Source organism: Dendropsophus ebraccatus, chromosome 3 (assembly GCF_027789765.1).
Source record: "Dendropsophus ebraccatus isolate aDenEbr1 chromosome 3, aDenEbr1.pat, whole genome shotgun sequence".
In the NCBI taxonomy this organism is placed as follows: Eukaryota; Metazoa; Chordata; class Amphibia; order Anura; family Hylidae; genus Dendropsophus; species Dendropsophus ebraccatus.
Window position 1 is genome coordinate 192,540,731 of NC_091456.1, and position 109,563 is coordinate 192,650,293.

General features: G+C 46.3%; 3 protein-coding genes and 1 pseudogene across 3 annotated transcripts; 2 read left to right on the top strand and 2 right to left on the bottom strand.

The window, feature by feature from the left end:
* The first annotated feature begins 3,099 nt into the window (after positions 1–3,099).
* Positions 3,100–10,277, top strand: LOC138786636 (zinc finger protein 850-like; annotated as a pseudogene).
* A 21,169-nt stretch (positions 10,278–31,446) lies between these two features.
* On the top strand, positions 31,447–35,063 carry LOC138786724 (zinc finger protein 268-like). The gene has a single exon (XM_069963732.1). The coding sequence runs from the start codon at positions 31,546–31,548 to the stop codon at positions 33,505–33,507; it is 1,962 nt and encodes a 653-aa protein (XP_069819833.1). The 5' UTR covers positions 31,447–31,545; the 3' UTR covers positions 33,508–35,063.
* An 18,884-nt stretch (positions 35,064–53,947) lies between these two features.
* LOC138786637 (oocyte zinc finger protein XlCOF7.1-like) lies at positions 53,948–79,963 on the bottom strand. The gene is made up of 5 exons (XM_069963618.1): positions 79,912–79,963; positions 55,422–55,986; positions 54,445–55,319; positions 54,202–54,396; positions 53,948–54,090 (listed from the first exon to the last, which is right to left on the bottom strand). The coding sequence occupies exons 1-5, from the start codon at positions 79,961–79,963 to the stop codon at positions 53,948–53,950; spliced, it is 1,830 nt and encodes a 609-aa protein (XP_069819719.1).
* A 13,715-nt stretch (positions 79,964–93,678) lies between these two features.
* Positions 93,679–96,840, bottom strand: LOC138786839 (zinc finger protein 208-like). Its single transcript, XM_069963908.1, has one exon. The coding sequence runs from the start codon at positions 96,838–96,840 to the stop codon at positions 93,679–93,681; it is 3,162 nt and encodes a 1,053-aa protein (XP_069820009.1).
* Positions 96,841–109,563: the final 12,723 nt, after the last annotated feature.

The window sequence follows — 109,563 nt, forward strand, 5'->3', positions numbered from 1 at the left end:
ATGTACATGACACACATATACAGCTCAGCTACATGTACATTACACACATATTACAGCTCAGCTACATGTACATTACACACATATACAGCTCAGCTACATGTACTTACACACATATACAGCTCAGCTACATGTACATTACACACATACAGCTCAGCTACATGTACATTACACACATTACAGCTCAGCTACATGTACATTAAACACATACAGCTCAGCACATGTACATTACACAATACAGCTCAGCTACATGTACATTACACATATACAGCTCAGCTACACGTACATTACACAATACAGCTCAGCTACATGTACATATACATATATACAGCTCAGCACATGTACATTACACATATACAGCTCAGCTACATGTAACATTACACATATACAGCTCAGCTACATGTACATTACAATATATACAGCTCAGCTACAGTTACATTCTACCTATACAGCTCAGCTACATGTACATTACACATATACAGCTCAGCTACAGTACATTACACATATACAGCTCAGCTAAATGTACATTACACATATATAAGCTCGCTATCATGTACATTACACATACAGCTCAGCTACATGTACATTACACATATCAGCTCAGCTACATGTACATTACACATACAGCTCAGCTACATGTACATTACACACATACAGCTCAGCTACTGTACATTACATAAGATACAGCTCAGCTACATGTACATTACACACATACACCCTCTCAAGTACTCTATACCTCATACGTTTTACATGTACAGCTCAGCTACATGTACATTACAATATACAGCTCAGCTACATGTACATTACACACATATACAGCTCTGCTACATGTACATTACACATATACAGCTCAGCTACTGTACATTACACACATACAGCTCAGCTACATGTACATTACACACATACAGCTCAGCTACATGCACATTACACATACAGCTCAGCTACATGTACATTACACACATATATATACAGCTCAGCTACATGTACATTACACACATACAGCTCAGCTACATGTACATTACACACATATACAGCTCAGCTACAGGTACATTACACATAATACAGCTCAGTACATGTACATTACACATATACAGCTCAGCTACATGTACATTACACATATACAGCTCAGCTACATGCACATTACACATACAGCTCAGTTACATGTACATTACACACATATACAGCTCAGCTACATGTACATTACACATATACAGCTCAGCTACATGTACATTACACACATACAGCTCAGCTACATGTACATTACACATATACAGCTCAGCTACATGTACATTACACACATATACAGCTCAGCTACATGTACATTACAACATATACAGCTCAGCTACATGTACATTACACATATACAGCTCAGCTACATGTACATTACACACATACAGCTCAGCTACATGTACATTACACATACAGCTCAGCTACATGTACATTACACACATATACAGCTCAGCTACATGTACATTATACATATACAGCTCAGCTACATGTACATTACACATATACAGCTCAGCTACATGTACATTACACACATATACAGCTCAGCTACATGTACATTACACACATATACAGCTCAGCTACATGTACATTACACACATATACAGCTCAGCTACATGTACATTACACAGATACAGCTCAGCTACATGTAAATACACACATTACAGCTCAGCTACATGTACATTACACACTATACAGCTCAGCTACATGTACATTACACACATATACAGCTCAGCTACATGTACATTACACACATACAGCTCAGCTACATGTACATTACACATATACAGCTCAGCACATGTACATTACACATCTACAGCCTCAGCTACATGTACATTACACACACATACAGCTCAGCTACATGTACATTACACACATACAGCTCAGCTACATGTACATTACAACATATCCAGCTCAGCACATGTACATTACACACATACAGCTCAGCTACATGTACATTACACATATCCAGCTCAGCTACATGTACCATTACACCATATACCGCTCAGCTACATGTACATTACACCATATACAGCTCAGCACAGTACATTACACACATACAGCTCAGCTACATGTACATTACACACATACAGCTCAGCTACATGTACATACACATAATACAGCTCAGCTACATGTACATTACCACATACAGCTCAGCTACATGTACATTACACACATACAGCTCAGCTACATGTACATTACAACTATACAGCTCAGCTACATGTACATTAACCTATACAGCTCAGCTACATGTACATTACACATACAGCTCCAGCCACATGTACATTACACACATACAGCTCAGCTACATGTACATTACACATATACAGCTCAGCTACATGTACATTCACATATACAGCTCAGCTACATGTACATTACACATATACAGCTCAGCTACATGTACATTACAACATACAGCTCAGCTACATGTACATTACACAATACAGCTCAGCTACATGTACATTACACATACAGCTCAGCTACATGTACATTACACAAACTATACAGCTCAGCTACATGTACATTACACACATACAGCTCAGTACATGTACATTACACACATACAGCTCAGCTACATGTACATTACATTACACATATACAGCTCAGCTACATGTACAGGATCCGGCAGGGTCTCAGTTTGGCTGCTAGGAAGCCGGAGTGGAGCAGCCAATGAAATCCGCCTATAGGCTCTGTTCACACAGCGTTTTTACAGCTCCGTTTAAAATGACGTTGTAATTTCAGACGTCATTTAGCTGTCTGGCTGCGGTCGGTGCAATGACGGCCGCGTACATTCTTCTAGTTTAGAAGGTGTTCTTTCATTAAAAAGTCCATTGACTTTAATAGTAAAACCGTTGAAAGGAGAGTGAAAAAAGAAAAACTGTGTCTGAATAACGCATGAAGCGCTAAAAAGAAAGGGGCGCCCCAGCCGTCCCCATCGTAGCGCCAATCTGTGACATGTGGGAGGGGCTTCAGTGACATAAAAAGCAGAGTGAAAGCCAGCCACACAAAACCTCAGAAACGGGACTGGGTCAGTACAGTGTGATGTGTGACGTCTCCTGATGTTACTTATCACTACACGTGAGAGGGTCAGAATCCATGACCTCAGAGGCGGCTGAAGACATCAGAGACACAGAGGAGGACACCGGGGGAGCGCGGACAGGTAAGTATTGATGAGCGAACACTCTGAACTGCACCAAACCGCTAAACAATTGTTTTACTGTTTTAGTGCAGTTCCTATGGTTCCTAACCTACCCTGCCCAACAGAATTTTTGACAACGTGTCTCATCTCTAGTCAGTGCGGATAATGTTGTGCGTCCCAGTGGATGGGGGAGATCAGTGATGACCTGGAATGATGGAAGGAGGATCACAGAGGAGCTCTGCATGGACAGATCATCAGAGATTCCTCAGACGGCCATTATAATAACCTGACTGATAGCGTGCCAAGCCGCGTACATGCCGGGATTTCTGCACATGGCGCTCATACTCCATACTAAATGCTTGTCTATTAGCATGTCTATCGACTTGATAAGGATGCACCTCATAGTGCTGCCATACTGACTGACTGCTCGAATTACAAGTTATATATAAGTGTATAGTGCGCAGTAACCACACTAGCACACTGATGGTAAGGGGGATCTCCTTTATTCAGTATATATATATATCCTGGAGGCGGGTGTTCTTCTACTAAGGCTCGTGTCAGTACTTCATTGGCTGAGGTACAAAAAGAGTTACTTGCATAGCACCAGTTACTTACATAAGCTTTACAGAATGTAACATCTCTCCGTGCTTAGAAGGTCAGCGCCATATTGCAATGGCTTCACTAAATATACAAAATATCCATCCTTGATAGATGTGAGTGACCCAGTACAGGCTCCTAGATCCTATTGCACCTGAGTAAGGTAATTCCCTTAGGATCACACAACTTGGATGAGATATTTCCTGTGGTTGGTGTTTTTCCCACTAGATGTCACTATTGTGTTTGTTGTAACTCAAGCTCAAGGGTCAATGGTTATGTATCACATGATGTCTTGTCCACTCAAAGGTGCAGGTGCTTTTCCCTCTTTTTTTTCTGACCTATCCTTCACTCTCTCTCTTTCTCCACACACACACAGCCCACCAATCACAGAAGGGTTTAGTTTGCAGCTGTAGGGAGGACATAGTTCCTGGTGGGAAGAGTTTGTTAGTCTCAATTCTGTAGTCAGTGTGAGAGGAAGCAAACAGAACAAGTCTCTGGAGAAGCCGAGCCAGGGCCTGGCTTTGGCCAGGTCCTCTAACAGGGATGAGCAGTTAGTGGTAATCATTCTAGAGAGTGGATGTGTGAAGGGACAGCTAAGTGAGCCATGTTTCTGTTACGAGTAACAGAACCAGGGATGCAGTGCTAAGTTAGCTACAGGAGGTGAGAAGCCAAACAGGGATTACCTTGTGCATGCCAGGAACCTCTCTACAATGTGCAGGGCAGTTACCCTAGGAGTCATAGGAACTGACCCCAGGGGAACAAAGGTACTAAGGAAAAGTTACATATTCCACTGTGCAGTGCAGAACAACTGAAAACCTCAGGAGCCTGCTTACCTAGATAACAAGGCCTGGGGCTTGTACTGCCCACTAGGACGGGTATTCCGTAACTAGGGGACAAAAGGCAGTTCAGAAAGAAGTCATCTGTGAGTATAAGTATTCCCTCTCTATTCTCTTCTATAGACAACTTGTCAGGAACAAGACAAGACAGTGAGCCCTGACGCTGAACCAGCCCACTGTCCCTGCCTACTTGCTGCAATCTGCCCTAAAATGGCAGTGAGCAACTGGGCGGCGGTCCCTGCACTTGCTGGGTGGAACACAAAACAAGACAGACAAGCACAATAAAGAATAGTACACAGTCCGGGTCACAACAATCGGGCAGCAAAAGTACAAAATCAGAATCCAAAAGGCGTAGTCAAAGTCCAGGCAGTATGGTCAGGAGCAGGCGGCAAGCAAGGGAGGTCAAGGAATTAAGGCCCTATTCCACGGAACGCATATCGTTCGTATTTGGGCGATATCGGCCACTACGAACGATAATCGTCCCGTGGAATAGAACGCAACAATCAGCTGACATCTTTCATGTCGGCTGATCGTTGCAGTACATGTTGAAAAACAAGCGACTGATATAGCAGCGATCAGCTGCCGTCGCTCCGTTGAATAGGAGCGTCGGCAGCAGACGCTGCTGTATCCTATGGGCTGCCCGGACGATCAGCGATCGTTTGCTCCTCTTAACGACCCGTGGAATAGGGGCTTAAGTTATATAGGAGGCCAGGGCTCTGATCCAGAACACAATTGGACCATTCCCCTGATCTCCAAACACAGACACCTGACAACAAAACAAGACCGCTGGCAGGAAGACCTGTCAGTCACAGCAGAACCAAAAACACAGATTAACCGTGACATGACCAGACAGAAATCAGCAGGTGCAGTCGTGTGTGTCCACCAAACAAAGTGAGCAGATAAACCAGTGTTCAGACACAGCAAAACAAAACACAGGGAGATCATAAGAATTTCAGCGCCTTCTCGGCCGCACAGCACAAGCCGAGGGGCGCATAACGCTTCGCAAAGATGTCATCCTGACACAACTCTAACTTTTTGGCAGAGTACACTTCTACACTGGACAAGGCCCTCTGGCAGCTCCTCTCCTCCACTCACTTTACTGCAAAGCACCCTTCTCTTAGCACCTGACTACTACCAACTGCAAGCACCTACGTGGTTTTTCAAGATTGTAGTATCTGCGTTGCACTGAACTGTTTGCTACTCCAGTACGATTCTTGTATTGCAATATATTGTTCAAGTAAACTATTGTATTTTGCCTAACGCATTGGACTCTGGCTTAGGTGGCTTCTTGGGTTATTTTCTTTTTCTATGATTTGTGGAGTACCAAGCTGTCCTATACCTTTCCAGGCTAATGTAACCAGTGCCCAGGTGACCCTAGACCCACTTAGCTACTGTACTATCTACTAGCTAACCCGGCAGCACACTAACACCTTCCGTACCCCACAGATGGATTCCCATATGCCACGTCTTGTCCTTCTTAGGAGGCGGTAGTACATTCTGTTATTAGGGTCTGTGCATGGAAGATGTGCTACAGACCGGAATATGGAACTCCAGTATCAGGTATCATTATGATGCTGGGAGCTCCGAAGCTATTTACATGTTTTCCGTCTGATACAGCGCGTCAGTACAGTAGTGAGTTCCGGAGCTCCCGGCATCACAATCATACATGATGCCGGGAACTCTGATCTCGGTGCTGTAGCACATCATCCTTATTTACAGACTGTGCATGGAAGGTGGGAATAAGCCCGGAGTGTTACAGCTTCATTGTTGGGACATGTATAATACTGCGGCCGCCATGTTTGTGTCTCTTACATCTATCTCACTCGGAAGCTTCATCCTCCCCTCCTATCTACATAGACTTCTATGGATAGCATGTAACGTGACCCCTAAGTGAGCTTGTCTTGTCTTTTAAGGTATATTTGGCGGTCTATTTCTCCATGGAGGAGTGGGAGTATGTAGAAGGACACAAGGATCAGTACAAGGATGTGATGCTGGAGGATCAGCAGCCCCTCCCATCAGCAGGTAATACACATTACTATATACTGTAGTATACACTTCGGCCGGGATCCCTAGCGGCGCCGCAAGAAACTGGAATGTCATTCATTGAATAGCAGCCGCAGAAAACCCTGTCAGTTCACACAATGGAGCGTGCGGCTCCGGCCGCACGCTCCAATGTAAGCTGCTGGGAATTCTGATGCGGGCATGCACGGATGCGCCCGCATCCGAATTCAACAGTGCTGAAGATCATCCTGCAGTACCGGCTGGGATGATCCTATCGGACACCAGCCGGGTCACAGAACGGCCAGTGTCATACAGCGTCTGAACATAGCCTCATACAGGAAAGTGACACAGAGAGCAGTAGGAATTCCCTGCTTACAAATCACTGGAAGGGCTGAAGATGTTATCTGAACTGTCCGAACATCGCTGCTGGAGGAAGTACAGGTCCGAGTTACCATCTACCTTCCCTGCACTGATGTAGGGAGGGTAATAATATGTAAGGGACAGAGTGGTCCTTGAAGGATGGGCCGCTAACCAGCTACTCATGGGCCGGTGCTGTGTGCCTGCCCCCCAGGCTAAAATTTGCCAGCCAGCCCCTGTAAATGGTTCACTAGCGGGCCCGGCGATTGGACTGCGCCCGCTAATGGCTGCGGTTCCGGGCTATTAATAGCACCGGGATCATGTCGGTTCAGAGAAGGGTCGCTGCGCAGCCCCGCTCTGAACTCCCCTACCCGACCAAGGACGTACAGTTACGTCCTTGGTCGTGAAGGGATTAAAGGGGTAAGATAATAAAGATGATACTTACCTCTCCCGGCTCCCCCGGTGTCCTCCTGCCTTGTCTCTGCGTCCCCCACTGACTACAGCTGCTGCTGACACTTCTGAACCAGTCTCTGCAGTCACAGCTGCTCAGCCAATCACTGACCAAGACAGGACAGCGGGGGACACAGACACAAGGCAGGATGACACTGGGGGAGCTGGGAAAGGTAAGTATCATCTTTCTTATTCTCTATACAGCGAGTACCCCTTCCATCAGGCTGATGAGTGTTATGTTTAAAACCACGATCAGCTGACAAGGGAACGATTGCCGCTCATTGGCTGATCACTGTCTTTATTACAGGAGCGATATCCGCCCCAATCACTGATAATCGCTCGGTGTAATAGGACACTTAGTATTCTTATCTATCCAGGTTTTACAGTCAGGATGAATCAATGATCAATAGAAATGTAACATTATGTTATTAAATAATAATAACCCATCTTTCTTCTTGGCAGCTGAGTGTCCCCGGAGATCAGAGGGACATCAGATATCTCCAGATATTACAGCAGATGGTCAGATACACAAGATACATATGAAGAACCTTCTATTACCCCAGATATACCCCCAGCCCCTCACAGCAAAGATCTGCCATCTCATCCTGTTATACAGTCCTGGCTACTGATCCACCAGAGATTAATCAGAATAAGGAGAAGAGATTTCATGCCAAGAATGTGAAAGATATTTTACACGAAAATCACAACTTGTGCAACATCAAAAAACTCACACAAGAGAAAAAGCATTTTCATGCTCAAAATCTGGGAAAAGTTCTACTTTGAAATCACAGCTCACCATACATGAAAGAACCCATACGGGGAAGAAGTCATTTTCATGTTCAGAATGTGGAAAATGTTTTACTTTTATCAAGGCTCACTAGGCATGAAATGACTCACACAGGAGAGAAGCCATTTTCATGTTCGGAATGTGGAAAAGTTTTGCTTTCAAATCAGGGCTCAGTTTACATGAAAGAACTCATACGGGAGAGAAGCCATTTTCATGTTCAGAATGTGGGAAATGTTTTACTGATAAATCAAAGCTTACTTCACATAAAAGAACTCATACGGGGGAGAAGCCATTTCATGTTCAGAATGTGGAAAATGCTTTGCTTACTCATCAGCACTCAATTTACATAAAAGAACCCATACGGGAGAGAAGCCATTTTCATGTTCGGAATGTGGAAAATGTTTTACTGAGAAATCAAAAACTCACTTTACATGAAAGAACCCATACGGGAGAGAAGCCATATTCATGTCCAGAATGTGGAAAACGTTTTACTCAAAAATCAAGGTTTTTACATCATCAAAGAATTCACACAGGGGAAAAGCCATTTTCATGTTCAGAATGTGTAAAATGTTTTACTCAAAAAGGAGATTTTTTGAAACATCAAAGAATTCACACAGGGGAAAAGCCATTTTCATGTTTACAATGTGGAAAATGTTTTACTTGTAAATCAAAGCTTACTTTACATGAAAGAACTCATACGGGAGAGAAGCCATTTTCATGTTCAGAGTGTGGTAAATGTTTTGATTTTAAATCCGAACTCGTTTTACATGAAAGAACTCATACGGGAGAGAAGCCATTTCATGTTCAGAATGTGGAAAATGTTTATTAGGAAAGCACAGCTCAGTTTTCATAAAAGAACTCATACAGGAGAGAAGCCATTTTCATGTTCAGAATGTGGAAAATGTTTTACTGAGAAATCAAAACTCAGTTTACATGAAAGAAATCATACTGGAGAGAAGTCATTTTCATGTTCAGAATGTGGGAAATGTTTTACTCAAAAATCACTTCTCACTGGACATGAAAAAACTCATACAGGAGAGAAGCCATTTTCATGTTCAGAGTGTGAAAAATGTTTGCTTTAAAATCAAGGCTCACTGTACATGAAAAAACTCATACAGGAGAGAAGCCATTTTCATGTTCAGAATGTGGAAAATGTTTTATTAGCAAATCAACGCTCACTGTACATGAAAGAACTCATACGGGAGAGAAGCCATATTCATGTTCAGAATGTGGAAAATGTTTTGCTTTTAAATCAAGCCTCGCTGTACATGAAAAAACTCATACAGGGGAAAAGCTGTTTTCATGTTCAGAATGTGGAAAATGTTTTACTTTGAAATCCCACCTTACTAGACATGAAAAAACTCATACAGGAGAGAGGCCATTTTCATGTTCAGAATGTGGAAAATGTTTCTTTTGAAATCAACACTCACTTTACATGAAAAAACTCATACAGGAGAGAAGTCATTTTCATGTTCAGAATGTGGAAAATGTTTTACTTTAAAATCACAGCTATTATACATGAAAAAACTCATACGGGAGAGAAGCCATATTCATGTTCAGAATGTGGAAAATGTTTTGTTTTGAAATCAAGGCTCAGTATACATAAAAGAACTCATACGGGAGAGAAGCCATTTTCATGTTCAGAATGTGGAAAATCTTTTCCTTTGAAATCACAGCTCAGTGTACATGAAAGAACCCATACGGGAGAGAAGCCATTTTCGTGTTCAGAATGTGGAAAATGTTTTACTGCCAAAGTACAGCTCACTGTACATGAAAGATGTCATACAGGAGAGAAGCCATTTTCATGTTCAGAATGTGGGAAATGTTTTAGTCAAAGAGCTAATTTTTATAAACATCAAAGAATTCACACAGGGGAGAAGCCATTTTCATGTTCAGAATGTGGAAAATGTTTTACTAATAAATCACATCTTATGACACATCAAATAACTCACACAGGGGAGAAGCCATTTCATGTTCAGAATGTGGAAAATGTTATACGCGGAAAACTAGGCTTATTATTCACCAAAAAATTCACTCAAGGGAGAAGCCAATTTAAAGTGCTCAATGATCACTCACACGTTTGTTATATAAAAGCAAATCTAATCCAGATACCACAGCTATATTCCCCATGTGTATAGGAGATCTGGCGGTAATACAGATATCATATACGCAGCTATGTATTCCCCATGTGTATAGGAGATCTGGCGGTAATACAGATATCATATACCGCAGCTCCAAACTTGTTACTGATTGTTAATAAAATCTCATGTGGATATATACGGTTATGATGTTGTCACTGCTCCTCATCAAGACCCAAGACTAGTGTTCGGCAAACTATCGGCACTACTGGTCCCAGGTGTCAGTGCTATAGATAGTGCTCAGCTTAACACATAGGTCCATATAAGTATATACAAGAAGTTTTCATACCGCGCCATTGTATCCAAAACCACATAACAGGACGTAGAGGAACACACACTCCCTGCCAACTGTTTCTTGCTATCAAGTGCTTTCTCAAGGCCTTGGCAGGGAGTGTGTGTTCCTCTACGTCCTGTTATGTGTTTTTGGATACAATAAAGATGAAGCTTTGAAGGTGAAGTGCTCAGCAAATATGTCAGCAATGTTATCTGAACACGAGGGCTCAGCGTCTGATTTCCCGCGGCTGCAGAAGTTGTATATACCGCCCTAGAGAGTCCTGGGAAACATGGATACAGCCGTATTCCCCCTATACACTTCAGGAATATCTGTCCAGATTTCTGGACGGTTTCCTGACCCATAGGGCTGTATTGGGCAGTGACACCTGCAGGATTTTTCCTGTGTCCGTTCAGGTCAGGAAATTATAGACCCCGTCCTATTGTCATCTGGATTTCCTGAGCGGCTGTCGCCATAGAAGTCTATGGAGCATCAGGAATTACTGACACTTTCCTCATGCACATCAGGAAATCATCCAGAAATCCTGACACTACAACACATTGATTTTCCTGATCAGATAATCCTGATGGTTTCCTGACAGTAAATGCTGACACAGACGTGTGAGGGGCCGGACTGTATTACTGCGGCTCATTAAAGGTTCAAACAAACCCAAATTAGAAGAAGATCCGGCAGGAAGGAGACAAGGGCTTCCTTTTATTTTACCCATTACTTTCTATCTGCTTCTGGTTTTGGCTGAAAAACTGCCGTGTGTGACAGCAGCAGAACTCTCTCAGACATCACTACCCCTATATCCTTCTCTTCTGAAGTCTTCAGTAAAACAGCATTGCTGATATGATACTGGATAGAGGATTCCTTCTCCCCAAGTGACTTATTTTACATTTGCAAACTGTAATGCTGGGACTAAATGGTGGCTATTTGAAGTATATTGGCTGCCATTTTGTGTGTCAGTCTCCATTTCACATCTTTAACCCCTTAAGGACCGGGCCTGAAATGGCCTTAAGGACCGGAGCAAATTTATGAATATGACCAGTGTCACTTTATTCATTAATAACTTCGGGATGCTTTTACCTATCCGCTGATTCTGAGATTGCTTTCTCGTGACATATTGTACTTTACATTTCTTGTAAATTGGAGTCGATACTCATAACAAATCTTTATGAAAAAAACCAAATAATGTGAAAAATTGTGAAAAAATGCATTTTTCCAACTTTAAAACTTTTCTGCTTATACAGAAAATGGTTATACCACATAAATTATATATTAAATAGCATTAGCAACATGTCTACTTTATGTGGCGGCTTTTATTAAACTATATTTCATTATTTTAGACAATAGGAAGCTTAAAACATTAGCAGCAAATTCCAAATTTTCAGTAAAATTTCAAAATCAGATATTTTTAGGGACCTGTTCAGGTGTATTTGAGGGGACTGTGTGTTAGAAAGCCCACAAAGCACCCCATTTCAGACACTGCACCCCCCAAACTCTGCAAAAGCATATCCAGAAAGTGTTTTTAACCCTTTAGGGGAGTCACAGAAATAAAAGCTAAGTGCGTAAGAAATTTGAAAATTTTAATTTTCTGTGCAGAGATTTTATTGTAATCCAATATTTTTCATAATTATACACCTATTACCAGAGAAATGCACCCCAATAATTATGCCCTGTTTCTGCAGTTTATAGAAATACCCCATATGTGGCCCTATTGCGCTATTTGACGCAACCACAAGCCTCAGATATAAAGGAGCGCCTAGTGAATTTCAATGGCTCCATTATATTTGGTCATTTCTGACTGTACCACTTCAGGTTGGCAGAGGCTCTGGGGCGCCAAAACCTAAAAAAACACCCCTAAAGGGGACACCATTTAGAAAACTACACCCTCAAGGAATGTAACAAGGGGTGCGGTGAGCATCTGGACCCCACAGGTGTATCACAGATTTTCAGAACAATGTAGTGTGAAAAAAGACAAAAGTATTTTTTACACTAAAATGTTGTTCTAGCCTTCAATTTTTCATTTTCACAAAGGGATAAAAGGAAAAAAAAAACACAAAACGTGTAGCGCAGTTTCTCCCGAGTACGGAAATACCCCACATGTGGCGATAAAGTGCCAAGGGGGCGCAGGACGAGCCTCCAAAGGGAAGGAGCGCCAATTGGCTTTTGGAAGCTGGATTTCACTGGAATGGATTTCAAGGGCCACGTCGCATTTACAGAGCCCTCGTGCTGCCAAAACACTGGAAACCCCCACAAGTGACCCCATTCTGGAAACTACACCCCTCAAGGAATCTAACAAGGGGGGCAGTGAGCATATGGACCCCACCGGTGACGGGCACAAATGTGGAACAATGTGACGTGAAAGTGAAAAATTCCATTTTTTCACTTTCATGGCACAAATGTGGCCGTCATCAAGGGGTCCATATCCTCACTGCACCCTTGTTAGGTTCCCTGAGGGGTGCAGTTCCAGAATGGGGTCACTTGTGGGGGGTTCCAGTGTTTTGGCAGCACGAGGGCTCTGTAAATGCGACATGGCGTTCATCATCCATTCTAGCCAAATCCAACCTCCAAAATTCAAATGGCGCTCCTTCCCTTCGGAGGCTTGCCCTGCGCCCACATGGCGCTTTATGTCCACATGTGGGGTTTACGGACTCGGGGGAAATTGCTCTACACATTTTGTGGTTTTTTTTTTTCTCTTTAACCCCTTGTGAAAATGATAAATTCAAGGCTAGACCGACATTATAGTGTAAAAAATGTAATATTTCATTTTCACGCCACACTAGTGGGGTCCATATGCTCACTACACCCTTGTTACATTGCTTGAGGGGTGTAGTTTCCATAATGGGGTCACTTGTGGGGGGTTTCAACTGTCTTGGCAACACAGGGCCTTTTAAATGCAACATGGCCCCTCGAAATCCATTCCAGCCAAATCCAGCCTCAAAAAACCAAATGGCGCTCCTTCCCTTCGGAGGATTACCCTGCACCCGCACGGCGCTTTATGTCCACATGTGGGGTATTTCCGTACTCAGGGGAAATTGCGCTACACATTTTGTGTTTTTTTTAATCTTTTAGCCCTTGTGAAAATGAAAAAATCATGACAAGATCAATGATTTAGTGTAAAAATAAAAAAAAAAATTACACTAAATGTTGGTCTAGCCTTGATTTTTTTTCCATTCCACAAGGGGTTAAAAAGGAAAATAAACGCAAAACATGTAGGGTAGTTTCCCCTGAGTACGAAAATACCCCACATGTGGACATAATTTGCCATATGGGCACAGGGCAAGTCACCAAAAGGACAGAGCGCCATTTAGAGGCTGGAATGGAGGATGGAGGCCATGTCGCAATTACAAAGCTCCTGTGCTGCCAGGACAGTAGAAACCCCCCACAAGTGACCCGATTCTGGAAATTACACCCCATAAGGAATCTAACGAGGGGTGCAGAGAGCATATGGACCCCACTAGTGATGGGCACATGTGTAGAACATGTGCCGTGAAAATAAAAAATACAATTTTTTTCATTTTCATGTCCCAAATGTGGCGGTCACCAGGAGGCCATATCCCCGCTGCCCCCTTGTTAGATTCCTTATCGAGTGTAGTTTCCAGAATGGGGTCACTTGTGGGGGGTTTCTACTGTCCTGGCCGCACAGAGGCTTTGTAATTGCATCATGGCATCCTCTAATGGGAATGGCGGTCATACCTACTTAGCTGGGAAAAAGGACAATTCTAATTTATTGGGGGTATTAGGCCAATTATTATTTTATAAGGTTGAAAATGACAGGTGTCCATCAAATTCAACCTGTGTTGTCCAGAGGAAAAAACCCCTCGTGAGGCAGACGACAGTAGCCTCATCACAGGGGAAAAATTCCTTCCCGATTCCATAATGGCGATCAGAATAATCCCCGGATCAACGTGACCCTGAAATAGGAATAAGGGACAGAATATAGATAATGTAGAACCCCAATGACGTGTAGTGCGCCTTGAAGCGATCCAGTATGCAGAGGCCGAGGTGATCAGGACAGGTGTCACACTGGAAAATGGTGTCCTTCCTGATCCCCCTGTTACCCACACCCTGCACTTCTTCTGGGGTCTCCTGTTTTCCAGTGTGGGGGACGTCACCTGGAAAATGTTGTCCTGGTGCGATACGGGGTCCTTCATATCCAGAAGCGCTGGGTCCGCTCCATGGCTGCTAAATATTAGGGCTCTATTACTACTTCTGATATGTTCGGATTGTGCTGCAAGCTACAGTAGCTCGGGCAGCGAGGGACCGGAAAAGGGGGTGCTGGTATAAAAGTTATCCCCGTACAGGTGGTGACCTTTATCCAGCAGTGGGAAGATCAGTTCCCGAATGATCTCCCCACTAACTCGGAGGATGGGGGGGGCATTGTGGAGGCATCTGGGGGCTGGATTCGGGTGTCCCTTCCTTCATACACTCTAAGGGTACGTGCACACTGCGGAATGGCGAAGGATAACCCTTTGTGCATTCCACAGCTGGCACCCACCGGCAGACTGATGCGGGCGCGCACGTCTCTACACGTGTCATAGACTCCATTCTATGCACAGGCGGATTCCGCTCTCCGTCTAACGTATTCTTTCTTTGGACGAACGATGGAATCCGCCTGTGCATAGAATGGAGTCTATGACACGGGTGGAGACACGCGCCTGCATCAGTCCGCCAGTGGGTGCCAGCTGCGGAATGCACAAAGGGTTATCCTTCGCCATTCCGCAGTGTGCACGTACCCTATATCTGTAAGTGTACCCAGAGGTACTGTCACAGAGTTAGTAGAATTTCACGCCATACCGTCATCTCTTATTGGGACGGTACTGGCGGAAAAGACGTGTCTGGGAGGCAGCGTACGCTACGCTACCCCCAGACATGTCACTGGATGATGAGGATGAATGGAGGAACGAAGGATCCCCCCATTCATCCTCACTGGCTGTTTCGGGGTCAGAGGCAATAATAGCGTATGCGTCCGATACCGAAAACACGCCGGGGGCCACTTTTATATAGGGATTGGTATATGGGGTATGTAGTGGTGTAGTGTCAAACTTTATTCAATGTAGTGTGGTGTAATGTAGTGTTTTTTACGTGTTTTTTTACAGTAAGTAGTTTAAAAAAAACCTACGCCAAAAATGGTGTTGCTGATAAATGCCGCACTTATGTGCGGCACTTATTAGCAGACTGTGGCAGTAGGATATAGAAAAAAAACACCCTACGCCAAAAAGGAGGAGTTGCTAATTAGCAGCGCACTTTTGTGCGATGCTGATCAACACTCAGCGGCGATAGGGTGCGGAAAATAGAAAAAAAAAATTTGGAAAAAAAAAAAAACTTTTACTACATGCTGAACATCCCTATAGTGGCTGATACGTGTATTACACTTATCAGCCGCTAGAGGGCAGCAGAGCGCAAGATCCGAAAAAAGACGACGCTGGAGCCGAAAAAATCCGAAAAAAGACGACGCTGGTGCCGAAAAAAGCCGAACGGGACGTCACGAAAGAAGCGAAGACCCGACGAGAAGAAGAGGATGCCGCGAACCCGGAAGACGCCGATCAGGACCCCGGGACAGGTGAGTAATGTAGAAATACTGCTCTGGACCCCTCAGCTACCTAGCTGAGGGGTCCAGAGCAGGTATTTATTACTTGTGGGGACTTTGATTGCCGTGAACGGCCGGCCGTTACCGGCCGGCTGTTCACGGCGATCGGGCCGGTGGTACTGTGACCACCATTACTTTTTACAGTAATGGCGGTCGGTGCCGTCCTCGGAAAGCACCGACCGCCATTTTATCCGGGTCATTGGGTCACCGATGGCCCGGAAAGGTTCCGATCGCCGCTATGGGCTAATCAGTAAATGGTAAATGCTTAGAGCATTTGTGTAGTATCTAGGTTGAAAAGGCGGTTGGAATTGCATAAGGGAAGTGGAAACTAAGTGATATAGGTTATAGGTCATCACTACTAATAAGTATAAATTATGTTATAAGATGTTCCAATATTGACCCATGGATAGAATCATGTGTCAACAGGAGGGATGGTAGTGTTACAGTACATCTACAGTGTTCAGTACTTAAAAATAAATTTTTACTATTAGAAATTTTGTTTAATTTGTAACTTTTGAAAGAAATTATCCATAGGAAATGTGAGACTCATGATGACGAGTACAATATAACTGGTAGATTTGCCCTATGTAATAGAGACTAGGAAGACTAAAGGGGCAAAAGGGATGCCTCACCTATGACAACACCAGGTAAACGTCCTGCTGGGCAGCAGAAGATGAGATTGGTCACTGGTATCGGAGAGAGGCTGCATAAGCAGCAGCCGATACCAAGAAAAATGGTTCTCCTCCAGTAATCGTTGGCTACAAGCCCACTCAGTGGTCTATTAGGCAAAAGTCGGAGCTTTCTCCCAGGTATATAGCGTTAATTTGGAAATGTCCAGCCTAGGAAAAAGAAAAAAAAATGCAGTTTGAGAAGTCTTCCCCTACTTATTATGGGCAGACATGTTAAGAACCACCGGTATAAACCCAGATGGGAAGGTTCATATCAGATCCTACTCACTGCTCCCACCGCCATTACGATAGCAGAAAGAATCTCTTGGATCCATCGGTCACATTGTAAATTGGTGAGACTAGAACAGGAAGGGAAAGAATAGAATCTGTTCTCTTTGCAGAAGTCCACTACAAAGGGAGGTTATTCAGAAGGGATAACCTGTCTCAACCGAGAAGGGTGATTGTTCAGAACAATCTGTGGCCGAAGAATCCAATCCAACTTCCCTCTCCCGGCAAAGAGACAGATTAGGAATGTATCTATTAGGGATAGTGATGTGTATACTCCAAGAGATAGTACAGGGTAAACAGGTGGATCCAACTAGTTATGGTAGATGGGAGGAGAACAGAGATCTGAAAGGCCTTAAAGTTGTTAATATCACTTTTATTGAAGGCCAAGAAGCCACGATACAGATTGATTTTTGTACTCTGTTACTGCAAATCCCAAGGTCAAACTATGCCCTTACCAAAGGTAGATAAGTATATGTGTGTTATTGACGACCCAACTGATTATGATAGCGTATGGTGCAACAAGTGGATGTCAGCCTGGTGGACTACCAGAGAAAGACCTTATAGTAACTCTTTTAGTTTTCGTAACAAAGATTTGTATAACGGATTTTCCATAAAAAAGAAAAACAAGTCCCCTTGTACAACGTCTGATAATTGCAATGAATTACTAATCACATTAAAAAACCCAAAGAAGTCAGATCAGGGATTATATGCAATAGCGGCAGACGCTTCAGGGAAAGACCCTGTAGGACATCTCTTTATCATCATACAAGATGCAAAAACCAATACCAAGGTAGAGATACCAGGAGGTGCCACCATAGGAAAAATAGGTCAGTTTGTTAGATTCACCAACTTGACATAGGAAGATAGATTAACACTAGAAGTAGGATATGAGGAAAAGAATGAATGGTTGGAATGGATCAGGTATACGGCACGGAGCCTTAAAAAAGAGAATTGCATAGCTTGTGTAACAGCCAGACCACACCTTGGTACAGTCCCATTTCCATTGAACAATCAGAACGATCCTGAGGGACTACGATGCATGATAAAATTATATGATAACAGGTATAAACCCACTGACAAAGAGGAGAAATGTAAAACTCTGTCACTTTTGTTCCCACCAACCAAGACATTGGACCTACCACCACAGGTAATTGCTTATCCTGGTAACTATACTTGTGTTAGTCTTCCAGGGAATGGACACAACTATGGGAGGCTCCATGATAAATATTGTAGAGAAAGAATTGATGTCTCGACGATCGGAACTACTTGCCCATCTGGCCAAGCCAACTAACCCCGAGGTCTGACATATGGTGGTTATGTGGGGATAATCGACTACGGGCTGGAATCGAGCAGAATTCTCAAGGGGATTGTGCCTTGGTACAGCTTGTCATGCCCTTCCACTTACTGTCAGAAGGTTGGCCAGAACAGGTGAGTAGAACCATGAGGCAGAAGAGGGACTCCCCAGGGGGGCTTTCGATTCTAGTATCTACATAGACCGCACTGGAGTTCTCCGAGGTGTTCCGAAGCCAGAAATCAGATTGCTGCAGGGTGGGAGTCCATCTTCTGGTGGGTAACCATAAATAAGAATGTAGATTGGATAAATTACATATATTATAATCAACAGAGATTTGTAAACTATACCAGAGACGCAATTAAAGGAATAGCAGAACAACTAGGGCCTACCTCGCTGATGGCTTGGCAAAACAGAATGGCTCTAGATATGTTGTTGGCAGAAAAAGGAGGTGTGTGTAAAATGATAGGAGGGTATTGTTGTACTTTTATTCCTAACAATACAGCACCACATGAAAGTATCACAAGAGCCCTCAAAGGATTGACCGCTCTGTCTGACAAATTATCTGAAAATTCTGGATATGATGATCCGTTTACCTCTTGGATGGGAAGCTGGTTCGGAAGGTGGTCAGGACTGGTAACTTCGACCTTAATATCCATAGGCATCGTTGTAGGTATCCTAACTACCTGTGGATGTTGCGCTATATCCCATGCATAAGAAGACTCATACAGAGACTAATTGACACTTTGCTGACTAAAACGATGTATCAACAGATCAACCCTTCCATTGTGTGAGAATGGGTATGGACTCGGAGATGTATAATTGGAAATCATATATCATTGTGGACATTTTGTGCTGGATTCTTGGTGATTCTATTTTTCTATTTTGTATGCACAGGAGGGAATGTTAGAAAAATTCATATTTGATCGGTTAATCATACTAAAATATATTCATAGAATAGTTATGCGCTAATGAAACTTAAGTGATTGCGCCCAATCCTAAGTATTGAGAAGCTTATAGAGGCAATATACATAATTTACATGTATACTATGTTTTTGAAGAGGTATATAATGGGTTAAGTGTTGTTTAGAGAAGTTAGATTGTGAAAGGTGCAGACGTGTGGAAATAAAGCTAAAATGCCTGGTTGACCGCTCTTTGCACCTCTAAACAGGAGGCTTAACGCCCTGTACCTCTAGTTCACTTCTGTTTTTGTCTCAACTGTAACTTCTGTCTTAACCGCAAATATCCGGTATATAATGCAAAGAGACGTTGTACTTCTTGCACTTGGTGGAAGCATTTCGTGGAAGCTGGTGCCCTTGTTAACAAGTAATAAACTTTATCCTCAATTCAGATCATCCGTTGTCCCGTGGTTGATAGACAAAGAAATTCTCCTGACATTACACATATACAGCTCAGCTACAATGTACATTACACATATACAGCTCAGCTACATGTACATTACACATATATACAGCTCAGCTACATGTACATTACACACATACAGCTCAGCTACATGTACATTACACATATACAGCTCAGCTACATGTACATTACACACATATACAGCTCAGCTACATGTACATTACACACATATACAGCTCATCTACATGTACATTACACACATATACAGCTCAGCTACATGTACATTACACATATATACAGCTCAGCTACATGTACATTACACACATACAGCTCAGCTACATGTACATTACACACATACAGCTCAGCTACATGTACATTACACACATACAGCTCAGCTACATGTACATTACACATATATACAGCTCAGCTACATGTACATTACACATATACAGCTCAGCTACATTTACATTACACACATATACAGCTTAGCTACATGTACATTACACATATACAGCTCAGCTACATGTACATTACACAAATACAGCTCAGCTACATGTACATACACACATACAGCCTCAGCTACATGTACATTACACACATACAGCTCAGCTACATGTACATTACACACACATACAGCTCAGCTACATGTACATTACACACATATATATACAGCTCAGCTACATGTACATTACACACATATACAGCTCAGCTACATGTACATTACACATACAGCTCAGCTACATGTACATTACACATATACAGCTCAGCTACATGTACATTACACACATACAGCTCAGCTACATGTACATTACACATACACAGCTCAGCTACATGTACATTACACACATATACAGCTCAGCTACATGTACATTACACACATATACAGCTCAGCTACATGTACATTACACATATACAGCTCAGCTACATGTACATTACACATATACAGCTCAGCTACATGTAAATTACACACATATACAGCTCAGCTACATGTACATTACACACATACAGCTCAGCTACATGTACATTACACATATACAGCTCAGCTACATGTACATTACACATATACAGCTCAGCTACATGTACATTACATATATACAGCTCAGCTACATGTACATTACACACATACAGCTCAGCTACATGTACATTACACATATACAGCTCAGCTACATGTACATTACACATACAGCTCAGCTACATGTACATTACACATATACAGCTCAGCTACATGTACATTACACATATACAGCTCAGCTACATGTACATTACACACATATACAGCTCAGCTACATGTACATTACACATATACAGCTCAGCTACATGTACATTACACATATACAGCTCAGCTACATGTACATTACACACATACAGCTCAGCTACATGTACATTACATATATACAGCTCAGCTACATGTACATTACACACATACAGCTCAGCTACATGTCATTACACATATACAGCTCAGCTACATGTACATTACACACATACAGCTCAGCTACATGTACATTACACATATACAGCTCAGCTACATGTACATTACACACATACAGCTCAGCTACATGTACATTACACACATATACAGCCCAGCTACATGTACATTACACACATACAGCTCAGCTACATGTACATTACACATATATACAGCTCAGCTACATGTACATTACACATATACAGCTCAGCTACATGTACATTACACATATATACAGCTCAGCTACATGTACATTACACATATACAGCTCAGCTACATGTACATTACACACATACAGCTCAGCTACATGTACATTACACACATATACAGCTCAGCTACATGTACATTACACACATATACAGCTCAGCTACATGTACATTACACATATACAGCTCAGCTACATGTACATTACACATATACAGCTCAGCTACATGTACATTACACATATACAGCTCAGCTACATGTAAATTACACACATATACAGCTCAGCTACATGTACATTACACACATACAGCTCAGCTACATGTACATTACATATATACAGCTCAGCTACATGTACATTACACATACAGCTCAGCTACATGTACATTACACATATATACAGCTCAGCTACATGTACATTACACATACAGTTCAGCTACATGTACATTACACATATATACAGCTCAGCTACATGTACATTACACACATATACAGCTCAGCTACATGTACATTACACACATACAGCTCAGCTACATGTACATTACACACATATACAGCTCAGCTACATGTACATTACACACATACAGCTCAGCTACATGTACATTACACATATACAGCTCAGCTACATGTACATTACACATATACAGCTCAGCTACATGTAAATTACACACATATACAGCTCAGCTACATGTACATTACACACATACAGCTCAGCTACATGTACATTACATATATACAGCTCAGCTACATGTACATTACACACATATACAGCTCAGCTACATGTACATTACACATATACAGCTCAGCTACATGTACATTACATATATACAGCTCAGCTACATGTACATTACACACATACAGCTCAGCTACATGTACATTACACATATACAGCTCAGCTACATGTACATTACACATACAGCTCAGCTACATGTACATTACACATATACAGCTCAGCTACATGTACATTACACACATACAGCTCAGCTACATGTACATTACACATATACAGCTCAGCTACATGTACATTACACATATATACAGCTCAGCTACATATACATTACACATATACAGCTCAGCTACATGTACATTACACATATACAGCTCAGCTACATGTACATTACACATATACAGCTCAGCTACATGTACATTACACATATACAGCTCAGCTACATGTACATTACACATATACAGCTCAGCTACATGTACATTACACACATACAGCTCAGCTACATGTACATTACACACATATACAGCTCAGCTACATGTACATTACACATATACAGCTCAGCTACATGTACATTACACATATACAGCTCAGCTACATGTACATTACACATATACAGCTCAGCTACATGTACATTACACATATACAGCTCAGCTACATGTACATTACACACATATACAGCTCAGCTACATGTACATTACACATATACAGCTCAGCTACATGTACATTACACACATACAGCTCAGCTAGATGTACATTACACATATACAGCTCAGCTACATGTACATTACACACATACAGCTCAGCTACATGTACATCACACATATACAGCTCAGCTACATGTACATTACATATATACAGCTCAGCTACATGTACATTACACATATATACAGCTCAGCTACATGTACATTACACATATACAGCTCAGTAACATGTACATTACACATATACAGCTCAGCTACATGTACATTACACACATATACAGCTCAGCTACATGTACATTACACACATACAGCTCAGCTACATGTACATTACACATATACAGCTCAGCTACATATACATTACACATATACAGCTCAGCTACATGTACATTACACACATATACAGCTCAGCTACATGTACATTACACATATACAGCTCAGCTACATGTACATTACACATATAAAGCTCAGCTACATGCACATTACACATATACAGCTCAGCTACATGTACATTACACACATATACAGCTCAGCTACATGTACATTACACACATATACAGCTCAGCTACATGTACATTACACACATACAGCTCAGCTACATGTACATTACACACATTACAGCTCAGCTACATGTACATTACACATATACAGCTCAGCTACATGTACATTTCACACATACAGCTCAGCTACATGTACATTACACACATATACAGCTCAGCTACATGTACATTACACACATACAGCTCAGCTACATGTACATTACACACATTCAGCTCAGCTACATGTACATTACACACATATACAGCTCAGCTACATGTACATTACACACATACAGCTCAGCTACATGTACATTGCACATATACAGCTCAGCTACATGTACATTGCACACATACAGCTCAGCTACATGTACATTACACACATATACAGCTCAGCTACATGTACATTACACACATACAGCTCAGCTACATGTACATTACACATACAGCCCAGCTACATGTACATTACACATATATACAGCTCAGCTACATGTACATTACACACATATACAGCTCAGCTACATGTACATTACACATATATACAGCTCAGCTACATGTACATTACACACATACAACTCAGCTACATGTACATTACACATATATACAGCTCAGCTACATGTACATTACACACATACAACTCAGCTACATGTACATTACACATATACAGCTCAGCTACATGTACATTACACACATACAGCTCAGCTACATGTACATTACACACATACAGCTCAGCTACATGTACATTACACATATACAGCTCAGCTACATGTACATTACACACATATACAGCTCAGCTACATGTACATTACACATATACAGCTCTGCTACATGTACATTACACATATACAGCTCAGCTACATGTACATTACACATATACAGCTAAGCTACATGTACATTACACATATATACAGCTCAGCTACATGTACATTACACACATACAGCTCAGCTACATGTACATTACACATATATACAGCTCAGCTACATGTACATTACACACATACAACTCAGCTACATGTACATTACACATATACAGCTCAGCTACATGTACATTACACACATACAGCTCAGCTACATGTACATCACACATATACAGCTCAGCTACATGTACATTACATATATACAGCTCAGCTACATGTACATTACACATATATACAGCTCAGCTACATGTACATTACACATATACAGCTCAGTAACATGTACATTACACATATACAGCTCAGCTACATGTACATTACACACATATACAGCTCAGCTACATGTACATTACACATATACAGCTCAGCTACATATACATTACACATATACAGCTCAGCTACATGTACATTACACACATATACAGCTCAGCTACATGTACATTACACACATACAGCTCAGCTACATGTACATTACACATATACAGCTCAGCTACATGTACATTACACATATAAAGCTCAGCTACATGCACATTACACATATACAGCTCAGCTACATGTACATTACACACATACAGCTCAGCTACATGTACATTACACACATATACAGCTCAGCTACATGTACATTACACACATACAGCTCAGCTACATGTACATTACACACATACAGCTCAGCTACATGTACATTACACATATACAGCTCAGCTACATGTACATTACACACATACAGCTCAGATACATGTACATTACACACATACAGCTCAGCTACATGTACATTACATATATACAGCTCAGCTACATGTACATTACACACATACAGCTCAGCTACATGTACATTACACACATATACAGCTCAGCTACATGTACATTACACACTACACACATACAGCTCAGCTACATGTACATTACACACATATACAGATCAGCTACATGTACATTACACATATACAGCTCAGCTACATGTACATTACACCACATACAGCTCAGCTACATGTACATTACACACATACAGCTCAGCTACATGTACATTACACATACACAGCTCAGCTACATGTACATTACACATATACAGCTCAGCTACATGTACATTACACACACATACAGCTCAGCTACATGTACATTACACATATACAGCTCAGCTACATGTACATTACACACACATACAGCTCAGCTACATGTACATTACACACATATACAGCTCAGCTACATGTACATTACACATATACAGCTCAGCTACATGTACATTACACATATACAGCTCAGCTACATGTACATTACACATATACAGCTCAGCTACATGTACATTACACACACCCTCCCCACAGCCCCAACCCTAACCCTCCTGATTAGCACCGACCCCGAGGGTTAGGGTTGTTGTGTGGGAAGGGGATAGTTAGATGTTTGTAGTAACCCTAATCCGACCCCCAACCCTAATACTAACACTAAACGCTCGGATCAGGGTCGGGGGTCCGGCAGGATCTGAGTTTGGCTGCTAGGAAGCCCGGAGTGGAGCAGCCAATGAAATCCGCCTATAGGCTCTGTTCACACAGCGTTTTTACAGCTCCGTTTAAAATGACGTTTGTAATTTTCAGACGTCATTTAGCTGTCCTGGCTGCCGGTCGGTGCAATGACGGCCGCTGGTACATTCTTCTAGTTTAGAAGGTGTCTCTTTCATTAAAAAGTCCATTGACTTTAATAGTAAAACCGGTGAAAGGAGAGTGAAAAAAGAAAAACTGTGTGTGAATAACGCATCAAGCGCTAAAAAGAAAGGGGCGCCCCAGCCGTCCCCATCGTAGCGCCAATCTGTGACATGTGGGAGGGGCTTCAGTGACATAAAAAGCAGAGCGAAAGCCTCAGAAATGGGACTGGGTCAGTACAGTGTGATGTGTGACGTCCCCTGATGTTACTTATCACTACACGTGAGAGGGTCAGAATCCCTGACCTCAGAGGCGGCTGAAGACATCAGAGACACAGAGGAGGACACCGGGGGAGCGCGGACAGGTAAGTATTGATGAGCGAACAGCTGAACTGCACCAAAACCGCTCAGCAATTGTTTTACTGTTTTGGTGCAGTTCCTTATGGTTCCTAACCTGCCCAACAGAATTTTTGACAACGTGTCTCATCTCTAGTCAGTGCGGATTAATGTTGTGCGTTCCAGTGGATGGGAGATCAGTGATGACCTGGAATGATGGAAGGAGGATCACAGAGGAGCTCTGCATGGACAGATCATCAGAGATTCCTCAGACGGCCATTAATAACCTGACTGATAGCGTGCCAAGCCGCGTACATGCCGGGATTTCTGCACATGGCGCTCATACTCCATACTAAATGCTTGTCTATTAGCATGTCTATCGACTTGATAAGGATGCACCTCATAGTGCTGCCATACTGACTGACTGCTCCGAATTACAAGTTATATATAAGTGTATAGTGCGCAGTAACCACACTAACACACTGATGGGTAAGGTGGATCTCCTTTATTCAGTATATATATATATCCTGGAGGCGGGTGTTCTTCTACTAAGGCTCGTGCCAGTACTTCATTGGCTGAGGTAAAAAAAGAGTTACTTGCATAGCACCAGTGTTACTTACATAAGCTTTACAGAATGTAACATCTCTCCGTGCTTAGAGGGTCAGCGCCATATTGCAATGGCTTCACTAAATATACAAAATATCCCATCCTTGATAGATGTGTAGTGACCCAGTACAGGCTCCTAGATCCTATTGCACCTGAGTAAGGTAATTCCCTTAGGATCACACAACTTGGATGAGATATTTCCTGTAGTTGGTGTTTTTCCCACTAGATGTCACTATTGTGTTTGTTGTAACTCAAGCTCAACGGTCAATGGTTATGTATCACATGATGTCTTGTCCACTCAAAGGTGCAGGTGCTTTTCCCTCTTTTTTTTCTGACCTATCCTTCACTCTCTCTCTTTCTCCACACACACACAGCCCACCAATCACAGAAGGGTTTAGTTTGCCCCTGTAGGGAGGACATAGTTCCTGGTGGGAGGAGTTTGTTAGTCTCAATTCTGTAGTCAGTGTGAGAGGAAGCAAACAGAACAAGTCTCTGGAGAAGCCGAGCCAGGACCTGGCTTTGGCCAGGTCCTCTAACAGGGATGAGCAGTTAGTGGTAATCATTCTAGAGAGTGGATGTGTGAAGGGACAGCTAAGTGAGCCATGTTTTCTGTTACGAGTAACAGAACCAGGGATGCAGTGCTAAGTTAGCTACAGGAGGTGAGAAGCCAAACAGGGATTACCTTGTGCATGCCAGGAACCTCTCTACAATGTGCAGGGCAGTTACCCTAGGAGTCATAGGAACTGACCCCAGGGGAACAAAGGTACTAAGGAAAAGTTTACATATTCCACTGTGCAGTGCAGAACAACTGGAAAACCTCAGGAGCCTGCTTACCTAGATAACAAGGCCTGGGGCTTGTACTGCCCACCTAGGACGGGTATTCCGTAACTAGGGGACAAAAGGCAGTTCAGAAAGAAGTCATCTGTGAGTATAAGTATTCCCTCTCTATTCTTCTTCTATAGACAACTTGTCAGGAACAAGACAAGACAGTGAGCCCTGACGCTGAACCCAGCCCACTGTCCCTGCCTACTTGCTGCAATCTGCCCTAAAATGGCAGTGAGCAACTGGGCGGCGGTCCCTGCACTTGCTGGGTGGAACACAAAACAAGACAGACAAGCACAATAAAGAATAGTACACAGTCCGGGTCACAACAATCGGGCAGCAAAAGTACAAAATCAGAATCCAATAGGCGTAGTCAAAGTCCAGGCAGTATGGTCAGGAGCAGGCGGCAAGCAAGGGAGGTCAAGGAATTAAGGCCCTATTCCACGGAACGCATATCGTTCGTATTTGGGCGATATCGGCCGCTACGAACGATAATCGTCCTGTGGAATAGAACAATCAGCTGACATCTTTCATGTCGGCTGATCGTTGCAGTACATGTTGAAAAACAAGCGACTGATATAGCAGCGATCAGCTGCCGTCGCTCCGTTGAATAGGAGCGTCGGCAGCAGACGCTGCTGTATCCTATTGGGCTGCCCGGACGATCAGCGATCGTTTGCTCCTCTTAACGACCCGTGGAATAGGGGCTTAAGTTATATAGGAGGCCAGGGCTCTGATCCAGAACACAATTGGACCATTCCCCTGATCTCCAAACACAGACACCTGACAACAAAACAAGACCGCTGGCAGGAAGACCTGTCAGTCACAGCAGAACCAAAACACAGATTAACCGTGACATGACCAGACAGAAATCAGCAGGTGCAGTCGTGTGTGTCCACCAAACAAAGTGAGCAGATAAACCAGTGTTCAGACACAGCAAAACAAAACACAGGGAGATCATAAGAATTTCAGCGCCTTCTCGGCCGCACAGCACAAGCCGAGGGGCGCATAACGCTTCGCAAAGATGTCATCCTGACACAACTCTAACTTTTTGGCAGAGTACACTTCTACACTGGACAAGGCCCCTCTGGCAGCTCCTCTCTTCCACTCACTTTACTGCAAAGCACCCTTCTCTTAGCACCTTACTACTACCTCAACTGCAAGCACCTACGTGGTTTTTCAAGATTGTAGTATCTGCGTTGCACTGAACTGTTTGCTACTGCAGTACGATTCTTGTATTGCAATATATTGTTCAAGTAAACTATTGTATTTTGCCTAACGCATTGGACTCGGGCTTAGGTGGCTTCTTGGGTTATTTTTCTTTTTTCTATGATTTGTGGAGTACCAAGCTGTCCTATACCTTTCCAGGCTAATGTAACCAGTGCCCAGGTGACCCTAGACCCACTTAGCTACTGTACTATCCTACTAGCTAACCCGGCAGCACACTAACACCTTCCGTACACCACAGATGGATTCCCATATTGCCACGTCTTGTCCTTCTTAGGAGGCGGTAGTACATTCCGTTATTAGGGTCTGTGCATGGAAAATGTGCTACGGACCGTAATATGGAACTCCCAGTATCAGGTATCATTATGATGCCAGGAGCTCCGAAGCTATTTACATGTTTTCCGTCTGATACAGCGTGTCAGTACAGTAGCGCAAACAGTTCCGGAGCTCCCGGCATCACAATAATACATGATGCCAGGAACTCTGATCTCGGTGCTGTAGCACATCATCCTTATTTACAGACTGTGCATGGAAGGTGGGAATAAGCCCGGAGTGTTACAGCTTCATTGTTGGGACATGTATAATACTGCGGCCGCCATGTTTGTGTCTCTTACATCTATCTCACTCGGAAGCTTCATCCTCCTCCTCCCCCTCCCATCTACATAGACTTCTATGGATAGCATGTAACGTGACCCCTAAGTGAGCTTGTCTTGTCTTTTAAGGTATATTTGGCGGTCTATTTCTCCATGGAGGAGTGGGAGTATGTAGAAGGACACAAGGATCAGTACAAGGATGTGATGCTGGAGGATCAGCAGCCCCTCCCATCAGCAGGTAATACACATCACTATATACTCTAGTATACACTTCGGCCGGGATCCCTAGCGGCGCCGCAAGAAACTGGCATGTCATTCATTGAATAGCAGCCGCAGAAAACCCTGTCAGTTCACACAATGGAGCGTGCGGCTCCGGCCGCACGCTCCAATGTAAGCTGCTGGGAATTCTGATGCGGGCATGCACGGATGCGCCCGCATCCGAATTCAACAGTGCTGAAGATCATCCGGCAGTACCGGCTGGGATGATCCTATCGGACACCAGCCGGGTCACAGAACGGCCAGTGTCATACAGCGTCTGAACATAGCCTCCTACAGGAAAGTGACACAGAGAGCAGTAGGAATTCCCTGCTTACAAATCACTGGAAGGGCTGAAGATGTTATCTGAACTGTCTGAACATCGCTGCTGGAGGAAGTACAGGTCCGAGTTACCATCTACCTTCCCTGCACTGATGTAGGGAGGGTAATAATATGTAAGGGACAGAGTGGTCCTTGAAGGATGGGCCGCTAGCCGGCTACTCATGGGCCGGTGCTGTGTGCCTGCCCCCCCAGGCTAAAATTTGCCAGCCAGCCCCTGTAAATGGTTCACTAGCAGGCCCGGCGATTGGACTGCGCCCGCTAATGGCTGCGGTTCCGGGCTATTAATAGCACCCGGGATCATGTCGGTTCAGAGAAGGGTCGCTGCGCAGCCCCGCTCTGAACTCCCCTACCCGACCAAGGACGTACAGTTACGTCCTTGGTCGTGAAGGGATTAAAGGGGTAAGATAATAAAGATGATACTTACCTCTCCCGGCTCCCCCGGTGTCCTCCTGCCTTGTCTCTGCGTCCCCCACTGACTACAGCTGCTGCTGACACTTCTGAACCAGTCTCTGCAGTCACAGCTGCTCAGCCAATCACTGACCAAGACAGGACAGCGGGGGACACAGAGACAAGGCAGGATGACACTGGGGGAGCTGGGAAAGGTAAGTATCATCTTTCTTATTCTCTATACAGCGAGTACCCCTTCCATCAGGCTGATGAGTGTCATGGTTTAAAACCACGATCAGCTGACAAGGGAACGATTGCCGCTCATTGGTTGATCACTGTCTTTATTACAGGAGCGATATCCGCCCCAATCACCTGATAATCGCTCGGTGTAATAGGACACTTAGTATTCTTATCTGTCCAGGTTTCACAGTCAGGATGAATCAATGATCAATAGAAATGTAACATTATGTTATTAAATAATAATAAAACCATCTTTCTTCTTGGCAGCTGAGTGTCCCCGGAGATCAGAGGGACATCAGATATCTCCAGATATTACAGCAGATGGTCAGATCACACAAGATACATATGAAGAACCTTCTATTCCCCCAGATATACCCCCAGCCCCTCACAGCAAAGATCTGCCATCTCATCCTTCTATACAAGTCCTGGCTACTGATCCACCAGAGATTAACCACAATAAGGAGAAGCCATTTTCATGTTCAGAATGTGGGAAATGTTTTGCTCGCAAATCAGATCTTGTCAAACATAAAAAATTTCACACAGCGAAGAAGCCATTTTCATGCCAAGAATGTGAAAGATATTTTACACGAAAATCACAACTTGTGCAACATCAAAAATCTCACACAAGAGAAAAAGCATTTTCATGCTCAAAATCTGGGAAACATTCTACTTTGAAATCACAGCTCACCATACATGAAAGAACCCATACGGGGAAGAAGTCATTTTCATGTTCAGAATGTGGAAAATGTTTTACTTTTAGATCAAGGCTCACTAGGCATGAAATGACTCACACAGGAGAGAAGCCATTTTCATGTTCGGAATGTGGAAAATGTTTTGCTTTCAAATCAGGGCTCAGTTTACATGAAAGAACTCATACGGGAGAGAAGCCATTTTCATGTTCAGAATGTGGGAAATGTTTTACTGATAAATCAAAGCTTACTTCACATAAAAGAACTCATACGGGGGAGAAGCCATTTTCATGTTCAGAATGTGGAAAATGCTTTGCTTACTCATCAGCACTCAATTTACATAAAAGAACCCATACGGGAGAGAAGCCATTTTCATGTTCGGAATGTGGAAAATGTTTTACTGAGAAATCAAAACTCACTTTACATGAAAGAACCCATACGGGAGAGAAGCCATATTCATGTCCAGAATGTGGAAAACGTTTTACTCAAAAATCAAGGTTTTTACATCATCAAAGAATTCACACAGGGGAAAAGCCATTTTCATGTTCAGAATGTGGAAAATGTTTTACTCAAAAAGGAGATGTTTTGAAACATCAAAGAATTCACACAGGGGAAAAGCCATTTTCATGTTTACAATGTGGAAAATGTTTTACTTGTAAATCAAAGCTTACTTTACATGAAAGAACTCATACGGGAGAGAAGCCATTTTCATGTTCAGAGTGTGGGAAATGTTTTGATTTTAAATCCGAACTCGTTTTACATGAAAGAACTCATACGGGAGAGAAGCCATTTTCATGTTCAGAATGTGGAAAATGTTTTATTAGGAAAGCACAGCTCAGTTTTCATAAAAGAACTCATACAGGAGAGAAGCCATTTTCATGTTCAGAATGTGGAAAATGTTTTACTGAGAAATCAAAACTCACTTTACATGAAAGAAATCATACTGGAGAGAAGTCATTTTCATGTTCAGAATGTGGGAAATGTTTTACTCAAAAATCACTTCTCACTAGACATGAAAAAACTCATACAGGAGAGAAGCCATTTTCATGTTCAGAGTGTGAAAAATGTTTTGCTTTAAAATCAAGGCTCACTGTACATGAAAAAACTCATACAGGAGAGAAGCCATTTTCATGTTCAGAATGTGGAAAATGTTTTATTAGCAAATCAACGCTCACTGTACATGAAAGAACTCATACAGGAGAGAAGCCATATTCATGTTCAGAATGTGGAAAATGTTTTGCTTTTAAATCAAGCCTCGCTGTACATGAAAAAACTCATACAGGGGAAAAGCTGTTTTCATGTTCAGAATGTGAAAAATGTTTTACTTTGAAATCCCACCTTACTAGACATGAAAAAACTCATACAGGAGAGAGGCCATTTTCATGTTCAGAATGTGGAAAATGTTTCTTTTTGAAATCAACACTTACTTTACATGAAAAAACTCATACAGGAGAGAAGTCATTTTCATGTTCAGAATGTGGAAAATGTTTTACTTTAAAATCACAGCTTATTATACATGAAAAAACTCATACGGGAGAGAAGCCATATTCATGTTCAGAATGTGGAAAATGTTTTGTTTTGAAATCAAGGCTCAGTATACATAAAAGAACTCATACGGGAGAGAAGCCATTTTCATGTTCAGAATGTGGAAAATCTTTTCCTTTGAAATCACAGCTCAGTGTACATGAAAGAACCCATACGGGAGAGAAGCCATTTTCGTGTTCAGAATGTGGAAAATGTTTTACTGCCAAAGTACAGCTCACTGTACATGAAAGATGTCATACAGGAGAGAAGCCATTTTCATGTTCAGAATGTGGGAAATGTTTTAGTCAAAGAGCTAATTTTTATAAACATCAAAGAATTCACACAGGGGAGAAGCCATTTTCATGTTCAGAATGTGGAAAATGTTTTACTAATAAATCACATCTTATGACACATCAAATAACTCACACAGGGGAGAAGCCATTTTCATGTTCAGAATGTGGAAAATGTTATACGCGGAAAACTAGGCTTATTATTCACCAAAAAATTCACTCAAGGGAGAAGCCAATTTAAAGTGCTCAATGATCACTCACACGTTTGTTATATAAAAGCAAATCTAATCCAGATACCACAGCTATGTATTCCCCATGTGTATAGGAGATCTGGCGGTAATACAGATATCATATACCGCAGCTATGTATTCCCCATGTGTATAGGAGATCTGGCGGTAATACAGATATCATATACCGCAGCTATGTATTCCCCATGTGTATAGGAGATCTGGCGGTAATACAGATATCATATACCGCAGCTCCAAACTTGTTACTGATTGTTAATAAAATCTCATGTGGATATATACGGTTATGATGTTGTCACTGCTTCTCATCAAGACCCAAGACTAGTGTTCGGCAAACTATCGGCACTACTGGTCCCAGGTGTCAGTGCTATAGATGGTGCTCAGCTTAACACATAGGTCCATATAAGTATATACAAGAAGTTTTCATACCGCGCCATTGTATCCAAAAACACATAACAGGACGTAGAGGAACACACACTCCCTGCCAACTGTTTCTTGCTATCAAGTGCTTTCTCAAGGCCTTGGCAGGGAGTGTGTGTTCCTCTACGTCCTGTTATGTGTTTTTGGATACAATAAAGATGAAGCTTTGAAGGTGAAGTGCTCAGCAAATATGTCAGCAATGTTATCTGAACACGAGGGCTCAGCGTCTGATTCCCCGCGGCTGCAGAAGTTGTATATACCGCCCTAGAGAGTCCTGGGAAACATGGATACAGCCGTATTCCCCCTTCACACTTCATGAATATCTGTCCGGATTTCTGGACGGTTTCCTGACCCATAGGGCTGTATTGGGCAGTGACACCTGCAGGATTTTTCCTGTGTCCGTTCAGGTCAGGAAATTATAGACCCCGTCCTATTGTCATCTGGATTTCCTGAGCGGCTGTCGCCATAGAAGTCTATGGGAGCATCAGGAATTACTGACACTTTCCTCATGCACATCAGGAAATCATCCAGAAATCCTGACACTACAACACATTGATTTTCCTGATCAGATAATCCTGATGGTTTCCTGACAGTAAATGCTGACACAGACGTGTGAGGGGCCGGACTGTATTACTGCGGCTCATTAAAGGTTCAAACAAACCCAAATTAGAAGAAGATCCGGCAGGAAAGAGACAAGGACTTCCTTTTATTTTGCCCATTACTTTCTATCTGCTTCTGGTTTTAACTGAAAAACTGCCGTGTGTGACACCTGCATAACTCTCTCAGACATCACTACCCCTATATCCTTCTCTTCTGAAGTCTTCAGTAAAACAGCATTGCTGATATGATACTGGAAAGAGGATTCCTTCTCCCCAAGTGACTTATTTTACATTTGCAAACTGTAATGCTGGGACTAAATGGTGGCTATTTGAAGTATATTGGCTGCCATTTTGTGTGTCAGTCTCCATTTCACATCTTTAACCCCTTAAGGACCGGGCCTGAAATGGCCTTAAGGACCGGAGCAAATTTTATGAATATGACCAGTGTCACTTTATTCATTAATAACTTCGGGATGCTTTTACCTATCCGGCTGATTCTGAGATTGTTTTCTCGTGACATATTGTACTTTACATTTCTTGTAAATTGGAGTCGATACTCATAACAAATCTTTATGAAAAAAAACCAAATAATGTGAAAAATTGTGAAAAAATGCATTTTTCCAACTTTAAAACTTTTCTGCTTATACAGAAAATGGTTATACCACATAATTTATATATTAAATAGCATTAGCAACATGTCTACTTTATGTTGGCGGTATTTATTAAACTATATTTCATTATTTTTAGACAATAGGAAGCTTAAAACATTAGCAGCAAATTTCCAAATTTTCAGTAAAATTTCAAAATCAGATATTTTTAGGGACCTGTTCAGGTGTATTTGAGGGGACTGTGTGTTAGAAAGCCCCACAAAGCACCCCATTTCAGAAACTGCACCCCCCACACTCTGCAAAAGCACATCCAGAAAGTTTTTTAACCCTTTAGGGGAGTCACAGAAATAAAAGCTAAGTGCGTAAGAAATTTGAAAATTTTAATTTTCTGTGCAGAGATTTTATTGTAATCCAATATTTTTCATAATTATACACCTATTACCAGAGAAATGCACCCCAATAATTATTGCCCTGTTTCTGCAGTTTATAGAAATACCCCATATGTGGCCCTATTGCGCTATTTGACGCAACCACAAGCCTCAGATATAAAGGAGCGCCTAGTGAATTTCAATGGCTCCATTATATTTGGTCATTTCTGACTGTACCACTTCAGGTTGGCAGAGGCTCTGGGGCGCCAAAACCTAAAAAACACCCCTAAAGGGACACCATTTAGAAAACTACACCCCTCAAGGAATGTAACAAGGGGTGCGGTGAGCATCTGGACCCCACAGGTGCTTCACAGATTTTCCGAACAATATGGCGTGAAAAAAGAAAATTTTTTTTTTTTTTTTTTTTTTCTTTCTTAATGCTTTTATTAGGAAAGGGCAAAAAAATAATGTACAAACATTAAGAGCGGCATTCCGCTCCGCAGCAGAGCTAGTTACAGCGGTCAAATAGTAACAACATACTCGTTCATAACAATAAAGCCGATGTTGCAAGTAACTCCAGTTGTAGGCGCCTTTCTTGTAAAACGCTGATTCTGTCAGAAAACCAACAAACCAGGGAAAAGCAAAGAAGGTTTAGAGAGAAAAAAAAAAAAACAGCCAGAAAAATGAGAAGGGGAGAAAAAGAGGGAGGAGGAAGGGGGAGAGGGTGAGGAGGGGGGAAGGGGGGGGGGTGCCAGCACGGTCCAAGTTACAGGGCAAAAACAGGCAAAATAAGACACCTCTTACGAGGAGGGAGTCACACCGTGAGCCTGGCCACTGGGCCTCACAGCTCGAGTCATATAGGAGGGCGAATCCAGAAAGGCCATCCATGGGAACCACAGCCTAGCCGTAGGCTGAAGCTTATTGTGGAACTCTGCTTTGAGTTCCTCCATTCTTTGTAAACGCATGACCTCCTCAAACCAGTCAGTTATTGTAGGGGGAGTCTCTGAGAGCCACCGTCGTGAAATCACCGTCTTTGCAGCTAATAATAGGAATTTAAGAAGGCTCTTCTTAAGTTTTGCTGAAGGTCCCGGAAGGATCAACAGCAAAAGCGTGGCTGGGTCATTTGTCAAGGCTATACCAGTAATATCTCGTATAATATCAACCACTTCCCGCCAGAATCCTTGGAGTCTGGCACAACCCCACCATATGTGGGTCATAGTTCCCCTAGATGTCCCGCATCTCCAGCAGATGTCAGTGACTGATGGATAGAACCGATGGAGCAGGGTCGGGACCCTATACCATCGTGTTAGGACTTTATAGCACGTCTCCTGTGCTCTGCTGGAGACTGAGGATTTATGGCAAAAGAACAATGCCTTGTCCCATTCCTCCCTGGTGAAAGTGCGATTCAGTTCTGTTTCCCAACCTAATTGGAAAGTTGTCTTGTATGAGTTATCTGGTGTGTTTAATAAAGTGTATAGTAGAGAAACAGTGTGTCTAGGGGACTCAGGTTGCACACAATATTCCTCGAAAGCTGTAAGCTGTCTATGGAGGTTAGCCGCAGGGGACAGGGAGCGATAGAGGTGTGACAGTTGCATGTATTGCCATCTAAGCCTAGGGGTCCTATCCTGATCAGGGACAAGAGACTCAAAGTGAGAAAGAGACGTTGAAGAGCAGACATCTCTAAAGCAGAGGTGGTGTTGCCTGGGATAATTCAAAAAAGAGGGATCAATGTGCCCCGCCGGGAACTCTACATTGTGCGTTATAGGGGTGAGAGGGCCATTGGCTACATAGAGAGGGTTTTCTGATTTCATATAGCGAAACGTCAGGAGGACGGTGCGGGCTACTAGAGGCAAGGAAGATAGGTGTGTACCTGTCCACGCGGAAGGGCGAATCCACAGGAGAGACGGTAAGGAAAAGGGGGACAGGGTATTTTCAAAGCGGACCCACAATTTAGAGTCTCGATTATGAAATCCATCAAGTACCCTGGTGGCTACTGCTGCAAGATAGTACTTATGGGGATCTGGAAGGGCCAGACCACCATCAGGCTTTGCCAAAGAGAGAGTGGATCTCGACAAGCGGGGACGCCGTCGCTCCCAGATAAAACGGGAGAAAAGACGGTTTACTGCCTGGAAAAAGGAGCGCGGGAGCTGGGTTGGTATCGTTTGAAACAGATACAGCAACCTGGGCAGCAGGTTCATTTTAATGATGTTAATTCTGCCCAGCCATGAGAAGTCCTTTCTATCCCACTTGGCGAGATCCACCCTGAACTGGGCTAGCAGGGGGGTGAAGTTAAGCTCGAAAGTGTCCACTAGTGTGGCCGGAATATGCACTCCAAGATATTTAAAGGAAGAAGTACGCCACACAAAGGGAAACCGCCGGTGCAGGGGGCTAACAGATCCGGGGGGCAAGGAAACATTCAGGGCGACACTCTTGGAGAGATTTATCTTGTAGTTACTCACAGTACTGTATGTCGCGAGAGTGTCCATTAGAGCCGGCAGGGACCTCTCTGGTTCCGTAAGGTACACCAGCAGATCATCCGCAAAGGCTGAGCATTTTAGGTGCATCTCTCCAAGCTTGACGCCTACAATCTCCTCATTCAATCTAATAGCTCTCAGCAGGTGCTCCATGACAAGCACATACAGGAGGGGAGACAGGGGGCACCCTTGTCTTGTACCGTTGTGGATAGTGAGAGGGCTGGACAGTGTCCCATTAATTCTAATTTGTGCCTGTGGGCATTGGTATAAAGCCAAAATGCGCTCTCTCATCACTGTGCCCAACCCGATACCCTCTAAGACACCCCTCAGGAAACCCCAATCCACCCTGTCAAATGCCTTTTCCGCGTCTAGTGAAAGCAACATGCATGGCGTGTTGGAGGCACGAGCATAGTGAATTACAGAGAAGGTCTTCAGAGTATTATCTCTGGCCTCTCTGGAGGGGACGAACCCCACCTGATCAGGGTGGATCAGAGTCCCCAAGAGGGGCGCCAGCCGTAGAGCTAACAGTTTGGCGTATATCTTAGCGTCAGTGTTTATGAGAGAGATTGGCCTATAGCTTGCGCATTGGTTAAGGTCTTTTCCCTCTTTAGGAATCACAGTGACTTGAGCGGCCAGGAAGGAGGAGGGGAAGGGCGAGGAAAGGGAGATCTCATTAAATGCCGCTAAAATGTGCGGGGAGAGTTCGGCTTGTAGAAGTTTAAAGAATTTACTAGTGTAGCCATCAGGGCCAGGGCTCTTACCGGAAGGGAGTGTCATGATAGCGGTGGAAAGTTCATCAGCACTAAACGGGTTCTCTAAGTCTGATAGGATGGTCGGGTCTAATAGCGGCAAAGCCGTGCGGTGTATGTATTGGAGTATATCTTCCCCAGCTGCCCCCGTTGCCGGAGGCAAATGATACAGATTAGTGTAGTAATTTTTAAAGGCGTCTAGGATCTCCGAAGTGAGTCTGACTATGCGGCCCGATGCGTTTTTTATAGATTGTATATATAAGGAAGCCCTTTTATCCCTCAGCGCTCTGGCTAATAAGCGGCCTGATTTGTTTCCATGTTCATAGTAAGCACTGGCACAAATTTGCCTATATCTGTGTTGTTTTTTAGCTAAAAGTGTGGTTATCTCTGTCCGCACCCTAAGCAGTTCTCTATAGTCACCCTCAGCTAGTGTCGTCTTGTGTTTCAGTTCCAAGGTCTGAAGGGTGTCCAGTAGTTTATGCAGCTTGCCCGCCGCTTCTCTCTTTAATCGAGCCCCGTGCTTGATTAGTATCCCGCGAAGCACGCACTTAAGTGCTTCCCATTTAATCTGCGGGGAGGTGGTATCCGAGCCATGGTCAGATGCAAAGTGGCTCGTGGCCGCCTTCAATTCCGCAAGACACAGTGAGTCATTAAGAAGCGACTCATTGAGCCTCCAGGTGTAGGATTTCTCAGAGGCCGGGGCAAAGAGAGTTTGCAGTGGACAGGGGCATGGTCGGAAAGAAGTATATTGTCAATGGCAGTCGAAGTTATTCTATCTAAGAGGTGGTGGTGGAGGAAAATGTAGTCTATCCTGCTATAGGTGTGGTGTACATTGGAGTAGTGTGTATAATCACGAGCATCCGGGTGGGTCAGCCGCCAGCTATCACACAGTTGCATCGCATGGAGCTCTCTTTTGATTTTGTTCCGTTTGCTACATGGGAATGAAGACAGGCCCGAGGACACATCCACCATTGGCTGAAGCGGCACATTCAGGTCTCCGCACACAACCAGGTGGCCCTGTTTAAAAGCATTAAGGTCATCCAGAGCCTTGGCCAAGAATGTTTGTTGACCTCGGTTCGGGGCATAGACACAAGCTATCGTGTAGAGTTGGGTAGCTATGGTGCATCGCAGAAAAACATAACGCGCCTCAGAGTCCGTCTTCACCCCATGAATTTGACATGGTAGAGATCTATGCAGAAGGATTGCCACTCCCTTAGATTTGTGCTCTGGATTACTGCTGTGAAACCACTGAGAATAGTAGCGGTTTCTGAAGGCAGGAACCTTGTCTGAGCGGAAGTGAGTCTCCTGAAGGCATAAAATGTGAGCTCTCTTTTTATGCATAGCGTATAAAATCTGTGATCTCTTCTCGGGGACATTAAATCCTTGAACATTCAAGGATGTTATGTTAAGTGTCTCCATCGAGAAACACGAAACAGCCAATAGAGCAATGCACAAGAGAGAGCACCATAAATCGCCTAAACCGACCGCGCTGGCACAGGGAGAGAGAGAGAGGGGAAAACAGAAGGAGAAAGGGTAGGGGAACAATATAGCAACACCATAAGAGAGGTGGCAAAAAGTCTAACACGTACAACATTTGTACTAAAACCAACAGATGTGTAGGAATCATCTGAGTACCTATTGGGGGGTGTAGGGAACCAAGGCTCAGGTAAGGAGCGTAGGTAGGCCATCATTGGGAACCAGATTGTAAACAGGTAACTAATCTAGGGGGTATCCTTATATTATAACATCGTATAGGGGTGTACTGAAGAGAGAGAATCAACAAATAAACATCAAACACAGAGGCATCTCACGCATCTCCAGGTCTCGGAGTAAGTCAAAGTTCAGAGTCCGAGTGGGATGCGCTTCTTCTTCTCCTCCTGGATCGCTGCGGTCTCGGAGGCTGGGATCGGTAGGTATTCTGGGAAGAAGAGGCTTCAGATTGCCATCCAGCTGCCATGGGATTTTGCAGAATCGCTTCCCACTCTGGAAGCACGACATGGGGGAGCTCGAAGGTCTGCAGGAAGGCTGGTAGGTCCGCTGGGGTGCGCAAAGTCGCAGTCTTGTCATTACTCCGGGCGGACAAGGCAAATGGAAAACCCCAGCGGTATGCGATGTTGCGGGATTGCAGATGAGCCAGTAACGGCTTCAGCGCGGCTCTCAGGCGAAGTGTGCGCCTAGACAGGTCTGGGAAGAAAAGAAGTTTGGCCCCGTCGAAGTCTACTTCGGGAAGAAGGCGGGCTTTCCGCATTATGTCCTCTTTCACCGAGAAGTAATGAATTCTACAGACCACATCACGAGGCCTTGCTGGGTCTCCACTTTGTGGTCGTAGCGCTCTGTGAGCACGATCAATTTCTATGTGAGTTTCTGGCGGACGGCCAAGGAGCATATTGAAGACTCCTAATAAGGTTGGGAGCAAGTCCGCTGCTCGTGTCGCCTCGGGGAGACCACGGATCCGGATATTGTTGCGCCTGTTGCGATTTTCCAGGTCATCTATGTGCGCAAAGATCTGCTGTTGTTGGGAAGAGTGAGTTGATATCTGGGTACGCATTTCAGTCAGAGACTGCTGGACAGAAGATTGAAAGGTTTCAAGGTCGTGCACTTGGGTCTGCAGGGTGGACACATCCGCCTTGACTATTCCCAGGTCTTGCTTCCAAGCAGTTTTCAAGTCCAGGGCTATAGTCTCAATATCTTGTTTAGAGGGTAAAAACGCCAACAGGGCTTGCAGTTCTGGGTGGGCACTGAGAATTGTTGCCGCTTCACCCTGAGGCAACGCCGTTGTCATCTGTGGTGGCTGGGAGCTGTGTGAGGGAGTCTTGGCCATGGATTCTGTGGCCCCACGGGCCGGGAGCTGGCTGAGACAGGGCAGTGATGTCATTGCCAAAGTGGATGGGTTTCTCGTGTGGGGGTCTGAGATTGCCTGTCGGGCTGTCATAAGGCGGGCAGCAGACCCAGGAGTGCCTGAGTGCTTAGGCTGTACCCCAGGGGTGGACAGGGTATGGTGGGGACCAGCGGTGCACAGATCGTGAGTCTGCAGGGCTGCAGGAGCTGAGGAGATATGCTGTGCGACCACTGCGTCTGGTGAGTCAGGGGTTAATTGGGCAGCCGAGGGAGCCAGGACACGGCTACCCTGTGTGGTGCCAGATCTCCGCACCGCAGGCACCGGGATTCTGCTACAGCCGTGTGACTGGCTGTCCGGGCTACGGTGCACAGCTGCAGCAGGCTGAGGCGCTGGCACTAAAGGGCAGGGGCTGTATGGCACGTGTGAGGAAGATGGCGGCGCTCCCTTACCGCTCCCCGGGCAGGAAGCAGGGTCTTGCGACTGGGTCTCAGCTCCCTGGGCACCTCTCTGTCCCGTCGATCCCCGGTGAGGAGATGCCTCTTCGGATTTCTCTGACGGCTCCTGCCGTTCTCCTCTCACCTCCTCAAAACGCCGGCAAGATGGCGGGGTCTCGTGCTGGGGAGGGGGAGGTCCGCTTAGCGAGCCGAGAAAAATTTATTTTTTACACTAAAACGTTGTTCTAGCCTTCAATTTTTCATTTTCTTAAAGGGATAAGAGGCAAAAAAAAGACAAAAAATGTGTAGCGCAGTTTCTCCCGAGTACAGAAATAGCCCACATGTGGCGATAAAGTGCCAAGGGGGCGCAGGACGAGCCTCCAAAGGGAAGGAGCGCCAATTGGCTTTTGGAAGCTGAATTTCACTGAAAAGGATTTCAAGGGCCATGTCGCATTTACAGAGCCCTCGTGCTGCCAAGACACTGGAAACCCCCCACAAGTGATTCCATTCTGGAAACTACACCCCTCAAGGAATCTAACAAGGGGTGCAGTGAGCATATGGACCCCACTGGTGACGGGCACAAATGTGGAACAATGTGACGTGAAAGGGAAAAATTTCATTTTTTCACTTTCATGGCACAAATGTGCCCGTCATCAAGGGGTTCATATCCTCACTGCACCCCTTGTTAGATTCCTTGAGGGGTGCAGTTTCCAGAATGGGGTCACTTGTGGGGGGTTTCCAGTGTTTTGGCAGCACAAGGGCTCTGTAAATGCGACATGGCGTTCATCATCCATTCTAGCCAAATCCAACCTCCAAAATCCAAATGGCGCTCCTTCCCTTCGGAGGCCTGCCCTGCGCCCACATGGCGCTTTATGTCCACATGTGGGGTATTTACGGACTCGGGGGAAATTGCGCTACACATTTTGTTTTTTTTCTCCTCTTTTAACCCCTTGTGAAAATGATATATTCAAGGCTAAACCAACATTATAGTGTAAAAAATGTAATATTTCATTTTCACGCCACATTGTTCCACATTTGTGTCCGTCACCAGTGGGGTCCATATGCTCACTACACCCCTTGTTACATTCCTTGAGGGGTGCAGTTTCCATAATGGGGTCACTTGTGGGGGGTTTCAACTGTCTTGGCAACACAGGGGCCTTTTGAATGCAACATGGCCCCTCGAAATCCATTCCATCCAAATCCAGCCTTCAAAAACCAAATGGCGCTTCTTCCCTTTGGAGGCTTACCCTGCACCCGCATGGCGCTTTATGTCCACATGTGGGGTATTTCCGTACTCAGGGGAAATTGCTCTACACATTAAATGTTTTTTTTTTATCTTTTAACCCCTTGTGAAAATGAAAAAACATGACAAGATTAATAATTTAGAGTAAAAATTTTACAAAAATTACACTAAATGTTGGTCTAGCCTTGATTTTTTTCCATTTCCACAAGGGGTTAAAAAAGAAAATGAACACAAAACGTGTAGGGTAGTGTCCCCTGAGTACGAAAATACCCCACATGTGGGCATAATGTGCCATATGGGCACAGGGCAAGTCACCAAAGGGACAGAGCGCCATTTAGAGGCTGGAATGGAGGATGGAGGCCATGTCGCAATTACAAAGCTCCTGTGCTGCCAGGACAGTAGAAACCCCCGACAAGTGACCCTATTCTGGAAACTACACCCCATAAGGAATCTAACAAGGGGTGCAGTGAGCATATGGACCCCACTGGTGACGGGCACTTACGTAGAACATGTGCCGAGAAAATAAAAAATAAAATTTTTTTCATTTTCACGTCCCAAATGTGGCCGTCACCAGGGGGCCATATCCCCACTGCCCCCCTTGTTAGATTCCTTATGGGGTGTAGTTTCCAGAATGGGGTCACTTGTGGGGGGTTTCTACTGCCCTGGCCGCACAGAGGCTTTGTAATTGCATCATGGCATCCTCTAATGGGAATGGCGGCCATACCTACTTAGCTGGGGAAAAGGGACAATTCTAATTTATTTGGGGGTATTAGGCCAATTATTAGTTTATAAGGTTGGAAATGACAGGTGTCCATCAAACTCAATCTGTGTTGATCCAGAGGAAGGCAAAAAACCCTAGTGAGGCAGACGACAGTAGCCTCATCACAGGGGAAAAATTCCTTCCTGACTCCATAATGGCGATCAGAATAATCCCCGGACCAACGTGACCCCTGAAATAGGAATAAGGGACAGAATTTAGATAATGTAGAACCCCAGTGACGTGTGGTACGCCTTGAAGCGATCCAGTATGTAGAGGCCGGGGCGATCAGGACAGGTGTCACACGGGAAAATGGTGTCCTTCCTGATCCCCCTGTTACCCCACACTCTGCACTTCTTCTGGGGTCTCCCTTTCTCCAGTGTGGGGGACGTCACCTGGAAAATGTTGTCCTGGTGCGATACGGGGTCCTTCATATCCAGAAGCGCTGGGTCCGCTCCATGGCTGCTAAATATTAGGGCGCTATTACTACTTCTGATATTTTCGGATCGTGCCGCAAGCTACAGGGCAGCGAGGGACCGGAAGAGGGGGTGCTGGTATAAAAGTTATCCCCGTACAGGTGGTAACCTTTATCCAGCAGTGGGAAGATCAGTTCCCGGACGATCTCCCCACTAACTCCAAGGATGGGTGGGAAGGGGGCATCTGGGGGCTGGATTCGGGTGTCCCTTCCTACATACACTCTAAGGGTACGTGCACACTGCGGAATCGCGACAGATAACCCTTCGTGCATTCCACAGCTGGCACCCACCGGCGGACTGATGCAGGCGCACGTCTCCACACGTGTCACACTCCATTCTATGCACGGGCGGATTCCGCTCTCCGTCCAACGTGTTCATTCTTTGGATGGACGACGGATTCCGCCCGTGCATAGAATGGAGTCTATGACACGGGTGGAGACATGCGCCCGCATCAGTCCGCCGGTGGGTGCCAGCTGCGGAATGCACAAAGGGTTATCCTTCGCCATTCCGCAGTTTGCACGTACCCGAAATCTGTAAGTGTACCCTGAGGTACTGTCACAGAGTGTGTAGAATTTCACACCATGCCGTCATCTCTTATTGGGACGGTACTGGCGGAAAAGACGTGTCTGGGGGGCAGCGTACGCTACGCTACCCCCCAGACATGTCACTGGATGATGAGGATGAATGGAGGAAAGAAGGATCCCCCCCATTCATCCTCACTGGCTGTTTTGGTGTCGGAGGCAATAATAACGTATCCCTCTGACGCCGAAAACACCCTGGGGGCCATCTTTATACAGGGACTAGTATATGGGGTATGTAGTGGTGTAGTGTCAAACTTTATTCAATGTAGTGTGGTGTAATGTAGTGTTTTTTACGTGTTTTTTTACAGTAAGTATAAAAAAAAAACCTACGCCAACAAAGGAGTTGCTGATAAATGCCGCAATGTGCGGCACTTATAAGCAGACCGTGGCAGTAGAATATAGAAAAAAAACACCCTACGCCAAAAAGGAGGAGTTGCTGATTAGCAGCGCACTTTCGTGCGATGCTGATCAACACTCAGCGGCGATAGGGTGCGGAAAATAGAAAAAAAAAAATTGAAAAAAAAAAATAATTTTTTTTTATATTCTGAATATCCCTGTAGCTGCTGATAAGTGTATTACACATATCAGCCGCTAGGGGGCAGCAGAGCGCAAAATCCGGAAAATGACGAGGCTGGAGCCGAAAATAGCCGAAAGAAGACGACGAGGACCGCCGGAAAGACCCGAAGACCGACCGGAATGACGGAGGACGCCGCGAACCCGGAAGACGCCGATCAGGAGTAATGTACAAATACCTGCTCTGGACCCCTCAGCTACCTAGCTGAGGGGTCCAGGGCAGGTATTTACTATTTTGTGGGACTCTGATCGCCGTGCCACCGGCCCGATCGCCGTGAACGGCCGGTCGGTGCCGTCCTCGGACAGCACCGACCGCCATTTTTTTCCGGGTCATCGGGTCACCGATGACCCGGAAAGGTTCCGATCGCCGCTATTGGCTGATCTGAATTGATCAGCCTATAGCAGCGATCGTAAGCACGGGGGGTGTTAACCACCCCCCGTGCCGTGAAGCTAAGATGGCCTGCTATGATTTATAGCAGGCCATCTTCCCCGACCGCTGTGTGTGAACACGCAGCGATCGGGGAAACATCGGGCGTAAATTTACGCCCTGATGCGCTAAGTACCATGGCGCCAGGGCGTAAGTTTACGCCCGATGTCGTTAAGGGGTTAAGATTATTATTATTATTATTGTGATTATTATGATTATTATTATTATTATTATTATGATGATGATGATGATTATTATTATGATTATTATTATTATTATACACTTTTGTGAACAGTAAATGTGGAACTACATGAAATGCGACAATAACATTTTCTAATGAACTTTTAGAGATTCTTCAGCAGTTCAGCGAACACATTTAAAAAAAAAAAAATTTTTGGTTATCTGCTCATTCTCCGGTGTCTTTTTTATTGACTTATGTTACTATTACTTTAATCACCGGAGATTGGATGATTGACACAGAAGCCACCAGTGTCCTCAGCTGATGATCCTGAGATGGTATAGATATTGCCTCATGGGGGAATAGCCTCTAGTAAGGATTGGTAGTATGCTGTAAGCTGGGGCACTGATGGGATGTTTCCCCAGTCACACTGCCCGAATGCTTGGGGGTAAAGGAATTACAATGGGGGTTTAGTCTTTTAGATGCTAATAATGGTAGAGACAGTGGGAGTATATTTGTTTTGCATAAAGGTCGGTGTCCCTGGGAAACATGATGCTTACAGCAAGGTATATTAGTGGTTATTATTCTATAGGGTAAGTTATAAATACTTGGAGTTCTGATGAATATTTTGGGTGCGATAACTATGTTGAAAAAACAGAGTACAGTTGTGTAGGGAGATTTCTTTGTGTCTGGCTTAAAGGAAAGTGGAAACTATACGGGACGGTTTATATCTCTCCACTGACAATAAGTATAAGGTATGTTGTAATATTGGCCGATGGGAAACACCATGTGTCAACAGGAAAGATGGTAGCCATTATATCCAGAGGGTTACAACCTAGGAATTTTCTAACTATGCAAATTTTTGTTTAATTTGTGCCAAAATTACAGGGAAACATGAGACCTCAGAGAGGACTGTTTCCGCAGAGACGGTATTCTTTTTGGGACATATACAGTCATGGCCAATAGTTTTGAGAATGACACAAATCTTATATTTTCCCATGATCCCCTGCCCTCTGGTTTTTATGTGTGTTTGTCGGATGTTTTTATCACATACAGAAATATAATTGCAATCATATTATGAGTAACAGAAGCTTATACTGACAGCTAGATGAGTTACTGCAGCAAGTCAGTATTTGCAGTGTTGTCCCTTCTTCTTCAGGACCTCTGCAATTCTCCCCGGCTGCTCTCAATCATCTTCTGGGCCAAATCCTGACTGATAGCAGTCCATTCTTGCACAATCAATGCTTGCATTTTGTCAGAATTTGTTGGTTTTTGTTTGTCCACCCGTCTCTTGATGCTTGACCACAAGTTCTCAATGGGATTAAGATCTGGGGAGTTTCCAGACCATGGACCCAAAATCTCTATGTTTTGTTCCCTCAGCCATTTAGTTATCACCTTTGCTTTATGGCAAGGTGCTCCATCATGCTGGAAAAGGCATTGTTGATGGCCAAACTGCTCTTGGATGGTTGGGAGAAGTTGCTCTTAGAGGACATTCTGGTCCCATTCTTTATTCATGGCTGTTTTTAGGCAAGACTGTGAGAGAGCCGATTCCCTTGGCTGAGAAGCAACCCCACACATGAATGGTTTCAGGATGCTTTACAGTTGGCATGAGACAAGACTGGTGGTAGCGCTCACCTCGTCTTCTCCCAATAATCGGAAAGGGGATTCTTCAGAGAAAATGACTTTCCCCCAGTCCTCAGCAGTCCACTCCCTGTACCTTTCCCCCAGTCCTCAGCAGTCCACTCCCTGTACCTTTCCCCCAGTCCTCAGCAGTCCACTCCCTGGACCTTTCCCCCAGTCCTCAGCAGTCCACTCCCTGTACCTTTCCCCCAGTCCTCAGCAGTCCGCTCCCTGGACCTTTCCCCCAGTCCTCAGCAGTCCACTCCCTGTACCTTTTGCAGAATATCAGTCTGTCCCTGATGTTTTTCTGGAGAGAAGTGGCTTCTTTGCTACCCTCCTTGAGACCAGGCCTTGCTCCAAGAGTCTCCGCAGTCTCACAGTGCACAGTGCAGATGCCCTCACACCTGCCTGCTGCCATTCCTGAGCAAGCTCTGCACTGCTGGTAGCCCCATCCCGCAGCTGAAACACTTTTAGGAGACGGTCCTGGCGCTTGCTGGTCTTTCTTGGGCGCCCTGGAGCCTTTTTGGCAACAATGGAACCTCTCTCCTTGAAGTTCTTGATGATGCGATAGATTGTTGACTGTGGTGCAATCTTTCTAGCTGCCATACTCTTCCCTGTTAGGCCATTTTTCTGCAGTGCAATGATGACTGCATGTGTTTCTTTAGAGATAACCATGGTTAACAGAAGAGAAACAATGATGCCAAGCATCAGCCTCCTTTTAAAGTGTCCAGTGGTGTCATTCTTACTTAATCATGACAGATTGATCTCCAGTCCTGTCCTCATCAACACCCACACCTGTGTTAATGGAGCAATCACTGAAACAATGTTAGCTGGTCCTTTTAAGGCAGGGCTGCAATGATGTTGAAATGTGTTTTGATGGATAAAGTTCATTTTCTAGGCAAATATTGAGTTTGCAAGTAATTGCTGTTAAGCTGATCACTCTGTATAACATTCTGGAGTATATGCAAATTGCCATTTTAAAAACTGAAGCAGTAGAATTTGTAAACATTAATATTTGTATCATTCTCAAAACATTTCGCCATGACTGTACTCAGTCCTGCACAAAAGCAGTATACGTCTGGCAAATAAGCAGAACTTAGTCGCCGGGCTGTACATCAGTATCCCTTTTTTTCATTGATTCCTGATGTGTAGCCCAATGTGGGGCCAAAAACAAGATGTGAACATAGCCTAACTCTATGGAAATACGGATCCGTAGATCACAGGATGTGTGAATAAGGCCTTACTGTCCAGGGTCATACACATATGTGCAGGATCCAGATGTACTGTTTGCCAATATGGGCGTAATTTTTTTTTTATCAATAACTACTGGACATGCTTAGAGTATTACATCATTTATGAATTGTAAATATCACTTACCCAGTGGTCAGTCTGTAAATTATAGTATGTGGGGAGCAAAAAGCGTAAACTTAAGGTTAGACTCATGGAGACGATCGCAGATGTACAATGTACAAATTTAGATTGGTCCCTCGCAGATCCATGTCGGGCCTTATGAAACATTTCCTGGACCACCACCAGGGGGAGCTCTGTAACCTCCAGGTGACTATGATGTCTCACTGTTCTATTACCTTCCCAAGGTTCATAACAATCCTCTACAACCTCCAGGCAAACCCATCATTTCCGGAATCAACTCTCTTACCGGTAACCTCTGACAATATGTGGACACTCCTCCTCAAAATCATGTCAGACCAGTCACCTCTTATACTCGGGATACATCACACTTTATTGAAATTATCTATTATTTTTACAATGGACCCATCCTCTTTATATACAGTTACTGATCACCATCTGGGGATTAAACCATTTCACATTCTCTTGAACAAGATTCATCCGTTCCCTCAGTTCAAGCCGAGTTCATTCTAAACTGCATTGGGTTTATTCTCAAACACAACATCTTCCAGTTTGATGACTGTATTTTTGAACAGGAATTGGGGACCGCTATGGGGTGTAAATTTACCCCAAGTTTCTGTAACCTGTTTGTGGGCCTGTTTCAGAAGGAATCCAGCTACGTGCATCCTCTTTTCCACAAATGTGTTCTATATCAGAGTTACATCAATGATATTTTCATCATTTGGGACGGGTCCAAAACTGAACCTGGCGACTTTGTTAATGACATCAACGAGAAATCCTGGGGTCCTGAGTTCACTCATAACATCTTTTACACTAACACTGCGTTTGCATTGTCTTTCATTAAGGTGACCCGATTATGAAAAAAACATACTTCAAACCTGTTTTTTTTTAATTTTTTTAACTTTCTTGGTTCACTTTATTTCTGAGATAAAACGCATGAACATTCACAAGATCAGCACCCCCCAACGTGTTTCCAGCGTGAATGCCGCCTTTAATCAGGGCACCTATTGTTACTAAGTCTCCGGGTTAAAATAACAGTAGGATAATTAATTAAGCAGCAGGTAGAAAGCGCTGTACAATACACGATCTGCGCTGAAACATGGGGTGGAACGAGGCTTTACGTACAGACTTCCCAAATGGACACAATGACACATATTTACATCGCTTCCTCTCTTTAGCCTCCCATTTGCAGAATAAGAATTTGCAAAGACAAATGCAATGAAACCGAAAAAAAGGGACCACGTGCCACGTCCGCAAAATATAATAATATATTTAAAGGGGAAGTCCAGCGATTTAAAAAAACTGCCGGCAGGGGCAGGAAGGAACATAACAACCAAGCACCACTCACCTTACCCCATGCCCGTGAAGCGCCGCCCCACCAGCTGCCCAACTCCTGACTCTGGAGAAAATGCCTTACCCAGCTGACTGGCAGCCTGCCGAGCGAGCTGCCAATCAACCGGGCCATGACGTTGGCTGAGAAGATGCTTAAGCCTGGCAGGTGTCACAGAGTGGCGATCTGGTGCTGGACAGGCATGGGGACAGGTGAGTATTGGTGGTCACCATGTCATTACACCCTCCCCCCCCCCCCCCTTTTTCAAAAACTTATTGCATAGATGGACTTCTCCTTTAATAGAAATACAATACTTTTTTTTGTTTTTGTTTTTTTTTAATTCCTCTATTATATTATACTTTCCCCCACCCCCATATATTATACCTTCCCCCACCCCCATATATTATACCTTCCCCCACCCCCATATATTATACCTTCCCCCACTCCCATATATTATACCTTCCCCCACCCCCATATATTATACCTTCCCCCACCCCCATATATTATACCTTCCCCCACTCCCATATATTATACCTTCCCCCACCCCCATATATTATACCTTCCCCCACTCCAATATATTATACCTTCCCCCACCCCCATATATTATACCTTCCCCCACTCCCATATATTATACCTTCCCCCACCCCCATATATTATACCTTTCCCCACCCCCATATATTATACCTTCCCCCACCCCCATATATTATACCTTCCCCCACTCACATATATTATACCTTCCCCCACCCCCATATAATATACCTTCCCGCCCCCCCCCCACCCCCATATATTATACCTTCACCCCCACCCCCATATATTATACCTTCCCGCCCCCTGCCCCCATATATTATACCTTCCCCCCCAACCCCATATATTATACTTCCCCCACCCCCATATATTATACCTTCCCGCCCCCCCCACCCCCATATATTATTCCTTCCCGCCCACCCCCATATATGATACCTTCCCGCCCCCATATATTATACCTTCCCCCCCAACCCCATATATTATACTTCCCCCACCCCCATATATTATACTTTCCCGCCCCCTGCCCCCATATATTATACCTTCCCGCCCCCCCACCCCCATATATTATACCTTCACCCCCACCCCCATATATGATACCTTCCCGCCCCCATATATTATACCTTCCCCCACCCCCATATATTATACCTTCCCCCCCAACCCCATATATTATACTTCCCCCACCCCCATATATTATACCTTCCCGCCCCCCCACCCCCATATATTATTCCTTCCCGCCCACCCCCATATATTATACTTTCCCGCCCCCTGCCCCCATATATTATACCTTCCCGCCCCCATATATTATACCTTCCCGCCCCCCCCCCACCCCCATATATTATACCTTCCCGCCCCCCCCCCCCCCCATATTTAAAACCCGTTGACGGAAATAGCTATTTACACTATGAAAGTTCTCACCACAGAAAATGGAAAATCCATCGATAATATTACGTTTGGACAGTTCAGACGTATCCGCCGCGATTCCTCCACCATGAAGGACTTTAGGAAACAAAGCAAAGTTCTCAAAAAAAAGAGTAATTTCCGAGAATTACCCCATTTCACTCGAGAATAAGAGTCAAAAACAAGGAATCCAATCTGGTAAGAAGAAGGAAGATATGACCAACTAAGGGTTAAATGTCATCGCCACCTTATTCGCCGATCACAAACAATTTGTAATGTGTTTCTAGTACGGGAATCTTCTCGCTGGAGTACCCTTAGGCTGCGTTCACACTATGTATATTTCAGTCAGTATATTTCAGTCAGTATTGCAACCAAAACCAGGAGTGGATTAAAAACACAGAAAGGCTATGTTCACACAATGTTGAAATTGAGTGGATGGCCGTCATATAACGGTAAATAACGGCCATTATGTCAATATAACAGCCGTTGTTCTAAAATAACAGCAAATATTTGCCATTATATGGCGGCCATCCACTCAATTTCAACATTGTGTGAACAGATCCTTTCTGTGTTTTTAATCCACTCCTGGTTTTGGTTGCAATACTGACTGAAATATACTGACTGAAATATACATATACTGACTGAAATATACGTAGTGTGAATGCAGCCTTAGGCTGGGTTCACACACAGTATATTTCAGGCAGTATTTGGTCCTCATAGCAACCAAAACCAGGAGTGGATTGAAAACACAGAAAGGATCTGTTCACACAATGTTGAAATTGAGTGGATGGCCGTCATATAACGGTAAATAACGGCCATTATTTCAATATAACAGCCGTTGTTTTAAAATAACAGCAAAAATTTGCCATTAAATGACGGCCATCCACTCAATTACAACATTATGTGAACAGAGCCTTTCTGTGTTTTCAATCCACTCCTGGTTTTGGTTGCTATACAGCCTCACAAATACAGCCTCAAATATACATAGTGTGAACCCAGCCTTAAACTGTACTGTGAGCAGTTCCTGACATGGACAGAGGTGGCGGCAGAGAGCACTGTACCAGACTGGAAAGAATACACCGCTTCTTGCAGGACATACAGCAGCTGATAAGTACCTGAAGACTGGAGATTTTTAGATAGAAGTAAATTACCAATCTATAGAACTTTCTGAAACCGGTTGATTTGAAAGTTTCACTATCGTTTCAGAAAACTTATGACACGTCATAGAGACGTCATAGAGATGTGTTCATACCTGTACCGACTGGCAGAAGGAGCGGGGAGAGGACCACGCTGCAGCACGTCCTCTCCCCGCTCTGTCAGCGTGATCAGTCAGGCTCCATAGAGCTCCATTATCATCCCGACTGATCACGTGACAGAGCCGCGAGAGGATTACGGTTAGCGCGGTCTTCTCCCCACTCTATCACCCGATCGGTATAAACACTCGGACCCGGACCGATCAAAACTTCTGACATATCTCTCTGACGTCTCTATGATATGTCAAAAGTTTTCTGAAACAACAACACTTGAAAGAAAAGGATTTTTGTCGGAGTACCCCTTTAACGTAATCCGGCATTGAGTTGCTGTAGTAACAGATGTAGCTGGGTGCGGAGAGCTGCTGTATCACTGGTGTCTTCTGGGAGGTATATGCAGTGATCTGTATACTAGGATCAGCTCTGTCCGCACCAATGATTTTGTATCTCTGTATATATATATATATATATATATATATAAGCCGCCATTGTGCGTCATTCACTTCTGCTCGATAAAGGAGATAATACCTGCTGAACCGTCGTATCATAAAGTCACCTCCTCATCCGTGACCTCCTGGCTGCACTGTGACTACTCGTATATAAGTTTGGAGCTGTGGTATATGATATCTGTATTACCGCCAGATCTCCTATACACATGGGGAATACATAGCTGTGGTATCTGGATTAGATTTGCTCTTTGGATAACAGACGTGTGAGTGATCATTGAGCGCTATGAACCGGCTTCTCCCTGGAGTGAATCTTTTTATGAGTAATAAGATTACATTTCTTAGTGAAACATTTTCCACATTCTGAACATGAAAATGGCTTCTCTCCTGTATGAGTTCTTTCATGTGAAGTGAGCGCTAATTTAAAAGAAATTTATTTTCCACATTCCAAACATGAAAATGGCTTCTCTCCTGTATGATTTCTTTCGTGTATAGTGAGCCCTGATTTAAAAGCAAAACATTTCCCACATTCTGAACATGAAAATGGCTTCTCCACTGTGTGAATTCTTTGATGGCGATAAACATATGATTTAGTAGAAAAACGTTTTCCACATTCTGAACATGAAAATGGCTTCTCTCCCGTATGAGTTCTTTCATGTAATGTGAGGATTGATTTCAAAGCAAAACATTTTCCACATTCTGAACATGAAAATGGCTTCTCCCCTGTATGAGTTCTTTCATGTACAGAAAGCCTTGATTTAACAAGGAAACTTTTTCCACATTCCGAACATGAAAATGGCTTCTCTCCTGTATGAGTTCTTTCATGTACAGTGAGCTTTGCTTTCAAAGCAAAACATTCTCCACATTCTGAACATGAAAATGGCTTTTCTCCTGTATGAGTCCTTTCATGTACGGTGAGATGGGTTTTTTGAGCAAAACATTTGCCACATTCTGAACATGAAAATAACTTTTCTCCCGTATGAGTTCTTTCATGTATAGTGAGCGCTGATTTAAAAGCAAAACATTTTCCACATTCAGAACATGAAAATGGCTTTTTCCCTGTGTGAATTGTTTGATGTTTTAAAAAATGACCTTTTTGAGTAAAACATTTTCCACATTCTGAACATGAAAACGGCTTCTCCCCTGTGTGAATTCTTTGATGTCTATAAAGATGTGATTTCTTAGAAAAACATTTCCCACATTCTGAACATGAAAATGGCTTCTCCCCTGTGTGAATTCTTTGATGAGTATAAAGAATTGATTTATTAGAAAAACATTTTCCACATTCTGAACATGAAAATGGCTTCTCCCTTGTGTGACTATTAAGGTGTGATTTATAAGTAAACCTTGTTTCAGATTCTGAACATGAAAATGGCTTCTGCCCCATATGAGTTATTTCATGTAAAGAGGGCATTGATTTAAAAACAAAACTTTTTTCATATTCTGAACATGAAAATAGCTTTTCCCCAGTATGAGTTCTTTCATGTGAAGTGAGGTTTGATTTAACAGCAAAACATTTTCCACATTCTGAACATGAAAATGGCTTCTCTCCCGTATGAGTTCTTTCATGTGCAGTGAGGCTTGATTTCAAAGCAAAACATTTTCCACATTCAGAACATGAATATGGCTTCTCTCCTGTATGAGTTCTTTCATGTATAGTGAGCGTTGATTTAAAAGTAAAACATTTTCCACATTCCGAACATGAAAATGGCTTCTCTCCTGTATGAGTTCTTTCATGTAAAGTGAGCGTTGATTTTAAAGTAAAACATTTTCCACATTCCGAACATGAAAATGGCTTCTCTCCCGTATGAGTTCGTTTATGTATTTTGAGTGTTGATTTCGATGTAAAACATTTCCCACATTCTGAACATGAAAATGGCTTCTCTCCCGTATGAGTTAGTTTATGTAATTTGAGTGTTGATTTCGATGTAAAACATTTCCCACATTCTGAACATGAAAATGGCTTCTCTCCCGTATGGGTACTTTTATGTATAGTTAGCTGTGATTTCGAAGTAAAACATTTTCCACATTCCGAACATGAATATGGCTTCTCTCCCGTATGAGTTCTTTCATGTATAGTGAGCATTGATTTAAAAGCAAAACATTTTCCACATTCTGAGCATGAAAATGGGTTCTTTTTTGTGTGCGTTTTTTGATGTTGCATGAGTTGTGATTTTAGTATAAAACATCTTTCACATTCTGAACATGAAAATCTCTTCTCCTTATTGTGGTTAATCTCTGGTGAATCAGTAGCCAGGACTTGTATAGAAGGATGAGATGGCAGATCTTTGCTGTGAGGGGCTGGGGGTATATCTGGGGTAATAGAAGGTTCTTCATATGTATCTTGTGTGATCTGACCATCTGCTGTAATATCTGGAGATATCTGATGTCCCTCTGATCTCCGGGGACACTCAGCTGCCAAGAAGAAAGATGGGTTATTATTATTTAATAAGATAATGTTAGTAATGTTTGGTAGGCCCAGATCATAGTCTCTGTTATATACCTTCTAGGGGAGGAGTTCTAAACTTTATTGGGTTAAATTAAATATTCCATTCGTCCTGGGGGGGGGAGGGGTACCCCATATGTTATGCTGCCTGGCAGCCAGGGTGAGCCTCGATAGGTGGTGATTCCCCCCCTCTTCTCTCCTCACTATTCCTATGCTGCGGTCGCCCAGTTCCCGCCCACACTGAGTACTGATCTCCCCTCTCCCAGGATGCTTTGCCGCAGATGGCTCCTCCCGGTGTAACAGGCCAGAATATACCCCCAGCCCCAGTGGTGGATTATAATATGGGCGGTTTGGGCACCCACATTATAATCCGCCACTGCACTGCCACGGCTGATGCGCGGCTGCCGGGGGTGTCCCGTCCTATCCCCGGCAGCGCGCGCATCAGAGAACTCCCCATCTATAAGGGGGACCATCTATAAGGGGGAATAGGGAAGAGGGGGACCATCTATAAGGGGAGGAAGAAGGGGACCATCTATAAGGGGAGGAAGAAGGGGACCATCTATAGGGGGAGGAAGAGGGGGACCATCTATAAGGGGAGGAAGAGGGGGACCATCTATAGGGGGAGGAAGAGGGGGACCATCTATAAGGGGAGGAAGAGGGGGACCATCTATAGGGGGAGGAAGAGGGGGACCATCTATAAGGGGGGGAAGAGGGGGGCCATCTATAAGGGGGAAGAGGGGGACCATCTATAAGGGGGGGAAGAGGGGGGCCATCTATAGGGGGAGGAAGAGGGGGACCATCTATAAGGGGGGGAAGAGGGGGGCCATCTATAAGGGGGAAGAGGGGGACCATCTATAAGGGGGGAATAGGGAAGAGGGGGGCCATCTATAAGGGGGGGAAGAGGGGTCCAGCTGACATGCTCTGTGCTGCTGTGACCTCCCCTATAAGATCAGCACCCTCCTTTCCTGACATCCTCTGTGCTGCTGGCACCCTGCGACCTCAGCTATAAGATCAGCGCCCTCCTCTCCTGACATCCTCTGTGCTGCTCGGACCCCTCCTATAGATCAGCACCCTCCTCTCTTGACATCCTCTGTGCTGCTCGGACCCCTCCTATAGATCAGCGCCCTCCTCTCCTGACATCCTCTGTGCTGCTCGGACTTCTCCAATAGATTAGCACCCTCCTCTCCTGACATCCTCTGTGCTGCTTGGACCTCTCCTATAGATCAGCACACTCCTCTCCTGACATCCTCTGTGCTGCTCGGACCTCTCCTATAGATCAGCACCCTCCTCTCCTGACATCCTCTGTGCTGCTGTGACCTCCCCTTTAGATTAGCACCCTCCAATATGTTTATTGGGGGCAGTGGAGGTGGGGTGGGCAATGCTTACTGGGGGAGCAGCAAGGGACCAAACATTATGTTTATTGGGGCCAGCAGGGAGGGGAGGCAGGCAGTGTTTATTGGGGACAGCATGGGGGGGGGGCTCTAGCGGATTATAATGTGGAAGATTTGGGCGGATTGAGCGGGGGAAGGCAGGTTGGGTGGACAGCCCGGGGCCCAGGGTACATTTAATCCTCCACTGCCCAGCCCAGACTATATCCGGTGTAACAGAGTATATACCCCCAGCCCAGACTATACCCGGTGTAACAGGCCAGAGTATATACCCCCAGCCCAGACTATACCCGGTGTAACAGGCCAGAGTATATACCCCCAGCCCAGACTATACCCGATGTAACAGGCCAGAGTATATCCCCCCAGCCCAGACTATCCCCGGTGTAACAGGCCAGAGTATATACCCCCAGCCCAGACTATACCCGGTGTAACAGGCCAGAGTATATACCCCCAGCCCAGACTATACCCGATGTAACAGGCCAGAGTATATACCCCCAGCCCAGACTATACCCGGTGTAACAGGCCAGAGTATATACCCCCAGCCCAGACTATACCCGGTGTAACAGGCCAGAGTATATACCCCCAGCCCAGACTATACCCGGTGTAACAGGCCAGAGTATATACCCCCAGCCCAGACTATACCCGGTGTAACAGGCCAGAGTATATACCCCCAGCCCAGACTATACCCGGTGTAACAGGCTTGAGTATATACCCCCAGCCCAGACTATACCCGGTGTAACAGGCCAGAGTATATACCCCCAGCCCAGACTATACCCGGTGTAACAGGCCAGAGTATATACCCCCAGCCCAGACTATACCCGGTGTAACAGGCCAGAGTATATACCCCCAGCCCAGACTATACCCGATGTAACAGGGCAGAGTATATACCCCCAGCCCAGACTATACCCGGTGTAACAGGCCAGAGTATATACCCCCAGCCCAGACTATACCCGGTGTAACAGGCCAGAGTATATACCCCCAGCCCAGACTATACCCGGTGTAACAGGCCAGAGTATATACCCCCAGCCCAGACTATACCCGATGTAACAGGCCAGAGTATATACCCCAGCCCAGACTATACCCGGTGTAACAGGCCAGAGTATATACCCCCAGCCCAGACTATACCCGATGTAACAGGCCAGAGTATATACCCCCAGCCCAGACTATACCCGGTGTAACAGAGTATATACCCCCAGCCCAGACTATACCCGGTGTAACAGAGTATATACCCCCAGCCCAGACTATACCCGATGTAACAGGCCAGAGTATATACCCCCAGCCCAGACTATACCTGGTGTAACAGGCCAGAGTATATACCCCCAGCCCAGACTATACCCGGTGTAACAGGCCAGAGTATATACCCCCAGCCCAGACTATACCTGGTGTAACAGGCCAGAGTATATACCCCCAGCCCAGACTATACCCGATGTAACAGGCCAGAGTATATACCCCCAGCCCAGACTATACCCGATGTAACAGGCCAGAGTATATACCCCCAGCCCAGACTATATCCGCTGTAACAGGCCAGAGTATATACCCCCAGCCCAGACTATATCCGGTGTAACAGAGTATATACCCCCAGCCCAGACTATATCCGCTGTAACAGGCCAGAGTATATACCCCCAGCCCAGACTATATCCGGTGTAACAGAGTATATACCCCCAGCCCAGACTATATCCGCTGTAACAGGCCAGAGTATATACCCCCAGCCCAGACTATATCCGGTGTAACAGAGTATATACCCCCAGCCCAGACTATACCCGGTGTAACAGAGTATATACCCCCAGCCCAGACTATACCCGGTGTAACAGGCCGGAGTATATACCCCCAGCCCAGACTATACCCGATGTAACAGGCCAGAGTATATACCCCCAGCCCAGACTATACCCGGTGTAACAGGCCCCCATAGCAACCCTCCATAGCCACGCCCCCATAGCAACCCTCCATAGCCACGCCCCTACAGTCACCACATGCTGCTGACTGAATAGTGCCCTATACATTATCCAATCCTGCCAAAAATGCCCTATATAGTATCCAATCCCCCATTATAGTGCCCCACATAGTATCCAATCCCCCCCATATAGCCCCACATAGTGTCCAATCCCACACATAGTGCCCCACATCCCACATAGAATCCAATCCCCCATATAGTGCCCCACATAGTAGCCAATCCCCCATATATGCCCCACATAGTAGCCAATCCACCCATATAGTGCCCCATATAGTAGCCAATCCCCCATATATGCCCCACATAGTAGCCAATCCCCCATATAGTGCCCCACATAGTAGCCAATGCCCCCATATAGCGCCCCACATAGTAGCCAATCATCCATATATGCCCCACATAGTAGCCAATGCCCCCATATAGCGCCCCACATAGTAGCCAATCCCCCATATATGCCCCACTCAGTAGCCAATGCCCCCATATCGTGCCCCACATAGTAGCCAATGCCCCATATAGTGTCCCACATAGTAGCCAATCCCCCATATAGTGCCCCGCATAGTAGCCAATCCCCCATATAGTGCTCACATAGTAGCCAATCCCCCATATAGTGCCCCACATAGTAGCCAATCCCCCATATAGTGCCCCACATAGTAGCCAATCCCCCATATAGTGCTCACATAGTAGCCAATCCCCCATATAGTGCCCCACATAGTAGAAAATCCCCCATATATGCCCCACATAGTAGCCAATCCCCCCATATAGGGCCCCATATAGTAGCCAATCCCCCATATATGCCCCACATAGTAGCCAATCCCCCATATAGTGCCCACATAGTAGCCAATCCCCCATATAGTGCCCCACATAGTAGCCAATCCCCCATATATGCCCCACATAGTAGCCAATCCCCCCATATAGGGCCCCATATAGTAGCCAATCCCCCATATATGCCCCACATAGTAGCCAATCCCTCCATATAGTGCCCCATATAGTAGCCAATCCCCCATATAGTGCCCACATAGTAGCCAATGCCCCAATATATGCCCACATAGTAGCCAATCCCCCATATAGTGCCCCACATAGTAGCCAATGCCCATATAGTGCCCCACATGGTAGCCAATCCCCCATATAGTGCCCCACATAGTAGCCAATGCCCATATAGTGCCCCACATAGTAGCCAATGCCCATATAGTGCCCACATAGTAGCCTATGCCCCCATATAGTGCCCCACATAGTAGCCAATACCCCCTATTAGTGTGGCCCCAGCGAAAAAAACAATAAACCAGTAACTCACCTGTCCGCCGGTCCCAGCAGCTCCTCTCCCAGCAGAGCGCGCACTCCCGTCATCCTCCGGGGCGGGCAGCGGGGTACAGAGTCACTGACTGTGCCGGAAGTGACCTGCAGCCTCTCATGAATCACTTCCGGTACAGTCAGTGTCTCTGTACCCCGCTGCCCGCCCCGGAGGATGACGGGAGTGCGCGCTCTGCCGGGAGAGGAGCTGCTGGGACCGGAGGACAGGTGAGTTACTGGTTTATTGTTTTTTTCGCTGGGGCCACATGTAATGCGGGACACGGGGGGCCATTCCGGGACCGCGGGACAGAACCCCGAAAACGGGACTGTCCCGCGGAATCCGGGACGGTTGGGAGGTATGGGCCAGAGTATATACCCCCAGCCCAGACTATACCCGGTGTAACAGGCCAGAGTATATACCCCCAGTCCAGACTATACCCGGTGTAACAGGCCAGAGTATATACCCCCAGCCCAGACTATACCCGGTGTAACAGAGTATATACCCCCAGCCCAGACTATACCCGGTGTAACAGGCCAGAGTATATACCCCCAGCCCAGACTATACCCGGTGTAACAGGCCAGAGTATATACCCCCAGCCAGTGGCGTAGCCACCGTGGTCGCGGGGGTCGCCGCCGCGACCGGGCCCGCCACAAGGGGGGCCCGCGGGGCCCCCCGATCAATCACTCTTGTGACCGCAAGCATTGTTTTGCTTGCGGTCACAAGAGTCTGGCTCCGTCTCTCCCACGGCTGCTGCGCGGCTGCCGGGGGTGTCGCGTCTTACCCCCGGCAGCGCGCGCATCCCAGAACTCCCTGCGCGCCTTGGGCCCTGACTTCCGGTTTCCGGCGCGCAGGGAGTTCTGGGATGCGCGTGCTGCCGGGGATAAGACGCGACACCCCCGGCAGCCGCGCAGCAGCCGAGGACAGACCAGGAGGAGTGAGGATCAACGTGGGAGCGCGATGTCAGGTGAGTTAAGTTTTGTTTTTTTTATCAGCCTGTACGGGTGGGGGGAAAGGAGGGGGGCATCTATGAGGGTGGGGGGAAAGGAGGGGGGCATCTATGAGGGTGGGGGGAAAGGAGGGGGGCATCTATGAGGGTGGGGGGAAAGGAGGGGGGCATCTATGAGGGTGGGGGGAAAGAGGGGGGCATCTATGAGGGTGGGGGGGAAGGAGGGGGGCCATCTATGAGGGTGGGGGGAAAGAGGGGGGCATCTATGAGGGTGGGGGGAAAGAGGGGGGCCATCTATGAGGGTGGGGGGAAAGAGGGGGGCCATCTATGAGGGTGGGGGGAAAGAGGGGGGCATCTATGAGGGTGGGGGGAAGGAGGGGGGCCATCTATGAGGGTGGGGGGAAAGAGGGGGGCCATCTATGAGGGTGGGGGGAAAGAGGGGGGCCATCTATGAGGGTGGGGGGAAAGAGGGGGGCATCTATGAGGGTGGGGGGAAAGAGGGGGGCATCTATGAGGGTGGGGGGAAAGAGGGGGGCCATCTATGAGGGTGGGGGGAAGGAGGGGGGCCATCTATGAGGGTGGGGGAAAGGAGGGGGGCCATCTATGAGGGTGGGGGAAAGGAGGGGGGCCATCTATGAGGGTGGGGGAAAGGAGGGGGGCCATCTATGAGGGTGGGGGAAAGGAGGGGGGCCATCTATGAGGGTGGGGGGAAGGAGGGGGGCCATCTATGAGGGTGGGGGGAAGGAGGGGAAGGAGGGGGCCATCTATGAGGGTGGGGGGAAGGAGGGGGCCATCTATGAGGGTGGGGGGAAGGAGGGGGCCATCTATGAGGGTGGGGGGAAGGAGTGGGCCATCTATGAGGGTGGGGGGAAGGAGGGGGCCATCTATGAGGGTGGGGGGAGAAAGGGGACCATCTATAAGGGAGGGGGGGAAAGGGGACCATCTATAAGGGAGGGGGGGGAAGGGGACCATCTATAAGGGAGGGGGGGAAAGGGGACCATCTATAAGGGAGGGTGGGGGGAGAGGGGGCCATCTATAAAAGGGGGGAAAGGGGACCATCTATAAGGGAGGGAGGAAGGGGACCATCTATAAGGGAGGGGGGGAAAGGGGACCATCTATAAGGGAGGGGGGGAAGGGGACCATCTATAAGGGTGGGGGGAGAGGGGGCCATCTATAAGGGAGGGTGGGGGGAGAGGGGGCCATCTATAAGGGAGGGTGGGGGGAGAGGGGGCCATCTATAAGGGAGGGTGGGGGGAGAGGGGACCATCCATAAGGGAGGGAGGGGGTAGAGGGGGCCATCTATAAGGGAGGGGGGAGAGGGGGCCATCTATAAGGGAGGGTGGGGGGAGAGGGGACCATCCATAAGGGAGGGAGGGGGTAGAGGGGGCCATCTATAAGGGAGGGGGTAGAGGGGGCCATCTATTTGGGGGGGGCAACATAGGGGGAGAGGGAATACACAGAGGGGGGCATATATTATTAGGAGGTCACATAGAGCCAGGGCTACCCACTAAATGAGGGTGTAAAGGGGACAGTACAGATGTGCAGTGTGTAGAGAGATGGAGATGGTGTCAGAGTGTGGAGCCTAATATGTCTGTCTGGCAGATTCTGTGGATTCGTGGCTCGGAGAAGTTCTCATAATGGCCCAGGACGGATGGAGAAGATGATGAAAAGGAAAGAACTCTGATCAGAAAAGACGTCTCCTGTGAGTCACCTGATATAACTGCACTGTAATGTATATGGTGTATAGAGCCTGTGTGGCGCTGGGGCCACCTCTATATGACTGGATGAGGTGATTTAGTGTACTGGATTTGGTCAGTAACAATATGGTGGTGATGGTAGTGGTTGTGGTGTGGCGGTAATGTTTCCTCCCTATATACTGGTATTACTGGTAATATTGGTCTCAGTATACAGGATTTGGTCGGTAACAGTATGGCAGTAATAGGTAATATCTGTCTTGGTGTGTGTGTGTGTGTGTGTGTGTGTGTGTGTGTGTGTATATATATATATATATATATATATAATATACAGTGGTACCTTGGTTTAAGAGTAACTTCGTTTAAGAGCGTTTTGGTTTAAGAGCTCACAGTTTTTCAAAATTGTGACTTGGTTTAAGAGCATTGCTTTGGTTTAAGAACTTCCTGTATTGGGTGGGAGCGCAAGTGGAGAAGGGGCATGGCCTGCATAGCGGGGTCTACAGCACTGTACTCTAAACACCTTCCAAATCATAGCAGATCCCCTTCAGGCTGGGGCTTACATCAGGGGACAGGACTGTGTGTGGGGGGGGTAATCTCTCCATAGCTGTAACCCCTCTCTCCCCGGACAGAGAGTGCTGCATGTATGTGCCCACATCTGCCCTGCTCATTCCTTCATGCTCCCTGCAGTCTCTGTCAGTCCTTGTGTTTCCCATCCTCTCCATTACTGTACAGTACAGAATAATAAATATATTTGGGGTGTGGAACCAATTGTCTGCATTTACATGATTTCTTATAGGAAAATTTGCTTTGGTTTAAGAGTGGATTTGGATTACAAGCACGGTCCTGGAACGAATTATGCTCATAATCCAAGGCACCACTGTGTATATATATATATATATATACATACACACACACACACACATATATACACACACACACACACACACACACAAACAATAGCATCACTTGGTCGTGAAAGGAGGGGGGGGGGGGGGGGCCCAAGTTGGCCTCTCGCACCAGGGCCCAGGAGACATTAGCTACGCCCCTGCCCCCAGCCCAGACTATACCCGGTGTAACAGGCCAGAGTATATACCCCCAGCCCAGACTATACCCAGTGTAACAGGCCAGAGTATATACCCCCAGCCCAGACTATACCCGGTGTAACAGGCCAGAGTATATACCCCCAGCCCAGACTATACCTGGTGTAACAGGCCAGAGTATATACCCCCAGCCCAGAATATACCCGGGGTTAAAATGGCCTAGGCTAGATTATACCCCGGAGTATATTTCGGCCTAGGCCAATTCATACCCCCATGAAATCAGCAGCAGTGAGTGATAGACACAAGAATTACTTAAAGGGGTATTCCCCCAAAATTATTTTTGCATTAATACGTTGCCCACCCGTAGCTTTCCATCTTTCCAATATAAATTTATTATGGATTCTGCACAGTTTTGCTGTTATCTAGGTGCCCCCACCCCCACCGTTTGCATAGAATCATCAGCTCTCAGTCCACTCCAACACGCTCCCTGCTCCTGGCCCCGACCCTCCGAGACGGCATCACGTGTCCTCAGTCTCTTTAATGGGCCGGGTTAGCGATTCTAGCCTAGCTCACTGAAGAGAGGGAGGACAGTGACACAGTGACAGCTGCTGCTGCTGATCACTGTCTCCCTCTCTGAAGGCCCCCCCCCCCCCCGCACCTGAACTGATGAGCGGCTGCCTGCGGCACCCGGCACCCCTCCCACACACACACACCTGAGCTGCTGAGCGGTGGCACCCGACACCCCCCACACCTGAACTGATGAGCGGCCGCCTGCGGCACCCGACACCCCCCCCCCACACACACACACCTGAACAGCTGAGCGGTGGCCGTATGCGGCACCCGACACCCCCCGCACTTGAACTGATGAGCGGACGCCTGCGGCAACAGACACCTCCTCCCCCTCAACCTCCCCCCCCCCTCACCTGAACTGATGAGCAGTGGCCGCCCGCAGCACCCGACACCCCCCCACGGCACCCGACACCCCCCAAATCTGAACTGACCAGCGGTCACCGCCTGCGGCACCCAACATCCATACGCCCCTCCCCCAACCAACCGGAACTGACCTGATGAGCATATCACTCATTCAGCTCTACTATGCTGTTCATTCAGCTCTACTATGCTGCTCACTAAACTTTGCTATGCCGCTCACTCAACTCTGCTATATCGCTCGCTCAACTCTACTATGTCGCTCATTCAACTCTGCTATGCCGCTCATTCAACTCTGTATGCCGCTCATTCAACTCTGCTATATCGCTCATTCAACTCTGCTATATCGCTCATTCAACTCTGCTATATCGCTCATTCAACTCTGCTATATCGCTCACTCAACTCTGCTATGTCGCTCATTCAACTCTGCTATGCTGCTCAATCAACTCTGATATATCTACTGCATACTAGCTCTGCTACATCATGTACCAGTTAGACATAAGCATTGCATGATGGGAAATGTAGTTTTCTGGCCGGCGCCATGTTGGATATAGATCGGCTTTTTAAAAAACTTGTAACTGTGGAGCGGAAGCAGCTAGAAAGACGGGAGACGGCTCAACGGGAGACAAGGAGTAATGCCAGCTAGGTTTGGGAGCATTTTATTTTTTTAGCTCTTGGGGGGAATACCCCATACCCCAATTCACCATGTTAGGCCCCATTCACACGTCCGTGTCAGTTTTTACTGTCAGGAAATCCTGATCAGGAGACCTCAAATGTCATCAGGAAAGTATCAGGATTTCCTGACAGTAATCCGTTTTTTCTTTCAGGAAACCATCAGGAAACCATCAGGAAAAGCCTTCAGAATTTCCTGATGAGAAGGAAAAAATAGGATATGATGTAGTTGTAGTTCTACAACTGGATGGTCACAGCTTGCAGAACTACAACTCCCATCATGGCCGGCTGACAGGTCATGATGGGAGTTGTACTTCTGCAGTCTGTGGCCACCCAGGTTGCAGGTCATGATGGGAGTTGTAATTCTGCAACCTGGATGGCCACAAGCTGCAGAAGTACAACTCCCATCATGACCTGTCAGTCGGGCATGATGGGAGTTGTAGTTCTGCAACCTGGATGGCCACAGGCTGCAGAAATACAACTCCCATCATGCAATTCCTACAGGTCATGATGGGAGTTTTAGTTCTGGGGGGGGGGATCTCACCTGTCCGGGCCTGATTTGGAGATCGGCGGGGGGTCGGGGGGGTCGTCACTAAGTCGCTAGGCGCTGCTCCGGTCCGGGGATGGGGCTGGCAAGGAGTCTGATACGGTAAGCCCCAGGGGGATTTGGGAGCTATGGCGGCAGCAAGGTTGAGGTCCAGGGGGGGTGATCGGGGCAGGTCAGGGTGCCGCTCGCAGTGCAGTGCAAAGTGCTGGATGCGGGCGGCCTGCTGGTGGTGAGGTTCTGGAGGGAGGGTTGAGAGCGGGCGGCGTGCAGTACAGTGCAGAGGTACGAGAAGGGGTGTGGGCTTGGGGGATCGGTGCGGCGGGCTGCCCTGAGGTCCGGGTGCCTCAGCGGAGGGGTGGCTCTTAATCAGGACATGTACATCAGGAAAGTGCCCGCGATTCCGGCGCTCCCATAGACTTCTATGGGGGCGTCCGGGCCGGAATTCCGGACAAAAATAGGACATGTCCTATTTTTTCCGGATCATTTTTCCTGAACGGACACCCTTCTGGAAAAATCCGGAAGGGTGTCTGCAGTGTCCCAGAACACGCAAGGACTACTACTCCTATTATGGCCATTTCTATTGCTGTGTCTATGCCTGTTCTGGTAAGTGTTTGCACTGCAACTGCTGCTGGTTTTCCCCTAGTATTCTCTGGTAATGTGCATTCTCATGTATGTTCTTGTGTATTCCTGTGTACTATTGCATTGTACAGTGGTATGCAAGGCTGTTGATCACGTGACCGTGCCAGTGCCCTGTAACCATGGTTCCTCCAATGGCCGACTAGCTCTGGCGAGGAGCAACCATGTGACCTCCCACTTCCTCCTAACAAGTTAGTCTTCCCCCTGCTTCCAAGCAAGGAGGGTGTGTGTCGTCCCTCTCCTACCTCAGAGGAGTTGGACTTCTTCTCTGCAGCTCCCACTTCACCACTAGAAGTGTGGATCGAGTGCTCTGCTGTATTCAAGTCTGCGGCTGTATCTGCCTGCTCAAGTGTCCAGAGTCTTCTCTCTCATCTGGGTGTCATTCCATTATCTCTCCTCATCGCTACAAGGATTCACAGCAAGTATTATTCTCAAGCTAATCCACCCAGCAACGCTATTTCTCTCATACTCCTACTCCCATCATCCGGCACGTATTCTCACAGCCTATGCAGCACCACTCCTGCTTTATTTGTCAAAGCCTGCTATATACCCGGTTGCATCCGGACAGAACTGTTGCTACTAGTTACCTCATCTACAATAAAACCGCTGTTACTGAACCCTGGCATTGGTGTCCACTAACTGGTGCCCTGACTAAGTGCAGCGAAGAATCGCATGCCCATCATCACCCGCAGATTCCACAGACCGGCCCTACAGCTGTGCCGCCCTCAGGCCTATACCGTGACAAGTATAACCCCTGCAGCTGTCCCAGTCATTGCCCGCTCATCACACCAGCACTGCGGAAGTGGCCCCCAGGGGCCAGGGCATCGCATGTCCGTGACTAATTGAAGTCTATGGGTCGGAAATCCGGATGGTTTTTCCGGACGTGTGAAGGGGGCTTTATTGGGGATTCGGCTTTGTCTGCTGAGTCAGGTGAGAAGCTGCTGATGGAAATCTTAAAAATCTAAACACATCGGGGAGATTTATCAATCATGGTGTAAAGTCAGACTGGCTCGGTTGCCCCTAGCAACCAATCAGATTCCACCTTTCATTCTTCACAGACTCTTTGGAAAATGAAAGGTGGAATCTGATTGGTTGCTAGGGGCAACTGAGCCAGCTTCACTTTACACCATGTTTGATAAATCTCCTCCATAGGCGACATTTATCATTGTGTTTTGGATATAAGGAGATTTTTTTGTACTTAATAATAAGGAGATTTTGTGCACTTCATAAATATCTCTGCGAGACTTTTTAATGGTTTTGCGCTAGTTTACATCAGTTTCCAATGCCTGAACCTTTCTTCAATGTTTGCAAAGGGGGGGAGGGGTTCTATTAACTTGTTTTCATTAGATTTATAATGTGCAAATTTTAGTTTCTTGCGCAAAATCCTCCCCTAGTGTAAGTTTGAAGCCAAGCTGCTTTAGGCTGGGTTCACACTGTGTTTTTGCAGTCGTTTTTTTTTTTTTAGCAAAATGCGTTTAGCGTTTGTGTGCCTCCGTTTTGATCAATTTTTCCATTAACTTCCATAGTAAAAAACAGATAAAAATGCATTTTTTTTAGCGTACACAAAAAAACGTGGTTTTAATCCGTTTTTCAGTCCTTTTTTGGTTTGCAAAAGATGATGGAAAAAAAAAACGGACTGTAAAAAATGCATCGTGAACCCGGCCTTATGCTAAGTTTACATGGAGCGATAATTCGCCCGATCGTACGATTAACGATTTCGAAGTAACAAATTTTTTTATAACGATCAGCGTTTAGATGGTACGATATATCGTACAGAAAATTCGATGTGCGAATGTTTTGCGATCGTTCTCGCACATAGGTAAAATCAGTGAACGACTGTTTACACGGAACAAACTGCTAATTTTTTGCGAACGACGAACAACGATTTATGAACCTGTTAAAAGATCAAAATGAACGATTTTTCGATCGTCGTTCGATCGTTCGCCGCGTTTACACGTACGATTATCGTACGAATTCGATCGTTATTGTGCAAATTCACACGATCTCTCCGCATAAACCCAGTATTAGGCCTTATGGTACTTTTACACTGAGCGATAATTCGCCCGATCGCGCGATTGACGATTTTGAATGAACTATTTTTTTTTTAGAACAATTGGCGTTTAGATGGAACGATACATCGTACGGAATATTCACATTGCGATCGCTTTGCGATCGTTTTGCGAACGCTTAGCCTATCTCACACATAGGGGAAATCATTAAAAGACTGTTTACACTGTACGATCTGCAAATTTTTTGCGAACGATCAACGATGATTTGAGAACATGTTGAAAGATCAAAATGAACGATTTTTTGCTCATCATTTAATCGTTCGCTGTGTTTACACGTATGATTATCGTTCGAATTCAACCGTTATCGTGCAAATTCGTACGATCAATCGTTCCGTGTAAAAGGACCCTTAGGGCCCTATTCCACCAGACAATTATCGTTCAGATTATCGTTAAATCGTTCGAATCTAAACGATAATCGTTCGGTTGAAATGCAGTTAACAATTAACGACCGAACGAGAAATCGTTGATCGCTTTATAAGACCTGGACCTATTTTTATCGTTGCTCGTTCGCAAAACGTTTGCAAATCGTTCGCATTGAAAAAGAAATCATTCAGTCGTACGCAATAGATACGAACGCAATAGCGAATAAATAGCAAAGAAAAAACGATCGCAATTATGATCATAACTAACGATTATCGTTCCATGGAAATGAGTGAACGTTTTCAGGTCTTTCGCAATAGCGGTCGTTTGAGATCGTTAATCGTTAACGATTATGCAAACTATAATCGTCCGGTGGAATAGGGCCCTTATTCACATGTTCAGTAAGTCTTCTGGACCGCAAAATCTCCCACTATTTTTACTCTGTGGTCCGTATAAATTCATCCGTATTTGGGCACTATATGGGGTTATTGGCTACTATGTTGGGCACTATATGGGAGATTGGCTACTATGTGGGGCACTATATGGGGCATTGGCTACTATGTGGGGCACTATATGGGGCATTGGCTACTATGTGGGGCACTATATGGGGGGATTTTCTACTATGTGGGGCACTATATGGGGATTGGCTACTATGTGGGGCACTATATGGGGGATTGGCTACTATGTGGGGCACTATATGGGGGGATTGGCTACTATGTGGGGCACTATATGGGGGATTGGCTACTATGTGGGGCACTATATGGGGGGATTGGCTACTATGTGGGGCACTATATGGGGGCATTGGCTACTATGTGGGGCACTATATGGGGGGATTGGCTACTATGTGGGGCACTATATGGGGGGATTGGCTACTATGTGGGGCACTATATGGGGGATTGGATACTATGGATACTATATTGGCCGGTCCTCAGGATAGGATATCAATATGTGATCATGGTCCCAAAACCCCACTGATCAGCTGTTCTGCACCATGAATGGGGCACAAAGTAACTGGCTTCCCCCCCTATGTAGCGGCTAGGCTGAGTTACTGCAGCTTCAAAACATTGTATCAGGAACTGAGCTGCAGTAACTCAGCACGGCCACTATGCAGTGAATGGCGCCATCTGCTTCTGGCGCTGTACACTGCATAGATTCAGTCACAGCAGGTCTGGAAGCCTTCAATAGGCCTCTGGCTGCCATGACAAGCACATTGTGATTGGGAGTAGCGTTTGAAGTGGTGGCATTGCTTGGGGGGGGGGGCAAGTTGACCTCTTGCCTCTTGCACCAGGGCCCATGAGACATTAGCTCCGCCCCTGGCTGAACAGCTGTGACTGCAGAGACGGGTTCCGAAGTGTCAGCGGCGGCTGGAGTCAGCGGGGGACACAGAGACAAGGCAGGAGGACACCAGGGGAGCGAGGAGAGGTAAGTATTATCTTTATTATTTTACTTCTTTAAAGCAAAGCCTGCACGGACATCACTAATGATGTCTGTTCTGCCCCGCCCACACGACTGATCCATCTAATAGGCTCTGTAAGCGATCGCCGATCTAGCAGAGAGACAGTGAGAGTCGGCCATCTAAGACGGCCTTAAAAGCGGCTTTTTATTCATCTCTAATCTCAGATAAGTGTCCACTGAACTTATCAAGTGCCGCACGTGTGTATATAGTGATGTGTATTACCCAGGGCCGTTTCTAGAGGAGGGCAGGCCAGGCGACCGCACAGGGGCGCCGACAGCTAGGGGGCGCTGGTGGCACCCCCCAGACTCCACTTAGCTGCGCGCACCCCCGGCCGGCCGCCTGCTAGCTAGCTCGCCCCATCACCTGCCCCTCTGCCCCATCACCTGGCAATACTGCCCTCCGCCCCGGACCTCCCGTAGCTCCGCCCCCGGACCGCCTGGACCTGCACTGCAGACATCTTCTCCCTCCAGCAGCGCAATGACGTCATTTCACTGCGTTTGCTGGAGAGAGATGTGTGCAGGGGCGGCAGCGGCCTGCTCCTCGCAGGCTAGAGAAGAAGAGAAAGGGACTCCTATGCCAGAATAAGGTGAGTATAATGTTTTTTGTGTGTGTGTGTGTGTGTTTGGCAATGCAGGGGGAGCAGAGGGGATTATTACTATTGGGGGGGGCAATGGGGACAGCACAGGGGGGATTACAGGGGGTGGTAATCCAGCTTTTTCAGCATCCTGTATGTCAGCAAAATGGAGGTCACCCAGCTTTCCCAGCATCCTGTATGTCAGTATAATGGAGGTCACACAGCTTTTCCAGCATCCTGCATGTCAGTATAATGGAAGTCACACAGCTTTCCCAGCATCCTATATGTCAGTGTGTAATGGAGGTCACCCAGCTTTCCCAGTATCCTGTATGTCAGTGTGTAATGGAGGTCACCCAGCTTTCACAGCATCCTGTATGTCAGTGTAATGGAGGTCACACAGCTTTCCCAGCATACTGTATGTCAGTGTAATGGAGGTCACTCAGCTCTCCCAGTATCCTGTATGTCAGTGTGATGGAGGTCACACAGCTCTCCCAGCATACTGTATGTCAGTGTAATGGAGGTCACACATCTTTCCCAGTATCCTGTATGTCAGTGTGATGGAGGTCACACAGCTTTCCCAGCATCCAGTATGTAAGTGTAGTGGAGGTCACCCAGCTTTCCCAGCAACCTGTATGTCAGTGTAATGGAGGTCACACAGCTTTCCCAGTATCCTGTATGTCAGTGTGATGGAGGTCACACAGCTTTCCCAGCATCCTGTATGTAAGTGTAGTGGAGGTCACCCAGCTTTCCTAGTATCCTGTATGTCATTGTAATGGAGGTCACCCAGCTTTCCCAGTATCCTGTATGTCAGTGTAATGGAGGCCATACAGCTTTCCCAGCATCCTGTATAGCAGTGTATAATGGAGGTCACACAATTTTCCGAGCATCTGGTACTTAGTATAATGGAGGTCACCCAGCTTTCCCAGCATCCTGTATGTCAGTGTAGTAGAGGTCCCACAGCTCTCCCAGTATCCTGTATGTCATTGTAATGGAGGTCACCCAGCTCTCCCAGCATCTTGTATGTCAGTGTATAATGGAGGTCACCCAGCTCTCCCAGTATCCTGTATGTCAGTGTAATTTAGTTTACCCAGCTTTCCCAGTATCCTGTATGTCAGTGTAATGGAGGTCACACCGCTTTCCCAGCATCCTGTATGTCAGTGTAATGGAGGTCACACAGCTTTCCCAGTATCCTGTATGTCAGTGTGATGGAGGTCACCCAGCTTTCCCAGTATCCTGTATGTCAGTGTGATGGAGGTCACCCAGCTTTCCCAGCATCCTGTATGTCAGTGTAGTGGAGGTCTCACCTTGCAGACTTTACTGCACCCAGCAGCAGAATTACTATAGTTTAGGAGCCTATAGGAGGGAAAAGGGAAGGAAGTTGCTGGATAAGTGCGGAGCCTGAGATGTCTGTCTGGCAGGTTCTGAGGAGACGAATTGTAGCTGCAAGAAATCATCCTGGTGGTCCGGGCCGCATGGAGACGAAAAGGAAAACGGTGCCGTAGATCAAAGAAAACAGCACCTGTGAGTCACTGAATGATTATTTTGTATTCGTTTGAACATTATCTCTTATTATCTTTTATTATATCTTATTATCTCTTATTATCTTTTATTATCTCTTATTATCTATGCCATAATACACACCCTGCTTCTTCCTAATAACCCGAATCCTGATAAAAGCCCCCCTTCCTTCCCCAGGGCTGAACTGTGTGTGAGTGTGTGTGTGTGAGTGTGTGTGTGAGTGTGTAAGGGGGGGGGGGCGCCCTGGTATTACCTGCTGATGGGAGGGGCTGCTGATCCTCCAGCATCACATCCTTGTACTGATCCTTGTGTCCTTCTACATACTCCCACTCCTCCATGGAGAAATAGACCGCCAAATATACCTTAAAAGACAAGACAAGCTCACTTAGGGGTCACGTTACATGCTATCCATAGAAGTCTATGTATATAGGAGGGGGAGGAGGAGGATGAAGCTTCCGAGTGAGATAGATGTAAGAGACACAAACATGGCGGCCGCAGTATTATACATGTCCCAACAATGAAGCTGTAACACTCCGGGCTTATTCCCACCTTCCATGCACAGTCTGTAAATAAGGAGGATGTGCTACAGAACCGAGATCAGAGTTCCCGGCATCATCTATCACTGTGATGCCGATGTGGTGATTGGTGGATGTTATCAGCTTTGTTGTACAGCTCAGCCAGTGATGGGACAGTGGTGACGCCAGTGCTAGTCCAGCACACAGGTGTGGGGTTGGTACCTGCTTTGTTATGTGGCTGGCTGTACTCCCCAAAATGGTGGGTGACCTGCCGGGTTGTAGTGGGCCCCTTGGGCTCTTGTCACAGTAGTCTTGATTGGCAATTGACCCACCCGGAGTATCGGTACCGACACCCACAGAAAGGGGAAAAAAATAACCCAAGATGTGCGGCTATTGTGTATAGGTGCTGGTGCAGAGGAAAGGATGACTGAGTCCCAGTGATATAAAAATATAACAGCTTTACCGTACACTCTCTTGACTGTATGTATGTGTGTATATATATTTATATATATGTGTGACTGTATGTGTGCGTGTGTGTGTATATATGTGACTCTACGTCTGTATGTGTGTGTATATATGTGACTGTATGTATGTGTGTGTGTATATATGTGACTGTATATGTGTGTGTGTGTGTATATATGTGACTGTATGTCTGTATGTGTGTGTGTGTATATATGTGACTGTATGTATGTGTGTGTATATATGTGACTGTATGTGTGTGTGTGTGTATATATGTGACTGTATGTATGTGTGTGTATATATGTGACTGTATGTGTGTGTGTATATATGTGACTGTATGTGTGTGTGTGTGTGTATATATATGTGACTGTATGTCTGTATGTGTGTGTGTGTATATATGTGACTGTATGTATGTGTGTGTATATATGTGACTGTATGTGTGTGTGTGTATATATGTGACTGTATGTATGTGTGTGTATATATGTGACTGTATGTATGTGTGTGTATATATGTGACTGTATGTGTGTGTGTATATGTGACTGTATGTATGTATGTGTGTGTGTATATATGTGACTGTATGTATGTGTGTGTATATATGTGACTGTATGTGTGTGTATATGTGACTGTATGTATGTATGTGTGTGTGTATATATGTGACTGTATGTATGTGTGTGTATATATGTGACTGTATGTATGTGTGTGTGTGTGTATATATGTGACTGTATGTATGTGTGTGTATTAGGGATGAGCGAACCGAACCGTTACGAACCAGATTCGTTACGAACTTTGCAAAAAGTTCGGTTCGGTACCGAACCGAACTTTCAAAAAGTTTGTTACGAAGTTTGTTAAAATCGCAACGGCGTCGCAAAACTGTATTGTTTTCCCAGAATGGAAGAGGATATAAGGAATTATTACTCCTATAATCCTTTGTATCCTGTTATTATGTGAATATCAAGGTGTGTGACGTCACTCCAGGAACAGGAAGTGCCTGAGCGTCCATGCTCTGTCTCATTGTGTGTCTAGACTGCAGAGAGAGAGAGGAGGTGTACGTTAGGCAGAGAGGGAAAACACATAGGTTACATATCCAAACAACTGGATAAGTACAGGGAGAGATAGAGAAGGAGTATATATTGTTTGTGAGAGAAGCAGGAGAGAGGAAGATAAAAAAAAAAACGTAAGATCCAGGGAAGGCTTGATAAGCTCATACATAGTGAAAGAGGCTGAGAAATCAAGAGTTAGGTAGAGAGAGGGAGAGAGAGGCATCTAACTCAAAAATTGTGATATCTAGGGAGAGATAGGGAGATAAAAAAAAGAAATAGGGAGAGAAAAGTGAGAAGAGTCACTCAGTACACGTAGCATTGTACCAGCTACTGTTCCGTGACTGAGAGGAGACACTAGACGTTGCTGCTCTGCTGGGTGCTGTTAACCGCGTATAGCCGCAAGCAAAAAAGTTTAAAAAAACTTCAAAAAAATAAATAAAAAAAAGTTTGTTTGTTTGTGATCAGCTGTTCTAGGTGACGCTAAGTCAGCACCCCACAAAAGCTGTCCGTTTGTGCTCTGCTGGTTGCCGTCAAGTCCGTCTATTACCCCGCAATACTGGCCTGGAATCGATCAACTGTTGCCTCATCCTCCTCAAGTAGCCTCTCCTCAATAATACTGGACTGGAATCAATCAACTGCTGCCTCCTCCTGCTGATCAACTTGTCTCTTCTCAACAATACTGGCCTGGGTGCAATCACGTGCTGCCGCATCCTCCTTGTAAGCTTTTTTTTTCAATATTTTTGTCAGTATTTTGGCACTTTTATTTACTATATTTTATTATTATTTCTATAATTAATTTTTTTTTTCTCATTATTTTTGCACTTCCCCCCCCCCCATTTTTTCATTGTAATATCAACTGCAACTAAACGAAACTAAACCCTATCACACTCCCACTATTGTAGCTGCAATTATTCAGCCGTTAGAGCAAGGTTCGTTTTCGGTTCAGTTCGGACCGATCCGAAATTCACGTAAGTTCGCCGGATCGAACTGAACTGAACTTTTCAAAAGTTCGCTCATCCCTAGTGTGTATATATGTGACTGTATGTATGTGTGTGTGTATATATGTGACTGTATGTATGTGTGTGTGTATAAATGTGACTGTGTGTATGTGTGTGTGTGTGTGTGTGTGTATATATATATATATATATATATATATATATATGTGACTGCGTGTATGTGTGTATATATATATATGTGACTGTATGTATGTATGTATGTGTGTGTGTGTGTATATATGTGACTGTATGTGTGTGTGTGTGTATATATGTGACTGTATGTATCTGTGTGTATACACTCACCGGCCACTTTATTAGGTACACCTGTCCAACTGCACGTTACCACTTAATTTCTAATCAGCCAATCACATGGCGGCAACTCAGTGCATTTAGTCATGTAGACATGGTCAAGACAATCTCCTGCAGTTCAAACCGAGAATCAGTATGGGGAAGAAAGGTGATGTGAGTGCCTTTGAACGTGGCATGGTTGTTGGTGCCAGAAGGGCTGGTCTGAGTATTTCAGAAACTGCTGATCTACTGGGATTTTCACACACAACAATCTCTAGGGTTTATAGAGAATGGTCCGAAAAAGAAAAAACATCCAGTGAGCGGCAGTTCTGTGGGCGGAAATGCCTTGTTGATGCCAGAGGTCAGAGGAGAATGGGCAGACTGGTTCGAGCTGATAGAAAGGCAACAGTGACTCAAATAGCCAACCGTTACAACCAAGGTAGGCAGAAGAGCATCTCTGACCGCACAGTACAGAGATGGGCTACAGCAGCAGAAGACCACACCGGGTGCCACTCCGCTCAGCTAAGAACAGGAAACTGAGGCTACAATTTGCACAAGCTCATCGAAATTGGACAGTAGAAGATTGGAAAAACGTTGCCTGGTCTGAGGAGTCTCGATTTCTGCTTGAACATGACAATGAGTTCACTGTAGTCAAATGGTCTCCACAGTCACCAGATCTCAGTCCAATAGAGCATCTTTGGGATGTGGTGGAACGGGAGATTCGCATCATGGATGTGCAGCCGACAAATCTGCGGCAACTGTGTGATGCCATCAGGTCAATATGGACCAAAATCTCTGAGGAACTTCCAGCACCTTGTTGTATCTATGCCACCAAGAATTGAGGCAGTTCTGAAGGCAAAAGGGGGTCCAACCCGTTACTAGCATGGTGTACCTAATAAAGTGGCCGGTGAGTGTGTGTGTGACTGTATGTGTGTGTGTATATATGTGACTGTATATATGTGTGTGTATTTATGTGACTGTATGTGTGTGTATATATGTGACTGCGTGTATGTGTGTGTATATATGTGACTGTATGTGTGTGTGTGTATATATATGTCACTGTATGTATGTGTGTGTATATATGTGACTGTATGTATGTGTGTGTATATATGTGACTGTATGTGTGTGTGTATATATGTGACTGTATGTGTGTGTATATATGTGACTGTATGTATGTATATATGTGACTGTATGTATGTATGTGTGTGTATATATGTGACTGTATGTCTGTATGTGTGTGTGTATATATGTGACTGTATGTATGTGTGTGTATTAGGGATGAGCGAACCGAACCGTTACGAACCAGATTCGTTACGAACTTTGCAAAAAGTACCGAACCGAACTTTCAAAAAGTTTGTTACGAAGTTCGTTAAAATCGCAACGGCGTCGCAAAACTGTATTGTTTTCCCAGAATGGAAGAGGATATAAGGAATTATTACTCCTATAATCCTTTGTATCCTGTTATTATGTGAATATCAAGGTGTGTGACGTCACTCCAGGAACAGGAAGTGCCTGAGCGTCCATGCTCTTTCTCATTGTGTGTCTAGACTGCAGAGAGAGAGGAGGTGTACGTTAGGCAGAGAGGGAAAACACATAGGTTACATATCCAAACAACTGGATAAGTACAGGGAGAGATAGAGAAGGAGTATATATTGTTTGTGAGAGAAGCCGGAGAGAGGAAGATTAAAAAAAAAAAACGTAAGATCCAGGGAAGGCTTGATAAGCTCATACATAGTGAAAGAGGCTGAGAAATCAAGAGTTAGGTAGAGAGAGGGAGAGAGAGGCATCTAACTCAAAAATTGTGATATCTAGGGAGAGATAGGGAGATAAAAAAAGAAATAGGGAGAGAAAAGTGAGAAGAGTCACTCAGTACACGTAGCATTGTACCAGCTACTGTTCCGTGACTGAGAGGAGACGCTAGACGTTGCTGCTCTGCTGGGTGCCCTTAACCGCATATAGCCGCAAGCAAAAAAGTTATAAAAAACTTCAAAAAAAAAAAAAAGTTTGTTTGTGATAAGCTGTTCTAGGTGACGCTAAGTCAGCGCCCCACAAAAACTGTCCGTTTGTGCTCTGCTGGTTGCCGTCACACCCGTTTAGCCACCCGCAACCAAAAAAGTTTAAAAAAAACTTAAACATTTTTTTTTAAAAGTTTGTTTGTTTGTTTGTGATCAGCTGTTCTAGGTGACGCTAAGTCAGCGCCCCACAAAAGCTGTCCGATTGTGCTCTGCTGGTTGCCGTCACACCCGTCTAGCTGCCCGCAATCAAAAAAGTCTCTCCTCCATAATACTGGCCTGGAATCGATCAACTGCTGCCTCCTCCTGCTCCTCAAGTAGTCTGTTTTTAATTATACTGGCCTGGAATCAATCAACTGCTGCCTCCTCCTCCTCAAGTAGCCTCTCCTCCATAATACTGGCCTGGAATCAATCAACTGCTTCCTCCTCCTCCTCAAGTAGCCTCTCCTCAATAATACTGGACTGGAATCAATCAACTGCTGCCTCCTCCTGCTGATCAACTTGTCTCTTCTCAACAATACTGGCCTGGGTGCAATCACGTGCTGCCGCATCCTACTTGTAAGCTTTTTTTTCAATATTTTTTGTCAGTATTTTGGCACTTTTATTTACTATATTTTATTATTATTTCTATAATTAATTTTTTTTCTCATTATTTTTGCACTTTTTTCCCCCCACTTTTTCATTGTAATATCAACTGCAACTAAACGAAACTAAACCCTATCACACTCCCACTATTGTAGCTGCAATTATTCAGCCGTTAGAGCAAGGTTCGTTTTTGGTTCGGTTCGGACATATCCGAACTTTACGAAAGTTCGCCGGATCGAACCGAACCAAACTTTTCAAAAGTTCGCTTATCCCTAGTGTGTATATATGTGACTGTATGTATGTGTGTGTATATATGTGACTGTATGTATGTGTGTGTATATATGTTACTGTATGTATATATATGACTGTATGTATGTGTATATATATATATATATATATATATATATATATATATGTGACTGTGTGTATGTGTGTGTGTATATATGTGACTGTATGTATGTGTGTATATATGTGACTGTATGTATGTGTGTATATATATGTGACTGTATGTATGTGTGTGTATATATGTGACTGTATGTGTGTATATATGTGACTGCATGTATGTGTGTGTATATATATGTGACTGTATGTATGTGTGTGTATATATGTGACTGTATGTGTGTATATATGTGACTGTATGTATGTATGTGTATATATATATGTCTGTATGTATGGCCTCTTCAGCTCCCCCCCCCCCCCCCAGCCCAGGCTGCTGTAAATAGTGTTTGGTCGCATACAAGAGGACATTTAGTCTTTGATCCGGCGCGGGGGGGGGGTGACAGTGCGGTCTAGTAATATACAAAACCTCTTCATAGAGGAGACAGAGGAGGACACTCACCCGTTTCCTGACTTCTTTCTTCTTCTACAACTTTCATGCAGCCATAGTCCATTAGCGCGCACTCCTCGTGCCGACCCCCTCCACAGGCGCCGGACAGCTGCTTCTCACCTCACTTACCAGCTTTGACTGACAGTCGCAACAGCTGTCAAGTGTCTGTGGAGGGGGTTGGTGCCTCACCGACGAGTGCACGCTAAGGAACTATGGCCGCATATATATATATATATATATACACATATACTGTATATACCCAAGTAGTATGTAGGGTAGCACTCTTTAATCAAAGATCTTGCGGTGCCAACCAGTATGCCCCCCTGTGACCATAGGTGCTACCAAACTATACCCTACAGGTATACAGGACCCCATAACTATACAGTACAGGTATACAGGACCTTCACCAACTCTACACTACAGGTATATAGGACCCCGAACTGTACAGTTTAGGTACACAGGACCTGCACCAACTCTACACTACACTACGAGGGCATAGATTGGCCACCTGTTCTTGAAAAAAAACCATCAAGCCCTTACCTCCCCCTGTAGATGGAGAAATGAGAGCGCAGAGTTCCCTCTGAGTTTTTGTAACCCGCACCCCCCTGCGCACGTTACAAAAGGGTCAGCATGTGATTGTAGGAAAATATCAAGTACTCAGAATGAGGTTTCCAATCTCTTGTAGGTAAAATATGGTGGAATTAATTCTTCACCAAACTAGGAACAAAGATGCTGGAGCAGAAACGCAATAACAATAAGAATAATAATAATAATATAAGAATAAGCAGCAGTCTTGAAATTGCCAAACTTCTGAAGCGTGATCACCGATCAATCAAGTGTTTCATGGTAAATAACCAACAGGGTCACAAGAAGCGTGAAGGAAAGAAAATGGCGCAAAATAACGGCCCATAAATTGAGGCCAAAGGAAGGAAGGAAGGAAGGAAGGAAGGCTGAAAAACGAGAAACAGACCGCTGGGTAGGATATATGAAGCTATTACTCACAGAGCACAGTGTCAGATCCGGAGCGTGTTCCCTTCTTCCTCTGTATTTCTCACCACTCAGCTGGGCGCTCAGAACTCTTCAGCAATCTGCTCTCTTCTTGAACAATGTCCCTACGTGTTTCCCGCTTTACCAGCAATCATCAGGGGATAATTCACACAGCAAGGAAAGCAGGTCTGTGCCGCACTGATGTCGCCCGAACACTGAGCTAAACACAGTAACCTCTATCTGACTGAAAGTCACAGCTGCTACATCCCCCTGCTCCAATGTATTCCTATTCCATGCCAGCCCACCCCCCCAGCCCCCCCCCTCAAGGCAAAGTCCTGAAGTTCCTCATTATCTAAGCTGTATATGTGTAATGTACATGTAGCTGAGCTGTATATGTGTAATGTACATGTAGCTGAGCTGTATGTGTGTAATGTACATGTAGCTGAGCTGTATATGTGTAATGTAGATGTAGCTGAGCTGTATATGTGTGTAATGTACATGTAGCTGAGCTGTATGTGTGTAATATACATATAGCTGAGCTGTATATATGTAATGTACATGTAGCTGAGCTGTATATATGTGTAATGTACATGTAGCTGAGCTGTATATGTGTAATGTACATGTAACTGAGCTGTATATGTGTGTAATGTACATGTAGCTGAGCTGTATATGTGTAATGTACATGTAGCTGAGCTGTATATGTGTAATGTACATGTAGCTGAGCTGTATGTGTGTAATGTACATGTAGCTGAGCTGTATATGTGTGTAATGTACATGTAGCTGAGCTGTATGTGTGTAATGTACATGTAGCTGAGCTGTATGTGTGTAATGTACATGTAGCTGAGCTGTATGTGTGTAATGTACATGTAGCTGAGCTGTATATATGTGTAATGTACATGTAGCTGAGCTGTATATGTGTAATGTACATGTAGCTGAGCTGTATGTGTGTAATGTACATGTAGCTGAGCTGTATATGTGTAATGTACATGTAGCTGAGCTGTATATGTGTGTAATGTACATGTAGCTGAGCTGTATATGTGTGTAATGTACTGTATATGTGTAATGTACATGTAGCTGAGCTGTATATGTGTAATGTACATGTAGCTGAGCTGTATATGTGTAATGTACATGTAGCTGAGCTGTATATGTGTGTAATGTACATGTAGCTGAGCTGTATATGTGTGTAATGTACTGTATATGTGTGTAATGTACATGTAGCTGAGCTGTATATGTGTAATGTACATGTAGCTGAGCTGTATATGTGTGTAATGTACATGTAGCTGAGCTGTATATGTGTAATGTACATGTAGTTGAGCTGTATATGTGTAATGTACATGTAGCTGAGCTGTATATGTGTAATGTACATGTAGCTGAGCTGTATATGTGTGTAATGTACATGTAGTTGAGCTGTATATGTGATGTATATTATATTGTTCCTCCTTCGGGGTAGCATTAAGCTTTATGGAATCCACAGGTATCCCCCATAGTATAGAATGTGCTGTATATGAGATAAGACGTCGGCCTCCTCTGCTCCCGGCCTCCTTGTCCCTCCTGCAGGATCGGTATCGGGGTGAGTTCTGGTCTCTAGAATCCTCCGTCCTGCAGGAAGATTCCCAGCACTGGGATGGAGCGGAGGCTCCTGGGACTATACACAGACCTCCCAACTGTCCAGGATCCGGCGGGACAGTTCCCACGTGTCCCGCTAACACCCCGCACCAGCCTCGGCATCAGGAGCTGCCTCCGGGTGCTGACAGGGGCCTCTCGCTGTGAGTACTCCTAATGAGCGCTCACAGTGACACTGGCAGAGTAGGAGACATCGGCTTCCTGCTCTGCCAAAGCTCTTGTGGCTGAAGGCATCATTCTGCCTCTGGCCACTAGAGGCCGCTGTCTCGCTCATAGCTCCAGAGCAGAGTGACGTCACTTATACAGACAGAGCAGGGAGAGGAGACGCTGGAGGGCAGGGGAGCCCAGCTGCAGAGGTGAGTATATGTTTTTTTTTTTTCTTTTTTAATGTACAGGGGGCATTGGGGGCTTACAAGCAGGGGACAGTGGCCTCGTGCCCTTTATCTGCTCTCTGCTCTTCTAGACAGGAAAGTTCTCACCTTTTTCTATGTAAACCACAAAGATCCTGTATTTAGTGAAGACAAGTTGTGCTCTTGGCTCTGGGTGGAAGCTGGTGTCCTTGTTAACAAGTAATAAACCTCCATTCAGATCATCCGTGTCCCGTGATTTATAGACAAAGAAATTCTCCTGTCATCTGGTCCTTGGAGACGGAATCCAATATCTCTTAGCCGCGTCACGGTTTGGGCTGAACACCGTATACCGGAAAACGTCCACAATCTCCAGGACTTGTTTGACACCACCAGGCCCTCCAGCCTAAGATCGGTTGCAAACTGAGGCCAGTCCAACCGCGACTGAGGCAGGAGTGACGGACTCACCAATAGTCGGAGAATTTGGGAACGAGATCATCTGAATTCTGGTAAGAAAAACTTTTCATTTTTTATTTAATTTGATCAAAAGAGGAAGATGTGACCAATAGATCATCACTGACCATCGGACGGTGACCTTTACGTGTCCTAAGGAAGGTCAGTCTGGTGTGTTACAGCACCTGTTTGAATAGACTGTGAGTTGAAACTGTAATACCAAGGACTGTAATACCAAGGACTGTAATGCCAAGGACTGTAATGCCTGAGGACTGTAATGCCAAGGACTGTAATGCCTGAGGACTGTAATGCCTGAGGACTGTAATGCCAAGGACTGTAATGCCAAGGACTGTAATGCCTGAGGACTGTAATGCCAAGGACTGTAATGCCTGAGGACTGTAATGCCTGAGGACTGTAATGCCAAGGACTGTAATGCCAAGGACTGTAATGCCTGAGGACTGTAATGCCTGAGGACTGTAATGCCTGAGGACTGTAATGCCCAAGGACTGTAATACCAAGGACTGTAATGCCCGAGGACTGTAATGCCAAGGACTGTAATGCCTGAGGACTGTAATGCCAAGGACTGTAATGCCAAGGACTGTAATGCCAAGGACTGTAATGCCCGAGGACTGTAATGCCAAGGACTGTAATGCCCGAGGACTGTAATGCCAAGGACTGTAATGCCAAGGACTGTAATGCCCGAGGACTGTAATGCCAAGGACTGTAATGCCCGAGGACTGTAATGCCTGAGGACTGTAATGCCCTAGGACTGTAATGCCAAGGACTGTAATGCCAAGGACTGTAATGCCTGAGGACTGTAATGCCAAGGACTGTAATGCCGAGGACTGTAATGCCGAGGACTGTAATGCCGAGGACTGTAATGCCGAGGACTGTAATGCCGAGGACTGTAATGCCAAGGACTGTAATGCCAAGGACTGTAATGCCTGAGGACTGTAATGCCTGAGGACTGTAATGCCAAGGACTGTAATGCCAAGGACTGTAATGCCTGAGGACTGTAATGCCTGAGGACTGTAATGCCAAGGACTGTAATGCCAAGGACTGTAATGCCGAGGACTGTAATGCCGAGGACTGTAATGCCGAGGACTGTAATGCCGAGGACTGTAATGCCTGAGGACTGTAATGCCAAGGACTGTAATGCCAAGGACTGTGATGCAAAGGACTGTAATGCCCGAGGACTGTAATGCCCGAGGACTGTAATGCCAAGGACTGTAATGCCTGAGGACTGTAATGCCAAGGACTGTAATGCCAAGGACTGTGATGCAAAGGACTGTAATGCCTGAGGACTGTAATGCCAAGGACTGTAATGCCTGAGGACTGTAATGCCTGAGGACTGTAATGCCAAGGACTGTAATGCCAAGGACTGTTATGCCCGAGGACTGTAATGCCTGAGGACTGTAATGCCAAGGACTGTAATGCCTGAGAACTGTAATGCCAAGGACTGTAATGCCCGAGGACTGTAATGCCCGAGGACTGTAATGCCTGAGGACTGTAATGCCTGAGGACTGTAATGCCAAGGACTGTAATGCCTGAGGACTGTAATGCCTGAGGACTGTAATGCCTGAGGACTGTAATGCCAAGGACTGTAATGCCAAGGACTGTAATGCCAAGGACTGTAATGCCCGAGCACTGTAATGCCCGAGGACTGTAATGCCTGAGGACTGTAATGCCTGAGGACTGTAATGCCAAGGACTGTAATGCCTGAGGACTGTAATACCAAGGACTGTAATGCCAAGGACTGTAATGCCCGAGCACTGTAATGCTGAGGACTGTAATGCCTGAGGACTGTAATGCCAAGGACTGTAATGCCTGAGGACTGTAATGCCTGAGGACTGTAATGCCAAGGACTGTAATGCCAAGGACTGTAATGCCTGAGGACTGTAATGCCAAGGACTGTAATGTCCGAGGACTGTAATGCCCGAGGACTGTAATGCCAAGGACTGTAATGCCCGAGGACTGTAATGCCAAGGACTGTAATGCCAAGGACTGTAATGCCCTAGGACTGTAATGCCAAGGACTGTAATGCCAAGGACTGTAATGCCCGAGGACTGTAATGCCAAGGACTGTAATGCCAAGGACTGTAATGCCTGAGGACTGTAATGCCCGAGGACTGTAATGCCAAGGACTGTAATGCCAAGGACTGTAATGCCAAGGACTGTAATGCCCGAGGACTGTAATGCCAAGGACTGTAATGCCAAGGACTGTAATGCCTGAGGACTGTAATGCCAAGGACTGTAATGCCAAGGACTGTAATGCCAAGGACTGTAATGCCTGAGGACTGTAATGCCTGAGGACTGTAATGCCTGAGGACTGTAATGCCAAGGACTGTAATGCCAAGGACTGTAATGCCTGAGGACTGTAATGCCAAGGACTGTAATGCCTGAGGACTGTAATGCCTGAGGACTGTAATGCCTGAGGACTGTAATGCCTGAGGACTGTAATGCCTGAGGACTGTAATGCCAAGGACTGTAATGCCAAGGACTGTAATGCCTGAGGACTGTAATGCCAAGGACTGTAATGCCTGAGGACTGTAATGCCAAGGACTGTAATGCCAAGGACTGTAATGCCCGAGGACTGTAATGCCAAGGACTGTAATGCCAAGGACTGTAATGCCAAGGACTGTAATGCCCGAGGACTGTAATGCCAAGGACTGTAATGCCAAGGACTGTAATGCCTGAGGACTGTAATGCCAAGGACTGTAATGCCAAGGACTGTAATGCCAAGGACTGTAATGCCTGAGGACTGTAATGCCTGAGGACTGTAATGCCTGAGGACTGTAATGCCTGAGGACTGTAATGCCAAGGACTGTAATGCCAAGGACTGTAATGCCTGAGGACTGTAATGCCAAGGACTGTAATGCCTGAGGACTGTAATGCCCAAGGACTGTAATGCCAAGGACTGTAATGCCCGAGGACTGTAATGCCTGAGGACTGTAATGCCTGAGGACTGTAATGCCTGAGGACTGTAATGCCTGAGGACTGTAATGCCTGAGGACTGTAATGCCAAGGACTGTAATGCCAAGGACTGTAATGCCTGAGGACTGTAATGCCAAGGACTGTAATGCCAAGGACTGTAATGCCAAGGACTGTAATGCCTGAGGACTGTAATGCCTGAGGACTGTAATGCCCGAGGACTGTAATGCCAAGGACTGTAATGCCCGAGGACTGTAATGCCTGAGGACTGTAATGCCTGAGGACTGTAATGCCAAGGACTGTAATGCCCGAGGACTGTAATGCCAAGGACTGTAATGCCAAGGACTGTAATGCCAAGGACTGTAATGCCCGAGGACTGTAATGCCAAGGACTGTAATGCCAAGGACTGTAATGCCTGAGGACTGTAATGCCAAGGACTGTAATGCCAAGGACTGTAATGCCAAGGACTGTAATGCCTGAGGACTGTAATGCCTGAGGACTGTAATGCCTGAGGACTGTAATGCCTGAGGACTGTAATGCCTGAGGACTGTAATGCCAAGGACTGTAATGCCAAGGACTGTAATGCCTGAGGACTGTAATGCCAAGGACTGTAATGCCTGAGGACTGTAATGCCCAAGGACTGTAATGCCAAGGACTGTAATGCCCGAGGACTGTAATGCCTGAGGACTGTAATGCCTGAGGACTGTAATGCCTGAGGACTGTAATGCCTGAGGACTGTAATGCCAAGGACTGTAATGCCAAGGACTGTAATGCCTGAGGACTGTAATGCCAAGGACTGTAATGCCAAGGACTGTAATGCCAAGGACTGTAATGCCTGAGGACTGTAATGCCTGAGGACTGTAATGCCCGAGGACTGTAATGCCAAGGACTGTAATGCCCGAGGACTGTAATGCCTGAGGACTGTAATGCCTGAGGACTGTAATGCCAAGGACTGTAATGCCCGAGGACTGTAATGCCTGAGGACTGTAATGCCAAGGACTGTAATGCCTGAGGACTGTAATGCCAAGGACTGTAATGCCTGAGGACTGTAATGCCTGAGGACTGTAATGCCAAGGACTGTAATGCCCGAGGACTGTAATGCCTGAGGACTGTAATGCCTGAGGACTGTAATGCCTGAGGACTGTAATGCCAAGGACTGTAATGCCCGAGGACTGTAATGCCTGAGGACTGTAATGCCAAGGACTGTAATGCCCGAGGACTGTAATGCCTGAGGACTGTAATGCCAGAGGACTGTAATGCCAGAGGACTGTAATGCCCGAGGACTGTAATGCCTGAGGACTGTAATGCCAAGGACTGTAATGCCTGAGGACTGTAATGCCAAGGACTGTAATGCCTGAGGACTGTAATGCCTGAGGACTGTAATGCCTGAGGACTGTAATGCCAAGGACTGTAATGCCAATAATGGCCGCACTCTAACCGCTAACAGCCAATCACAGCACATATGCAAATAGCTGAAATATAGCAGCCAATAGGAACTCTAAGGTCTCGTCAGGCATGTATCACAACATCCACAGTCACATGTCCACTATTGGCCAATAGAAGATGTAATATATGGAAGGTCTTTAACAATTTTGTCTCCCTGACATGAGTAAGATTGTCATGGTAACCGAGCACTGATCTTTACCATTATAAGTACCCAGATCGCTCTTAAAGGGACCCAAGTCTCTCTTAAAGGGACCCAAGTCGCTCTTAATGGGACCCAAGTCGCTCTTAATGGGACCCACGTCGATCTTAAAGGGACCCACGTCGCTCTTAATGGGACCCAAGTCGCTCTTAAAGGGACGGGGCGCATGGTGCTCTTAAAGGGACCCAAGTCGCTCCAAAAGGTACTGGACCCATGTCGCTCTTAAAGGGACCTATGTCGCTCTTAAAGGGACCATATTTCACTAGAGCGACTTGGGTCCCTTGAGGAGTGAAATGGGTCCCTTTAAGAGCGCCCTGGGTCCCTTTAAGAGCGCCCTGGGTGCCTTTAAGAGCGACCTAGGTCCCTTTAAGAGTGAACTGGGTCCCTTTAAGAGCCACCTGGATCCCTTTAAGAGCAAAATGGGTCCCTTTAAGAGCGAAACCGGTGCCTTTAAGAGAGACCTGGGTCCATTTAAGAGCAACATCGATGCGGGACAGGACCCAGGGTTAAAGTTTCTCTTAAAGGGAAGTGACTGGTAAAGGGGCGCTCTGGAAGTCACTGGTAAAGGGGCGCTTTGGAAGTCACTGGTAAAGGGGCGCTCTGGAAGTCACTGGTAAAGGGGCGCTCTGGAAGTCACTGGTAATAGGGCGCTCTGGAAGTCACTGCTAAAGGGGCGCTCTGGAAGTCACTGGTAATAGGGCGCTCTGGAAGTCACTGGTAATAGGGCGCTCTGGAAGTCACTGGTAAAGGGGCGCTCTGGGAGTCACTGGTAAAGGGGCGCTCTGGGAGTCACTGGTAAAGGGGCGCTCTGAAAGTCACTGGTAAAGGGGCGCTCTGGAAGTCACTGGTAAAGGGGCGCTCTGAAAGTCACTGGTAAAGGGGCGCTCTGGAAGTCACTGGTAAAGGGGCGCTCTGGGAGTCATTGGTAAAGGGGCGCTCTGAAAGTCACTGGTAAAGGGGCGCTCTGGAAGTCACTGGTAAAGGGGTGCTCTGGAAGTCACTAGTAAAGGGGCGCTCTGGAAGTCACTGGCAAAGGGGTGCTCTAGAAGTCACTGGTAAAGGGGCGCTTTGGAAGTCACTGGTAAAGGGGCGCTCTGGGAGTCACTGGTAAAGGGGCGCTCTGGAAGTCACTGGTAAAGAGGCGCTCTGTGAGTCACTGGTAAAGGGGCGCTGTGGGAGTCACTAGTAAAGGGGCGCTCTGTGAGTCACTGGTAAAGGGGCGCTCTGGGAGTCACTGGTAAAGGGGCGCTCTGGGAGTCACTGGTAAAGGGGCTCTGTGGGAGTCACTGGTAAAGAGGCGCTCTGGGAGTCACTAGTAAAGGGGCGCTGTGGGAGTCACTAGTAAAGGGGCGCTCTGGGAGTCACTGGTAAAGGGGCGCTGTGGGAGTCACTAGTAAAGGGGCGCTCTGGGAGTCACTAGTAAAGGGGCGCTCTGGGAGTCACTAGTAAAGGGGCGCTCTGGGAGTCACTGGTAAAGGGGCGCTGTGGGAGTCACTAGTAAAGGGGCACTCTGGGAGTCACTGGTAAAGAGGCGCTCTGTGAGTCACTAGTAAAGGGGCGCTCTGGAAGTCACTGGTAAAGGGGCGCTCTGGAAGTCACTGGTAAAGGGGCGCTCTGGAAGTCACTGGTAAAGGGGCGCTCTGGGAGTCACTGGTAAAGGGGTGCTCTGGGAGTCACTGGTAAAGGGGCGCTCTGAGAGTCACTGGTAAAGGGGCGCTCTGGGAGTCAGTTTCTACATCCCTAATTGTATGAATCCTTCCTCTTTTTGTCAATCGTCTCCTAAGTGGACAGACGTGAGTGGTTGTGAGGGTCTCGTTGTCCCGTATTGTGTGTTTCCTTATCACTATATTTTGTCTGTTCCTGTTTCTTCCTGTTCTGTGTCATTCTCCAAGGCCTAAGATATACAAAGTAAGTGACCCAGGTAATCCGAATGAACTGGTTTATATATAAGTGTATATATGTATATGTATATACTGCAGTTTTTCAGTTTGTTATTATACTTTGTTGTCCTAAATAAGGTAAAATTATACAGTGAATACTTAAGATAATGTAGAACGGACTCCAACTTGGCGTCCTTGATCGGGAGATTTTGAAGCTTAACCCCTTAAGGACCGGGCCTATTGTCACTTTAGCGTTTTCGTTTTTTCCTCCTCGCCTTCTAAGACCCATAACTCTTTCATTTTTTCACATGAGGCTTGTTTTTTTTCAGGAGCAGCTGTACTTTGTAATGACGTCTTTCAATTTGCCATAAAATGAATGACGGAACCCCCAAAATATCATTTATGGGGTAAATTTGGGTTATTGAATGCGATTCCGTAAAGTTTTGGTGGTTTCCATGTTTACATAATGCACTTAACAGTAAAATTGGCATTTTTCTTTATTCTATAGGTCGGTCTGAACACGGCCATATGCAGGTTTACCAGGTTTTCTTACGTTTTACTATTTTTATTAGCAGTAAAACTTTTTTTTTGCAAATAGGCGTATTTAAAATGGTCCCATTGTGACTCCCATAGCGCATTTATTTATTCACATACGGAGTCGCATGTGGCGTCATTTTTTTGTGTCATGATATCTAGTTTTTATTAGTAAAAATTTTTTCTAGATCAAACGTATTGATGGCTTTTTATAAAAAAATTTTATACATAAAAGGTCATTTAAAAAAAGCAACCTCTCACTGTTCTATTACCTTCCCAAGGTTCATAACAATCCTCTACAACCTCCAGGCAAACCCATCATTTCCGGAATCAACTCTCTTACCGGTAACCTCTGACAATATGTGGACACTCCTCCTCAAAATCATGTCAGACCAGTCACCTCTTATACTCGGGATACATCACACTTTATTGAAATTATCTATTATTTTTACAATGGACCCATCCTCTTTATATACAGTTACTGATCACCATCTGGGGATTAAACCATTTCACATTCTCTTGAACAAGATTCATCCGTTCCCTCAGTTCAAGCCGAGTTCATTCAAAACTGCATTGGGTTTATTCTCAAACACAACGTCTTCCAGTTTGATGACTGTATTTTTGAACAGGAATTGGGGACCGCTATGGGGTGTAAATTTACCCCAAGTTTCTGTAACCTGTTTGTGGGCCTGTTTCAGAAGGAATCCAGCTACGTGCATCCTCTTTTCCACAAATGTGTTCTATATCAGAGTTACATCAATGATATTTTCATCATTTGGGACGGGTCCGACTGAACTTGGCGACTTTGTTAATGACATCAACGAGAAATCCTGGGGTCCTGAGTTCACTCATAACATCTTTTACAATAACACTGCGTTTGCATTGTCTTTCATTAAGGTGACCCGATTATGAAAAAAACATACTTCAAACCTGTTTTGTTTTTTTTTTTAACTTTCTTGGTTCACTTTATTTCTGAGATAATAGGCATGTAACATTCACAAGATCAGCACCCCCCAACGTGTTTCCAGCGTGAATGCCGCCTTTAATCAGGGCACCTATTGTTACTAAGTCTCCGGGTTAAAATAACAGTAGGATAAATAATTAAGCAGCAGGTAGAAAGCGCTGTAGAATACACGATCTGCGCTGAAACATGGGGTGGAACGAGGCTTTACGTACAGACTTCCCAAATGGACACAATGACACATATTTACATCGCTTCCTCTCTTTAGCCTCCCATTTGCAGAATAAGAATTTGCAAAGACAAATGCAATGAAACCGAAAAAAAGGGACCACGTGCCACGTCCGCAAAATATAATAATATATTTAAAGGGGAAGTCCAGCGATTTAAAAAAACTGCCGGCAGGGGCAGGAAGGAACATAACAACCAAGCACCACTCACCTTACCCCATGCCCGTGAAGCGCCGCCCCACCAGCTGCCCAATTTCCGACTCTGGAGAAAATGCCTTACCCAGCTGACTGGCAGCCTGCCGAGCGAGCTGCCAATCAACCGGGCCATGACGTTGGCTGAGAAGATGCTTGAGCCTGGCGGGGGTCACAGAGCGGCGATCTGGCGCTGGACAGGCATGGGGACAGGTGAGTATTGGTGGTCACCATGTCGTTACACCCTCCCCCCCACCCCCATATATTATACCTTCCCGACCCCTGCCCCCATATATTATACCTTCCCGCGCCCCAACTCCATATATTATACCTTCCCGCCCCCTGCCCCCATATATTATACCTTCCCGCCCCTCCCCATATATTATACCTTACCGCCCCCACCCCTATATATTATACCTTCCCGCCCCCCCCCCACCCCCATATATTATACCTTCCCGCCCCCCCCCCCCCATATTTAAAACCTGTTGACGGAAATAGCTATTTACACTATGAAAGTTCTCACCACAGAAAATGGAAAATCCATCAATAATATTACGTTTGGACAGTTCAGACGTATCCGCCGCGATTCCTCCACCATGAAGGACTTTAGGAAACAAAGCAAAGTTCTCAAAAAAAAAGAGTCATTTCCGAGAATTACCCCATTTCACTCGGGAATAAGAGTCAAAAACAAGGAATCCAATCTGGTAAGAAGAAGGAAGATATGACCAACTAAGGGTTAAATGTCATCGCCACCTTTTCTTCAGACCACAAGTCAATTAAATTCATTGTAAACAAACATTGGGATATACTGAAGCATGACCAAGCATCTGCCATCATACGGCCGCCCTTACTAGTGGTGAGCGGCCATGTTGGGAAATCTTCGTATGTTTGTATGAACGTGACGCTTATTGTTCGTATTCGCCGATCACAAACAATTTGTAATGTGTTTCTAGTACGGGAATCTTCTCGCTGGAGTACCCCTTTAAACTGTACTGTGAGCAGTTCCTGACATGGACAGAGGTGGCGGCAGAGAGCACTGTACCAGACTGGAAAGAATACACCGCTTCTTGCAGGACATACAGCAGCTGATAAGTACCTGAAGACTGGAGATTTTTAGATAGAAGTAAATTACAAATCTATAGAACTTTCTGAAACCGGTTGATTTGAAAGTTTCACTATCGTTTCAGAAAACTTATGACACGACATAGAGACGTCATAGAGATGTGTTCATACCTGTACCGACTGGCAGAAGGAGCGGGGAGAGGACCACGCTGCAGCACGTCCTCTCCCTGCTCTGTCAGCGTGATCAGTCAGGCTCCATAGAGCTCCATTATCATTCCGACTGATCACGTGACAGAGCCGCGAGAGGATTACGCTTAGCGCGGTCTTCTCCCCACTCTATCACCCGATCGGTATAAACACTCGGACCCGGACCGATCAAAACTTCTGACATATCTCTCTGACGTCTCTATGATATGTCAAAAGTTTTCTGAAACAACAACACTTGAAAGAAAAGGATTTTTGTCGGAGTACCCCTTTAACATAAACCGGCATTGAGTTGCTGTAGTAACAGATGTAGCTGGGTGCGGAGAGCTGCTGTATCACTGGTGTCTTCTGGGAGGTATATGCAGTGATCTGTATACTAGGATCAGCTCTGTCCGCACCAATGATTTTGTATCTCTGTATATATATATATATATAAGCCGCCATTGTGCGTCATTCACTTCTGCTCGATAAAGGAGATAATACCTGCTGAACCGTCGTATCATAAAGTCACCTCCTCATCCGTGACCTCCTGGCTGCACTGTGACTACTCGTATACAAGTTTGGAGCTGCGGTATATGATATCTGTATTACCGCCAGATCTCCTATACACATGGGGAATACATAGCTGTGGTATATGATATCTGTATTACCGCCAGATCTCCTATACACATGGGGAATACATAGCTGTGGTATCTGGATTAGATTTGCTCTTTGGATAACAGACGTGTGAGTGATCATTGAGCGCTATGAACTGGCTTCTCCCTGGAGTGAATCTTTTTATGAGTAATAAGATTACATTTCTTAGTAAAACATTTCCCACATTCTGAACATGAAAATGGCTTCTCCCCTGTGTGAATTCTTTGATGGCGATAAACATTTGATTTATTAGAAAAACGTTTTCCACATTCTGAACATGAAAATGGCTTCTCTCCCGTATGAGTTCTTTCATGTAATGTGAGGATTGATTTCAAAGCAAAACATTTTCCACATTCTGAACATGAAAACGGCTTTTCTCCTGTATGAGTTCTTTCATGTTCAAAAAGCTTTGATTTAACAAGGAAACTTTTTCCACATTCCGAACATGAAAATGGCTTCTCTCCCGTATGAGTTCTTTCATGTAATGTGAGCGATGTTTTCAAAGCAAAACATTTTCCACATTCTGAACATGAAAACGGCTTTTCTCCTGTATGAGTTCTTTCATGTTCAAAAAGCTTTGATTTAACAAGGAAACTTTTTCCACATTCTGAACATGAAAATGGCTTTTCTCCTGTATGAGTCCTTTCATGTACGGTGAGTTGTTTTTTTTGAGCAAAACATTTTCCACATTCTGAACATGAAAATGGCTTCTCTCCTGTATGAGTTCTTTCATGTGAAGTGAGCGCTAATTTAAAAGAAAATTTTTTTCCACATTCCAAACATGAAAATGGCTTCTCTCCTGTATGATTTCTTTCGTGTAAAGTGAGCCCTGATTTAAAAGCAAAACATTTCCCACATTCTGAACATGAAAATGGCTTCTCCCCTGTGTGAATTTTTTGATGGCGATAAACATTTGATCTCTTAGAAAAACGTTTTCCACATTCTGAACATGAAAATGGCTTCTCTCCCGTATGAGTTCTTTCATGTAATGTGAGGATTGATTTCAAAGCAAAACATTTTCCACATTCCGAACATGAAAATGGCTTCTCTCCTGTATGAGTTCTTTCATGTAATGTGAGCATTGATTTTAAAGCAAAATATTTTCCACATTCTGAACATGAAAATGGCTTCTCTCCTGTATGAGTTCTTTCATGTACAGTGAGCTTTGCTTTCAAAGCAAAACATTTTCCACATTCTGAACATGAAAATGGCTTTTCTCCTGTATGAGTCCTTTCATGTACGGTGAGTTGTTTTTTTTGAGCAAAACATTTGCCACATTCTGAACATGAAAATAACTTCTCTCCCGTATGAGTTCTTTCATGTATAGTGAGCGCTGATTTAAAAGGAAAACATTTCCCACATTGTAAACATGAAAATGGCTTCTCTCCTGTATGAGTTCTGTGATGTCTAGTGAGCACTGATTTAAAATCAAAACATTTTCCACAGTCTGAACATGAAAATGGCTTCTCTCCGGTATGAGTTCTTTCATGTATAGTGAGCATTGATTTAAAAGCAAAACATTTTCCACATTCTGAACATAAAAATGGCTTCTCTCCTGTATGAGTTCTTTCATGTATATTGAGCGTTGATTTAAAAGTAAAACATTTTCCACATTCCAAACATGAAAATGGCTTCTCTCCTGTATGAGTTCTTTCATGTGAAGTGAGCCTTGATTTAAAAGCAAAACATTTTCCACATTCTGAACATGAAAATGTCTTCTTCCCTGTGTGAATTTTTTGATGTTTTAAAAAATGACCTTTTTGAGTAAAACATTTTCCACATTCCGAACATGAAAATGGCTTCTCTCCTGTATGAGTTCTTTCATGTACAGTGAGCTTTGCTTTCAAAGCAAAACATTCTCCACATTCTGAACATGAAAATGGCTTTTCTCCTGTATGAGTCCTTTCATGTGCGGTGAGATGGTGTTTTTGAGCAAAACATTTGCCACATTCTGAACAAGAAAATGGCTTCTCCCCTGTGTGAATTCTTTCATGTATAGTCAGCTGTGATTTCTTAGTACAATGTTTCCCACACTCGGAGCATGAAAATGGGTTCTTTCTTGTGTGAGTTCTTTCATGTAAAGTGAGCTCTGATTTAACAGCAAAACATTTTCCACATTCTGAACATGAAAATAACTTCTCTCCCGTATGAGTTCTTTCATGTATAGTGAGCGCTGATTTAAAAGCAAAACATTTTCCACATTCAGAACATGAAAATGGCTTCTTTCCTGTGTGAATTGTTTGATGTTTTAAAAAATTACCTTTTTGAGTAAAACATTTTCCACATTCCGAACATGAAAATGGCTTCTCTCCTGTATGAGTTCTTTCATGTATAGTGAGCCTTGATTTAAAAGCAAAACATTTACCACATTCTGAACATGAAAATGGCTTCTCTCCTGTATGAGTTCTTTCATGAAGTGTGAGCGTTAGTTTCAATGCAAAACATTTGCCACATTCTGAACATGAAAATGGCTTCTCTCCTGTGTGAATTCTTTGATGTCTATTAAGATATGATTTATTAGAAAAACATTTTCCACATTCTGAACATAAAAATGGCTTCTCTCCTGTATGAGTTCTTTCATGAAGTGTGAGCGTTAGTTTCAATGCAAAACATTTCCCACATTCTGAACATGAAAATGGCTTTTCCCCTGTGTGAATTCTTTGATGTGTATAAAGATGTGATTTATTAGAAAAACATTTCCCACATTCTGAACATGAAAATGGCTTCTCCCCTGTGTGAATTCTTTGATGAGTATAAAGAGTTGATTTATCAGAAAAACATTTTCCACATTCTGAACATGAAAATGGCTTCTCCCCTGTGTGAATTCTTTGATGAGTATAAAGAGTTGATTTATTACAAAAACACTTTCCACATTCTGAACATAAAAATGGCTTCTCCCTTGTGTGAACTCTTTTATGTAATTTGAGTGTTGATTTCGATGTAAAACATTTCCCACATTCTGAACATGAAAATGGCTTCTTTCCCGTATGGGTACTTTCATGTATAGTTAGCTGTGATTTTGAAGTAAAACATTTTCCACATTCCGAACATGAAAATGGCTTCTCTCCCGTATGAGTTCTTTCATGTATAGTGAGCGCTGATTTAAAAGGAAAACATTTCCCACATTCTGAACATGAAAATGGCTTCTCCCTTGTGTGAATTCTTTCATGTATAGTGAGCCGTGATTTCTTAGTAAAATATTTCCCACACTCTGAGCATGAAAATGGGTTCTTTTTTGTGTGCGTTTTTTGATGTTGCATGAGTTGTGATTTTAGTATAAAACATCTTTCACATTCTGAACATGAAAATCTCTTCTTATTCTGCTTAATCTCTGATGAATCAGTAGCCAGGACTTGTATAGAAGGATGAGATGGCAGATCTTTGCTGTGAGGGGCTGGGGGTATATCTGGGGTAATAGAAGGTTCTGCATATGTATCCTGTGTGATCTGACCATCTGCTGTAATATCTGGAGATATCTGATGTCCCTCTGATCTCCGGGGACACTCAGCTGCCAAGAAGAAAGATGGGTTATTATTATTTAATAAGATAATGTTAGTAATGTTTGTTGGGCCCAGATCATAGTCTCTGTTATATACCTTCTAGGGGAGGAGTTCTAAACTTTATTGGTTTAAATTAAAATATTCCATTCGTCCTGGGGGGGGGTACCCCATATGTTATGCTGCCTGGCAGCCAGGGTGAGCCTCGATAGGTGGTGATTCCCTCCCTCTTCTCTCCTCACTATTCCTATGCTGCGGTCGCCCAGTTCCCGCCCACACTGAGTACTGATATCCCCTCTCCCAGGATGCTTTGCAGCAGATGGCTCCTCCCAGGGTAACAGGCCAGAGTATACCCCCAGCCCCAGTGGCGGATTATAATATGGGCGGTTTGGGCGGCCACATTATAATCCGCCACTGCACTGCCACGGCTGATGCGCGGCTGCCGGGGACACCCCCGGCAGCCGCGCATCAGAGAACTCCCCATCTATAAGGGGGACCATCTATAAGGGGGAATAGGGAAGAGGGGGACCATCTATAAGGGGGGGGAAGAGGGGAACCATCTATAAGGGGGGGGAAGAGGGGGACCATCTATAAGGGGGGGGAAGAGGGGACCATCTATAAGGGGGGGGAAGAGGGGAACCATCTATAAGGGGGGGAAGAGGGGGACCATGTATAAGGGGGGGAAGAGGGGGACCATGTATAAGGGGGGAATAGGGAAGAGGGGGAACATCTATAAGGGGGAATAGGGAAGAGGGAGACCATCTATAAGGGGAGGAAGAGGGGGACCATCTATAAGGGGGGGAAGAGGGGGACCATCTATAAGGGGAGGAAGAGGGGGACCATCTATAAGGGGAGGAAGAGGGGGACCATCTATAAGGGGAGGAAGAGGGAGACCATCTATAAGGGGAGGAAGAGGGGGACCATCTATAAGGGGAGGAAGAGGGGGACCATCTATAAGGGGGGGAAGAGGGGGACCATCTATAAGGGGAGGAAGAGGGGGACCATCTATGAGGGGAGGAAGAGGGGGACCATCTATAAGGGGGGGAAGAGGGGAACCATCTATAAGGGGAGGAAGAGGGGGACCATCTATAAGGGGAGGAAGAGGGGGACCATCTATAAGGGGGGGGAAGAGGGGAACCATCTATAAGGGGAGGAAGAGGGGGGCCATCTATAAGGGGGGGAATAGGGAAGAGGGGGAACATCTATAAGGGGGGAATAGGGAAGAGGGGGGCCATCTATAAGGGGGGGAAGAGGGGTCCAGCTGACATGCTCTGTGCTGCTGTGACCTCCCCTATAAGATCAGCACCCTCCTCTCCTGACATCCTCTGTGCTGCTCGGACCTCTCCTATAGATCAGCACCCTCCTCTGCTGACATCCTCTGTGCTGCTCGGACCTCTCCTATAGATCAGCACACTCCTCTCCTAACATCCTCTGTGCTGCTGTGACCTCCCCTTTAGATTAGCACCCTCCAATATGTTTATTGGGGGCAGTGGAGGTGGGGTGGACAATGCTTACTGGGGGAGCAGCAAGGGACCAAACATTCTGTTTATTGGGGCCAGCAGGGAGGGGAGGCAGGCAGTGTTTATTTGGGACAGCGCGTGTGTGTGTGTGTGTGTGGGGGGGGGGCTCTAGCGGATTATAATGTGGGCGATTTGGGCGGATTGAGCGGGGAGGGGGGCAGGTTGGGTGGACAGCCCGGGGCCCAGGGTACATTTAATCCTCCACTGCCCAGCCCAGACTATATCCGGTGTAACAGGCCAGAGTATATACCCCCAGCCCAGACTATATCCGGTGTAACAGGCCAGAGTATATACCCCCAGCCCAGACTATACCCGGTGTAACAGGCCAGAGTATATACCCCCAGCCCAGACTATACCCGGTGTAACAGAGTATATACCCCCAGCCCAGACTATACCCGGTGTAACAGGCCAGAGTATATACCCCCAGCCCAGACTATACCCAGTGTAACAGAGTATATACCCCCAGCCCAGACTATACCCGGTGTAACAGGCCAGAGTATATACCCCCAGCCCAGACTATACCCGGTGTAACAGAGTATATACCCCCAGCCCAGACTATACCCGGTGTAACAGAGTATATACCCCCAGCCCAGACTATACCCGGTGTAACAGGCCAGAGTATATACCCCCAGCCCAGACTATACCCGGTGTAACAGGCCAGAGTATATACCCCCAGCCCAGACTATACCCGGTGTAACAGAGTATATACCCCCAGCCCAGACTATACCCGGTGTAACAGAGTATATACCCCCAGCCCAGACTATACCCGGTGTAACAGGCCAGAGTATATACCCCCAGCCCAGACTATACCCGGTGTAACAGGCCAGAGTATATACCCCCAGCCCAGACTATACCCGGTGTAACAGGCCAGAGTATATACCCCCAGCCCAGACTATACCCGGTGTAACAGAGTATATACCCCCAGCCCAGACTATACCCGGTGTAACAGGCCAGAGTATATACCCCCAGCCCAGACTATACCCGGTGTAACAGAGTATATACCCCCAGCCCAGACTATACCCGGTGTAACAGGCCAGAGTATATACCCCCAGCCCAGATTATACCCGGTGTAACAGAGTATATACCCCCAGCCCAGACTATACCTGGTGTAACAGGCCAGAGTATATACCCCCAGCCCAGACTATACCCGGGGTTAAAATGGCCTAGGCTAGATTATACCCCGGAGTATATTTCGGCCTAGGCCAATTCATACCCCCATGAAATCAGCAGCAGTGAGTGATAGACACAAGAATTACTTAAAGGGGTATTCCCCCAAAATTATTTTTGCATTAATACGTTGCCCACCCGTAGCTTTCCATCTTTCCAATATAAATTTATTATGGATTCTGCACAGTTTTGCTGTTATCTAGGTGCCCCCACCCCCACCGTTTGCATAGAATCATCAGCTCTCAGTCCACTCCAACACGCTCCCTGCTCCTGGCCCCGACCCTCCGAGACGGCATCACGTGTCCTCAGTCTCTTCAATGGGCCGGGTTAGCGATTCTAACCCAGTCCACTGAAGAGAGGGAGGGCACTGACACAGTGACAGCTGCTGCTGCTGATCACTGTCTACCTCTCTGGAAGCACCCCCCCCCCCCCCGCACCTGAACTGATGAGTGGCCGCCCGCGGCACCCGACACCCCCCCCCCCCCCCCCCGCACCTGAACTGATGAGCGGACGCCTGCAGCACCCGCCCCCAACCCCGCCCCTGAACTGTTGAGCGGACGCCCGCGGCAACAGACACCTCCTCCCCCCAACCCCCCCCCGCACCTGAACTGATGAGCAGTGGCCGCCCGCAGCACCCGACACCCACCCCCCGCGGCACCTGACATCCCCCAAATCTGAAATGACCAGTGGTCACTGCCCGCGGCACCCAACATCCATACGCCCCTCCCCCACCAACTGGAAACTGGAACTGACCTGATGAGCATATCACTCATTCAGCTCTACTATGCTGTTCATTCAGCTCTACTATGCTGCTCACTAAACTTTGCTATGCCGCTCACTCAACTCTGCTATGCCGCTCGCTCAACTCTGCTATGCCGCTCGCTCAACTCTGCTATATCGCTTGCTCAACTCTGCTATGTCGCTCATTCAACTCTGCTATATCGCTCATTCAACTCTGCTATATCGCTCATTCAACTCTGCTATATCGCTCATTCAACTCTGCTATATCGCTCATTCAACTCTGCTATATCGCTCATTCAACTCTGCTATATCGCTCATTCAACTCTGCTATATCGCTCATTCAACTCTGCTATATCGCTCATTCAACTCAGCTATATCGCTCATTCAACTCAGCTATATCGCTCATTCAACTCTGCTATATCGCTCATTCAACTCTGCTATATCGCTCCTTCAACTCTGCTATATCTCACACTCAACTCTGCTATGCTGCTCATTCAACTCTGATATATCTACTGCATATTAGCTCTGCTACATCATGTACCAGTTAGACATAAGCATTGCATGATGGGAAATGTAGTTTTCTGGCCGGCGCCATGTTGGATATAGATCGGCTTTTTAAAAAACTTGTAACTGTGAAGCGGAAGCAGCTAGAAAGACGGGAGACGGCTCAACGGGAGACAAGGAGTAATGCCAGCTAGGTTTGGGAGCATTTTATTTTTTTAGCTCTTGGGGGGAATACCCCATACCCCAATTCACCATGTTAGACCCCATTCACACGTCCGTGTCAGTTTTTACTGTCAGGAAATCCTGATCAGGAGGCATCAAATGTCATCAGGAAAGTATCAGGATTTCCTGACAGTAATCCGTTTTTTCTTTCAGGAAACCATCAGGAAAAGCCTTCAGAATTTCCTGATGAGAAGGAAAAAATAGGATATGATGTAGTTGTAGTTCTACAACTGGATGGTCACAGCTTGCAGAACTACAACTCCCATCATGGCCGACTGACAGGTCATGATGGGAGTTGTACTTCTGCAGTCTGTGGCCACCCAGGTTGCAGGTCATGATGGGAGTTGTAATTCTGCAACCTGGATGGCCACAAGCTGCAGAAGTACAACTCCCATCATGACCTGTCAGTCGGACATGATGGGAGTTGTAGTTCTGCAACCTGGATGGCCACAGGCAATTCCTACAGGTCATGATGGGAGTTTTAGTTCTGGGGGGGAGGGATCTCACCTGTCCGGGCCTGATTTGGAGATCGGCGGGGGGTCGGGGGGGTCGTCGCTGACGGTCCCGGAGGTGGTCGTCGCTGAGGCCCTAGGCCAGGGCCGTTTCTAGCACTGTGCAGGCGGGGCCACTGCACGGGGCGCTGACAGCTAGGGGGCGCCCTCCCTCACCACACAGCATCAGTGATGTTCTGCACAGGCAGCAGGCTCGGACATTGGAGCCAGGGCCGTCTTAACAGTATTATGGGCCCCTGGGCAGAGGTGAGAATTGCCCCCCCCAACCGCCACCATCAAATCCCCCACATCTTTGCATATAGTGCCCCCCATAGTAGCCAATCCCCCCCATATAGTGCCCCCCATAGTAGCCAATCCCCCCATATAGTGCCCCCCATAGTAGCCAGTGCCCCCCATAGTAGCCAGTGCCCCCCATAGTAGCCAGTGCCCCCATAGTAGCCAGTGCCCCCCATAGTAGCCAGTGCCCCCCATAGTAGCCAGTGCCCCCCATAGTAGCCAGTGCCCCCCATAGTAGCCACTGCCCCCATAGTAGCCAGTGCCCCCCACAGTAGCCAGTGCCCCCATAGTAGCCAGTCCCCCCCCATAGTAGCCAGTGCCCCCCCCCATAGTAGCCAGTGCCCCCCCCCATAGTAGCCAGTGCCCCCACAGTAGCCAGTGCCCCCCATAGTAGCCAGTGCCCCCATAGTAGCCAGTCCCTCCCCATAGTAGCCAGTGCCCCCCATAGTAGCCACTGCCCCCCATAGTAGCCAGTGCCCCCCATAGTAGCCACTGCCCCCATAGTAGCCAGTGCCCCCCATAGTAGCCAGTGCCCCCATAGTAGCCAGTCCCCCCCCCCCATAGTAGCCAGTGCCCCCCACAGTAGCCAGTGCCCCCATAGTAGCCAGTCCCCCCCCATAGTAGCCAGTGCCCCCCACAGTAGCCAGTGCCCCCATAGTAGCCAGTGCCCCCCATAGTAGCCAGTGCCCCCATAGTAGCCACTGCCCCCCATAGTAGCCAGTGCCCCCCATAGTAGCCAGTGCCCCCCATAGTAGCCAGTCCCCCCCATAGTAGCCAGTGCCCCCATAGTAGCCAGTCCCCCCCATAGTAGCCAGTGCCCCCATAGTAGCCAGTGCCCCCATAGTAGCCAGTCCCTCCCCATAGTAGCCAGTCCCTCCCCATAGTAGCCAGTGCCCCCCAAAACAATAAACCAGTTACTCACCCGTCCGCCGGCCCCAGCAGCTGATGTCTCCCGGCAGCGCGCTCCCATCATCCTCCGGGCACAGGCAGTGGGGTACAGAGACGCTGCCTGTGCCGGAAGTGTCCGGCTGCACGACACATCCAGGACACAGGCAGCATCTCTGTACCCCGCTGCCTGTGCCCGGAGGATGTCGGGAGTGGCGCGCTGCCGGGAGACATCAGCTGCTGGGGCCGGCGGACGGGTGAGTTCCTGGACCGCCCGCCCCTTCTATCGCCGCTTAGCTGAGCCGATCAGAAGCCCAGGAAAGTGCTGCTCATTGCACTTTCCTGGGCTTCTGATCGGCTGTCAGCTGAGAAGCGATAGAAGGGGCGGGCGGAGGGGGTCGCTCAGGGCCGCTCACTATGCATATGCTTAGTGAGCGGCAATACAGGGGGCGGGCGGGACGGCTTCCTTGCGGTGCTCAGCCCTGCTTGGGAGCCGTCTTCGCTTTATAGGACGCACTTAGTTTTATAAGTGCGTCTTATGAAGCCAAAAATACAGGTGACAGAGGGCAGGGGCCCCCTAGGACGCAAGGGCCCCCGGGCAGCCGCCTACCCTGCCCAATGGATAAGACAGCCCTGATTGGAGCGCCCCCACACACAGCACCTGGCTCCTGGGGGCTCCTTTGTGGCCTGTGACCAGAGGGAAGAGGATAGAGGAGGCAGCAGGGACTCCCCCATGTTCCCCCCTGCGGCTCTCCTCCTCATCCCGCACAGGCAGCAGCTCCAGTGTGAGGCGTCTCCAGGGGTGATTCTAGCCTCTCTGCTGCCCGAGGCGAACTATAGAATGACGCCCCCCCCCCCCCCCCCCCGGTCAATCCGCCCACATTATAATCCACTACTGCCCCCCCCCCCCCCCCCCCACTGCTGTCCCCAATAAACATAATGTTTGGTCCCTTGCTGCACAGAGGATGTCAGGAGAGGAGGGGGCTGACTTTATAGGAGAGGTCCCAGCAGCACAGAGGATGTCAGGAGAGGAGGGGGCTAATCCTATAGGAGAGGTCCCAGCAGCACAGAGGATGTCAGGAGATGAGGGTGCTAATCCTATAGGAGAGGTCCCAGCAGCACAGAGGATGTCAGGAGAGGAGGGTGCTAATCCTATAGGAGAAGTCCCAGCAGCACAGAGGATGTCAGGAGAGGAGGGTGCTGATCTTTTAGGAGATGGTCCCCCTCTTCCCCCCTTATAGATGGTCCCCCTCTTCCCCCCCTTATAGATGGTCCCCTCTCCCTTATAGATGGTCCCCCTCTCCCCCCCTTATAGATGGTCCCCCCCTCCCCCCTCCCTTATAGATGGTCCCCCTCTCCCCCCTCCCTTATAGATGGTCCCCCTCTTTCCCCTCCCTTATAGATGGTCCCCCTCTTCCCCCCTTATAGATGGTCCCCCCTCTTCCCCCCCCTTATAGTTGGTCCCCCTCTTCCCTCTCTCCCCCCCCTTATAGATGGTCCCCCTCTCCCCCCCCCTTATAGATGGTCCCCCTCTCCCCCCCCCTTATAGATGGTCCCCCTCTTCCCTCTCCCCCCCTTATAGATGGTCCCCCTCTTTCCCCCCTCCCTTATAGATGGTCCCCTTCCCCCCCTATAGATGGTCCCCCTCTTCCCTCTCTTCCTCCCTTATAGATGGCCCCCCCCTTATAGATCGTCCCCCTCTTTCCCCCCTCCCTTATAGATCGTCCCCTCTTTCCCCCCTCCCTTATAGATGGTCCCCCTCTTTCCCCCCTCCCTTATAGATGGTCCCCCTCTTTCCCCCCTCCCTTATAGATGGTCCCCTTCCCCCCCTACCTTATAGATGGTCCCCCTCTTTCCCCCCTCCCTTATAGATGGTCCCCTTCCCCCCCTACCTTATAGATGGTCCCCCTCTTTCCCCCCCTCCCTTATAGATGGTCCCCTTCCCCCCCCTATAGATAGTCCCCCTCTTCCCTCTCCCCCTCCCTTATAGATGGTCCCCCTCTTTCCCCCCTCCCTTATAGATCGTCCCCCTCTTTCCACCCTACCTTATAGATGGTCCCCCTCTCCCCCCCCCCCCTGCACAGCAGATAAAACAAAAACAAAAAACAGCACACAACTCACCTGCCCTCCGTTCCCCCGTCGAGCCTCTCTGGTCTGGTCCCGGCTGATGTGCGGCTGCCCGGGGTGTCCCGTCCTGTCCCCGGCAGCGCGCGCATCACAGAGCTCCCCGTGCGCCTGTGACTTCCGGCGCACAGGGAGCTCTCTGATGCGTGCGCTGCCGGGGACAGGACGGGACACCCCCGGCAGCCGCACATCACCCGGGGGACTAAGGCTGCATTCCCACGTTCCGTGATCCTGACGGATCACGGACGTGGAATGCATGTACTGGAGCCCCCCCCGCGCCCGGGCAGTATCTGTAATGAGATGCTGTGAGCGGGGGGGACTGTATTCATAAGCGCCGCGCTGTAGTATCAGCACGGCGCGGCTGATTTAGTACAGCGGGGCGCTTATGAATACAGTCTCCCCCGCTCACAGCATCTCATTACAGATACTGCCCGGGCGCGGGTGGACTCCAGTACATGGTACAATCAGTGGCGGATTATAATGTGGGCGGCCGCCCGAACCGCCCATATTATAATCTGCCACTGAATGCCGCCAGAGCCGTTTTAATACATTGGTGGGCCCAGTGCACAGCCCTCAAGAGTGGCCCCCCCCTTACCTTTCTGCACATTGTATAATGTACTGAATTTGCCCCCACACTGTATCAAGAGCCCCAATACATACAGTAGTTACCTTATAACACTATTTCCACAATACAGTGCTTACATATTACATAAAAACTGCACTAAACAAAACAGAAAGATATTACCAATGATACCATTACATAATACCGCCACATCATGACCCCTAACACTACAATCCTATAACAGAGTGCAGTTACATCCAGTGACTCACCGGGGGTGTTTTCTCCAATCAGAGTCTGTCACCTTTTCTTTTTCTCTCCATCCAGCCTGGGCCACCTTGAAGTCTTCTCCTGGCTGTGAATCTTCTCTCCAGAATCTGCCAGACAAATATTTTAGGCTCCAACACATCCAGTAGTTAGGTCCCTTGTACCCCTATACAGTAGTTACACCCCTCTGTACTCCTACATAGTTACACCCCTCTGTGCCTCCATAGTTTTAAGGTGTCCCTGTAGTATATAGACCCTCATGTGCTCCTCCAGTTATATACAGCCCTCCTGTGCGCTCCCCCATTAGGATATAGCCCCCCTGTGCACTCTCCCCAGTAGTATATAGCCCCCCTGTGCTCTCCCACAATAGTATATAGCCCCCCTGTGCTCTCCCACAATAGTATATAGCCCCCCTGTGCTCTCCCCCAATAGTATATAGTCCCCCTGTGCTCTCCAATAGTATATAGACCCCTATGCTCTCCCACAATAGTATATAGCCCCCCTGTGCTCTCCCCCAATAGTATATAGCCCCCCTGTGCTCCCCCCAATAGTATATAGCCCCCTGTGCTCTCCCCAATAGTATATAGCCCCCCTGTGCTCTCCATAATATATAGCCCCCCTGTGCTCTCCCCCATAGTATATAGACCCCTGTGCTCCTCAATATGATATAGCTCCCTGTGCTCACCAATAGTATATACCTCCCCTGTGCTCCCCAATAGTATATAGTCCCCTGTGCTCCCCAATAGTATATAGCTCCCCAGTGCTCCCCCATAGTATATATTCCCCTGTGCTCCCCCATAGTATATAGCCCCTCTGTGCTCCCCAGTAGTATATAGCCCCCTGTGCTCCCCAGTAGTATATAGCCCCCTGTGCTCCCCAGTAGTATATAGCTCCCCTGTGCTCCCCAGTAGTATATAGCTCCCCTGTGCTCCCCAGTAGTATATAGCTCCCCTGTGCTCCCCCATAGTATATAGCTCCCCTGTGCTCCCCCATAGTATATAGCCCCCTGTGCTCCCCCATAGTATATAGCCCCCCTGTGCTCCCCCATAGTATATAGCCCCCTGTGCTCCCCCATAGTATATAGATTCCCTGTGCTCCCCATAGTATATAGACCCCTGTGCTCCCCAGTAGTATATAGTCCCCTGTGCTCTCCCATAGTATATAGGTCCCCTGTGCTCCCCCATAGTATATAGCTCCCCTGTGCTCCCCCATAGTATATAGCCCCCTGTGCTCCCCCATAGTATATAGCTCCCCTGTGCTCCCCCATAGTATATAGCCCCCTAAGCTCCCCCATTGTATAAAGCTCCCTGTGCTCCCCAGTAGTATATAGCCCCCTGTGCTCCCCAGTAGTATATAGCTCCCTGTGCTCCCCCACAGTATATAGCTCCCCTGTGCTCCCCCATAGTATATAGCCCCCTGTGCTCCCCCATAGTAAATAGCCCCCTGTGCTCCCCAGTAGTATATAGCCCCCTGTGCTCCCCAGTAGTATATAGCTCCCCTGTGCTCCCCAGTAGTATATAGCTCCCCTGTGCTCCCCAGTAGTATATAGCTCCCCTGTGCTCCCCCATAGTATATATTCCCTTGTGCTCCCCCATAGTATATAGACCCCTGTGCTCCCCAGTAGTATATAGCCCCTTGTGCTCCCCCATAGTATATAGCTTCCCTGTGCTCCCCATAGTATATAGCTCCCCTGTGCTCCCCCATAGTATATAGCCCCCCTGTGCTCCCCCATAGTATATAGCCCCCCTGTGCTCCCCCATAGTATATAGCCCCCTGTGCTCCCCCATAGTATATAGCCTCCTGTGCTCCCCCATAGTATATAGCCCCCTGTGCTCCCCCATAGTATATAGCCCCCTGTGCTCCCCCATAGTATATAGCCCCCCTGTGCTCCCCCATAGTATATAGCCCCCCTGTGCTCCCCCATAGTATATAGCTCCCCTGTGCTCCCCAGTAGTATATAGCCCCCTGTGCTCCCCCATAGTATATAGCCCCCTGTCCTCCCCTATAGTATATAGCCCCGTCCTCCCCCATAGTATACAGCCCCTGTGCCCCCCCATAGTATATAGCCCCCTGTGCCCCCCCCAAACCCCCCCCCCCCCCCCCCCCGTAGTATATAGCTCCCCCTCCCATATAACATTGAAAAAAACAAACACTGTTACTCACCTGGGTCCACGCGTTCCTCTTCTCTTCCCTCCTGTGGCCGTACTTCCTGCAGTCACAAGAGGCTGCACTCCCCTTACCCTCGCGCCGACGCTCCAGTGACGTCGGGCGCTAGAGGGAGAGTGCGGCCTCTTGTGACTGCAGGAAGTGCGGCCACAAGAGTGACTGACAGGGAGGGAGCCAATGGCTCTCTCTCTGTCAGTGTCGCTGCTGCTGCAGCGCTGAAGCGCCGCAGCAGCAGCGGACGGGGGCAGCGGCGGACGGGGGGGCCCTGCAGGGGGCGCCATGGAGGGGTAAGTAGATTACCCATCCATGGCGGTCCCCCCTGACAGGCTGGTGGCCGGAGCCCTGTGCGACCGCATTGGTCGCACATAGCAACGGCCGGCCTGCTCGGGGGGGGGGCCCCTTTAACCAGTGGGCCCGGTGCACGTGCACCATGTGCCCTCTGGTTAAAGCGGCCCTGAATGCCGCCCCCATGAAGATAGCTGGTGGCGCCGCCTGAGGCAGACGACTCAGGTCGCCTCATCATTGCGGCGCCCCTGGGCGTCTCCTCCCCCGACCCGGCCTGCACACAGCTGAGGAGAAGGTCTGTGTAAGTGCTGCTGCTGTCTGCAGGGGGAGAGGGGGGTGACTGTGGGGGATCAGCAGTGCAGTGTTGGGGTGTATGTGATTGTGGAGTGGGGGGCAGCTTCATACCCCACAGTCTATACTTTCTTATCTTCCCTCTAACTTTCATCCTTTCCCCCTTAGCTGACAAGACTCTGCAGCTTCAGTCAGGAGGAGGAGGAGGAGGAGGAGGAGGAGGGGGGGGGGGGAGGGTTAGTGGCATAGGACCTCTGCCTGGTGATTTAACCCTTCCTAGACTGCACCCAGCTACAAAAAGTTACTGCACTATATTTGTGTGTAAAGAGTGCAAAGGTATGTGTGATGTCCTATGTAATGTATAGTGCGCTGTGTGTGTGTGATGTCCTATGTAATGTATAGTGTGCTGTGTGTGATATCCTATGTAATGTATAGTGTGCTGTGTGTGTGATGTCCTATGTAATGTATAGTGCGCTGTGTGTGTGATGTCCTATGTAATGTATAGTGCGCTGTGTGTGTGATATCCTATGTAATGTATAGTGCGCTGTGTGTGTGTGATGTCCTATGTAATGTATAGTGTGCTGTGTGTGTGTGATATCCTATGTAATGTATAGTGTGCTGTGTGTGTGTGTGATATCCTATGTAATGTATAGTGTGCTGTGTGTGTGATATCCTATGTAATGTATAGTGTGCTGTGTGTGTGATATCCTATGTAATGTATAGTGTGCTGTGTGTGATATCCTATGTAATGTATAGTGTGCTGTGTGTGATATCCTATGTAATGTATAGTGCGCTGTGTGTGTGATATCCTATGTAATGTATAGTGTGCTGTGTGTGTGATATCCTATGTAATGTATAGTGTGCTGTGTGTGATATCCTATGTAATGTATAGTGTGCTGTGTGTGATATCCTATGTAATGTATAGTGCGCTGTGTGTGTGATATCCTATGTAATGTATAGTGCGCTG

Bases quoted from the DNA above. Each gene is read 5' to 3' on its own strand.
- LOC138786839 (XM_069963908.1), bottom strand. From the start codon at position 96,840: ATGCAACATCAAAAAACGCACACAAAAAAGAACCCATTTTCATGCTCA.
- LOC138786637 (XM_069963618.1), bottom strand. From the start codon at position 79,963: ATGGACTATGGCTGCATGAAAGTTGTAGAAGAAGAAAGAAGTCAGGAA. The intron at 54,397-54,444 runs GTTTCCTTGTTA...GAACTCATACAG, and splicing joins ATGTTCGGAATGTGGAAAAA to GGGAGAAGCCATTTTCATGT. The intron at 54,091-54,201 runs GTGGGAAATGTT...CTTTTAAATTAG, and splicing joins GCCATTTTCATGTTCAGAAT to CGCTCACTTCACATGAAAGA.
- LOC138786724 (XM_069963732.1), top strand. From the start codon at position 31,546: ATGACTCACACAGGAGAGAAGCCATTTTCATGTTCGGAATGTGGAAAA.